Source organism: Dermacentor andersoni, chromosome 6 (genome assembly GCF_023375885.2).
Source record: "Dermacentor andersoni chromosome 6, qqDerAnde1_hic_scaffold, whole genome shotgun sequence".
Lineage (NCBI taxonomy): Eukaryota > Metazoa > Arthropoda > Arachnida > Ixodida > Ixodidae > Dermacentor > Dermacentor andersoni.
The window spans coordinates 84,736,266-84,880,444 of NC_092819.1; the positions used below are offsets into that span (position 1 = coordinate 84,736,266).

The following is a 144,179-nucleotide window of genomic DNA, read 5'->3' on the forward strand; positions in this document are numbered from 1 at the left end:
TAACTAAGGCGTCGTTCTTTAAGATGGGTTTTAGTTTAAGCAGTAGTTTGGAGTCAGAGACGCGGTCAAATGCTTTTTTTTCAAAATGGAGAAGTATTAAGTCAATTTGGCCTTGTCTATCTAAAGCTGTCGCTAAGTCGTGAACTGTTTCTACGAGCTGAACTACGGTAGGAAAACTTCGTCGAAAACCATTTTGTCTTGCATCAATTATTGCGTTGTCGTTATGAAAGGCGGAAATGTGTTGGAAAATTAAGTGTTCGAGGGTTTTTGCGCAGGTGCAGAGTAAAGATATTGACCTGTATGATGTGAGGACAGACGGATTTCCTGTTTTTGTTATGGGGATGACTTTCGCATACTTCCAGTCGGTTGGGATTTCCGCGCATGACAGTGAGTTCTCGAATATTAAGGTTAAATACTTTGAACACCATTCAGCATACCGGGAAAGAAACACATTCGCTATTCCTTCAGCTCTGGGCAATTTTTTTAGCGTCGAGGTTAAGCATAAGTGCTAACACACCTTCCTCAGTAATTCTGGCATCACCAATCGGCAGAATGTGTTCATTGCCAGGGAACTGTGGGCCGACACCGTCGTCACGCGCAAACACTGAGCAGAAGTATCGGTTGAGCGCATCTGCGGTTTCGGCACTGTCGGTTAAAAAGGTATCATCGAAACAGAGTTTGGGTGCAGCTTTCTTTTTTGGCGATAGCTACTGCCAGAACTTTCCTGGGGATGAGATAAGAAGTTTTCTTAGTGTTATTTTTATAGTATTCTCTTGCTTCCTTTTTATTTTATCAGCTAATAATGTATGCAAGCCAAGAAGCCGTTCGCCTGCGGGAACAGTTGGGTGTTGCTGGAGTTGTTTTCTTGCCTTTTTCAGCTTCCGTTCTATTCGTACTACTTTTGATACCCCAGGAATGGGCTTCTTCAGCACTTTTCGCTTTAAAGGTACAAAATCACGGTACACTTCAGAACCAGGAACTTGATGCCGCCCCATATATCATCAATAGAATGTTTGTTTGATTCACACATGGCATGAAATTCTGCAAAAGCACCATCTAGTGCGTCCAATACATCGATATCACTGGCACGGGAGAAGTCTGGGAGAATTCATTCTTGTTTTTCAATCTGCGGAGCAAAGTTCACTTTCAACGTAAGGTATACCATTTTGTGGTCTGATATACCTTCGAAAACTTAAATTTGTGGGTTGCGGTGGACTACTGCACTATTTGCAAGGAACAGGTCCAGAATGTATAGTATATTGTTTTGAATACGGGTAGGTTCTTTGACAAGCTGTGAAAGGTTGTGCAGCAGTACTATATCTACGAAAGGTTCAGAAGCGCTTGAGAGGCGCTCAGGGAAATCGTTATTCCAGTTTACTGAAGGAACATTAAAATCACCCGTAAGTAGCATACTGCAGCGCTTATTCTTACAGGCGCACAAGAACTCATTAAGATTTTCAAATAAGGTGGTGCCGCAATTTGGAGGCCGATAGAACCCTCCTATTATTAGATTGCACTCGTTAAGAAAAATTTTCACAACACATTCTCTAATTAAGCGATATTGTTTACTATGCTACGAGCATTTATGTTTGGACAGCAAACGTTTGCAGTCCTTTAGGGTTTTCTTGACAGAAGGTGGCGGGCATGCGTTACATCTGAGCGCTGTCCCATCGATATGTACGAGTGTCAACCTTTATCTTGTCCTACTGATACCTTACTTTAGCACCTGCTTTCCTATCGTCCGCTGTGCTGTCCCAGCGGTGCTTCCTTAATTATCTGCCGTGTCTCTGCTGAAAAATCTTCCGAAATTGAAACAGCTTGCCCTTTCAGCTTGTGGCATTGCTCAGCGTGGTTGTTTTTTCTTGGTGGTCTATGAACATTAGAATGATAGGTTGGTGCTTCCTTGCCTGCTTACGGCCCGTCCTGTGCGGCCTTTAACGGAAGATACTCGAACACCTAAGTGCTTTAAAAATAATTCTTCATTTAATGTGGTCAATAGCGGATCCGGTGTTTCGTTCGCGTCCTCTTTAAAGCCGAAGACTAATAGGTTGTTTCGTCTGCTCCTATCTTCTGAATCAATTAGCTTCTTTTCTAGATTCTGTATTGTTCGTTGCATGTTGTCTAAGTGTGCTCCGAGTTCCGCATATTTGGCTGCTATGGTTTCCACGTTCTCAAGTTTAGACTCAATGGTGTTTAATCGCTTCTGCATACTCTTTTGTCCATCAAGAATTTTCCTCAGCAACTGTTCAGTAGTGGGTCCAGGTTGGATTCAATATCCCCACAGAGCAGCAGCAACGAGAGCAAAAAAATTTTAACGAACATGCATACAGTACTAGCGCTGGAAGGGCACGCCAGCTGGACTAGACAGCGGTGAGAAGTTTTGACGGAGGAGTATGTGTTACTAACCTGCGTGAACAACATGAACGGGTTGGTCATGGTTCTGACGGATGACCAGCTGACGTGCCCACTGAGAGTATTCCAGGGCAAGAGGGTGTTAAGTAGTCGGGTGGAACGGAAGTTGAGCGCGCTGGTTTCTGGTGAAGGCTTGTCCAAGAATCCAGCTGAAGCAGGGGTCTGTTTGCGCAGTCTCCACAGAGTATGAAAGGGAGTGCAGGGGTGATGCTGCCGGTCGTATCTTGAAGGGCGCCGGCAATCGCTGTCGCAGCGGATAGAAGAATCTGCGTGAACAACATGAGCGGGTTGGTCATGGCTCAGACGGATGACCAGCTGGCATGCCGACTGCAAAATCTTAGCCTGAAGTAAATTTTACTCCCGAAACGCATTTGTATGTTCCTACGAATTGTTAGTTTACATCAACACATGGTGGCGGTGGTAACAACTTTATTGAAAATGCGGCAAATTCGTGGCCTGGGCCTAGGCCACCCCCGTGTAGGTCCGGAGATCCTGTCTCCTCGCCGCCTCACGGGCTTGCTGGATGGTCCATAGTTGATCTTGGAGGTTTGAGTTGCGCAGCGCGGCCGTCCACCGCGACGCAGTTTTGTCAGGAGAGACTGCATTTTTTCTGCCTATAACCTCGCATTCCCAGATAACGTGTCTAAAATGCGTGAACCCTGCCGCATAGTTTGCAGTTACCGTCTGAATAGATGTCTGGATATATGCTCCTGACATGAATTGGATTGCGGAAGGTCTTGGTTTGTAACTGCCTCTAGTCTACCGCTTGTGCCTTGTCGAGGGGTTAGCGGTTAGATAAACGCGCCTGAATTTTGAAATGCCACAGTACCTGGTCATTCTGTCTCTCTCTGTCCGTGCCTCCGTTAGATTTCCAACCCCCAAAGAGGATCCTTCTACGCATGGGGTAATTATATTTTGGGAGCAGAAAATAATTTTACCCGCCGTGGTTCCTTAGTGGCAATGGTGTTGGGCTGCTGAGCACGAGGTCACGGGATCAAATCCCGGCCACGGCCGCCGCATTTCGATGGGGCCGAAATGCGAAAACACCCATGTACTTAGATTTAGGTTAAAGAACCCCGGGCACGCCGGACAGCCAGGATTTGCTTTTCTAGAGCGGGGCTACGTAGAAGCGAGTCCCACACCTCCTTGATGAACTTGGGGTATGTCGACCCGCACTCCCAGAGCATGTGCGCTAGAGTGGAGGTCTGCCCGCAGGAGGGGCAGGCGTCGTCGCGATACACGTCCGGGTAAGCCTCGTGGAGAACGGACAGACACGGATATGTGCTGGTCTGCAGAAATCTAAGCGAAACGGCTTGCGCCCTATTCAACTTGGGGTGAGGGGCTGGAAAGACCCTTCCAGACATGTGGAAGAATTTGATAATCTCGTTGTGAGTAGCGGGGGCGTCCCTGTGGCCGTAGGGAGGAGGGGAGTCGGCGCTTCTTGCAGAGCAAGCGCGGTCGGTAAGGTCACGCGCCGCCTCGTGAGTAGACTCATTGAGGTTCGGGGGAGCACCCTCGACCGACCCTACGTGAGCGGGAAACCAGTGGATTGAAGGATGCGTGAGAGCATATGGACTCGAGCTGCTAAGAAGACGAGCAGCTTACTTGGCGATGCGACTCTTCTGAAAAGCCCTAAGTGCCGTTTTGTAATCGCTATATATCTCGGACCACGACCGTCCATAGCAGGGCGAGGGCAATGGCGGCTTGCTCGGCGGCTCCGGGGTCTGATATTGGAAATATTGCCGCTGGAGTCCACCACAACAACGGCAAAGGTCTTCCCATCGCTGTACTCCGCGGCGTCGACTAAGCTTGCTGTAATATCTCGTTGCTTGATCTGTTTGAGGGTGGCTGCTGCTCTGGCCTTGCCTCTGCCCTCGTTGTGGACGGGATGGACGATTCGGGGCACAGGGGCCACTTCGAACTTGTCTCGAATGCACCTAGAGATCGGGGTACTGACCATCGGGAATCCCGCAGGGTGGTAACTCAGCTCTACGATGATGCGTTTACCTGCCGCTGTGGGGCTCAGGCGAGCGAGTTGCGCTCGTTCTTGGGCTTCGGCAATCTCCTCGGCAGTGTTATGCACCCCCAGCTTGAGGCGATCCTCGGTATGGGTCCTGATGGGTAGCCCGAGAGCCCTCTTGACTTTGTGGATGAGAGCGTTGAGCTTGTCTCGCCCCGCTCTGAGCCAGTTGTGCACAGAAATTGTGTACGTGAAGTGACATAGTACGAAGGCATTGATCAGCCTGAGATTGTTTTCCTTCATTCCTCGGTGCCGGTTTGCTATTCTGCGAACGAGGCGGAAAGCGTTGTCCGTCTTTGCGATGATCTTGCGGACAGCCTTTCCGTTCCCGCCGTTGAATTCGACAAACATGCCCAGGACCCGAGTAACGTCGACCGTGGGTATCACCGCCCCCCCCCCCCCCCCCCCCGTCACAAGTGCGAAGACTGATGCTGCTTTCGGAGACTGGCTTCCAATCTTTGGGTCTGCCGCCCTTCTCTTTTCTGTAAAGCAGAAGCTCCGACTTGGCGGGGGAGCATCGAAGTCCGGTGGGGCGGAGCTACGCCTCGATCACGTCGATCACCTCCTGCATAGATTCTTCAACTCTGCCCTCGCAGCCGCCGGAGCACCATAAGGTGATGTCGTCAGCGTAAATGGTGTGCTTGGCGTCCTCGACGCGTGTCAACCTCTCGGAAAGACCAATCATACAGATGATAAACAGTGTGGGGTAGATGACGGCGTCCTGAGGAGTGCCCCGCCCTCCGAGAGGCACATCGTCGGAGCGGAAGTCCCCAATGCAAAGCTGGGCCTTCCCGTCCTTTAGAAAGGAACTGACGTAGCTGTGGAATCTGGAACCGAGACCTAGGTTTGAATATAGTCTTTACGACGAAGCTGAAAATGAGATTTCCGAAAGCGAATTTTATTTAGCTTCCACTTTTTTTTATTCTAAAAAAATGCGACTTTCAAGAAACAATACTCGAAGTATACGACTCTGTACCTCGGCAACTAAAAATGATATCGGAATTTTGTAACCTGCACCTAATATTTCATTTAATGCGGACAAAACTGATATATCATATGCCACCCTGAAATACACCACTAACTCCTGAATATGGCATTCGCAAAATCTTTACAGGCATTGTAAGAACTTTACGTAAGTTATAAATTCATGCATCTAATTTGTCCGATTGAGATGCTCCAAGGAATGCAGTTTAGAGGGATGCGATATCAGTTTTTATCCGAACTAATGGATTTGTAAACTTCGTAATTCTTTTTTTTTTTTTCAGATTAGCCGATTTCCGATCATTATTGTCAATAATGCAATTGCCTAAACCAAAATTATTATTTCAGCCATCACTGTGATCTAACGTTCTCTCTTGAATGCAACAATTCTCATTCAGATCGGTTGAGCGATTTTCTCATAAAATCATTTGTGCGTTTTACATGTATTTAAGCAGCCGGCATCGAAAAAAATGCCCGAGCTAAAGCTTCCTCTTATTGAATTACACAGGTTCTTAGAAAACACACGAAAGATAACGCTGACTACACGGCAGCCCACGGCCGCAGTTGTGCGCAAATAATGAGAAAAAACAATGAAGAAAGGAAACCCAACGGAAGCTTTGCGGGAGCCGTTATCTCGGCCAGACATCTCACCCGGGGGGAGAAGACGACGACGACGAACGTGCCAGTAAGCGTCGAAGACCGGCTCCCGCTTCTGAAAATGATTTCGGTGATTTAATTTGAGCCCAGTGCGACTATTTTAGTGCCAACGGACTCTTTAAGTTGTGGCGATCCCGTACACACCCGACTCTTGAAGGTGGGTGGCCTTGTTGCGATTTTATCGGCCTTTTCCGTCCAGACCACGCCGCTGCGACGCTAACCCTAGCCGCGCTTGTGTTAGCGCGGCGAAGTGCTGCTGCGGCGCCAGCTTTTCTCGTCAGTGTCTGCAGTGATGGAATGTGAAGTGGAAGGGGAGCTTCTGACTCCCGAGGAATTTTCCAAGGATCCCGGATGGCAAACAGTTGCTGCCAGGCGCTCCGGAGCCAAATCGGCGCCCGTCGAGCGAGTTGGTGCCATTTCTACCGGCGCTAAGCCAAATGACAACGCGACCGCAAAGGGTCGCCGAGACCGCAGCAGCGCTAAAGCCAAAATTATTCGGGGTGGAAGGATGCCTCCGCTGCCCAAAGAAGACGCGAAGATCATCGTCAGGCCGAAGGGAGGTCTGAACATCAGCAAGGTGGGGCCGACAGTTGTGGCCGAGGCCATATGGAACGCAGTCGGTTTCGACCAGGCGAAGCGGGACTCGGACACGATGTGCCCGAATTTCCAACAAAATATCATGGTCATCAGCACCCCCAGCAGAGAGAATGCGACCCTCTACGTCAGGGTCGAGTGCATCGCTGTTGGCGGCTAGCAGCACGAGGTGAACGCGTACGAGGCAGCGCCCAACTCTACCTGCACAGGCGTCATCCGCGGCATCGCACCGAGTGAAGGCCCGGAGGAGCTCGATCGCAAGATTGTCAACTCAAAGAACCCGCTGGCCTTGGGAGCCAAACGAATCAAGAGCACGGGCACCGTGGTTGTGGTCTTCGACGGCTACAAGGTGCCAAAACAATGAACAATGAACAAAACAATGCCAACAACGTGTCGTACGGCGGCACACTTGTCAGGTGTGCATTATATAGGAAGCAAGTGGAGGTGTGCTACGCCTGTGGCCGCCTCGGGCATCGAGCGGACGTCTGCCCCTCGCCGGACGAAACTATGTGCAGGGGATGCGGCATCGCCAACCCGGACGAACAACACAAGTGCGACCCCAAATGCAGGCTGTGCGGAGGCCGACACTTCACCGCTGCCAAGGAGTGCAAGCAGAGGTACCAGACGCCGTACCTCGTCAGACGCAGGCGCGGGGACCGATCCCGCGCCAATAGAAGCAAGTCTCCGGCCCTCGCCATGGGCGAGCGACAACTCCCGGCCGCCGCCGGTCGCTCCGCGGCCCGCGGGAGCTCTAGATCCAGGAGCCCCTCTCCACCTTCCGGACGCCGTTCCAGGTCCAGGGGCAGATCCCGGTCCAGGGGCAGATTTATGTCCAGGGGCAGATCCGGAAGCCGCTCCAGGAGCCGCTCTGTCTCAAGGGCCCGGTATGGGTCCAGTGCCGGCCAGCAGAGGAAGAGAAAGTCGACGCTATCGTGGGCAGATATGGTTTCTGGCGGCGCCCATGCGAGATCCACCCGGGGCCCACGCGACCCGCTCCCAGAGCAATCCAGGGAGGCAGAGGTACCGCGCCTTATGAAGGAAAACGCGGACTTAAAAGAAATAATCAGAAAGATTGCTAGCGAAATGATAGAGATTAAGAAATTAGTAATCAGTCAGAGTGTTACATCCAACGCGTCGGCGCCGACCGTCACAGAAGCACCAGTTCCGGCCTGCGACTCGGCCGGCGCCGCCAAGCGTAGGGCAGTTTCCAGTAAGGACGATTCAGCTTCGCAAACTTATGAGATCAAAGGCATGCTCGAAAAGGCTTAGCACAGGTGCAAGTCGCCCTAGGAGACCCGAGGAGAGGCCTAGGCGCGCTGGCCGATTGCATGGACGTCCTCGAGCGTCTGGTGATTCCGGATAATACGTCCGTAACTCCGATGCAGGTCGTTGTTCCGAACGCGTCGGGGACTCAAATCAGGGATACGAGCACATCGGCACGTCAGAGTGGGGGGAACTTCTTGCGTGCACCTGTGCTTACAGCGGGTACCCCGCACAATTTATCTAATCATGGATAGTGCCAAAGAGGAGTTCAAAATTTGGCAGTGGAACTGCAGGGGGTACTCCAATAAGAGGGCTCCTTTGCAGCAATATTTAAGGTCGCTACGTAAGAAACCACAAGTAATAGCATTACAGGAAACCCTCGTCTCTGCCGCATCCCTCTCTGGTTATCGTGCCGTCTCCGTGCAGGCCGAAGGTCGGGGAGTGTGCACGTTAGTTGACAGGAGGCTTACACACTTGTCTCACGACCTGAAGCTGGCGAGTTGCAAGGTCGAATACGTCATGGCGGAGGTTCTGCTCAATACGAGACAACGCAACCAGCGGAGAAACAGCGTGTTCATACTCAACATCTACAGCAATCCTAGGGACTCGCAACAGCAGGTCAAAACGATACTCAAGAAGTCCGTCGACCTGTGCGGCACCCATCCCTTGGTCGTCGTCGGAGATTTCAACGCACCGTACGGCGTGTAGGGGTACGTATACGACACGAGCAAGGGTAGGGGTTTGTGGCAGAACGCCAACGAAATGGACCTCACGCTCATCACGGACAAGGCGTTCCCCACCCGAATCGGCAACTCGGTTAGCCGGGACACCACCCCCGATCTGGCGTTCGTGAAGAACGTCGAGGGAGCCGAGTGGAGCAACACCGCAATAAATTTTGGTAGCGACCATTATGAGCTCGAGACCCACTTCGAAGTCACCCGAAGTAAATTCAGACAATTCACTGTCACGGACTGGGACCTTTTTCGCAAGCTCCGCGGCAACGACAGCGCACCCGTCCCAAAAGACCTGGAAGATTGGTGCGAGCGAATCAAGAGTGACGCCGAGTCATCCACTAAGAAGATCGTCAGCGACCTGGAGGTAGAAAAGATGGACAGTAGGCTGGCCCATCTGATCGAGGCCAAGCAGGCGCTGCTTCTGAGATGGAAGGGACAAAGGTTTAACCGAAGATTGAGGAAAAAGATCTCCGAACTTAACAAGGCCATCGAAAATCACTGTCGGACCCTCGGCAAGCAGCAATGGGACGAGGTCTGTGACTCGATCGACGGGCAAATGCGTAACGGCAAGTCCTGGGGCATGCTTAAACATGTCCTCGACGAGGGCAGCATCAGATCCAGTCAGAGACACACGCTCGCCAGAGCCCTTCACGAAGCTACCATATCCTGTTCCGGGGACGAGCTGGTTGCCAATCTCATGGAGAAATACCTTCCCATAAAGCATGGCGACGAGGAAGACCGGTTTCCCGACTACCTCGGACCAGCCCGTCCGGAATTGGACGAAGACTTCACCGTGGGGGAAATTAGGCAAGCCATTTTCGCGCTCAAGGGGAAGTGTGCGCCAGGTACCGACAGAATCACCAACAAGATGCTGCGGAACCTTGACGAAGGTTCGATCGCATACCTCACCGAGAAGATCAATGAGACGTGGAAAAACGGCAGCGTCCCAGAGCAATGGAAGAGCGCCAACGTCGTCCTGATCCCCAAACCCGGCAAGGCTCCAAACGTGGACAGCCTCCGACCGATCTCTCTCACCTCCTGCGTTGGGAAAGTGGCGGAGCACGTCGTCCTCAACAGACTAAACAGATATCTCGAAGAGAACAACATCTATACTCACAACATGATTGGCTTTCGTGCCGGCCTCTCGTCGCAGGACGCCATGAAGATGATCAAACATCATATCATCGATGGCAGTACCAGAGACACCAGGGCCCTGCTCGGATCCGACCTCGAGAAAGCGTTTGACAACGTTCTCCACGAATACATTCTGGCCTCCGTGGCAGACCTCAAGCTGGGCTCCAGACTATATAACTACGTCCGTTCGTTCCTGACGGGGAGGAAAGCGAGGTAGCGGATCAGCGACTTTGTCTCCGACGAGGTGCTCCTGGGCGCACGGGGCACGCCGCAAGGCTCGGTCATTTCGCCTGCTCTCTTCAACATCTGCATGATCGGCCTCTCGAGGAATCTGGCCCAAGTTGAAGGAATCAAACACACCATCTACGCAGACGACATCACCATCTGGTGCACCGGCGGTAGCGAAGGGCAAGTGGAAAGCGCCATGCAAGAGGCGGTAGACGTCACGGAGCAGTACCTGCTACCCACCGGACTCTTATGTTCCCCGACCAAATCTGAGCTTCTCCTTTATAGAAAATAAAAAGGCCGCAGACCCAAGGGCTGGAAACCGGTCTCGGAAAGTGACATTCACCTGTTCACTAGGAGCGGTGACCCGATACCCAGGGTCGACACCATCAGAGTCCTGGGTATGTTCATAGAATCACGCGGCGGCAACGGCACTGCGTTACGCAAGATAATTGCGAAAACCAACAATGCTTTTCGCCTCGTCCGAAGGGTCACGAACAGACATCGTGGCCTCAAGGAGGACAACCTGCTTCGGCTCATCAACGCCTTTGTGCTGTGTCACTTCACCTACACGGTGGCCATGCACAACTGGCTCAGAGCCGAGCGGGAAAAGCTTAATGCCCTCATTAGAAAATTCTTCAAGAGAGCCCTCGGGCTGCCCGTCAGAACGCATACAGAGGACCTCCTTCGGCTCGGCATACACAACACCATGGAGGAGATGGCCGAGGCTCAGGAACGGGCCCAGATAACTCGGCTGTCCACCACGCCAGCCGGCAGGCGTATCCTCGAGGAGATCGGACTCGCACCAACCAAGAACTTGGCTGAAGACACCCAAATCCCCAGAGAAATAGGGGAGAAGATCGTGGTCGCCCCTTTGCCCCGCAACGTTCATGCCGTTCACAACGCAGGTCGTCGCAAGGCAAGAGCATTTAATATACTAAAGCAAATAAACAAAGACAAAATCGCAGCAAGCTTCGTGGACGCAGCTGCATACCGAGACGGCAAGGCTTTTGCGGTTTCCGTCATTGACACGCTGGGCAAAGTCATCAACTGTGCTTCCGTCCGGACGACGAACCCAGAGGTGGCCGAGCAAGTGGCCATTGCACTCGCCATGCAAGACGGTCGGAGAGACAGGGTGTATAGCGATTCGAAAGCCGCCATCAGGGCATTCCAGAAAGGCCGGGTAGCCCGGCAGGTAGTTCAAATTCTGAAAGGCGCCAAACAGGGCAACACCTCCATGCACTCGATCCTTTGGTTGCCTGCACACGTTGGGGCGATTGAGGGGGTTCCTCTGAACCTCAACGAGTCTGCCCACGAGGCTGCGCGTGGCTTTACCGACCGCGCTGCCCTCGGATCGGGCGACTCTCTCCCCGGACACAGAGACGCTCCTCTCACACACAACAAAATCACGAAATTCTTTTACTTAGAGAGAAGGGTTTTCCCCCCGCCTCACTCCAAGCTAAGCAGGCCGCAGGCGGTCGCACTAAGACTTCTGCAAACGAACTCGTACCCAAATCCGGCGTCCCTGTGGTGAGGTAGCTACGTTGCCTCATACGCTCTGGGAGTGCGGGTCGCTGGGCCCGAAGTTCACCAAGGAAGAGTGGGACGCGCTCCTGCGAAGTCCTGTCTTTGAGGATCAAATCCTGGCCGTCCAGCGTGCCCGCGATCGGGCCGGCAGACTAGATCTGTCAGTCCCGTCGTGGGATTAGCCGGGTGCGCGTTTTATCGCGCTTTGCTGGACCAAATAAAAGTTTATTCACTCACTCACTTACTCATCTCACCCGGAATGCCGACGAGCTGTCTGGCAAGGTATCTAGCAAAATCGTCAATTCATTGCAAGTCGAGCAAGTAGCAGGTTGTCTTCAAGATAAGGCTGATACATAAGCGCGCTCGTTTCCAAGTGGCGAGGTGAAGCAACAGTCTCAGGATGTGCTTCTTTTTATGTTTTCTTTAGTTGTGCGTCATGGCACACGCCACGGCGCGAATTTCAAATCTTTAAGGTCGATACGCCACATGGTGGCGAAAAAAGAAACTGAACGTATGTCCAGAATTCCTGGGTATGCTTACGCGCAAATCTGTCTGCATCTACCCGTTCTCCAATAACGGTGTTGTGATACCTTGTCTTCCACCACAGATGCTTGGGCATTATCATTGACCGCGGTAAGTCATAGTCGAGGCACGTTAATATGCTGAAGCAAAAACTTACACTTTTTTGCCATGTTCTTCGTAACAGGCACGAAGTGGGGCCCCACAGAGGGCTCCTTACTACGGCTTTACTAGTCTCTATTCGTAGGCTACGTTCGCTACAGCCTTCCGATACTCTCAAACTTGAGCATTTCCTGCTTACGTACACCCGTAAGCAAAAGTATACGGACCAAGGATTGCGCGATAAAAACATTTTCTCCTCTGTCTTTATATGCAACTTGAAATGAAAGACTGCAGTTTCAACTCGGCATTACGAATTTTCTAATGCACTCGTCAGTTTCCATTTATGCGTGCTAATTACAAAGAATTCAGTTTTCTGGGCGGGGGGGGGGGGGGGCAACCCTGTGGTCCGTATAATTTTGCTCCCGGGTGTACATTAGAGAGCGTTCAAGCGCAGGCACTCAAAGTATGCCTTGGCTTGACACGGCGTGCATCCAAGAAAGGCACAATTGAGAAGCCCGCGCCTTCCCATTATCGGTATACGTGTCCCACGAACCACTTCGTGTGTATTTACGCTTACTCACACACCATCGCCATCCGATGACGTCGATTCCGCATGAGTGGCCGGACAGTAGCTTCACAAGTGCACTCCGCCGCCATTTACCCCACATAACATCAGGCTCACCATTCCATAGCACTCCGTCAAACCACCATGGCTGATGGCTCAACCTTCAGTGTGCCTGCATGTCCCCGGCATACTAAGTAAATCATTCGTTCCCGTTATGGGACTGCAGCAACTTGCTCTGGCATACATCTGGTCACAATACCAAACCTGTGTTCATGTGTACGCTGACGAATCTGTGTCACCAAAGGCATCGGCAGCAGCTGTGGCGATACCCGCCCAGCGGTCGACTTGAAGTTTCGTTTTAGAACATAATTCTACATCAACCGCGGCAGAGTTTGTGGCCATTCGGTAAGCGATTCGCTACATCTGTGGGGTACGACCTCAATAGTGGTGCATCTTCACGGACTCAAAACCCGCGCTGTAAATTTTGGGATGCTTCCTGCGCCACACTGGCTGTCAGGCTCTGGAGCTGCAGATCACCTTGCTTCCTTTCATGCGCTCAAGAGTACCCAATATTGTTCCAATGGATCCCGGGACATTGTGGGCTCACTGGTAATAACACGGCCGATGCTTAGCAAGGCGCGCCCTCAGCAGTGGCTTGCGAACCGTTGTGCCGTGCTCTAGACCGGACATCACGTGCCTCCTGTCGGAGGAGTGCGACAAGATGATACTGGGACCACCTAGACGCTCGCCACGTCCGCTTTAAAAGGCTTGATCCCGCTATGCAATTTCTGTTCCGCGTGGAAATCCACGCCCTAACGCATACCTGATACACAGACTACATTTAGGCGTCGCTTTCACGCTCAAGTACTTGCAGATCATTGGACTGGCGGACTCCCCGGACTGTTCAGCGTGTAGTGTTGTTGAGACTACAGACCATGTACTCGTGGTGTGACCTGTGTATGCGCGCGAAAGACTGACACTGGCAGCTACCTTGAGGCATTTAGACAGCAGACCACTATAGAAGGACCTCCTGCTAGGCGCATGGCCGCCGATTTGGCAGACGATAGAGGCAATGCGTTCTTTTTCACGCTTCTTAGGCGACACGGGCCTGGGCTCGAGCTTTTGATGGTAACACATTTGCGATGTGTTCTTTCATCTCGTTGCTCCCATCATAATCATGCCTCCATTGTGACCCCTTTCTTCTCTTCTTCCCCTTCCCTCTCAGAGTAGCAGGCCAGATACTCAACTTTCCGGCCGACCTCTCTGCCTTTTCCAGTCAATAAAATTCTTTGTCTGGGCTCGCTGTGCCATCCTATACTATATTTATCGTGGACGCAACAAGCATATGGTATGTATACATATTTATCGCACAGAAGTTGTTGTTTCAGCTATCTCCTTTTCTATTACATAGCAAAAATAATTTTCGTCACCGCGACGACAACGCTGCAGTTATCCCTCCGGCCACAACGGTTTCTTCAGAAAGAGGTTCTGGCCCAGCCTCAAATTCTCCAGCAGGCCTCGCAAGCGAACACGCAGCGGCGCCACGTCGTCCGCCGCGTTCAGGTTCAGCCTGAACTCATCTCGCAGAATCTCGAGGATGTCGTTCTCGTCCCGCATCACGCGTTTCTCGACGACGCCCTGTATCGGCGACCAGCGCACGAACCGGTCGTTGATGAGCCGCAGCCAAGAGCCGTCGTCCCGGGGCGATCGGCGTCCCACCAAGAGGAGGCGCCGCATCGCGCTGTCCGGGTGGGTCGACGAGTACCAGTTGAGCACGCCGAAGTCGAGCCAGTCGAGGTCGTAGGGCTCGACGACGTAGAAGGCCTTCCAGCCGCCGTCGCTCGTAGGCACCGCGACTTCGACGGCCTCCGTCGCGTCCAAGCTGCGAAGGCGGAACGGAGTCGCGTCGCCTTCCAGGGGCAGCGCCCGGTGCAGACCGCACTGCGCCATGCCGACGTCCACGATGTAGCGCCGGCCGTCGGTCAGCTCGACCAGCAGCACCATGTGGGAGAGGCGCGTGCGCTTGTCCGAGTCGTCGGGAGTCGTGAGACGCAAGCGGGCCGCTCGCAGGCGCACGCTGTAGCCGAGCGCCAGCAGCAGACGGGCGAAGAGCGAGTTGAGCTCGTAGCAGTAGCCTCCGCGGCCGCGTCCAGTCACCTTGCCGAGTACGGCCTCAGCGTCGAGGCTGACACGTCGCTCCAGCAGCACGTCCAGATTCTCGAAGGTGGCGCGCTCTAGGTGCGCCCTGATCAGTCGATCGAGGAAGTCCAAGGTGGGTTCGGAGGGCTTGGAAACTCCCAGGTGCCGGAGGTAGCTCTGGGCTCTTTCATCGGACAGCGGCTCCATCGTTGGCGCCGGTCTTTCGGGAATACGTCGTTGGCTCTGTGGTGACAGACTTGTTCCTGCTCTAGTGTCCAAGCACTGGGTCATACTTCCGAGCTTGTTGTTGTTTCCCAGTGTCCTGACAGAACGCACTATGGGGTATCGGCCGCGAATTCCGAGAGTAAAATAAGAACGCGCGCGGCCACTGTATATCTTCTTCCTCGTAGATTGCCTTCACGTTCTTTTCAGATGCAGCAAGAGTGCAAAGAAGGCAGCATTGCCTGAACAACGGGCTGATCTAAATATACGTTGTCTACGCAAACCGCCCCGTCCGTCGTTTCCTCGTAAGTTATCTGCTCCTCTTAAACTTTGCAAGAAGTTCCCTTCGAAAAGCCGTTTCGTCAACCTGCAATGAAAGACACGGAGAAGAGCGGTCATTCTCAATTTTCTCGTCACAATGACCAACACACTTGCTCGTAGCAACATCGACAACATATTTTAGGTTATGCAAAAAAAGAAAAAGTAAAAAAGAAACTCAGAGTTCGAACTGTGATAGCACAAGCTCTCGTGTTTCGAGTAACGCTTAGAATGTTTCACACGCGGAGCTTTAACTTGACGTAAGCTTAAAAGCTATTGCGCAATATCACTTTCGTTTTATTATCGTAGAAGGCAAGTCATACGAAGAAGAGAAAGCTGCTCCACGTGCAAATGAGATCTGAAAAACAAATGGGAATCTGCAGGGCGAGCAAAAAAAGAAAAGAAAGAAAGGAGGACGGGTCACGAAAGGACAGGCGTGGACACATACAAGAAAAAGAACAAGAAGAAAAAAAGACATGAAATACGCTTGTAAGGCATGTCATCTTGAGGCGGTTGTTAAACGTGCTATATTTCATCGTATTTCAGCGTATTTCAACGTATACTTCAGTACGTCATTTTCATCTGCTATGTCATTAACTTCGTTTACATTAACTGGACACTTACGGGTCAAGTCAGAAGGCTCAGTCCGATCCAAGCGCGTTTACATGCCCTGCCAAGTGAAGTCAAAGCACTATTTGTAGGCAGGTTGACCAAGCGCACGTCAGCGTTCCCATGGCCTGACCACCCGACGACCAGTTCCGGACAAGCCGAATCGACTCTATTTTATTGGCTTGATGTACGCGTAACTTTTCGCAAAACTCGTAGTCGTGCACCCCGCATTACTTTGTATAACGCCAACCCTGGCTGTAGGCGTCACCAACCTAAATAATGGCGATCATTTAGGCACCGGCTACGGTGAAATCCCCTAAGTTGAGTTATTGTATGTGCTACCAAATGTAAAGTGAGTCTATACAGCAACTATTTACAAAAGTGTTACTGTGCACACCTATACTTCTTGCGTCTTATGGCTATCGTTTTTTTCTTCTTGTCTGCCACAGCTTTTGTGAAATTTTAACACTGAGCATTGTGCCATTTTGGTTGTGAATTTCGGTTTCCGGGGGCAGGCGCTCTGTCAGGCTTTTTCGCCTTTTCGCCGGTCACCTAGGCAACAGTATATTTCTTTTCTTTGTTTATAGTTGCCCGACATAAACTTCAAGCTTACAATCTCTACCCGGTAATGATGATGGTGATGATTTATTGGCATCCCCTTTCAAACGGGGATGGGACGAATCGTCACCTAGCCTGCATGATTTACTCAATTAAGTATGTTATTATTGCTGTTTTTTAGCATTCTATTATACATATATTTAATCTTTTCTATTTACCTTGTACCACTGCCCATGCCTGTGATGGATCTGGTCGGATCAGTCTATTCCCTATTTCTTTTTTTTTTACCATTCAACATTTCTCTAAAGCTCTCTTGCTTATCTCGACTGCTGACCGGTTGATACTTCCGTCTACTCTTCTACTTTAAATCCAAGCGCTTCTCGAGGTTGTAGTTTACGTACTCTCGCTATGTGAATCCCTTAGCATTCTATTAGGATGTGCTGAATGGTCTCCGGATTTTTCCTGCATCACACACAGGTCTCGCTTAATTGCGAATATTTGCTGCGGTATGTTTTTGTCCTTATAAAGACAAAGCGTCGACCCTAAAGATAATATCGACACATACCGACTAAAGCAATCACTGCAGATTCCTGGCACCTGATTTTGCTGCCAGTTTTTAGTGTCTGCTCCAAGGCGATGGAGCGAAGCGAAGGGTTGTTTCTGCAGCAACTCCTCGTTACAAAAATATTTGACTAGGTTCGCTGTATGGCCTCCAAGACGCGTCCCTGGCGTGCCGAAGATGTCGGAGGTCATGTTTCCTGAAGTGCGGTGCCTACTTCAGTTGAGGGGCGGCACTGCCTTCTACTTAGGGGTTGCGCGATGCGCTGCCGTACATCTCAGACACTGTTAGGACTAACTTGGGCACAAAATAAAGCACAGTTCAGAACCAAGCAGATCCAGCTACACCAGAGAAGCCTCACAAAAAAAAAAAAAATGAAAGCTTTTGCTGCGAAAAAGCAGAAAATGTCCCTAATAACACCACCGCAGGATTCGATGAAATCCCAACACAGTTTATCAAAAACCTCGGTCCATAGAGCAAGGCGCTGCTGACTGTCATTGAACAAGTGATTAAAACGAAGAAAACTCCAGTTGGTTGGCGTGATAGCAAAATTAACCTCATCTACAAAGGCAAAGCCGATAAGTTTAGGACGAGCTCGTACAGGCCAGTTACGGTAACGTCGGTGCAATATAGAATGGCAATGCAAGCCATAAAATTGGAACTGTCGAAACGGGCGGAAACAAATGATATACTGGAAGAAACTACAGAATGGGTTCAGACCAGGCAGACGTTTAGAATATTTTACTTCTAACCGAATGCATAGAGATTTCAGTAGCTCGGAATAGGCCTTTATGGATAGCTTTTCTACATATTAAGGGAGGCTACGAGAACGTAAACAGGGAGTTGTTATGGCATATTCTCAAGCATGAAGGCATAGATGAAGATTTAGTGGAGTTGCTGAGTGAGATATATAGAAACAACCGAGTAAAAATTGTATGGGAAGGCCGAAGTTGAAATGAAGTGGTGGAAGTTCGCCAAGGAATAAAGCAAGGATGTCCTCTGTCTCCGTAGTTCACGCTTTATGTTAAGGGCATAGAAAGACAACTGGAAAACAGTCAATTCGGATTTCATTTATCATAAACGCGCATGGACAAATGGTGCAACAGAGGGTGCCTGGACTGGTATATTCGGACGACGTAGTGCTGCTGGCGGACAATGCAAGAGAGTTACAAACACGTGCAAATATGTGTGGCAACGCAAAGAAATGTCCAGGCCTTTCATTTACCTCCGACAAATCGGGAATTATGGCCTTTAATGAAGAGTGGAGTAGCTAGGTGGCGCCAATGCAACAGCCAGTCATACCCATAGACAAGCAAAATACATATGAGTATGCATAAAGGATGAAAAGACTTAGTCAAGCACCCACCAAGATAACCTGAAAATAAAAGGGATGCGGAATGCAGCAATAAAGAAACATATAGGGCATTTGGGGGCCGCAATAAATATGAGGTGGTTCGCGGAATCTGGAAAGGAGTCATGGTGCCAGCGCTGACGTTCGCAAATGCCATTCTGTGCCTAAAATGGGATATCTTGTCGGGGTTGGAAGTTAACCAAAGATCGTTGGGCCTGTTGGCTTTGGGAGCCCATGGCAAAACCACAAACGAGGCAGTGTAATGTGACATGTGTAGGGCCTCGTTTGAAGTCAGGGAAGCGCAGAGCAATATTAGTTGTGAATAAAGACTAAGGAACATGATCAAAATAAATGGGCGGCTAAAGTGCACAAGTATCTGTACCTAAAACACGTGGACAGAGAATGGCGGAAGCGGTCAAGAAAGCTGGCAATTGTTACGAACGGCCTGCAGAGGTGCCGACGTGCAAAGTTTTCCCAGCCAGCCGCAGCCGCGGGGGCGGCGTTCTTCGGGGAAGCGACCGTCGTCCCCAGCCGACCGGCGCCGGGATGTCTGCTGCGGCGACAACCTGCTTTGTGAAGACAAGAATGAGCCGCGTCAACAGGGGGACGGCGCCGAGATGTCTGGACGTGGTCGGCGGAGCAACTACTGTTAGTGGAGTCGCCGCCGCCTTCATGGTCTGTTTGGAGCAGGGGAGCTCCTGGGAGATATTTTGCAGTGGCGTCTCACGCAGCTTAGAAGCCGTCTATCAATGGACAGACGCGGCGGCCATTGTCTGCGGAGTCGACTCTGGGATAAAGAGGCGCCTGCTCGGAGCAGCGCCGTGTCTGCGAGAACCCACTCACCTCGGCGTGGTCGGTGCAACCTGTGCGGAAGTGAGTGCATAAACCCTCCCTCCCTCTCAAAGGCGGGTCGGCTACAATGATTTTGGACGCTCCGAATCGGTCGGCGGTGAACTGCCGTTTTTCCTCAACTAGGGATCTAGGGAGGACAGAGTGTATTTAAGGAGCCGTTGGCGGCTCCTCAGTGTGCATTTTCTCTCAGTCATGCTAGACTGATGAACTGTAACGTTCTCATGTAGATACTGTAATTAAATCCCATATTCCTCGTTCTCGATGAGAACAAGTCTCTCCCTTCAACAACGTCCTCAGCGTGGATAAGTTGGACGACGGCATGGGCAAGCTACCATCTATTTCATGCCTGACTCCAACCATTACACAACCAAGTGCAGGATAATTGAAAGTGCAGATAGACAACCACGAGGAATCGGAAAGAAAGTGAGAGAAACGGAGACGCGAATTGCATGCAAAGAATGGAAACGAAAAAGACCATGGAGATTTACAAGAATGAGAAAAAAGAAATTATAAAGGAAAATTTGTACGATAACACGAAGGGAAGTGCCTTGCTATTTGAGGTTCGAGCTGGTTGCCTAACAGGTTAAGGTTCCGCACCATTTTGCGCGAAATCTAAACTGAGAGCGCCAAGAGGGCGTCAGAGGGCACACACCTGTCTCCTCGTTGCACAGCAACAACCTGCAAACATACCTAAAGTTGGAGGAGCTGCTGTGATAGCTCAGTGCGATGGCGTTGGGCTGCTGAAAAAGAAGAGAGAGAAACATTCTGGGGTTTGTACGTGCCAAATCCACGCTATGATTATGCGGCTATGATTAACGCTATGATTATCGTAGTAAGGGACTCCAGGTTAATTCTAGCCACCTAGGGTTCTTAACGTGCACCCGATGCACGGTACACAACTTTTTTTTTCTTTCATTTCGACTCCATCGTAATGCGGCCGCCGGGGCCGGGATGTGATCCCGGAACTACGGGCTTAGCAGTCAGGGGCGTAGCCAGGGGGGGGGGACTTATGGGGCTTCAGCCCCCCCCCCCGAAATTTTTTCGTGCTGTCCATGCAGCACCCACCAAAGCAACCCCCGGCGCCGGCAATAATTCAGGATTTTGTCTAGAACGTCTTTTTCACGCTCGAAAAGACATTTCACCGCGAAAATTGAGAACTCGGGCTGGACCTCGCGGCAACACCCATGCACCGGGAGTCATGTAACGCAAGCAGCCCCATCCGAGTTCAAAGTTTCAAGGGCGTTTTGATGGCGAACGGGCTCGCCGCGGAATCTACACTCTATCATGGAATCTACGGAGTGCGTGGATGTCAATTCCGGAACTTTATGGGTATAAAGTTCCCATAAACTTTTCATGTGAAAGGTGCATTGACATTTCCAAACAGGTGCTTTAGATTTTCAATTGCGGAACGTTGTGGGTTTAATGTTCGTATAAATATTTGACGCCAAAGGTGCATTGACTTTTCCAAAGTCTTACATCGGAACATACAAGACAAGCCAAACCAACACACTATCAGACAAGTTGACAAAGCCTGCAGCGAGGTCCGAGGAGAGTAAGCGTTGTGGTGGTTCATTTGTGCCGTCATGTCACATAAAAAAATATCAACATTTTTTTCCACCTGCGCCAAAGCATCCATGTGCAGACACTAAAGCCAGCCAAGGTAACTACGTCCTTATTTATTTTTTCTACTTTGACTTCTATTTGTGACGACACATTCAGCTTCATTTTTTTTTTTGTTGTTGTTGTTCTCGCTACCCTACTCGCGGGCTGCCAGAGCCAGCCAGAGCGCATGCGTTTTTCTTGTGTTGCCCCGACCACCACGCGGCGAACTTTGGTGCGGGTTCGGTTTTCTCTGGCCGAGTGCGTTTTCTCCTGGCAGAGTTTTGGACGCTTTCTAGCTAGCAGACGAGAAAACGAAACAATGGTCGCTGCCGCCATGACTGTGGGGACTCGACGGATTGCACCGCGCTCGCTTGAATGCAACCTCTCCAGAAAGTCTTGTCTCGCCAGTGTAGGATACCGAGCAGTATGCGCGTGGTTCTTGGTGGATCTCGCGTTTTCTTCGGTATTCCCTTGGTAGCCACATTATGTACCCAAGGTAGGCATTCGATTGTGACGAACATACTTTCCTTTGCGGTTTTTTCATTTCGGTGTCCCCGCCCCACAAAAGGGGAAAAAAAAAACATTGTTGCGACGCAGCGAATTGTCGCATGGTGAAAGTTCGATTTTGTTACTTCTTTTGCGGTAAGTAATGGGCCATGGGACGCTTCAGTTGCCCGATACTCTTATTAGATTATTGCGATAGCAATTATATGGACACTCTAGCGCATTCCTGTCATCGCCATCGCCCTCATGTTTCGGATAAAGTCTAAAGGCGATAACATCGTGACCGCGTTCCGCATGCTCTATGTGCCAGTAAAAGCGTGAGGGGGGGGGGGGGGGTGTTGGCTGAGCCGACGATGGTGGCTCAATCTTGTGTGCGCAAGGGAGAAAAGTAAGGAGCAAGCGCGCCGCCTTCCGTCGCGTGCGATACATCAGGGGGAGTGGATAGAATCGGGGCGAGATCTAGGATTCTGTGAATCTGTGATTGCACAACATGTTTATTTGCCTTGTTTGACGCATTATATACCGTGACTTTTTCTCAGATACGTAGATTTATTGGAGACTAATACGTATGTTTAAATATCTTGTTGCGAGGTTTTGTGCATACGTGTAGTGAGCTTTGTTTCCAGTGGCACGTTCTTTCCCTTTATCAAGCTGTATCTTCGCATTTGTATATTCCATTGTATCTTCGCATTTCTAATGTATGAGGGCAAGTCAAATAAAAGTGAGCCTACCTACCCCGCGCAATAATGATTTGGTTCACTATCTGCGAGGCATGCGCCTAGCACACAGGCATCTCTGTACTCACTTGATTCAACATTAAGTCTTCGAGCGCCATCACAGCTTCGCCGTGGAGACGCCACGCTTTTGCATCGACTGTGGTTGGGCGTTGCCTTTACCAAAGCCTATGCGTTCCGCATAGGGATGACCGACACCCCAACCTGTGACCACTGCGGCCATGAAGAATCAACTGAGCATATTTTGTGCGCCTGCCCGCAGTACAGTCCACAGAAAAAATGCTTTCGCCACGAACTTGACCAGCTGGACGACCAACCGCTATCGCAAAAAAGTATTCTATACCATCGAAGGGACCTAACGTCACAGATGAAGGCCGTGCAAGCGCTATTAAGCTTTTTGCGATCCACCGGCCCTTGCGAACGCGTTTAACTGGAACGCCTTTTGTGTGTGTGTGTGTGTGCCTCCTTGTTTGCGTGTTTCTTTTTTGTTTTTTAAGCGTTTTCCTCTCTGTCATCTTTCTAACCCCTATCTCCCATCCCCAATGTAGGGTAGCAAACCGGAGACTGATATCTGGTTAACCTCCCTGCCTGTCCTCTTTATTCTCTCTCTAATTTACAAAAGTGACACGCAGGTATGAGGATAAATGTTCTTTAATGCTCTCATACACTGGGTTGAACATGGTTGCGTGACGTAATGGACGCTCCAGAAGTTGAGCAGCATGGTGCCGTGAGGTTTTTGACAGCTGAAGGCGTTTCCCAAAAAGAAATTAGTCGCCGTGTGGCTGCCGTGTACATTGAACATTGCATTTCATTGGCCACTGTGAAGCGTTGGAAGAAATGGTTCAATGAAGGACGTGAAAGTTGCAAAGACGATCTGAGACCGGGCCAAAGCCATCGTGCAATCACTCCTAACAAAATGGCAAATTAAGGTTGATGAGCTGATGAGACAAGAACGGAGGATAAGCATCGATGAACTGGCAGAGCGTCTGAACATCAGTCACGGTTCGGTTCACGCCATAATTCATTAACATCTGGGTTATCGGCTCTTGTGTACGCAATGGATGCCGAAGATTTTGAACCACCGCCAGAAGGCGAAGAATTTCGGCGCTGCCTTGACTTATCTGATCTGGTATGACAATGAGGGCGACGACTTCTTGTCTGCAATTGTGATCGGGGCCGAACCATGGTGCCACGATTACGAGCCTGAAACACGACGGCAAAGCTTACAGTGGGGTGGTGGTGGTGGTAAAAACTTTAATTCGTCAACAGAAAATGATTTATGAGTTTAGATGTGGGAAGTCATGATGGCTTCGTGAGGTGGCCGTCAGACCGTGTCTTACGGCGACTTCTAAAGCCCAGGTCACGGCCCGCAGTTGAACCGCGGGTTCCGAGCTGGTCACCGCAGCCTCCCACTGCTCTCGGTTGGATAGCTGCCATTCGGCTCTAGGTTTGAGCTCAGGGCATCCGTGTAAGATGTGTGCTAAATCGGCTTTGTCGGCCTCGCATAGCGTACATTCGGGGGAGTGTGTCCCTGGGTAGACTATGGATAGTTTGTACGGGTTGGGGAAGGTGTGTGTTTGGAGTTGCCTCCACGTCGCCTGCTGGTTTTTGGTTAAGGAATTGTCAGGGGGTGGGTATTCGAGTCTTTCGTTTTTATAGTATTGCGTAATTTCGTGGTAGGTTATCATGCGCTCTTTTGCTCCTCGCAGGATCGGTTGGCTCACTGCCCGGTTGACGAGTCCTCGGGCGAAATTGTGAGCCGCTTCGTTCCCGGGATGGGACGAGTGCGCAGGGATCCAGATGATTTTGATCTGGCGGGGCGTGAAATGTACTTTCTTTAGAATTTGTAGCGCCGGTTCGTGGGTTCTGCCTTTGGCAAAATTACGCACTGCCGTCTTGGAGTCGCAGAAAATTATTCTGGCTGCGGTATTTGTGATAGCTATTGCTATCGCGGCTTCTTCCGCTTCTTCCGCGTGCCTTCCAAAAATGGTGACCGCGGTGATTGGTTTGAGGTCGTTTCCTACTACCCCTGCGGAGAAAGCGTCGCGTTCTCCGAGTTCGGCTACATCTACGTATACCGCCTCCTCGTAGTTTGCATAGTGTTTCTGGAGTGCTTTGGCCCGGGCCTGTCTCCGTTTGCTGTGATACTCCGGATGCATGTTCTTTGGGATTGGGTCAACCCTGAGGCGATTGAAGATGTCTCTGGGTATGGGCCCGACGTTTGTTTGAGTGCTGTGGTACGGGATGCTTAGTTTCCTTAGGATGTGTCTTCCCGCAGGTGTCTTGGTTAATCTTCCGTATTGGGCTGTTCTGTGTGCTTCAACTAGTTCGTCCAGCGTGTTGTGGACGCCCATTTTCAGAAGTCTCTCGGTGGATGTGTATCTCGGCAGGTGGAGCGCCGCCTTGTAGGTTTGTCTTATCAGGCAGTTTACCTTTTCCTTCTCCGCTTTATACAGGTTGAGATATGGGAGGGAGTACACGAAACGGCTGAGCACGAAAGCCTGGATTAGACGCCTAAGATCCACTTCCTTCATCCCAAAGTGTTTGTTGGCGATGCGTCGGATCAAACGGTTGGTTTGGTTCACGCATGCCGTAAGTTTGCTGATAGTCACTGTGTTTTTGCCGTTGTTTTGTAGGTGCATACCTAGTATCCGGATCGTTTGGACCTCGGGAACTAGGGTGCCGTCCACGTATACTTCTATAGGGACTGAGGTTTTTGTATGGCCTCGTGGATTATATCTCATGACTAGAAGTTCAGATTTTTGCGGGGAGCACGATAATCCGATCTTTCTGGCGTGTTCCGAGACTACGTCTGCTCCAGTTTGCAGTAGGTGCTCGATCTCTCCGTCGTTCCCTTTGGTTACCCAGAGTGTAATGTCGTCTGCGTATAGGGAATGCGATAGGTTTGGTATTCCTTCGAGCAGCTGTGCCATGGATATGAGCGCGACATTGAAAAGGAGGGGTGAGAGTACCGATCCTTGCGGCGTTCCTCTGCTTCCCAGTGTGAAAGGGTCGGATGTGAGTGACCCGAAGTGTATTTCCGCCGTCCTAGCGGATAGGAAGGCTTTGACGTAGGTGTGGGCTCGCTCGCCTACTCCTAGATTTGAAAGGGCTTCCGTGATAGCCTCGTGCTTGATTTTGTCGAATGCTTTGGTTAAATCCAGAGCTAGGATTGCTTTGGTTCGTTTGCTGTGAATAGGGTTAATGACCTCCTCCGATAGTCTAAGCATGAGGTCTTGTGTGGAGAGGTGTTGTCTAAAGCCCAACATTGTGCTGGGGAAGAGTTCGTGCTTGTCCATGTGTTCTTGCAGGCGACCTAGAATCACGTGTTCTAGCAATTTGCCCAGGCATGAAGTGAGGGAGATAGGTCTCAAATTTTGTATTTGTAGGCTCTTCCCTGGTTTCGGTATGAAGGTTATCTTTGCGTGTTTCCACGCTGCCGGCAGCTTGCCCTTTTCCCAGCATTGGTTGAAGTGTTGTGTGATAGCTTTGATTGATTCCTCATCCAGGTTTCTCAAGGTTCGGTTTGTGATTCCGTCCGCTCCCGGGGCAGAGGATGTGCGGAGTTTGTGTAGCGCCGCCCTCACCTCCGCCGTCGTTATTTCCTCGTCCATTCCTGGATTCGGAGGTCCTTTGTATTCGGGAAGCGTCTCCTTGTCGGAGGTATCTACATATCTACTCCTGAGTTCGTCGAGGAGTTCGTCGTCTTGAAGGGGGTGTTCGTGTATAATGTGGCTGATGTTCTTGTTATGTGCCGTCTTACAATTTTCAGGGTCTAGGACGTACCTGAGTAGGTGCCACGTGTCTTTTAGACCCAGTTTTCCATTCATCTGGTCGCATGTTTGACCCCATTGTTGTTTGACCAGCTCCTGTGCGTGGTGTTCTATTTCTTTAACTAGGCGAGTAATTTTGAGCTTCAGTCTTCTGTTGTGTTTTTGTTTGAGCCATCTCTTTTGAAGGCTTTCGTGTGCTTGCCACATGTGTAGTAGTCTGTTGTCTATTGCGTGTGTTTCTGCTGTGACTGGTATGCTTTTGGTCGCGGTTTTGACGTCCTTGCCTAGCTGTTCAACCCATTTGTCGAGGTCGTCTATGGTGGTGGGTTCGTCTCGTGCTCTGATGAGTCTAAATTTGTCCCAGTCGGTGATCGTGATCTCTTTCCGCCCTTTCTTCTTTAGCGATGTGGCCGGGATGGTGGTTTCGATTATATAATGATCGCTGCCTAGGCTACAGGCGGTGTTCCTCCATTTCCCTTCTCCCACGTTCTTACTGATCGTGAGGTCGGGGCTGGTGTTCATCTGCACACTGTTTCCTATTCGCGTGGGTTGTAGCGGATCATTCAGTAATGTTAGGCCTTCGTCTTGTATGTAATTCCATATGGCGGTGCCCTTCTTGTTGTTTATTTTGTAGCCCCAGGCCGTGTTCCTGGCGTTAAAGTCGCCTACTATTAATAGCGGCTTGTGTCCACAGAGCCTGAGTGTTTTGTTAACTGCCTCTATTATCGGGGGGTGGTTCGATCTGGGGGCGCTATATATGTTGAGAAGAAATAGGCTCGCTTGTCCTTTTTTCTGTGGAATTATTTCCACGAGGAGGCAGTCCGCGTCCTTCGTGTCTATTTCGTGTTCGACAGCGGTCAGGTTTCTGTGGACCAAGACGGCCGCACGCGGGTTCTGCGCTCCCGTTTTTTCGTACGTTTTGTAGTTCCTGAGTTTGGCTTTAGTTAGCGTTTCTTGCAGTGCTATGATGTCCGGTATTTCCGGCTTGTCTAAGTTTTGGATGTGGAGTTGTAGGTTCTCCCGCTTTGGGCGGAAGCCCCTGCAGTTCCACTGCCATATTTTGATTTCCTTAAGGTTTCCCTCCATATTGGTTTGATCTTTGTACCTGAGTGTTGATGAGACCGGATTTGGATAGTGAGATCGCTGCAAGTTGCTCAGCATGATCTGCGAGTTGAGTTTGTATCGTGGCTACGGTAGCCTCTGTTTGGCTTAGTCTGGTCTCGAGGGCGTCCATGCGTCCGTTTAGCTGCGTAGCTAATGCACCAATTTGTTCCTTCATGTCTGCCCTGATTCTGTCTTCGGTTGCTGCCATCTTCTCCTCCATGCGATCAAGTCGGGTGTTCATGCCTTGGATTAGGTGAATTACATCGTTTAGGGTGGGGCTTTCCACGTCTTTGACCGTTTCGATCGTTCTCTTTTTAGCCGGGGGGCTTCGTTGTGGTGACGAGGCACGCGAGGATGCCGCGGAGGGGGGTACTGAGCTGTTGGGTATCGTAGAAGGGGTGCGTTGTTTTGAGCTTTGTGTTTCCTTCTGGGGGGAGTTTCTACCCTGTAAGTTTACAATGATTTCCTTAAGCTCTTTGATTGTTTCATTTTGTCTTTCAATCATAGCCCTGAGCTCTGCGTTGCCATCTCTTTCTCGGGAGGTCTGCGGTTTCCAGCTCACCTGTTTTGGGCGTCCTTGACTGTCGGCTTTCAGGAGGGGAGGGAAGGAGATGGAGCGGCTCCGGCTTCTCCAGCTTCTTTGGCTGGAGTTGGACCTTTCCCGGCTCCTGGAATGGTGTCTTCCGCTGTCTTGTTGTCCGCGTTGCCATTGGCTTTGGGTGGGTTTTCTTGCCCTGTAGTGGGGTCTTTCGAAGCGGGCCTTGCAGCTTCTGGTGCCCGTGAAATGATCTCCGTTGCACAGGATGCATTTTGGGGTGCAGTCCGGTTTCTCCTTTGCAGGGTGTTGCGTCCCGCAGCGGTTGCATAGGTTGGTCCTTTCCCTCGGGCAAACGTCGGCTCTGTGTCCGGCCCGTCGGCAGTTAAAGCAGGCTTCCGTTTTGGCACGGAAGGGGTAGCACGGGTATAGTCCTCCGAACAAACGGATTTGGCTGGGTACCTCTTGGGTTCCAGTAAAGGTTATTAGTACCGATGAGGTCTTGCCTAGCCTTCTTGCTTCTGCAATTTGGCACCCTTTGTTGAGGTCCTGGATGTCTTCGAGGATTTCCTCGTGGGTTTGGTCTTCGAGCACGTTGTAGGCGATTCCCTTGATAGCTTCGTCCGGGGCCGCAATGTAAGCATTGACAGGGTATATCTGGTCGATGATTCTGAGGTTTTGTAGACTGACATATTTCTTGACTCTCTCCGCCGATGGAGAGCTCACGGTGAAAGAATTATTGGTTGGGTTGACACGCACCTGGTCTTGCTTTCGAGCTGTAGCGATGTCCGTGTCGGACCCCTGGCATACCGTTTGCAGGAGGGTGGTGGCGGTGTGTAAACGGAGATCGAGGCCTCCTTTCGGTCTGAAAACCACTTTATAATCCGTGGCCGGGAGGCGAGGAAGCGGTCTCCTTCTTCTGATTGTTGGTCGGCCAGCGGCCGATTTCTCTTTCTCGGCGGCCTTGCCGTTGCCGTCGTCGGTCGTGATGGATGACGCAAGCGGCGTCGCATTCTTCTTCCTAGGGTGGACGCGGTCGTGGGCCTTGATGGCAGAGGTCCAGAGCTTTTCGTTGTTGTATTCTTCCGGGGAGATATCCTCCCCATCCACGGTACACTCCATTCGGGCTCGGCGCCGGCGGCGGCGGTCTTCGCCGGCGGCGGCAGGGAGAGGCCCTAGTCGCGTTAGGCCTAAAGTAGGCCCAGCACGACTACGTGCGGCTCGGGGGAGAAGTGCCCGAAATCTGGCTATGAGCAGGTCTTGTCTCCAAAAACGTAGCGGTTAGGTGCACAGCACCCTCACTGACCTCGGTGTGATGTTCCCGGGTCGTCGTAGTCCGTAAAGTTGCCAAATTGTTTCCGATATTGTGAAACGCCGGATCGGCTGCGTATCGCAATCAAGAACAAACTACGTGGAAAATTGTCGAATGGGGTCATCTTGTTCCACGACAATACCCGTCCCCACGTCGCTGATGTGGTTAATAGGGAGTATGCACTGAAACTCGGCCGCAATGTGGCGCTGCGGTTCCCCGAGCCCGGCGCCATGTTTGTGGTTGTGCCGCAGCAGCCGACGCATGCTTGCAGCTGTGTTCCGTAAGTGTTGTGTGGTGTTCCCTGGCATTTAGGTTTCTCGTGTGTTGCATGTGGCGTTGGTTGTTTGCAATACTGCTGCGTTGGAAGCTTCCTCTACGGATACACGCTGTAAAGACTTGGAAAAGTGCCCACACCGGAGCACGTTGTTGCGCGCCGAGCCGCAATGGTGAACTGCGCCGTCTACGGTTGTTCCAACCGGTCAAAAAACAAACCCAACGATGAGAACTTTCAACCGCTGGGCTTCTATGTCGTGCCCAAAGTCAAAGAAGGACAGTGTCTTAGGACAGCTGAGCTGTCTTCAAGGCGCAGAGCTCTGTGGCTGAGCAGAATTCGTCGCAAAGACCTGGACGAATTGGCGACGCATTACCGAGTTTGCGGGGCGCATTTCATCACAGGTAAGCACGGCAGCGGCATTAAAGCTTAGTTTTTTAGCGCAATTCTTTGCATGCAGCTCTGTAACGTACCAGTGGGCTATATTTTTCAGGACGACCAGCTTATTTGATGGATGAGGCTAATCCCGACTGGGCGCCGAGCCTCAATCTCGGCTACAAGTCCACGACGCACGCTGGAAGAAGCGCAAGCGACAGGTGCAAATTAATTTTGTACGCAGTCAAACAAGTGATTATGAACTAATCGAACTAATTTTTTACAGGTATATGCGACTCAAGCAACGAAGGCGCGCGAGTTCTGCAGCCAACGCCTTTGAATTAAGGCAGCGACCGGAGAGCGCGAGCACGAACGCGGCGCCCATCGCTGCAGGAACGGCGGCCGAGGAGATTTCTTTCAGTACGAAGGCGTCACTTCACACTTACATTCTTCTACTTTAATTTGCATATTGCACTGGACCAACCTTAAGCTGTCCATTATTGAACCTTGTGTACTGCGTCTGTGTAATTTAATATACGCGAGCCAGCACGCATTTACTGCAGTGCACAACATTAAAAAAAAAGGGGGGGGGGGGGCGAGGGTGCCGGGGGCAACGTCCAGTTTACGCTCTTGCTTTCACATAAATTACAGTGTTCATTTCTTGTGCAGGTGACGAAGAATCCCCCTCATCAGAACAAACTGCAATGCAACACCTTGTAGGCCATGCATGTAAGCTAAGTAAACATTTATGCATTCGTACTTAAGAGAGTATGGAGCTCTGGAGCATGGCAATTGCTCATTTAGGCTTCTGTGTTATGTGCGCAAGGACGTTTGTCTTTGAATTCTCACAGCTGATCGAATACTGCGTTTGAAGCTGTTAACAGTAACGGTGCATGCAGATGCAACACAAAATAATTTGTAAATGGAGAAACCATTTAGTCAGCCCGTTAAGACTTGCGCACGCAAGCAAAGTGTTTTGTTGCGAAGGTTCCACTGAAGACTGCTTTTTTTCAACTAGTTTGTTTCCTTTCTGCGTGCTTTCATTTTGCAGCTCCCGAGGAGCCTTCATGCTTGGAATGTCCAGTTCTACAAGAAAATCTAGCCACAGCTCAGTGCCACCTGCAAGCGGATCTGCAGAATAACCAAGCTTCTGCATGCAAGTATCGCACAGTTTTGTTTCTAGGGCTTGCAAATCCTGTGTTCCTGCATGTCCTGATTTTGGCCGAAGCGGTGTGAGCAGACGTAAAGTCTTTAATGTACTTGATTAAAACACAATCCTTTAAGCTGGAAATGTTTCAAATATTTAACAAAAATTATATTGTTGGTGTGGAAAAAACACAGGGAATGCGGGAGATGGAAATTCAACACGATGAACAAAACAGGATGAAATCAGGAGCCATTTCGACAAGTGGACTTGTCTTCTTCAAGGCAACATGTCACTTTTAGAAAGGCAAGTCCACATGTCGGCACATTGGCTCCGGCTTTCATCTTGTTCTCGTTTTGCTTATTGTTGGTGTAGGTGCGATATGTGCAGTACAATCTGACCATTATGGGTGTGAAAATTAGGGATGCGGTTTCTTTTGCACTGAAAGCTAATCGTATAACAAACAGTTCAGTCTGACAGGCAGATTCAAGGTCATTATTTATTACAATAATAAATATCCTCATGTAAAGGTGCTGAAACAAGTAACATCATTATACATTGTGTTGACACCAGTGCTTTCCCTTCATATGGTCATCACACATTCAATTTATCATGCAGGCATGATAGACAAAGAGGTGACAGCTGACCTGCTGTCAGCCCACATCTCTTCACTGGAGGAAGAAAACCACCGCCTTCAGCATGACCTGGATATTGCACGCAGTCGCCTGGCAAAGGCAGCCCCTGGAGACAGGGATGTGCTCCGCAGCAACCCAGACATGGTTGTTTTTTACACAGGGCTGCCAAATTATGCAGTTTTGGAGGCTGTTTACATCTTAGTTGAGCCTCATGTAAGGCATACATTACGAAACCGCCTGAGCAAATTTCAGGAAATGGTCGTTTTCCTAATGAGGTTGCGGCTTAACGTCCCGTTACAAGATCTTGCATACAGGTATTTTATTCTGGGCAACAGCCATACCTATATTCATTTGTAACATTAAGGTTCCTGCACTACGCAGAACTGCAGTTGAGCATGCAATAGCCATTTTGTGCTGGTGAACTTTATTGCATTAGCTTCAATAACACTTACTAAAGCACATAACAACTCAGCAGTTTTATCTTACAGGTTTGGCATTCACCAGTCAACCGTAACGAGGACAGTAGAAAGGTGGCTTGATGCTGCTTACATTAGGCTCAGCAGTCTGATCAAATGGCCAGAACGTGAAGATCTTCAAAGAACGATGCCAATGGCATTCCAAGAAACATTTGGCAAGAAAGTAGCTGTGATTCTGGATTGTTTTGAAGTCTTTGTGGACAGACCTTCAGCCATGGAACCTAGATCATTAACATGGTCTACGTACAAGCATGCAAACACCGTGAAGTACTTAATTGGCATCGCTCCACAAGGTGTAATTACGTACATATCAAGAGGGTGGGGTGGGCGTACCAGTGACAAAATGCTGACAGAATCGTGTGGCATTCTTAGCAACCTGCTACCTGGCGACTCTGTGCTGGCTGACAGGGGTTTCTTGATCTCTGATGCCGTGGGCATGTGTGGAGCGAAGCTGGAAATCCCAGCCTTCACTAAAGGGAAGCCGCAGCTTACTGCATACTCTGTTGAGGCAACACGTAGGCTAGCAAATGTTAGGATTCATGTTGAAAGAGTTATTGGGTTAGTCAGGAACAAGTACTCCATTCTCAAAAGCACTCTTCCCACTGAATTTTTGGAGCCGAAGGTGCTTAACGGCATAAAAGTCAGCGCACTTGACAAGGTTGTATTTGTGTGTGCCGCACTTACCAACCTGTGCGACTCTGTTGTACCATTTGACTGACATGTGTCCTTAGTGCAAAGCATCTAGTAAATGTACAGTACTTTTTTTACACCCGCCGTGGTTGCTCAGTGGCTATGGTGTTAGGCTGCTGAGCACAAGGTCGCGGGATCGAATCCCGGCCACGGCGGCCGCATTTCGATGGGGGCGAAATGCGAAAACACCCGTGTGCTTAGATTTAGGTGCACGTTAAAGAACCCCAGGTGGTCGAAATTTCCGGAGTCCTCCACTACAGCGTGCCTCATAATCAGAAAGTGGTTTTGGCACGTAAAACCCCATAATAAGATAATAAGAATACTTTTTTTACGACTTCTTGCAGTCATTACAAAACCATTTCCGCGATTTAGGTGCCCTCTTCAAATTAACACACTGAAAGTGAAACCATTGTCGACTGCAATGCTTCCCATCACACCTAATCATGTCTCCATATTCTGGCTGCTGACAGTGGCAATATTTATCATCCTGACTGCCTGCACTTTGCTCCACTACTACTTCTTCAGCAGCAGTGGTCCAATAACGGAAACAAAGTTCAGGCAGGAGAACTCGTTCAAAATACAATGCACACTTATCCACAATTTCGTTGCAGAACTCCTTATCAAACATTACTCTTTCAATAAAAATATCTTTCTGTGTCCATACTACAAAATCGCAGTAGTTTCTTTTGCAGACAAACATCTGCATCATTACTTGCTTGAAGTAATGATGGTTTCTCAATAACTTTGCATCATTGCCATCAACTACAAGATAAGATCGTTGCCGCTCTGGAATTTCGCAAATAAGTGCATCTTTTGCAGAGTATGGACATTTTATCTCCAGAAGGCCGTCTCCACAACAATTGCAATGTACAAGGCCATCAGGAGTTGCAGCCAGAAATGGTCGCTCTATGCTTATGTGGAGGCCAGACATTTCACACTTAAAGCCTAGATGGTGCTTCTGCATTGCCTCTATGTAAGCTGCCCTCCCAGTAGCTTCTTTCTTCTTTCCCCACTGAGTTGCTGCAGTCTGGAATTTGCAGTCCTCTGGGTAGCACAGTCTCTTCAGCAGGCTCTTTGAAGGCTTGGTCAATGAAGTTGCAAATACCGCTCCTGCATTTGAAGCTGTGATGCGTCCAGTCCGAAATAAATGCCACTTCTCGGATGCAGATTGGGCCTTTGTCTGCTTCTCGATCAGTACACACACCTGCAGGAAATTGCAATTCATGTGCAAACAAACACAAATATTTATCCTTTCGATTGTTTTTTAGTTTTGCTGTAATGCTTTAAGGATGTTGTAGATTCATGACAATATTGCATACATTTGAAAAGTGCCCAGACAGCATGTGCAGGTTTAGCATAAATTATAATTGTGAACAGATGCTGACACATGGATGCACGGCACATTACAACAACAACCTGCACAATTAGTTTTTTTGGCAAGGTATGGCTGTAAGCAAGCTACAAAGAGACGAAGAAACTTACATCAGGCTCAATTGAGAGGTCCTGCAAGACATTACGGCATTCTGCCTGTACATCCTCCAAGGAAATTGGGCACTGCTTCCTTTGCAGATTGCGGAGGAGGAGCTTAGGGTACTTCAAGCCCAAGGGAATGTAGGGGTCAGCAAATTTTTGGGCAAGCGAGAGAAGTGCTGGCCTACCCTCAGATTTACTCAATGACGAGAAAAACTTTAACATCTCGTCCTCTCTCGGCTTGGGCATTTCAACACTTGGTGGGTCGCGGGGGGCAGCCTCAGTGTCGTCCAGGCGGCGTTTTTTCATTGCGGAAGACGCGAAGTCCATCTCTGCCACCAGTCGGCATTCCAGACTGACGAGATGAGGCGGTAGCCATGCATTTTGCCCATCTGTGCATGATTGACCATCCCGGCGTGTCACAACAGCCTCCAAATAAAAGAGCACTGCACCAACGTGTGAGCACGCCTCCCCGAGGCCGGCCATGCACGTACAGTGCGCGCACAAAACTCCCCGTCAGCTTTAATCAACAGCCACGGCAGCAGCAGCTTATCTCTGAACGCCTGAGAGTGGCGGACCTGCGCAGGGAGAAAAGATACATCACAGTGTTTAGCTTACGCGATTAGACACTGTGAACACGAAATCAGGCGTATGAAGCACGAACAACATTACAGCAACTTCACCGACGATCTAGCGACAAGTGCGACGGACTGGGCGCCACATACATTGCTTGCTCCATCGCTATATTTCTGGACGACTGAAAAAATGCCCCAAGCCGCTGACATGCGGTACATTATATAAGTACAGCCTACCTTTCCAACGACGACGACGTTGCCATCACGAACTTTCACTCTTGGTGGCTCCACGAGACCACTGGTGACGTAATTATGAGCCTCCAGGGATTTATAGCTCTTTAGCTGATCCCGCGTCACGAAGCTCGTCCCGTGGACTAGATAGTCTCTGATGTCCGCACGGTCGACACTTGGATAAAAAGCAACATCGTTCGTAAAGTGGTCATCGGACAGCGCCAACGGGTCATCTCCGCCGCATTTCGCGATTTTGATGATGTATCTGCTGCGCTCGGGGTCAGGCAGCGACTTTGCGTAGTCGCTGAGTTGCATGTTACACTGCAGTCGCGCCGAATGAGACGTACACAGCAGCTTTTTGTCGCGCAACAACGTGCTCCGGTGTGGGCACTTTTCCAAGTCTTTACAGCGTGTATCCGTAGAGGAAGCTTCCAACGCAGCAGTATTGCAAACAACCAACGCCACATGCAACACACGAGAAACCTAAATGCTAGGGAACACCACACAACACTTACGGAACACAGCTGCAAGCATGCGTCGGCTGCTGCGGCACAACCACAAACATGGCGCCGGGCTCGGGGAACCGCAGCGCCACATTGCGGCCGAGTTTCAGTGCATACTCCCTATACAAAACTGGCAAAGTTCAAGCGGGAAACGCTCCAACACCCGCCATACAGCTCAGACCTGCCGGCTTGCGACATCCACATCTTGAGGCTAGCGAAAAAACAGCTCAAGGGTACCAGATTCGTGTCGGACGATGACGTGAAAGAGTCAGTTGCAGACTTTTTGAAGCAGCAACCCGAGGAGCTTTATGAGACGGGAATCGCGCGACTCGTTAGTCAAGGACAAATGTCTAAATGCTCATGGAGGCTACTTTTAAATAAAGTACCGTCTTTGTTATATATTCACATTGGCTCACTTACATTTGACTCGCCCTCGTATATTTTGTAGAACTGCTTTTTATACGTGCTCTCTGTTGCGACTATAATTTAGGTCAAATTACTCACGATACATGAACGGTGACAGCTTCTCCTGCGTAATACATTGGAACAAATGACTGCGTCATTGAGATTTTTCACTGGCCATTACATATGTACAACAATGTAAACAAGGATCTTGAACGACAAAGTTTCATTAACATATTTGTCCTCAACTTGTTCACTTCATGGCCTTTACATTTTCAATTTCAGCGGAATGCACTGCTTTGCTGGTTTCGAATTGATGTAGTTCTAAAGATCGTGTGAGATTTTCTTTACTTATTAAACAGACAAAAAACATGGGAGCGTTGATATCAGTTATGTTGTCACAATTTTTGGCACATACGAGTACATTCTTTTATGAAAAAATACATATTTTACTTCTACTGAAAGAGCGTAGCGTTCATGAATTCGTTTGCAGCATATTTGGCTATGTCAATGCAGTTATTATTCATGCATTTGATCCCTAGACAAATTATTTAAGAGGAAGCTTTAGCTCGGGCCCAACTCCGACGCGGCCTATTAAAATGCATGTAAAACGCAGAAACGCTTTTCTGAGATAACACCTGGTCGCATTAAATGAAATTTGTTGCATTTGAGAGAGGAAGTTGAATCGTAGTGTCTGTTGGAAGCGAAATTTTGATTTAGGGCTTGAACTTTGTTAAAAATTTTTGAAAAATTCGGAAGTTAAAAAAAAATATAATAGAAGCACGAAGTTTACAAATTATTAACTATGCACCAAGAACAGATATCGCGGTTCTGTAAACGGCATCCATTAGACCATTCAAAGCGGACAAATTCGATATGTCAATTTGTATCTTACGTGAATTGGTTATGTTATGTACAAGGGTTCTGCAAAAGCCGTATTTCCATAATACTTATTTTTTTGAGATTCAAGTGTAACATATCAATTTTGTCCGCTGTAGATGTACTACTAGATGCAATTCACAGAATTGTGATATAAGTTTTCATTGCTGATTTACAGAGTTGTAAACCTCATTGTTTAGCTTTCCGAAAATTTTTTAATCTTGCCACTTTTCAATAAAATATTGACGACCTAAATCGAAAATTCGAAACAAACAGTCACTAGAATTTAAGTTTTTCTTTTGAATGCGATAAACTTCGTCAAATTTGGTGCAGTGGTTGCGGAGAAAAACGAATTCTCCTTCTACATGTATTTATATAGGAGCATCCGACCTAAAGTTTCCTCTTTAAGCTGCAACGTTTACGAGGCGGATCCAATTGGGACGAATTCTCCGGATGACACCAGTCTTGAGATATTGATTCCCGAACTTTGCGGAGAAATGCATTGGCATTCCAGCTACTTTCTTACCAGAATGTCGTTTTATGTATTCAAGCACAAAAGTAACTGAAACGCCAACACATTTCTCCGCAAAATTCGGAAATCACGGTAAAACGGAAAAACACTTTAATGCAGTACATATTGACCAACAGAAAGCTGTATCAGGAGTTTTTCATGTTGCTCTCCAATTTTGCCATTGACACTTTTAATGTAATTATAATATTCGAGAAGTTGATTGATTAATTAAGACTAATTATGTAATTAGGATAAATGCAAACAATACTCTGATTATCTCCAAGCGACGGCAAACAACATTACCTCGGTTCTGTCCAGCTACGTGTCATTTGCATATTTTAAGTCTTGGTGCATTACAGTCAGGACACCCTGTATATGCGTATCCATGCTGAGAGCCTGTTTTTCTCGCAGTACATGCATGAATTAAATCAATTAAGTCCACTTACCTTTTCTCCCGCACATTCTGACACATTAGTGCACCCCAGCACTTGATTCTTAACATCATTTAACGCATACCACACGGACAGTTCAGATTATCATTGAAATCGGTCGGCACTAAACTTCTTTATGTCCTGCAGAACACAGTTCCTTTAATGGCATCATCCTCCGATATCAATTCAGAACTTCAGGACTGAACTTGTACCACCTGAATGCGGCGGGCAATGGACCCATATTTTTTTTAGATGCCACCGAGAAAGTCAGAAGAAAGCTGCTCATCAATGCGCTGGCATTCTTAGGTTACTTCACGCCCTTTCCGGAAGCTGTCTAGCTATGCAATATGTTTGTATCTAATCGTTTCCAGCCCACTTAAGTCACTAGGTAGTCAGAGTCCATAGTCGAACGGGTAGCGATTCGGGCTGCTCTGCCGAGGGAACAAGGTTCGAAACCAACCGTCAGACCAACTACAACGTCAGATTATATGTGCCGCTCTTCAACCTCTTTCACACCGACATGGGAAACATTAAATGAAGGACGGCCTAGGTGCCGCTGTTTGATGAAACTCTTTGACGAGCACTAGGTATGTGCTGCTTTTATATATTATTTATTATTAAATTATGGGGTTTTACGTGCCAAAACCACTTTCTGATTATGAGGCACGCCGTAGTGGAGGATTCCGGAAATTTCGACCGCCTGGGGTTCTTTAACGTGCGCCTAAATCTAAGTACACGGGTGTTTTCGCATTTCGCCCCCATCGAAATGCGGCCGCCGTGACCGGGATTCGATCCCGCGACCTCGTGCTCAGCAGCCTAACACCAGTGCTGCTTTTCAATGAATGTTTCCCACGCCAACCCTCGCCATGAATGGACTGGATATGTCCCTTACATACTTCGAGTTTCAATTTACTCCGTACCACGTTTCTTGTGAGAACATAAAAAATCTATTCCACGTCAATTTTTATTGAGTGCGCTCAATAGAGATTAAATTGACTGAAGATACGGAAGTGTCAATTGACTCCCACTCTATAAGCTTTACATTGACTAAAATTAAGAAAACGTCAATTGACTAACAAATGGCAAACATTTAATTGACCAGCTACTGAGCACCCTCAAAACGTGAAAATCGAAAGGCATTCAATTTACTAGCCGCTAATCGAGATGCATTCATTATAATGAGGTTTTATATTAACAGGGTAGTGTGCCGTTGAGTTGCCTATTAGATTATTATAAGCATAGAAGCATGCTGTCGAGATTGATTACTTTATTGCATAGGACAAAGATGCCCCGCCGCCCTCCCTGGCGCTGTTGGTTGAAAGGTATCGGGTGTAGGTAGCACGATCAGTGTTTGTGTGTTAATTAATGTGCATTTGTTTTGTGTACGGATTGCTTTGTTGTTTGTGTAGGATATATTTGCATATAGGGTGTCGCAGCTAACGTTAACTAAACTGCTCAATGAAAAAAAGAAAACAGAGAAACACGGTGCGAGATACCCTTTTAACACATACATTATTCAGTTGTCAGAATGCTGATGACCGAACACTGTAGGACAACACGTTTTCTTAAACTCCTTTTTTTTTCGTTGAGTACCTCGGCTAATGTTAGCCGGAACACGCTATAAAGGTCTGTTATGACCTTTATATAAAGGTTTGTTATGACCCGGGGTCGGCTCACAATGTCAATCAGAAATATGCTGCCCAATTTTCTTTTTCGAGTTTTATGAACGTTACGAAAGTTACTCCCATTAGTGTCGAACACATGAGACACCGCCATCTCCCCCTAAATGGATTAAGTCACACTCTCTTTTTTGATATATAATGAGGCTAGTCTAAAAGCTTCCCTTCGCTGATTTAATGCGCATTCTACTGACATACAAAAATAATTGTTTATTAAAATACGGTGGCCCATCTGTTTACGAAACTCAGTTAAAAATATTCCACGGAAACTTCATTTACATCAAATACAGTTTTTGGGGCAAAATTAATAGAAGCTGAATTAAAACTCGGTAGCAATTTTTGTAATGAACCAGATCTTACGAACTTGGGTCACTGAGTACACACAGTTAAGTGCTCGGCAAGCGAGGGAACGATTCTCTACATTCGCAGGCATCGGCACGCCACGCTTCTTGTCTCGGAGGCCAAGCGCTGACTTCTCGGCAGTGCTACTAGATGGCCTAGCGTGTCTAGAAAGAAGCGCAAGAGCGGAGCCCGTTCATCCCACGATGCGTTTCTCAGCGTTTGCAAGCATCAGCCCGCCATGCATTTCATACGCCACGAGTAGGCTTTGAGGCGGTGGCGCCAGATGGCGCCAAATGTTTTTAGGAAAGTGCAAAAGAGGTGTCCCGCTGCGGCACACGCCTCATACACAACTCGTATCGGCGGTGCCAATGCGTTGTGTCGCTATATTAATTCAACGCTAACAGATTACCGTCGACAGTCATTGTGAAATGGTTTCTACCACATTTTTTCTATCACAGTTTAAACAGCAAGCCGATTTTCCACAACCTGTACCAGCTCATTTGTCTGAACGATCCACGGTCTCCAGTGCGTCACTGCGAGCGATTTAGACTGCCAAAATAATTAGCAGTTACGGTTCATGCCAAATGAAGCAGCACTGAAGCTGTTTTCACGGCGCATATGGCACGTTAATAATTTATATGTTTTGCGTGCGTACGCGCATTTGTGTGTGGGAGGGTGGGGGCTGGCTAGAGGGTGCCTCGCTTGACAATATCGTCGTCTTCTTTTACCAGTTTTTCCAACATCTGTTCAACTATTTGTGATAACTGGCAAACACCACCAAAACGAACTTGAACAAATTGTGTGTAATGTAATAAAGGTACTCCGTATAAATGAGAATGATAACAGTCAACATGTATTCGACATACCTGTAGTTAGTACAGTTCGGGAATTATATGAATATATATAGGCATTGAAGAATTTTCTTACGTTAATTTTAGCAAAAAGGTAATGCGATGTTTCATATCATGCTACATTAAATACTTCATGTTATTAATTTCACAAGTTGTTGCAAATTACTGTCTTGAGACGATTTGCGACACTCACAAGATTGCTTCGTTCTTTCCGCAAATGCGCAATCAATACACATGGCCTCATATTTGAATATATACCTCGGTTTTACAACTTGAGAGTTCTCAGTAACTGTTAATATGCACATTTGCCATGGTTTAGGCAATTTCGTATTGCCAGTTATACTGTGTCACCTTTCTATTATCCGTTATCCAGTGATCTAGCTATTTCTCTCGAAATTTAATAAAAATACATATTTGGCTCCATTTTGTACATCTAACAGCGTTTTTTTACCTGTTCGTTACCATAAGATTGACGCATGTTCTGCCTTGCTAATTGCTTCACAATATGCAAAAAAAGGCTTTTTACATTTTTTGGGGGGAAACGAAAAATGAATGCATTGATTGAAGAAATATGTTGATAGACAGACTGATTAGATAGCTATGCAAACCACCTTATAAAGACCAAGGTAATTTAGGTGCACATAGTGGGACTCAGAAAAATAACTGTGCAGTAGAAAATGATGGTCTTTAAATTTGAAGTATTATGGTAGTGCAGTGATCACTACAGGAGATACTGCAAATGTCTACCACCGGCTTGAATACATGTCTACGCACGACACTGCATATTGTTAAACACTCCGCGGGAAATCGCTGGAGTTACCTGTACAATCAGTAGGGGTAATGGCTGTCTGTAACTTCTGCAGTATTTGAGGATTGTTCTCGAACACCCCACCTCCTTTAAGGCCATCCCACTGACATTATCAGACAAACTACAGGCATTGTGCTATCATATCCCATGCAAAACTGCGATATAATCTACAATAAGCATTATATATTTTTTTTTAGCTTTTCACTGTACAGATCCTTTTCAGCCATTTAATGTATGTCTTATATACAGGGTGTCCCAACTATAATGCACAAAGATTTAAAAATATGCAAATGCCACGTAGCTGGACAGAACTAGGCTAATTCTGTTTGCCGTTGCTTGGAGATACTCAGATTACTTTTTGCATTCTGCCTAATTACGTAATTAGTCTTAATTTATTATTCAACTTTACAAATATTAGATGAAAAGTGTCAATGAGAAAATTGTACAGCAACATGAAACAGCTTACAGCTACAGCCGTTACAGCTTTCTGTTTCTCAATATGTGCTGCAAGGAAGTGATCTTCTGGGCGTGAAAGAAGCCCACGAATACACGCAAAATTGCCACGCAACTGGCCGCTCGAGGCTCTTTGCGTGTATTCGCGGGATCCTTTCACACTTGGAAAAACACTTTTATGTAGGACGTATTGAGCTACAGGAAGCTGTATGGGGAGTTTTTCATGTCGCTCTACAATTTTCCCATTGATATTTTTCATCTAATCATAATATTTGAGAGGTTGATTAATTATGCCTATTTAATTAGGCGGAATACAAGAAATGGTTTGATTATCTCCAAGCGACGGCAAACAATGTTACCTTGGTTATGTCTTGCTACACGGCACTTGCATATATTTAAATCTTGGTGCATAATAGTTAGTACACCCTGTACAAGAAAGCACACGCAAGCCGAAGAGATGGCGTGCATGTAGAAATACGTGTCAATATACCATGACGCCGCAAAAATGAGCGCCAGAAGCCCAACACACATTCACCGGAAGCACCTCTTAGATCACTCTAAAGCGTCGCATCAAAACAGAAGCACGGAGAAGCCAGCAGGCTATAAAATACTAACGGGTTGCAGGTGCGCTGAGCCATTGTGCATGGTAGATGAATTTTCCAGTCTACACAAGGGTCGGCTACATGCTCAGACTAGCGAATTTTCATACAGGCACCGACACTGAACAACTTGCAGCTGCCAACAGCGCAAGGGAGAATGGAGTTATATTTCTGCCAGATTGCACGTGAAAGACCTGAAGTGATACGTCGAAAGCGACACCACGTAAAATGCTGAGTCAAGCCTGTAAATAGGTCGGAAATGTTTCCTTTCTTTATTCCTTTCTTTTTTCTTGTTTGCTCTTTATCAATTCCAGCTGTTCAACTAGAGTTGCAGCCCTCACAACTACATGGCACAGGAAAGTATGCTGCTGAAGAAATTGATAAGCTCAAAAAAGGAAAAAAGAAAAGAAAGAAGACCGCGCATATGCTTTCGATGACATGTGGAATTGTGCGCACTGGCTCATTTGCCAAAGCAGTTCAGGGTGCATAAAAAGTAATGCTAAACAAGAGTGCTAAAATCACCTGTGAAAACTGCATTTTAGCTTAATTGGCAGGAAAAAAAGTGAGTTATTAAAAGAGAAAGTGATGCCAGATTTCCATATTTCATGATACTTTGCACCGAGAACTAGTGCGGGATTGATATTTCCACACTTGCCTTAAGTTCCTGCGCTTTTAGCGACTTTCCAAGTCTCCTCTTACAGTAAGAGTGGCCACCATACTATTTAGACATCGTAGTTTACTAATACAGCTTCATTTAACATTCCTTCCTAGTGTACCGGACTTTATAAAAAACAAAAGACAGCAGCAGCTCATCCAACCAAGGAGCGTAGCTTCTGAAAGCTTCGTAAAAAAAGAATACGCAACTCGGTGGCGGCAGTAGCAACTAGTGCATGTCACCAGTCGTCGAACCAAACGCCACTGCTTTCCCATGATTGCGTGCCCCGCGGTACTATACTTTCTAAACGCGGCACTGGTGACCTAGTAAATTCGAGAACATGCTACAATCGCCCACGAATGTGCCTACTAACTGACGCCACAGAACACCTAGCTAAAGAATGGACACTTCCGTAGAGCTAGCTACATGGGATGCGGAATGCTACTACTAGCGCTCATCTGGCCACTGGTGTTCGGTGGGTGCAATACACACATGCACAGCAGTCGTGATGCGACAGTCACAAAAGCTGTGGTGGGTTCCCCCCTTTCGGTTTCACTTCCCGTTTCCGGGTGCAATTATGGGTGTTCCAAGGCAAAGTGCCGACACACACATTCCAATTTAATCTATTTTTGGATCGAGCAGTTCCTTGTAATGGCAACTTTTGGCAAGCTAAACTTTTCCTTGATAAGCAATCCCTTTCAGCTTCTGTATGTATTAGGTAACCATGTTGGACGCACTACCAAGTTTCAATTGTGCGACAAATAATCTGGAATATTCCAATCGTGCATTTTTTATAAGCAAGATATGGTGTAGAGAAATGCATTAAGTAGCCAGTCTCATAGAAACGCCAGAAGTCTTGCGCAACCTTTGTTTCGAAACATGTATTTACATTCTTTGTGTAGCTACAGGAACAATGTGACGCTATGCTGTCATTGGATATCAGCATTTAGGCATTTATTCACAAGACACTCAATATACAAAACACAGAAATAAGTGTTGTTTTGTTTCATGCATAATTGGGAGCCCATATAGTTCTATGAAAAGTTGAAATTAGCTTGTGTGTCGCTAATGACATGTAACAAGCACCGGAAATGCAGCCGGCGTCAGGAAGCAGCCACAAATGAGTTACTAGATTGCAATATCATCATCATCATCATCAGCCTGGTTATGCCCACTGCAAGGCAAAGGCCTCTCCCATACTTCTCCAACAGCCCCGGTCATGTACTAATTGTGGCCATGTCGTCCCTGCAAACTTCTTAATCTCATCCGCCCACCTAACTTTCTGCCGCCTCCTGCTACGCTTCCCTTCCCTTGGAATCCAGTCCGTAACCCTTAATGACCATCGATTATCTTCCCTCCTCATTACATGTTCTGCCCATTTCTTTTTCTTGATTTCAACTAAGATGTCATTAACTCGCGTTTGTTCCCTCACCCAATCTGCTCTTTTCTTATCCCTTAACGTTACACCCATCATTCTTCTTTCCATAGCTCGTTGCATCGTCCTCAATTTAAGTAGAACCCTTTTCGTAAGCCTCTAGGTTTCTGCCTCGTAGGCGAGTACTGGTAAGACACAGCTATTATACACTTTTCTCTTGAGGAATAATGGCAACCTGCTGTTCATGATCTGAGAATGCCTGCCAAACGCACCCCAGCCCATTCTTATTCTTCTAATTATTTCAGTCTCATGATCCGGATCTGCGGTCACTACCTGTCCTAAGTAGATGTATTCCCTTACCACTTCCAGTGCCTCACTACCTATCACAAACTGCTGTTCTCTTCCGAGACTGTTAAACATTACTTTAGTTTTCCGCAGATTAATTTTTAGACCCACCCTTCTGCTTTGCCTCTCCAGGTCAGTGAGCATGCATTGCAGTTGGTCCCGAGTTACTAAGCAAGGCAATATCATCACCGAATCACAAGTTACTAAGGTATTCTCCATTAACTTTTATCCACAATTCTTCCCAATCCAGGTCTCTGAATACCTCCTGTAAACACGCGGTGAATTGCATTGGAGAGATCGTATCTCCCTGCCTGACGCCTTTCTTTATTGGGATTTTGTTGCTTTCTTTATGGAGGACTACAGTGGCTGTGGAGCCGCTATAGATATCTTTCAGTATTTTTACATACGGCACGTCTACACCCTGATTCCATAATGCCTCCATGACTGCTGGGGTTGCAGTCATGCAATATATAGCACTCTATTCGAAATCCTATTTGTTTTCAAATGGGTCTCATCACAGGATTATGGAATGGGACCCCATTTGTACCATGTCCAGTTTGTACCCCTTTGGACTTGTTTAGTCCAGTACCATTTGATCCTATTCAGTGCTGTCCTCTTTAACCCTGTCCATTCCTGTTCGGTCATGCCCTGTTTAACCGAGTCCTGTTTGATCCTGTTTACCCCTGTTCGGACCTATTTATTCCCCCATTCGGACCAGGTTCGTTTAGTATGGTTTGACTTCACTCTATAAACTTATTTGGTGAGCTTGTGGATTTGTGATCAGCCTTGAAGACAAGTAGATCTGCATTATTTTTGCTCCAAGAATGACACTGTCACATATTGGCTTGCTGGTACGTTCCTTGATACAAAGATGAGCACAATTTTCAGCATAAATGGATTAGCACAACCAATGCTGACGTAATACATCATGAAGGAGTTTTGTATTATTTATGAGTGCGTTCACCACGTATAACCAGAGTATGCACCCTGAAAAAGATAGTTACCTCATTTGCATATTTGCTTCAAGTATGCAAATATAATTCTTGCAAGTGTACTATATGCTTGATCGCTTGTACTCATCTTAGTGCAGTTTTGTGTTGCTGTAATAGTTTGTTCACAAATCTACAGTAAAGCGTAATCTTGAGGTGGAAAAATGTCAGGTGAAGTAACTGCTTGCACTTGTAAAGGAAAGATAAGTATGCTTTATGCAGGTTCCAGTCTTCATTAATTCTTAAGTCCTCCGGTTTAAGCAAGAGCATGTCGTACATCTCACAAGCATTGTTTATTGGACCTTCTAATGGTACTTCGATACACCCAGTCTGCTGACAGAAGACCACTGGAATGTGTTGCTTGGGTGAGAGCTTGCAGGGCACCTGAAAAAGTAAAGTCAACATTTTCTTTTCTCTCATGCAATAGGTTAACACACAGGCAAAAGCAGCTTTGCCTATGTTCTAACAGATAAAAATGATTCACCATTCAGAACATAGGAGATACTGAACAAATATTATTAAGAAGTAAGTGGTTTCCTGCAAGGCCTGTGATTCTAAAGCAACATGCATTACTGTGGTAGAATAAGCTGTCACAATCAGCAGACTACCAAAACAAGCGTTATAAAAAAAGACACATTATTTGGTTAACAACGATTACTAGTATTGAAGCAACAGTAGTAATACCAGCACAAAAAGTACATTTCAGAAGCAGCAGGGACAGGTTGAGCTAATAAATTACTCAGAAACTACCCTTCTGCCAGCAAAGTAGATAGTGTGGTGGCGTAATGGCTTTGGCATTGTACTGTTCAGCCAGAGGGTGCGGGATCAAATCCTGGCCCCAATGGCTGCGTTTCGATGGCGCCGAAGTGCAATAACATCCATGTAAAGTGTATCGGGTGCCCGTTACACAGAACACTAGATGGTCGAAACACAGTAACACTCCGTTTACTCGAAGTTGTAAAAGCAGGGCACATCTTTAGCTAAGTGAAGTTTTGAGATAAGCCGCGTGAAGAGCACATAGAGCCTTTCAAACTAGGCGCCAGCAGCAGCTAAATTTCTCCCAAGAGCTAAATATACCAGGAGCGGTATTTTTGGCAGACCACTTTTGCAACATATTGCACAACTTGGCACCCGACACCTCGGGCATCTTTGGGCAATAGCCGATCCTCGCACAGAGCCAAGCAAACACTTGTACGTTGGCACCGATGTGTCCAAACCCTAGTCAGCGAAATATTTAGAAAGTGCTCACATCCCAAAAAACTATTTTAATCGACCAGCAATACTGCCCCAGGGCTGAGATTTTGTAGCCATGCCTTCTGCTCAATTATGTGCCACTCTTTCATCCACTGTTTTCGGTTGGCTTATCTCGTACTGATTATGCGAGTGAAGTATTACTACGACCACTGACGAAGTGTGATTAGAAATGGCATCGGGAAAGGCATTGCTACTAAATCGCGGCCCTCAACTTATTCATTGAGAGAATGCCAATAACATACCAAACATTCAGCGCAGTGCACAGCATGGCCTAGCATGCAGATCCACACAGAAACAAAGAGCACAGCCAACAAGCAAGCTGACAACTCTCTGCACACATGTGAGCATGCATGTTGTGGAGGTCACATGTACCTTCTTATGCTCATCGCGCTTTGTCAGGGGTCAGAGGAACACTCCGCTCAGATTATTTATTTATTTATTTATTTATTTATTTATTTAACATACCTTACAGGCCCTGTGGGGGCATTGTGCAAGGGAGGTTACAAAATCAAAGGCATAAAAATCAAGTAAGCAGCCTTTTGAAGTCTGGTACAAAAGATACGTCCAATGCAGGGCTCATCAACATTACTAGAGAGATCGAAACATGAAAAAGGAAAAACTTAAGCCCTAAAATGCCACAAAGGTACACTTCAAGGAAAAAGCATCAGTAAAATTAATGTAAGGCACTAATACTAGAAAGTAGAATACACGAAAAATGAACAGATCAAGGAATACAATGCTTCAAGGGATATTTCAGAAAAAGATGCAAAGAAGCAATAACATATACAGGGCATACAAGTGAACACGTGACGATGCATAAAATAACGATTCATACGAGTGAGATAGCAAAGCATCAGTAGAAATAAAAACATAGCAAGAAGTTCGAAACACATTGCCAAGTGCAAGAAACAAGATAAAGTGATTTGCAAGTATTATTATGAAAAATGCTTGTGTAGGAGATGACAAAATTTTTCATGATTGACTTGGAAGCAATGTTATCAGGAAGATTGTTCCACAAGCGAATGGCTGTAGGGAGTGCTGAAAAGTTAAAAGCATCTGTCGTATCGTACATGCGCGCAAAACTTAAGTGGTTGTTTAATCGGCGAGACGTGTTCGAGGCAATCTGGATATGCAGTGTGGATTGTGTGGCATTGTAAACATATCTGTGAAACAAGGATAACAGAGCAATATTACGGGCGAAGAAGTAAAGGCTGGAGGGAATGATCGAGTTCGATTTGTGTTACGCTGGAGTGGTGGCTACAATTACGTGAGATGAAACGGGCAGCTCGGTTATGGACTTATTCAAGCATGCCGATTAAGTAGGTAGGATGTGGGGACCAAATGGATGATGCATACTTGAGCTGTGGACGATAGTCTGATAGGCCAATTTGCAGATGTTGGAAGGTGAATTACCCAGATTACAATGCAGGTAACCTAATGCCGTTGAAGCTTTTGCGCAGATGGCTGCAATGTGGTCTGTCCAGGAGAGGTAACAATTCTTTATTATTGACGTTGTATGAAAAATGTGATTTGTCACGCTTACGACTAAAAGAAATTACCTGACATTTCGATACATTTAAAGCCATTAACCAGGTGTCATACCAATTATGAATTTGGCTAAGACCATTTTGAAGGGCCAGGTGGTCGTCAGTACTGCTAATTGATCTGTAAATAATGCAGTCGTCAGCAAAAATACGTCAGCGAGAAGAAACATTAAGTGGCAAATCATTTATGTAAATTAGGAAGAGTAAAGGGCCCAGAATGCTGACCTGAGGCACACCAGAAGTAACGTAAGAAGGAGACGAAGCAATATTGTTAACTACTGTGAACTGTTGACGATTCAAAAAAAAATACGAAGCCATGATAGAGTGGAGGAGTCAATTCGAAGTGCAGTTAATTTTTCAATAAGGCGACAATGGGCTACACGATCAAATGCTTTGAAAAAGTCAAGGAAAATGCAGTCGGTATGCTGGTTATTGTTCATGTTAAGGTGCAGGTCAGTCATGAATTCAAGTAACTGTGTCTCACATGATAATCCTTTCCTGAAACCATGTTGATGGCGAAAAAATAAATTATTAAACTCTAGGGAATTATAAGTATGAGAAGCAATTATACCTTCCAGCACCTTGCAGCAAATGCAGGTCAATGAAATTGTACGGTAATTTTCCAGGGAGTATTTAGTTCCAGTTTTAAATATGAGTATGATTTTGCCCATTTTCCAGTCATTGGGCAGCTGTCCTGACGACAAAGACTGCTTGAATATATGGTACAGAATGTTGCTGGATATTGAAATGGTATTTTTTAATATTTTGAAACTAATGTTATCAACCAACACCAGATGAAGTAAATAACTTGAGATTATTAATAAGACATGCAATTCCCTCCACCGAGATTTCAATACTTTCCATGAATTGCCAGTCATAATCAGCAACATCAGGTACATTGGTAATATCCTCGCGGCTGAAAATAGACGAAAAAAAAAACGTATTAAAAGCATAGGGGCAATCATTGTCAGGGAGGGGAGTATTTGTTTCACTATGTAAACCGGTTAGAGTCACGGTCAGGTGATATAACTTCCCAAAACTTTTTCAGCTTCGAATGTAAGATAGAAGGTAAATCTGTGGAGAAATATTTATATTTGGCTGCTGCTAAGGCAGCACAGCACATTTTTAAGCAAAGCCTGTACCTTTCCCAAGCAGGAGCATTATTGATGCGTTTAGCAATATTGTACAGACGTTTCTTTTTATTCCTGAGCTTACGTAGGGCATTATTAAACCAAAAATTAGATTTGTCATTTGTTATCGAGATCAACGGCATATATTTGTTAATGAGAGCAGTCATCTTATTCTTGAAACATACCCAGTTATCTTCCACCGAGCGATTATGAAAAGAAGGAAGTAGCATGCAGTTTAAAAATACTTCAAGTTCATCGTTTATTTTTGAGTAGTTTGCTTTGTTGTAATCGCATATTATTTTCTTTGAGATCCCTGAAAACGGTAGCAGAACACTGATTGTTACCTGAAGTAGATCGTGATCACTCAAGCCGTTTAGATGAATTATGGATTCAATCGTTTCGGGAGTGGTCGTGAGTATAAGTTCTAAAATGTTAGTACTACGGGTAGGTTTGTTAACGACCTGGAACAGGTTAAGATCTAAAGTTAAGAAAATCCACTGACATTCGACAAGATATAGATTATGCCAATTGATGAGCGGAAAGTTAAAATCACCGAATAAATAGAATGCGCTGGACAAAGCTGGAGGGCCGTGGTTATGCTATTGCGTAGTTCTGTAACGAAAGAAGTGCTGTAGTCAGGCGGACGTTAACAGGCGCCTACCAGTAGTTTGGTTGTATTTAGTATTACTTCAACCAACACAATTTCAAGAGATGAGTTCGAGTCGATAATAAGTGAAGTTAACGATTTTCTAACACCGACAAGAACGCCACCGCCTCTCTTGCTAGTTCGATCTTTGCGGTAAGTATTGTAAGAATGGTTATCAGGAAGAATTTCATCATCTGTAATGTCAGGATTAAGCCTAGTTTCAGTAAGAACAAGAATATTAGATTCGTTATCGTCAAGCAGAGAGCAGACTGATTTGCGCTTGGGCATGATGCTTCGTATGTTTGCTAAAGATAGTGTCAATAAAGACCCAGTGATAGGTAGCTTTGGCTGTGGAAGAGCCCGTGGGCAAGTGCTTAAGTCTAGCTATCTTTGTGACATGACAACGATATCTGGGATTTTGTCATACGTGTAAGTCTGCTTATTTATAAGCAGCCGATCTACTAACAGTTTAAAAGACACTTTTTGAAGTTTTGCGAAGCCAATCGGCTTCCTTGTAGCTTGTTGCATAGCTGGCGAGAAATCTTCACCGATTGAATATTCTAAGCCTTTTAATTTGTACGCAGATGACAAGATGTGTTGCTTGTCCTTAAAAAAAGTTAGTTTAGCTATTATAGGTCTGTTCTTTCCTGCTTGGTATTTCCCAAGACTATGTACATGCTCAAATTGTGAACTGATTGTTGCAATTTGCAGTTTTTCAGAGCACAATTTTATTACTTTTTTTTCAGGAGTAGCCCTGTCCTGTTTAGGATCATCTTCTATCCCGAAAAACAACAGATTACTTCGTCTGAGCCTATTTTCTGCAACCTCGGACCTTGAAGTTATTGTTTGCAGCTGATCTGAGACATCACGTAAAGTTTTAATCAATGAGATCACAGCTGGCCGTGGACAGCGGATGATAAAAATGGCATAGAATGAAGTGCAATTTGCTACGAACTTGCGATCTTGTCACTTGTTGGTGATATTGCAGCTATGCACAAAGAAAGTATGGAAACCTTTAAGTGATGACCTTTTCCTGACATTATCGCAGCCAAGATTTCAAGATATGTGGAGTACAGCACAGAAGTATTTCAGGATAAGGGGTGAAATCTACACAGAGTTGACACTAAGCCAGTGAACAATTTCGACTTAACCGATATTTGGAAATAGAGTTAGATTAAACAAGGGTTCACTGTATAATCTGGAGTCCCCCACTACAGCATGCCTCATAATCATATCATGGTTTTAGCATGTAAAACTCAAGAATTTTTTTCATGCAAATAATGTATGCATAAGACCAAACGCTAATATAGAATAAGCTGACAGCAGCTACATTTATGAAAATTTCATACTTTCCAAAACAAGAAATTGTCAGATGGGCTGAGCAAAGATCTACTAATGCGAAGTTATCGCCAATAGCTTTAAATGGCCTATTCTGCCTTACCTTCTCTACTTTTAATAAAAATTATAGGTGCAGGGCACCTCCGTGGTGCCAACTACAGCTAAAACAATTGGCCTCATTCCTTGAAGTAAGAAGTGCACGGTGTTGTTTCAAGCAATAGCACATGTTTGTCTTGTGAATGTTAGCCTATGCAAACGGATTTCAAGCGCATCATCCTTCTCCTGCGTCTTCCGATCCCGACCAGCCCTCTGTTCTGCATCGCGGTCATGCGCAGGACCGAATGGTCACGTTTAGAGAAATTCTTCTGCACTACCGCAGAGAGCGGTTACGCTACCCCCCAGCACACAAAACACTGAATAAGTCTCAATCCACCACTTGACGATTCCTTCAGACACGAACTTTTCCGAACCCCGTGCTTTACAACCGCATGTACCCTGATGCATACTCCCCACTCTGCAAAGCGTGCGAGGCCCGTGCTCAACTCGATCATATTATCTGGCAATGCCCCAAAGCCTCACCCACCAACACCTTCCGCACTAACACACGCATCATAACTACCGCCGAGCAGTGGGAGACATTGCTGCTCAGCTTGGACCCAGAGGAGCAGCTCTGGGCCGTCCGGATGGCCGAAGATGCCACCAGAAAGCAAGGACTGGCCCGCTCTCTGAGGAAGGGGGAGATTGGGGGTTAGTCTCCCGACCCCCGCCACCCCTGAACCCCATCAAGTACATAATAAAGTTTTATATCTCTCTCTCTCTCTCAAACTTCTTGACATCCCAGACCTGAGTACTGATTCACTAGTCACATTGGGTCCCTTTTCATCAGTTTTTTGTTTGCGAAATCATGATAAAGACATTAAATTGACTTTGCAACTATTAACACATTCCATAACGATGAAATTGTGGTCACTGACCAAGTTAAGGTCAAGCTTACTTGCCAGGGTTACACCATGGCAGGTGAGCTCATGGGCATTTTCTTTTGCTCTAAGAGAAGCTGACTGAAGGCATGCTCCATAATGCATGTCACTCTCACCAGGATCAACTAAAACATCCTACAGTGTTGAAGCTCAGTCCATTGTACAGTGAAAGTGGCTGTTTCAGGTTTAGTGGGCATGCAAGAAGCAGGGTGTCTACCAAGTTGACATTTCCAAATTCCCTGAGCTTTCCAGGTTTTCCTTGAGTGCCTTTGCAATATTCCAAGAGGGATGCAGAACTATGTTTTATGTCAAGATGGGCTGAAGCCATATCACCCGATGCTGTCACTCTCTAGTAAGCATATGAAAAAAAATTAAGAAAGAAACGACTTAATCCAATTTGTACACTAAGGAGTAGTGTTTACGCTATTCGAAAAGAGAATAGAAGGGGGGAGAATAAAATGTCTTCGAAAAAAATTGCAAATGGAGTTGGACATTCTCAAATACGAATAAAAGGAGATGCATACAGAAGCAAATATTTTCGGACATGAGCTATTTCTATCAACTGATAGCAAGCTCAGTGGTATGAGGCCCGAACTTTGTCACAATTGAGATTCTCTCTCAACAGCTCGTAAGTCAACCTCAACTGTCCTGACATACTCTCAGCCCGCGGGGCTTGATGCCTCAATGTAGTGTTTCACTGCTTTAAAGAGTTTATTTTGATTTGGATGAGGGACACCTGCATCTCGGCATCAGCCAACACTTTGTGTTTTGAGCTTAAGATCCTTCAAAACGGCGGCAGCACGCTTCCTTTCCCGTTCATTCCTCAATGGGTTTGTCTTTCTGGCCTTTCTGTTCTTGTACTCCTTTCGCCACTCGGTCGCCCCACGGACCATTTGAAGCATCTTCTTGCTCAGTTGCACAGTCCGATTTTTCGAATTCCCTAGGGGCCGCGATAACATCCGGAAAATCGGCCAGTTGGAAAAAAATAGATGCATGTCATTTACTGCCCTTAGGGGCTCAAACCACCACAGGCACATTCTAAAACGCTCTCAAGGCCTGTCGGTACACGTATTACGCATATCGGTGCTCGTACTGTGACAGGAAATACCAGATGCACGCGTGTATAATTAAGCAATACATACTGTGTCCCATGGCAACAACCCCTTCACACGCTTGTTATGCTTCACTGCAATACTTTTGCGTATGCTTCACCAAGTATCATTTCGGTACAGAGACGAAGCTGACTTTCGGGAACCGGCATTATGCAACGCACCGTGCTTTCCAAGCTTCTAAGCCAATCGCGAGGACAACAAAGGCGGAGTCCGTGCCATTGCTGACAGCAGCGAATTCTTTTAATAAAAAACACGGCACCAAACGGCAAGAAGCTTCATAGTGAACGTCGAAGCAGCTAGACCTAGCCGGCCTAGCATTGCCGCAGTGGTGGCTACGGCTGCCAGCGGTTCTGCGTGCGTGAGCGCCGGTTCGAGGCGGCGAGGTAATCAAAATGACAGCGGTGGTGGCTTTGATTAACGCCGTTTCGGACCTACGGTAACGGAAAAACATCCGGTAAATCACACGGCGAAGAGTTCTTGCGTCCGAAATTTCAGACGTTCTGATAGATTTGACTCTATGGGGTACGTGGTGCCGCGAAGCCGCCCAAATTATCGGGAATCCGGAAAGTCGGTCGTTGTCTGTACACTAGCAACCCCTCCATCTGACGACCAGAGATCAAAGACGATTCATCACGATTCCTGTCTGTTACTCGAGCCAGCATTACTGCGACTTTCGACCCCTTTAACAATATTATAGCTAATTTTCCCTGATAGAGGCACAAATTCCCTGAGTTTTCCCCAAGTTATTCCAGGCTATTCAAAGTTCTTGAGAATTCCCGGTGTTCCCGGTTGGTAGACACTCCGAGGAAGGCAAGCTGAACTTAAAATCTTGGTTTGAAGGGGCTCTTTTGGTTTTAATATATCAAGCTTTCTTGCAACTGTGTGCACAGGTGGCCCCTTAGCATCACCGCGAAGTTGATATGGAGCTGTACGACCTGAAAGACATGAAAAATGGCCTGGTCTAGTTGGCATCCTTGTGAAGAATGCATCTGTTTCCAAGACCATGGTTTTTTGTAAGCATTCTCGAACTTGCACTTTGAGTAATTTTTTCCCGACTGGCCGAATGATCTTGAGGCCCCATACTGACGCTACCGATATCTTCAAGTGCAGGCTTTTTGGGATAAGGTTCTTTGCTTTGCAAGTCTACTTGAAGGAAAGGTGGCACTTACAGGTGCCTACTGTGGACACGAGTAAGACAAACCAGTGAGCCTTGGTCACAATGTCTTATCCATAAGTTCTGTAGATTTTGACAAAAGAACGACGAATATTTGTCTAGTCCGGTAACTAGATAATGTTGTGGTCACTGACCAAGTGACTATCATCATGTTACCAGTGAGGTCAATTTTCTAAACCCTTGACTAACTCCTACAGAACTACAGACAAGGCGTAACCAAGATTTGCCAGTTCGATTCACTAATGTCTAGAATAGCTATCAGTAAGTGCCACCTTTCCTTCAACCACACTTGCAAAGCAAGGTACCTTATCCTGAAAAGTTTGCACTTGAACACATCGGTAGCGTCAGGAGTGACAAGTGCAAGTAAAGAAAGCAGAAGAGAAAGACATGGTACAAACGAAAACAGTCAAGGTATTGGAAAAAGCAAGAAGTGAAGGGAGCGCGTGGAGACGCCATCATAGAGAAAGGGCACGTGCATGGAAGGACGTGATGGGGTGCAGCGTTCTGAAAAGAAAAAGGTGGGCAAAGAACGCCATTCGGGGTCCTGCCCCAGTGTAGGCTCGATGAGCAGCTGACTGTCGGCTCTGGAACTATCGCTGGCGTGGACCGACCCGAGACACGTCAGCGTTCACACTGCTGGATGTGGACGCGTGAAGGCTGGCTGCAGCCAGTCACCATCCTATATACAGACCTAAGCTGGGCCAGTGCACACCAGGAGCGCTAGCCAGCACGAGTCCCGCTCCACTGGAGCACAGCAGTTTCTGAGCGATGGTGCTCTCATCACGTCAGCCGGAGCACCGGTGACGACTGATCACGACCAAGTTGCAACGATGGACCACAGACCAAGCGGCAAAGATATCCGTGATGGAATAACCAGTACTGTAAGTGCCCCGATGCTAGCATATAAATGATTGCTGCATAGACATTGGTTAACACAAGGGGGGGGGGGGGGGGGGTTGAGCACAAAACATAGTTAGGGAAGACGCATTGCATGTGCAGTAAGTGTTGTATTTTAACGTGTTGCAATTAAACTCCTCATGCAGTGAATATTGTCTTGGTGTCACATCTTGCATCCATGTAGTCATTCTACCTGCTCAAGCCAATGTACCAGGCGCTGACGTATGCGTGACAACATTGGCGAGCCTACCAAGATCCCACTAACTTAGTCATGTGCCTCAGAGTGTCTTGAGCAGTGGAATGGACCTTGATCATTTGATGGTCGCTGGGAGTTCCGCAGGCATGTTGGCCGAGGCCATAAGGGCACTGTGTCACGAGGAGCAGAAGCGGTTAACAGGCAGAGGCGTGAGATGCCGCGAAGGATGCTGAGGAGAGAGAGCCAAAGCAGCTCAGGAGAGCCAAAGCCCGGATGAGCGTGCCTATAGGACCGTAATGATAGAAAAAGAGTTGACGGAAAAGAAATTGCAGTTGCATGCAAGTACCAGTAGAGAAGAGGCGGGAGATAGCGGATCAGATGTGGCACTTCAGAGGGTATCGAAAATGAGTCCCTGGGCGAAATGACCTCAATGCATACGTACAGCGTTTCGAGAGAAACAATTGGACAAGGCTCGCAGAGGAGTGACTAGGCAACTTTATTGAACATGTGTCTTGCGGGAGAAGCATTGGCTGTATTCAGCTGGATGTCAGTGATTAACGCGCTAGATTGCGACAAGGTGAAGAAGGCTCTCATACAATGCTTGAGACTACCTGCTGAAGTTTTCACGGAGCTATTCCAAAGCTTGAAACCACAACAAGACGAGCCAGCAGCTCACTGCTCGAATCTCCAACTACTTTGATTTTTGGATGAAGATGGCTGACATAGGAAGAGCATTTGAAGACTTGGGGGTCAACATGATTGCAAAACAGTTCATGGCATCATGTCATTAGGGAGTCACAGTATTCCCGAGAGAGTGCAACTTGAAGACAGTGGCTGAGCTATCAGAACACGCCGACCTCTATGTGGAAAACCAAGGCCAAAATAACTTGGGAAAAGGGAAGGAAAATAAGAAGACGCCAGAGAAGGAACAGGCTTGGAGCGCAATCAAATGTTTTCTGCGTGGCAGGATAGGGCATCGAGCTGCGAACTGTCTCCTGGGTCGTCCTCACAGTTCGTTGTTGAAGTGCTCTGGGGGCAGATGGCATGGATAAACAATAGAAACCTGCCAAGCTAAGTCAGAAAATAAAACAGCTTGCATTGTTGCAAGCGAAAGTCCCGTTGATGTTAACAGTACGAAGCAAACTGAACAGGAGTCAAGGGACAAGGCAAGCGCTGTCACGACGTCTCCCAGGTTGGAAGACACAGAAATGTCGATGCCAGTGGTAGAGGGAATGCTGCAGAGATGAAAAATGTGTACTCAGAGACACTAGGTCCAACATTGTCCTTGTAAAGCAATCTATGGTGCCAGAAAGTGACATCACAGGTACAGAAACACCAGTCCGATATGCGGACGGGACAGTATGGCGAATGCCTGTGGCATGAGTATTGCTTTTGACACCTTATTACTCTGGATGGATTGAAGCCCGGTGTGTTAAAGAAACCATTTTACAACATCTTTCTTGGGAATGTGCCAGGGGTCAGAAGAGCGGATGATCCAGATCCCCACTGGAGTTTCTGCACTACAAAAATCGCAAGTAGGATGGAGCATGAATCCGCTGAAATCGTTGCCAAATACAATGAAAGTTGGGATAAGCATACTGGGGAATCTACCATATCCCCAGTGGAGAAAAGCATGAGGAATAAAGACAGGAAAGATGTCCCTGTAAAGAGCAATTCAGGCAGAGACATCGACATAACCGTGGTGGAAATGGGAAGAAGACAAGAAGAGGACAGTAGTCTGTGACACTGTTTTGAAATTTCAGACAAATGGATTCAAAGTAGGAAGGGTTGGGTCATGCACAAGTTTGAGAAGATTGGAGAATTACTGTACCGAACAGTCAGGGTCCATGATGGAAGAGAAATGCGAGAGTTGGTTGTGTCCTTGAGTTTACGAAGGGCAGTGCTCAATCTGGCGCAAGTCACTATTATGGCTGGTCATCAAGGAGTAAGGAAAACAACGAGCAGAGTATCAGAGTTCTTTTGGCCGTGCATGCAAAGTGACATGGTTTGTGCGATCTTGTGACACATGTCAGATAATCACACTGAAAGGGCTGGTATCAAAGGTACCTCTAGGGAATAGCCTATTATTGAGCAACCGTTTCAAAGGGTCACAGGAATGGTCATCACAGAGTTGGTTGCTGAAAGTCCATACCGAGCAGACATACCAACGACAGAAATGATCCCTCAGAAGGTAAAGGTGACGAGCATGGAGTCTAAACTAAGCGTATGTGAGAAAAGACAGCTCAAGAATTGAAGAGCAATGGAGATGTCATCGCTGCGTCCGGCAACTTCTACAAGGCCTCGGGGTGCAGGTCTGGGTCCCGTGCCAACTCATGGTGTCATCCAAGTCGTTCTGCCAGAGGTGAGTGACGTCTTGATGAGGTGCCTGCATCGAGAGCCAGGACCAGTGCACAGATTCCCGACCGGATGCATCCACGTCAGACAAGAACCGGCAGGCAGGAGTTCGTGGGCCATGTGAGTGAACGTGCCACGAAGGACACCGCTGACTTTGCTGAATATGTTCATTTTAGTTAACAACACTCAAGAGGTATACAATCATGCTTGGGGACAGCACGTTGCACATGCATATAGTGTTTAGAACTTCTTGTGAGGAGTCTTCCTCAAGCACTCGCGGAATACAACAATGCCTTGTGAATGGTGCTGTCGTCGACAGTGACCTGTTGCTCCGACTAACCACAACTTACGTGATGTGTGCGTTGGTGTGGTGAAGTGCAGTGATCCGTGAATGGAAAAATGGTGAACTGAAGTGAGGTGTGCCTTGGTGTCCTGAAGTGTAGCACCCGTGTAAACCAAAGAGGTGAAGAAGGACGATGGAAGTTTTCTGGGAGCGAATACTAGAAAAATAGGGGGCCATTGTCCAGAGTGACAATTGCAAGTAAAGAAAGAGGAAGAGAAAGAAAGAACAAAAATAGACAAGAAGAGATTGGAAAAAGGAAGAAGTTAAGGGAGCATGTGGAGACACCATCTTAAAGACAGTGTGCTTGCATGGAAAGACGTAGAAGCCGGGGCGCGGAGTTGCGGGAGAAGGCGGCCAACGAACGCCTCTTTCGGTCCTGCCTCAGTGCCGTGGCGATCCAGCCATCTGCCACTGAAATATCAGACTCAGCAGACAGCTGACTGCCAGCTCCGGAACTACTGCTGGTCCGGATTGACCCTCCGAGACACGTCAGCGTTCATGCCGATAAACGTGGACAACATTGGTCAATGTTGTCATGTGTTTGTTAGTGCCTGGTATGTTCGCTTGAGCAGGCTGAACGACCACATGAATTCAAGGTGCAATAACAAGACAACATTCACTGCATGAGGAGTTTAAATTGCATGCGTTAAAATACAACGCTTATCGCGCATTAACCAACATCTATGGGGTGATCGTTTAAATGCTAGCATAGGGGCGCTTACTGTGCCAGTTATGTCCTTCGCTATGTCCTTTGCCACCCGGTCTGTGGTCCATTGTTGCAACCCGGTCATGATCAGTCGTCAATGGAGTCCGGCATCACCAGTGCTCCGGCTGATGTGATGAGGGTGCATCACTCCACAACTGTCGCGCCCCGGCAGAGTGAGCCTAGTGCCGGCTGGTGCACTTGGTGTGCAACAGCTCAGCTTAGCTCCGTAGACGGGACAGTGACAAGGTGCAGCCAGCCTTCACACATCCATGTTCAGCGGCGAGGTGCTGACGTGTCTCGGTGGGTCGGTCCGGGCCAGCGGTAGTTCCAGAGCCAGCTGTCAGCTGCTCACCAAGTCTGGTATTTAGGTGCCATGTCGCTGGATCGCCACGGTACTGAGGCAGGAACCAGTGAGCGGCATTCTTTGGCTGCCTTCTCCCAGAACGCTGCGCACAGGCCACCACGTTATTCTATGCAGGCACCTTGTCTCTCTAAGATGGCGTCTCCACATGCTCCCTTCACTTCTTGCGTTTTCCAATGTCTTCGTGTCTGTTTTCTTTCGTATCATTTCTTTCTCTTTCTTTACTTGCACTTGTTACTCCTGCCAGGCCTCAAGATAATTTGGCAAGCCAAGAAATTACTGACAGCACAAATACAAGCATGCCAACAAAAAAATCAAGGGCTTGGTAGCCGATGCATTCGCCTCAAAGTGCCAACTACAGCCGGTCGAGAATGGGTTAAGCAGGTCGAGGGGTTTAACTGAGGGGCCCAATTTTTATTGATCATATCCTAAGAAGCCAACAAACAAAGACACCAAGGACAACAGGGGGGAAATTAGTTGTACTAACTGAATTAAAGAAATGATAAATTAATGGCAATGAAACTGGATGAAAAAACAACTTGCAGCAGATGAGGAATGGTCCCGTGTCTTCGCATTACACATGCGATGCTCTAACCAACTGAGCTACCGCGTGGATGGCGCGGTTTCGCCATCCACTTTCTTGGGTATTTATGTGTTACTACCAGAACTAACCCTGGGAGTGTTAGCCAGCACCACCACTCATGAACTCACAGCAGGTCGTTGTTCAGTTCCCTGATGCACAACTCTATGCCAATTTCACACCAATGCTAGGGAAGCACCCGTGCAGACAGTTGCAAGAAAAAAAGCTTGATGCCCCAAGACAAATGTGCCCATGCAGACCATGAAAATTATGTTTAACTTGTTTTCCTACGACCACACTGAACCTAAAACTGCTGTTTTCCACGAGGGAACAAACATCAACATTGGTCCCTCGCGCAACCTCAGTCATCTGCAGGTTGGAAGGTGCCGTCAGTCACCTTCCTTCCAAAGATGAGGTTCGCACTGCGCTGTCACCGTGCTGTACGAATTGCAGAAGCACAGCCTGCAAGCTTGTCTGCCTTGGTGTGAGCACTGAACCTGTATGAAATCCAAAACCCACTGAACCTATGAACGCAAAACAATGAACCAAGCTTGTTTCGTGCCAAGAAAAGTTGCCCCCCCATGTTGGCTTTTTCTACAATTCTTTCTCGGGACGGAACAAGCTTGTTTTGTTGTGTAGCCACGTAAACAGTGAAAAGGGATGCATGTAGAGTACACAGGTGCAGTCTCTATGACATACTGCTATCCTACAGTAGATGCTACATAGGGCAAATTGGCCAATGTATAGCTTGTTCGGCAACGTAACCACGCAAACATGATGCACAAGTCAGTTGGCAGTGGTAGTGCACTGGAGTCAATGCAACTGCAGCTATTTGTTTGAAAACTGCTTGAGGTGGCGAAATAAGAAAGAGATATGTGACGCTTTCCTGACAGAGAACCCATGTGCTAGCTCTCCACCCAGAGGATGACCAGATAGTGAGACTGCTTATTATCGTTGTAAAACAGGTGTCATGCTAGCCATGCCATGTGCCCTTTTCGTATTTGTGCGAGCAACATGCAATCAGATTAATCTCTTCTCCCCCTTTCGTCTTTCGCTTGATATCGCTGTGTGAGCAATAAAACAGTACACAGTAGTTAGCAGCGCTGTGTCCTGTCGCCTTCTTTCATCGTTATGAACTGTGTGCTGAATAAGGCTTTTTCTTGGTGAAAGAGGGCTAGTTTAATGCATAAACTAGCTCCATGGCAGTTCGCAATAAAGGAGTGCTAGCATCCTCCGAAAACATGTCCATGAAGAACAGTGAAAAAAGAGCACTTTAACCCTTGAGGGTCAATGACAAATATACGGCGCCGCGAACAAGTCCAAAAATGGCCAATGCCGTATATTTACGGCGCCGTCTGTACATTTAAAATGCGTGCCAATTTCCCAACTTTTTTCTTTTCTGGCGTGTGCTGCCACTATGTGGGAACACAGGGAATTTTTCTCTCGGGCCTCCCTTTCTGGGTTTTCGTTGCACGGTTTGCTTTAGAGCTCGTTTGCTCCAGCACGTCTATATACTACCGCTCGCGCATTGGTGCGCGTCGGTTTGGGTTTTGTACTGCAGGTGATTTTGGCTTCTTGCGCTTGCAAAACTGATGGCTATGTCGTTACTAATCGCTCAAAGGGTCACATGGGGTGACCGCCTGTTTCTCGCTCGTTTAGTGCTCACAGGGGTGCGCATACGAAGGATGCCGCCATGCATGCGTTTCCTTTTCTTTTTCTGAGACTCGCGAAAACTAATTGCCTCTGGTTGGCAATAAGATGAAGATTAGCAGAAGTTTGCCTCACGTTTTGCTTTTCTGACGGGCACACAACCACGGTTTTCTTGAGTGCGCTCACCTACGCAGTTCGATTATGCTATGGGCATAAATATTAGTGTACGAGCAGAAACATTTGACACTTGTGAAATATTCTTCTGTGCCCATTTTCTAAGCCTTATGTGTATAACAATGCATCAAATTTTTAATTCTTATAACTTTATTTCCTTTTTCTATTGTTGTTATTCGAGAATAAACAGTACATATATACGAACGCAAAATATTTTTTTCTCACTTTACGGTCGCCCCAGAAAAATTACGGTAAATTTTTTTCGAAATAGGTCCCTCAGGCGAATTGGAATCTGCAATAAAAAAATCGACCCTCAAAGGGTTAAACGCCCATGAACTCCTTTAGAATAAGGGAGTGTGAGATTTCCTAAGGGAGTTTGACCTCAAGGAAGTTGTGGCCGTATCACACGGCCAATAAGAAGTTTTATTTAAACGTAGCCGCCTGAGGCGCATTCAGCGATGATTTGTTCTTGTACATGAATGTAACTTCTAATTACACTCGTAGCTATTATAATTCAAGCTCCTTCCATGAAAATATTATTCAATATATTTGATGCAAGAAACATACACCTTGTTTAAAATCAAAGCGCGCTCGCTAAACACAGCAGTGCTGACAGCGATGCTAGCCACCCTGTGCTTATCTGTGTTTTCCTTTGCGCTGTGCTGAGTTGGCTCCACATTTCGCTACCCGAACCACTCCAAACTATATTAAAACAGAACATTTCGTGCATGGTGAATTCCCGAGCTTTGCTTTTATTTTGTTTAACTGTGCTGGTGTCAGACATGAGTGACCACACCAACTACTGCATGACTAGCATGACAGAGGCCACTTTTACATGAACCCGATGTGAGTAGGTTGAGTCAGAAATCAGGCTGACCGAGCCCGACATGACCACATTTACATGAACTAACTCTGACGAGTCCGGACGATGAAGGCACATAGCGCCAAGTTGAGACATCAACGTGTCTAAACTGGGCTTCTGGTTCCCACTGCCGTCTGCAACAGCTCTATTTCATGCATTATCGCTACAATGAGGTCGCACTGCACAGTGCATTGTCTTGACTTTGTCCTGATGCTATCCCTGCTGCCGTCGCATAAATTGTGACGTCCCAGTGTTCCTGTGCAAGTCTTGGTGCTGGCGGGCCAGGCCTGTCCACGTCTATATGCACGCTGAAAATAGCTCGGGCTAATTAATCCTGATTCAACGCTTGTTCAGCCCAACCGACTAGCGTTTACATGAACTCGACAGGAATATTCCAGCCCGACAAGCCAGCGTGACTTGATTTTGTTGGGCTTGTGTAAACGCCCTGAAAGACATGAAAAACATGGCGTGAAGCAGCCAAGGTCGGGAGTATTGTGCAGCAGCAAGCATAACTGTTCTGAATTGTGCTTGAACATTTATTTAAATCAATAGAAATGTTAGAAACGCAAGCAACATTAATTTTAATGCAAGCAATAATTAAATTATCAGATTTACAACAAGTATGGGCACGAGAGTACTTCCTTCAGCCGCCGAGGGAGATCGTTGATCTCCTTTGACCAAAAGCTTCAATAAACCCCCTTAGCAGAAGGACTACCGTGTGACACCGAGTGCATCTCCCTCGCGATAGAGACTACGGGGTTAACAGGAGTTTGTTGATGCCCATGTGACAGGGGTATTAAGCATATACACAAGCTTAATGCACCAGGTCCCAATAAAGAATACTACAGTATCTTCCTATCCAATGCAGCGTTTAAAATAAACATTGGCAAGTTCCATACTATATGTAGTACAAATGAAATTGTTCTGTAATTGAATAAGGCTTTTTCAAACATGCGAAAATCCCAAGTGCTATGAATAGAATACTGGGCAAGTTGGTAACAGTTCATTTTGATGGTGCTCACAACAAACACATGCCAAAGAAACAAGCGACAGACTGGGAGTGAAGGAGCACTGTGCTCTTTCATTCTTCTCTGTTTCACCGTTACTGCCTTGGTATGTATGCGCTGTGAATGCCCTGTCTGCCTGTCCTTTATCTTTTTAGTATGTGTGCACTGTGAATGCCCCATGTGCCTGTGCTTTATCTCCCTAGTATGTGTGCACTGTGAATACTACTGAAAGGAACATAACACACTTTCGCGATTCCAAGCACCTCCCCCCCCCCCTCTCCGCTATTTTTGCAAAAAAGAAAAAAAAATGGGAAAGAGTTTGCTTGCAAATCTAAGCACCCCCTTTTTTGCGAAAAGAGCGCGTAGCCAAGGCTGCCAAGCGCACTTGCTCACTCTGTCGTCGAGCCGTAGCCATCAGTACCGAGGTGGTGTGGTGTCAGCGCCACAATCTTCGGTTTCTTGCGCATGGCCATCTGGATTCTCGCGGGCGGCGAGGGTTCTCCGGCGCCGCACGCCGATCCCGGCAGCCGTGTCGTGCGCTGCCGCGTTCCGACACTACGCTACAGATGATGGCACAGCGTGTTGTCACATAGGCCTATCGGCGTCGCTGGGCAAGTTTTGCAGGCATCGCAGGCACGCGTTGCTTTGTGAAACCACACAAGTGGCGGGTTCACTGTCTGCACCTAGGTATCTTTCTTTTGAATGTTTGCCAAATAAAATGTTATTTCTTCCGCCTTTCTTGTCGAGATATCGCCGCGAAAAGAAGAGGGAGAGGGCCATTTTAGATTTTTCGCATCTAAGCACCCTCCTTCACATTGGGCATCGTGATCGTGGAAAAAAAATGGGTGCTTAGAATTGAGTAAATATGGTGGAGACCAGATAATGCCACAATGGATACAGTGAGCAAGAACCATGCCTTCCGATGCAGTACACTTCTATGTGGCACAATTTTCTACCAACATCCGAAACCAACTGTGCTGAAAAAGGCTTATTCGAGTTGCTGTGCAAGATAAGTTTGCTTTTACAGAAAAGCTAATAGCATTTGTTCAATTATTTCGCCAAACTGGTGGCTATGCAGTATTACGAAAAGGCAGCATCACTGAAAACCCCCTTATTTCTTTGTGAAAAATAATAGTAAACTCCAGAGATCAAGCTAGGTATAAATATGCAACAGTCAATATGGTGAACCGATTTTTGCATGATAGTTTAGGTAAAAACAATTGTCGAAACATTTCCAACACACTCAACGTGTTTTGGAGAAGACAGCATATGGGGATTAAAAATGTTCAAACGCAAATGTTTAGAGCAGTGCTTTTCTGCTGCAATCCTTTCTCAGCGTTCCAGCAAGCACAGTATGATTGAGTTTACAGCTGAACATAATAAGACAATCCTTTTTATGGCTTCTCATGGACTGATTACAATGAGGAGCAATTTATGTGCCATCTCTGAGCACCTCAAAATGGTGATTACAAATTGTTTACATGCAAGCCAACCTTCGTGCAGTAACAGCTCATGCAATATAATTTAGACAAAACTTTAAAGGGACACTAAAGAGAAGAACAATTATTTGAGCTGCATTAGCAAAACACTCTACCGCAATACAAAAAAAAAATAACTTGTAGCTGCCAAAAGAGGAGGCTTGATAAGCAAGAAAAGACACAAGAACGAAATATGGGCTGCGAAACCGTAATGAAGTTCCCGCACCAGCTCGGCGTGATGTCATCAATTTCTAAACAGCCTGCTAGGGGCCTACTTAATTTGATTTTGGCAAATGTTTACTATATCACATTCTAAGGGAGCCAAGAAACTGAACTTAGCAAGTGTAAAACTTAAAAGCAAGTGTAAAAGTGTAAAAGAAAAACTAGCTCTGGTTGACAGCAGCCTGCGAATATGCCACTGCAAACTAGAAACACGCGACCCAAAGTAAGGCACAGGCATACGCTCACCCCCAGTGGCTCCTATGCAAAAAGGGCGCGGCGTGAACTTGTGGGAGCAAATAGAAGCACAACCTTTCTCTTTGAAACGCAATTTTACTCTCTCAATGACGCAGGCTACTGTACACCTCCAGGGTTTTAAGACGCTAGGCTCAAGGCAAAGGAAGGCGCCTGCAGTCAGCGAAGGGGGTCAAACCGAGGGTGGCGGCAAGGCTGCAGGCACGCAGCCCGCCGCTTGCGGGACTGTCTCCTCAATGTCTTCGAGGCACCTCAGCTTCTGAGAAAAGCAGGGCCTAGTAATGACGGTGTCGTGTTCATTCATTACACTCGACCATCCCGCACGATCTCGTCCTGAGAGAGAGTCTCGTCAGTCTGACTCGCTCCCGCGCTTGCTGTACGGCACGAATTTAAATTGTTCCATCTGGCTTGCATCGCTGCTCGTGACATAGTGTGGCCACGTCGATCCCTTCAATATTCATAGGTTCAAGATGCGGTATGTGTCTGCAGACAGCACCTCTGTAACAATGTACAGGCCTGTGTGTTTAGGTTGAGTCTTCGTGGGCTGTCCTGTGTCCTTAACTGTTAGTGGTTACGGAGGCAGCAGTAGTCGATGACCCTCCTGTATGCGCCTTTGTTTCTTCCGCATGAGAACAGGGTTGCTGTACTCAGAAGTACTATAACAGATTAATCCATATGGTATCAACTCATCAGTAATCCCTTTCCATGCCCGCCTCTGGTAGTAAGAGCTATGGTATGGTGGTTGGGAAACCAGCTTACTTCGAGGGATCTCAACGATTTTCTTTTCAGCGATGCCAGTGTGCCCCAGTTCTTCTATTTGCAGTGCACAGCAATTATCATGCTTGTTAAGTAATACCCAGGGCTGTGTTTTCTCCTCTCCATAGACGATCGAGCCTACATGAATATCGCCTGGGCTTATCAATTGCAGTGCATAGGCCTCTTCATTGGCAGCCAGTAAAACTTGTTCTGGCATGTTGCAAGGAGTGGATGGACGCATGAGTACTTGTCTTTGCTTCATGTGCAACTTGACATTTCTGTATTTCGCAACTGGGACGCTGAAAACATTAGGTGCGTCAAGAGAAGCCGTTCTCAACACAGACAGAACCGTCCGCGGGGCAGCCTTAACGATTTTGCGACACTCGACGACTTCTCTCGTCTTTCGAATTCTGTGACAATACCTGTCAGCTCTTGTGCCTCTCAGCTCTGTTCAGCAGATGCACTACAGACCAGGAGCAGATCGGCCAAGTCAATCACGTCAGTGCCAATGATGACGTTTGGGCCAACAAAGGCGTCGTCGCTGACTATGCAGAAGTGGACGGCAGGAAGTTCAACATCATCGACACGTACCTTTAAATCTAATTCACCGAGAGATGACTGCGGAATGAATGTGCCACTGTGGATCAGAAACACGTGACCCAAGGTAAGGCACAGGTGTACACTCGCCCCAAGTGGCTCCTACGAAAAAATGCCGCCTCGTTAACTTGGGCGAGCAAACAGACAAACAACCTTTCTCTTTGAAATGCAATTTTACTCTCTCAATGACAGGCTACTATACACCACTAGGATCGTAAGACCGGGGGCTCGAGGTAGACGGAGATACCTGCGGTCAGAGAAGGGGGTCGAGCCAGGCAAGGCTGCAGGCATGCAGCCCACCACTTACAGGACTGTCTCCTCAATGTCTTCGAGGCACCTCGGTTTCTGAGAAAAATGGGGCCTAGTAGTGATGGTGCCGTTTTTGTTGCTTACACAAGTTTTAAGCAAGTGAACTGAACCGCAATAGCCAAAATACAATAAAATATCCTGGAATGCATGATGTCCCCATGACGTACCGGTGGTGACGCTTTGGCACAAAATCTGAAAAATTAAACTTTGACTTTCATTTTATCGCTTAATAATAAAACTCTCATAACAAAATTTAACCCAGAAAGAGTTCTGAAAGAATACATAATTCGTCGAAACTGATTTAGTGTTCCTTTAAAGCCAAGCCTGTAAGTTTATTCACGTGTCCCAAGTCATTTTATCCACATTCAAACCCACTTATCCTTGGCCTTGCTTAGAGTGTTCTTGTATTCCATGCAACATAAAAGTGATCAGGAGTCACCGTAATGAATGAAGCAAATGGAATGTTCCTAGTGTGAAGGAACAGCACAGGCTTAAAGGGACTGACACCAGATTTACAAGGAGTGTTTTTTTTTATGACACAGTGAAACGCCCATCCTTGGAGGTAGTTATACATGCAGTGGTTCCAAAAGCATGTAGAAATTTCACAAGCAGGATTTTTAAATCAGAGCAATCCCCCAAAAATAGTAGTCCTGACGCCAGCAACACTGAGAAGTTAGAGCAATGCCTACAGTCTACCTTGCTAATTGGGAAAACAGAATGATGGGTGGCTTTCGCAGGAATGAGTTCAACTGTTATGGACCATCCGCAAAAACCCCCTCTGAATATGAAATGCTGCTGCAATAAGTCGCTGCAACCATGGCTGCTGCAAATGCTAGAGCTAGCTAGTCACAATGTGGTGCCCTCTTTTGGCCGTGGACGCAAATTCTCGCAGTGCCACTATGGCCTCTGAGAATGGGCTACAGCGCGCACCGTCCGACCTTGGCGACCACGGTGCCACTTTTCTACTCATAATAGAAATTTAGGTCAGCATTGCAAGTTACAGAAAAAAAATTATAATGGAAGAAAATGTACTGCATTTAAATATTTATAAAAAAAAACAAAAAACAAATAGCTGCATAGACTAATAGAAGGTCACATAACAGGGCATCCTATTTGTCACGCTTTTGCCATGTGAGAGTGCCAAAGGTCATTTTTCACTATTTCTTGTGAGATATTAAATATACAAATCCTCTCCTAATGAGGAAAACAATGCTCGTTTCAGTCAATACAAGACGCAACCTTTCCATCAGCGAGACTATCTTTATTTATGTTCTGAACTGCTGTCTGTCCCTAAAAGTGCCTTCCCGACCTAAATGAAAAATGAAAAGGAAGCCTTGGATGGAGCTCGTTATGGTACTACTTCAAAATCGCAACAAGCACCTATTAAGTCTCTACGTATCCCAGAAGCTTGATAATGACATAGACCTCCCTTTGCGCCACAATGGCGTCTATGCTAAAAGGGCCTAAGGCCAGAAGTTAGGTCATCGCACACATTTTAACTACAAAATTAAAGTGAATTATGACCTTTGTTTGCCACATTTAATAGTGTGTAGCTTTGTCGACATAACATGCTGTAAAACAATTTTTTTTTTAAAGAAAGTCTGGCTTGAGCATGGCATGCGTAAACCACTTTTATTAGGTTAGAAAATGTTGTTTACGGTCCTCTTTTAGGGAGCTGCCTACGCATTATTCCCAGCACGAAACCTTGTTTCCCTAAGAATGTCACACACAATTGCATGTCTTAAATTCACCATATTAAAATGAACACAAAGTGCAGCATGGCTTCAAGGGTACCACTATCTACTCAGGCACACATCAGCTAAGTTCAGCAGTCAACACCACAACCAAGTCTCCCAAAGTTATGCATATCAGCAAATTGAGCAAGGAGGGGAAGGTGAGTGGGATACTCATGTTATAAGACAAGCAACAGCAGAGCGGAAGCTTTATCCTGTGACAGGATAAAGCTTCAGCTCTGCTATTGCTTGAGACATTCAGCTCTGCTATTGCAGGCTATCTCATATGCACAAGGGCCGAGCACGCCCTGCCAGTGACGTAGCTAGGTCGTCTGGCACCCGGGACCCATAGAACTTCTGTCAACCTCCCCCCCCCCCCCCCCCCTCGTGTAGTCAGCAAGGTGAGGATATCGAAAATTTCTGTGGGGGGTGGGGGTGATGTTTCAGCACAGCCACCCTTGCCCCCCCCCCCCCCCCATTTGCTTTCGTTCCCAGAGATCGCTAATGTAGCAGGTATACAGGCTGTTTTATTTTCTTCACCAAGTAACACAGGGTGCTGCACTGATAATGTGTGATCGGTGCATTTGCACATCTGCTCTTAGACTGTAAGGCTAGGCAGCCAATACAGATAAAGTTTTAATTAGTGATTTTAGAGGCAGTATTGCATTTGCAAAATTGAAGCCCAACAGTCATGTTTCCCAACAACAACTTCACAAAAATCGTCGTAGGTACTACGGCATCGCCAGCGCTGGACCCAAACAAAAATTAAATAGTGTCTCAGTGAGGCTGATCTCCCCACCCAATCAGAAAACGACACCTGCTTCCTTGCTGCACAGGCACCAATGCTATGACAATTGCGAGTTCTCTTCATTCTGATCCATAAGCCTTTCTTTATTTGCTGCTATTGGCAAACGTGATCATACGAGCTGCGGTACCGCCACAAGATTGGAAACGAAATAGAGCATTTTCTGCGTCGATTCCTGGCATCATCATGCAGAAAATGAGAAGGCCACCATGAAGCCCGTGCCAGATAAAGCTTGCGCTACTGTTGGTCTGCACTCGCAATGGAGAGGATAGAGAGTTCAACGTCACTGGTGCAATCATCATCATCATCATCCTCATCATCATCAGCCTGGTTACGCCCACTGCAGAGCAAAGGCCTCTCCCATACTTCTCCAACTACCCCGGTCATGTACTAATTGTGGCCATGTCGTCCTTGCAAACTTCTTAATCTCATCCACCCACCTAACTTTCTGCCACTCCCTGCTACGCTTCCCTTCCCTTGGAATCCAGTCCGCAATACTTAATGACCATCGGTTATCTTTCCTCCTCATTACATGTCCTGCCCATGCCCATTTCTTTTTCTTGATTTCAACTAAGATGTCATTAACTCGCGTTTGTTCCCTCAACCAATCTGCTATTTTCTTATCCCTTAACATTAGACCCATCGTTCTTCTTTCCATAGCTCGTTGCGTCGTCCTCAATTTAAGTAGAACCCTTTTCGTAAGCCTCCAGGTTTCTGCCCCGTACGTGAGTGCTGGTAAGACACAGCTGTTATACACTTTTCTCTTGAGGGATAGTGGCAACCTGCTGTTCATGATCTGAGAATGCCTGCCAAATGCACCCCAGCCCACTCTTATTCTTCTGATTATTTCAGTCTCATGATCCGGATCCGCGGTCACTACCTGTACCGGTCACACCCTGATTCCGTAATGCCTCCATGACTGCTGAGGTTTCAACTGAATCAAATGCTTTCTCCTAATCAATGAAAGCTATATATAAGGGTTGGTTATATTCCGCACATTTCTCTGTCACCTGATTGATAGTGTGAATATGGTCTATTGTTGAGTAGCCTTTACGGAATCCTGCCAGGTCCTTTGGTTGACAGAAGTCTAAGGTGTTCCTGATTCTATTTGCGATTGCCTTAGTAAATACTTTGTAGGCAACAGACAGTAAGCTGATCGGTCTATAATTTGTCAAGTCTTTGGCATCCCCTTTCTTATGGATTAGGATTATGTTAGCATTCTTCCAAGATTCCAGGACGCTCGAAGTCATGAGGCATTGCGTATACAGGGTGGCCAGTTTTTCTAGAGCAATCTGCCCACCATCCTTCAACAAATCTGCTGTTACCTGATCCTCCCCAGCTGTTTTCCCCCTTTGCATAGCTCCCAAGGTTTTCTTTACTTCTTCCGGCGTTACTTGTGGGATTTCAAATTCCTCTAAACTATCCTCTCTTCCATTATCGTTGTGGGTGCCACTGGTACTGTATAAATCTCTATAGAACTCCTCAGCCACTTGAACTATCTCATCCATATTAGTAATGATATTGCTGGCTTTGTCTCTTAAAACATACGTCTGATTCTTGCCTATTCCTAGTTTCTTCTTCACTGCTTTGAGGCTTCCTCCGATCTTGACAGCATGATCAATTCTATCCATATTATACTTCCTTGTCAGCTCTCTTACGCTTGTTGATTAACTCGGAAAGTTCTGCCAGTTCTATTCTAGCTGTAGGGTTAGAGGCTTTCATACATTGGTGTTTCTTGATCAGATCTTTCATCTCCTGCAATAGCTTACTGGCATCCTGTCTAACGGAGTTACCGCCGACTTCTATTGCACACTCCTTAATGATGCCCATAAGATTATTGTTCATATCTTCAACACTAAGGTCCTCTGTCTGAGTTAAAGCTGAATAGCTGTTCTGTAGCTTGATCCGAAATTCCTCTATTTTCCCTCTTACCGCTAACTCATTGATCAGCTTCTTATGTACCAGTTCCTTCCATTCCCTCCTCAAGTCTAGGCTAATTCGAGTTCTTACCATCCTATGGTCACTGCAGCACACCTTGCCGAGCATGTCCACATCTTGTATGATGCCACGGTTAGCGCAGAGTATAAAGTCTATTTCATTTCTAGTCTCGCCATTCGGGCTCCTCCACGTCCACTTTTGGCTATCCCGCTTGCGGAAGAAGGTATTCGTTATCCGCATATTATTCTGTTCTGCAAACTCTACTAATAACTCTCCCCTGTTATTCCTAGAGCCTATGCCATATTCCCCCACTGACTTGTCTCCAGCCTGCTTCTTGCCTACCGTGGCATTGAAGTCGCCCATCAGTACAGTATATTTTGTTTTGACTTCACCCATTGGCGATTCCACGCCTTCATAGAAGCTTTCGACTTCCTGGTCATCATGACTGGATGTACAAGCGTAGACCTGTACGGCCTTCAATTTGTATCTCTTATTAAGTTTCACAACAAGACCTGCCACCCTCTCATTAATGCTATAAAATTCCTGTATGTTACCAGCTATATCGTTATTAATCAGGAATACGACTCCTAGTTCTCGTTTCTCCGCTAAGCCCCGCTAGCACAGGACGTGCCCGCTTTTTAGCACTGTATATGCTTCTTTTGTCCTCCTAACTTCACTGAGCCCTATTATATCCCATTTACTGCCCTCTAATTCCTCCAATAGCACTGCTAGACTTGCCTCACTAGATAACATTCTAGCGTTAAACATTGCCAGGTTCAGATTCCAATGGCAGCCTGTCCGGAACCAGGGATTCTTAGCACCCTCTGCTGCATCGTAGGTCTGACCACCGCCATGGTCAGTTGCTTCGCAGCTGCTGGGGATTGAGGGCTGCAGTTTGATTGTTGTATTCATATAGGAGGTTGTGGCTAAGTACTGCACCAGGGTGGCCAATCCCGATCTGGTGAGGGAGTGCGTTACCGGTTCTGGTCACCGGGATCAGGCTGCACTCAAGGCCTTTTTGTGCAATTTCATCAACACACAGACTTTTTATTAATCCGGTGGAAAATTGCGTAGCGTCGGGATTCGAACCACGGTCCTCTTGCACGTGAGGCGGATGCTCTACCTCTACGCCACCGCTGCACCTACTGGTGCACTATTTCATATTTATTTCGGTACTGCCATACTGGGGCGTCCACAGCACCGAAGTACTGCAGGCTCTAGCACCCAAGACGATATTGTTTAGATAAATTTTTGTTGAGTCAGTGGTACGACATTGGGCCCTCAATTTTTTAACTGCTATGTGTCCTCTATAATTGCTAATTAAACAGTTATCTACGGATCCCTATTAATTATCTGCCATATTTACACAATACAGAGTTCCTGGTGGTCACAAAGACACATAACCTGATAGAATACCGAGATATATCCTCACAAAATTCACCTTTACGTAAAGCTCCGTGTAGCTGAAACTAAATAGGAGAACATTCAACAAAACAAGTCAAACAAAAGAATAAAAAAAGCAAACCCTCTCACAACGCGGCTACATATTCAACAGCTAGCTTATAAAAACAAAGCAATTAGAAACGTTTTCACACTTGTGGTGCTAGCAGACGGAATGTTGAATTCCGGGCGCTTCAAACACTTTGAAGCTACCCAACCTTCTGCGTTTTTCTTTTTTTGTTCTGAGGTCCCTTTCTCTGTAGTATCATGAGAATTAGTGCCTCCTTCCCCACCCCCAAAAAATGTAAAGACAAGAAAATTTAATAAACAGCTTTGAATACTTAGGCAAATATAATGGAGAACACAAAATCTGTGCAAGCATGCATGTTAGAAAAGAAGTCTACAAGAAAGCGTAATAAAAGTGAAAAACAAAATTTTAATTGTGGAGTTTTACGTGCTAAAGCAACAATCTGATCATAAGGCTTGCTGCAGTGGGGCACTCTAAAAATTTGGACCACCTGCGGTTCTTCAACATGCACCTAAATCTAAGTAGACGGGTGTTTTCTCATCGAAATGCAGCTTTCGTGGCTGGGATTCGATCCCACGACCTCGTGCTTAGCAGCCCAACACCAAAGCCACTAAGCAACCACGGTGGGTGGTATAATAAAAAGTAACCGAAGCCCTTCTGCGTTTGTCAGGCTACTCATAGCAAGAAATAAAAGGATATGCGTGCCTCACAACACAGTCCCTAAAAGATATGTCACCATACAGTCAGCATGAAGCATATCATGCATATCTACTCGAGCCCCTAGTTAAATATTTAACTCAGAGGAGGCAACACAGGTAAATTCATTAAATTGAAGGTAGGCCAGATTCTAAATATAAGATTGAAGTAGACCGAAACTTGAATTTATGAATCTACGGCAAGTGTTGTACAAGGTCATACCTGCCAGCCTGTGAACTTTTTATTTTGCAGAAATGCTGCAGAGACGAAATCCTTTGTTGGGGAGGCAGCACACACTTCTTTAAAGCTTCCTCTCAGCACCCACATTGTTGGATACATACACACATAATTAAACATTATTTAACTTGAGACGCAGCGCACAAAGCAGCAGTGAACTTGAAACACCAGAAGCTGACAATACTGGTTTTCACATCACAGAGCTTTCTTAGCGCTTTCGCTGCTACCCAGTGAGCCTGCTTCAGGAATTTACCTGAACAAACTTGCCTAAAGCAAGTGCGCCTCTAGTATACTAGTTAGAAATGTTTCACTGCTAATAAGAAAGCAGTGCAAGTACCTTCCCAATTGCCTTTATTTACATGCACTTTCGCAATCTCATGCCACCCATCTCTCACCAGCTTTAAAACATCTTAACCAACAGAACTTCATTCTTGTAAAACTTAATGCAACATTTGTAAAATTGTAGAATGAGGCCAACATTGTAAACCTCACAAAAAATTCAGGAGAGTTGCCAGGTATGAATTATACCAACAAAGCCTATAGCTTGTGTAAGTGGCAGTGACCATATTGTACACACCTTGTCGCAGCGTGAAGATCAGATGCTTTGCTGTGCTGTTCAGGCTGCAGAAGTGCCTCAGGCTGTCCTGTGTGGTGTAGGGGTGGGTGCCTAGGCTCACAAAATTGTGCCAACCCTGAACAATAAGAAATTTCAATTTATTGTTACGCCTGCTGAAACAGCAAACTTGTGATTTAACAAGATCATGTTAGATTGTGAAAAGTCTTGTACAACCAGCTACATGAATCTGCATCTGGTTGTACAAATATCTGATTGTTACATCATAGGCAGTTATTTAACAAGTAAATGGAACTGCATGAAACATGAATCTACTATCAAAAGCATCACGCAAACGCATATCTGTAGCAAGTGAAATGTGAATTGTACTATGGAGAAAATTTCTTAGCATGTGAAAAGCGTTCCAAAACCTCATTCATTTATGTGGGGCAACAAAGCATTGTCAAGGGCGATGCACTGAAAATTACAAGAACAGGCTCCCTGTTTATCAGGAGAGATAAAAAAAAATGATTTCTCGACTAAAAAGAAACATTGCTGTTTTAATCTCTGCTTCTCTGTAAAATCAGAAACTTTCACAAACACACGAAATCACACCGTACATCCAACCCAAGAAATACACGCTGTCTGACGATACTCTGTAAATAGAAAAAATTGCATACATGCTGGTTTGGCCATGCGTCAGACACAGCAGTCGGGTGCCCTCTCACACAGCCGTTAGCTGTGAAGACGACACATCGACGTACTTCTAGAAATGCCTACACGATTTCTTGCTGAAAAATTACGTACACCAACAGTAAACCTTTCCTGCTAGAATTCTTGTGTCCATGCAGACCCACCAATCACCGGCGCTAGCATACTTCATGGCAGAAAACAAATAAACTATAGATAAAGCTCTTCGCAACATCAATACATTTCAGACCAATTTTCACGAAACTCTTCGCTAAATGTATACTCAGACATGAACAAACATTCGAAAAGCACATTTATAATTTTGGCGCGTTACTAATCATCGTGTGATCCGTTTAACAATGCACACTTCACGAACCATAGACTACACGAATGCGCATAAGCGTCGGACTTACCTTTTCAGGCGTGCTCTGGTGAAACGATCCTTCCGTGTCGCAGGAGCCGCGGCATCGTACAGCAGGTACCGCGGCAAGGGCCGTCGGTGCACGGATTTTCCAGCGTAAACACTGTAGAATTTCGGATACAGTACAGCACGTGATAGCACAACTTTCAACAAATTCGTCCGTGCACTGTGATCCGATGCGGGCGCAGCGACAGTACCAGAGGCTTTTCATGAGCCAGGAACGAAGAAAGCGCGAACCGGCCATACCTACGATAATCGAAACCGGCGCACATCACGAAAGATGCTGCGTGCGCAAACGTGGACCCACTGGTTTTGTGATCATTGATCCATACAAAAGGCACCACATTTTCCCTCGGCACAGCGTACACTCGATTGAACCATATTAACCCATTGGATTAAACTACCACATCGGCCGGCCTCAATGCATCGCGCACGCACAGACACCCGGAGACGGGAAAATAAGGCCAACTGTTACTCCAGGGCAGCGCCTCCTGGAGCAACGAAAGCAACCATATGTTACGAGTACCAAAAGGTCTGTTCGATTCAGCCAAGTTTCTGTGCACCTTCTGCACCTATTCACGGTGCACTGCACCTAGTCCCTCGATTCCCCGAAGTGCAGCAGTGCACCCTGCACTCCCGTGCTCGATTGAAAGGGGTGCAAGGCAAGGTGCCGCCGCGGTGCACTGCACCCTTGAACCTTGCAGCGAGTGGGTGCAGCCCGGCACCCCCTGCACTTTTTCGTTTGAGGTGCCATACACCCTTTCCTGAATTGAACAAACCTATAGTGACATGAAAAAGAAAGTATTAAAGATCCGCAGCGCCACACAATTTTACGAGAAACGCCTGAACCATTCAACGGCCTTTCGAAAGTGCCGTGTAGCAGCGTGACAACTCCTTTGCCGTAGCTTAATTTAACTTTCTTCAAATCCAGTTTAGAACTGTATAACCCTGTTCGAATTTAAATAGGATTTTTCAATAGGGGCAACATTTTCTAGCACCGATGCTTTGTGCGTGTCGATCGCTACGCTGATGTGACCACTGGCGACATTGCCTTGCGATTGTCGTATAGGGAACACTTTTTACTCTTCCTTGCACAATAAAAACACAATTTTTGTCATAACATAACCATTCTCAGAGTTAACAAAGCATTAACTTTATTGCTTGTAGGGCTCAGCATACTTTATTTGAAATGAAGCAGTGGCATAGCTACTGCAGGAATAGAAATGGTACAATGCAGCCGGCACGAATTGGAACTGTAGCTTCAAACGAGCAACGTCGTATCTTACCTCGAGATTTTGTCGCAATTCAGTCACTTGTGCAGCACGGCCGCAACTTTTGGTTTTGCGTGCGTTCTGACAAAGCACGGAAAGCGCGAATAAATGACGACTGTCAGAATTCCAATTCAAACGCCGATGCGAAGAAGGGGCGTGAAGCCACAGACGGCGAGAAGACCATGGAGGGGAAAAAAAGACTCCCTCAAAACTTTTTCCTTCCTCCACGGAGAACACTATAGTGTACTAGACAGGGGGAGTGGTTCCAGCGGACGCCTTGGCAAGCGCCGAGGGTGATGTAAAAACGTAATTGCAGCGGCGCTGCCATCGCCTTATTCTGAAGCTCTAGCTGTCTCGGCAGTGCCCATGGGTTGAGGCGTTGGGCGAGCTCACGGGCTGATGAGCTGTGTGCTCGACACACCATCGTTGTTGCGTCGCTTGCATCGCTTCCGTCGCTCTTTCTCCATTTTATTGACTACAGGTCGGTGGGGAATAAAACCACTGTTTCCGCCACCGAGTATCAAAACTAAATGCAGTAGAGTGAAACGCCTGTCACAGGTGCATGGAACTACGGTAGGGTCTCCGACGCGAGAAGCGTTCAGCCAAGGCCATAGAATAAAGAAACCAGCTCCCAAGGCCGTCAAGGCGCGAGCATAGCATTTCTTTCTCCATGCTAACCCTCACGTACGTTTTTGAATCCGGAAATGCAGCAGCCGTGTTGGTGTTATTGGGTGTGCCATGTCTCTTTGCGCCTCCAATCAGCTTGCCGCAGCAGATAGGCGCGAGCTTTGAACTTGCATTGGTACGAGCCGCCACAAGCGTGTGCTGCCGAAGAGCGTCGGAACAACGCTACGAAACTTCACTGCAGTTTTAGTGAAGCAGACGTGTTCTTGTGCCTTTCCATGGCACCATAGAGTTTCTAAATAAATACCCTAGAGGGAAATGTGGCGCTAGTGTCTACGGGGGCTCTCATGAGCGTTGCCCTGGCGTTGCCTCAACCTACATGGGAATGATGGGAAGTACAGGCTTCGGATTGACTTCGATCTTTAGACTAGTGGCGTTTGCTTGCGGCGCAGTAAACGAAGCTATACTCAAATATTATCGCGTAAAATCTAATTTTATTTATGCAGTATGTTATATAATGTACAACACGCGACGTAAACTTTGTATGACTTGGAGATGGAACCACGGTTTCCTGTGGTTTGTCACCAGAACACACCAGGGTATGCATTCTTGTGCGCTTCTGTTCCCCATTTAAGGCCAGAGAATAATTATTTATTTATTTTTGCAATAGCAATAACAACCGGGCATGTACTTATATAAAGATGCTCATCAAGTATTTATGGAAATAAAAATGTTGTTCTGTGAGAAAGTGTAGCGCCCTTGAGCGATTTGCTACAAGTGTCATCTGCTACGACCCCTGCTCGCTGCAAACGCGAGACTTTTCTCGCAGACGACAGGCACTTGCGAACTCTCTCGCTCTCTCGAAAGGCTGCGTCGGCTGTCGCGATTGCTGAACGTATTCAAGTACTTTTGAGCACATCTGCTGCAGTGCTAGCTGGGACGCTAGTGGCCTCCTAGGAGTATGCTTCATCATATTTTATATTGACGTACCGCTTCCGAACCGTTGCGGCGTGGCTTTGCACGTATCCATCTTGCGATACTAGACTACAGCCAGGAAGCCGCAACCATTCCTACCTCAAGAAGTTTGTGTTCTCAATGTCTTAAAACACTCATTTAAATGAGCACATAAACGAGCAATGCATAATGAAGCCCTCAATAAAATTTCATTGTCCAGCCACTAGAAGTACAACTATATATGTCTTGCATCAGTAGTACCTTCTTTTCCCTATTCTGAAGTTTCATAAAGCACGTAACGCTACAGCGCCAATCTAACACACCAACGTCCAAACGGTCAAAACATGTTCTTTCAACGTTTACGATGCCGTCGCTTTCTCGTCAGGGCTTTGACACCACACTGCGACCAAAACATCATCCCAGCCATTGGCCCAGCGCGCTATCGTCACTTCGAGCAACATAACAAAGGCAGAGAGATTTGCGTTGCACTGTCCCACTGCAGGTTATAGCAATTGCGCTTGGAGCGAAACCAAAACTGCCAAAAATACTTGTAGGCTAGTTCGCCAGTCAACAGAACGCCAATCCGAAGCCTGTACTCCCCATCATTCCCATGATGGTTGAACGATCGCAGCGCCAGATTTCCCTCTAGTTATACTAATATGAAACTCTATGCGTGGCACGTTGAAGACGACGACGAAGACCCGCGCCGTGATTACTTGAGTGTGTCTGTTGCTGGCTGACACTCACACTAATGGCCCTAAACATAACTTTCAAGCTTACACACCACATTAGAGGTTGGACTGCGCAACATTTTGACGAGACACACAGACACACACAGACACACACTTTGGCCCCTTCGAGAGAACGTCCTTGATGGGTTCCGGTAGCGCCACCTCGCCTCCTATGTGGATAGGACCCATTGAAGATGCGGTCTTTCGCTTCATCGACACAGTGGCAAGCGTGACTGGCGTAGTTTTAAGAACCTGGCGGATGCGACAGCTGAATTCATGTGGATGCAGACGCTTTCGCAGCTAGGAGCGTCGATGAAGCGAAAGACCGTCTCTTCAATGGCTCCCATCCACATACGAGGCGAGGTGGCGCTACCGGAACCCACCAAGGACGTTCTCTCGAAGGGGCCAAAGTTTGCCATAGCGCTCTGTGGTGTGTGTTTTTCTTCTGTGTGTCTCGTCAAAATGCTGAGCAATCCAACCTCTAATATGCTATACCAACACGCCCAGCCTTTAACCTTGGCAAGTTATACACCCCACTCCATAGCCAGCTTGTCTCGCGAACAGAATGTGCTGCGGGAAAGACATACCGAAAAAGCTTGTCTCACTTTTCACAGCCCTAGAGCAGCAGTGAGAACTTCAGGAGCACGGTTGTTATGGCAACATTCGTGTTTGGCACACCAGTCACAGCGGGTCTCCTCGATTTTCGAAGCTCTGGCGGCCCGCTGGCAGCCAAACGGCAGCCAGCTAGTTCCGGTCCTGATAGGAAGTCACGTGGGCTGGGATCCCAAGACAACCAGAAACTGCCCGAAGTACACGAAGTTTGCAAAATCGAACTACGGGGCAGCGCCTGGCAAGGCCGGCGCGCGCTCGGCGTAGTCGGTTCATTTATGCGTTGCCAGCTTGAAAAAATATATATTTGCATTCAGGGCACGATCACTTTCGCGAGATTTCGTGTGACTTGGCACAAGGCGCGCATTGGGCCAACCTCATTTTGCACAGCGCAATGACGGTCTCCGACGCCAAGACGTGAAATCGCGCGTAAGTGATTGCATCCCCGAAAACCGCTCGACGATGCCTGCTCACAGCGATCACGTCGCCTTCCGGCGGCATTGATGATTTAAGTTGTGTGATCACTTGACAAGACATGAAAAAGCAGGATATCGGGTACGTCTTATACGCATAAAATTTCGAGCCGACATGCCTGGGCTTCGATTTCAGACTGCTTGTTTCGGGTAACTGATGGTGCTTCTCTTATGACCCTAAGGAGCTGGTGATGCGGTTGGCACATGAAGATGCACGCCGCCTGTGACCAGCAAGAAGTTTCACACGAGCGAAAGAATATTGGTCGCGATCTTGACAGCAATAAGCTAGTGTACGCGTGCCTATTAATCAATCAGTGCGTTCTTAACCCTTTCAGCCCTGGAATTTTTATTCTTACCGCAGATTTTTTCCCCTTGCATTTTCTTCACTTTGAAGGTCCAAATGACATGCATTACAAAATATATAGAGCTTGTTTGTGAAGTAATTACCGATTTGGCTTCATGTCCTCAAAAAAGGACCTGCAGTTAGAACACATATCGGTTTCGAGCTTCCACCCAAGCATACGACGGACAGACGGGGCAAACACGGGCTAGCTGCGACGCCTTCGCTAAATGCAGAAAGAGCAAATATTACCGCATGTATACGCGAGATATTTGAAAAGGAATGCCATCAGAGAAAGATGAACCGAAAATGCACAGCAACGTGTGTAAACGAGCGCATACAACTTGCGTTGAACACGATGCATATAACATGCACGCATGAGAGCGCGGCGTGCTGTTCATGGCCGGGAAGAAGCCTTCACGACACACACACACACACACACGCACGCACACACACACATGCACACACACGCACACAACACACACACAACACATACACACATAGCTTCATATGGTTCGCCGCGGCTGGTATCGCACTGTCTCGCAAGGCGGATAGGTAACCTTATTGCGAATTCGGCAAATCGCACCGGCGCGCACCGTGACACCGATGCGATTTGCCGAATTCACCATTAGAAAAATAATGCTGGAAGTAAGGAAATCCGAAGGTGACCGTAGCCATGCAGTTGGCTGAGCGATGTGGAAGTCCTCAAGCGCCCGCGCTGCAATCCGTCAAGTCTCAGCTAGTCGTCTCAGCTAGTCTCAGCTAATCTCAGCTAGTCGTCTGTTAGCCAGAGAACTTCCAGAGAGCAGCCAGACCAAAATCGCCTTGGCTGGTTCTGGCATCCTGCGATAGCCAGAAGTGGAGAATTGAAGATGCCCAGTGCTCCTTTGCGTGACTTCCGCCACACACTCTTCAATTATACTTCAACTGATGCGGGCTAGCCGGGACCTCTCCTACGCTTTCTTTCCTCTACGAGTACACATGAGTAGAGTGCAACGTTATTATAGAATAGATTTCATATTAAGTGCGTCAAACAAGTTGTTCATACGAAAGGTTAAGTTTCCAGTGCCTCGTGTGTCTTCAAGTCCAGGATACTGTGGTGCTCTACAAAATTTCAGCCCAACGCAACGCTCCTACTGAAAAGCTGGAATATAGAAAACATAAAGGTATAAACATCAATATTAACAGAAAAGAAGGCATGCAAATATTTTTTTTAATAGACAATACCAAGCAAAAATTAGCATATGATAGTAGTAGCCTACCTGCGTTGCTAACACGACGCTCATCTTCTTTAGTTCACCAGGATTAACCTGGGATGAAGTGAGTTTAGGAACAACTTCCTGTTGCATTGCCTTCTCGGTGTTTTGCAGCTGCCAGTAATGTCCAAAGTTGATGCAGTCTGAACCAGCCTGCAAAAAGTAAGTGAAGCAAACTGGGGCAGCATGTTCAGAAAGCTGGTCAAATTTAGGCAGTTATACCTTATAAACCACAAGAACCATAAAACACATTTGCAAAAGTGTCTCTCAAAATGTTATTTCGCACACACTTCATAATGTGGCGCACGTCACACGGGAAGTGAATATAATGTCCGTCTTCAAGTGATGGATGGGGCATTTGGTTGACAGGCTGGCAGATTTTTCCCGACACTCCTACGTGCGTCCACATTGATCTGTTATTACCAGCGCCGTCGCTCACAATTGCAATAACGGAGGCACCATGTCATTTCAGCTGTAGCACCGATTGTAGAACAAGTTTCGATAAAACAGAACCAGGGGAGGCCCCTTTAGTGACAATGTTTGCCACTGGCTGCACCCACTTCTGCAAACGCGGAATAAACATGATACCATGGGCATGGTCAGCTGCCACGGCAGTGCCTGTTCCTTGTGTTACAAAGTCAAGAAATCGATCAAATTTATATGTTGATTTGTTGAAATCAATGGACTCACGAAGCTTAATTTCAGGCACAAGTGTGCCAAACCACTGTATACCTCAGGCTTGTCCTTGAAAGACGCTTTAATAGACTTCAGCACAACCTCATTGTAGCCATAGCCGCATGGCACGCCTGAACCAATGTGGCTGAGTCGGCTGCAAGTGGGCAATGGAAGCAGTTTCATGTGCTTGAGCATGTATGCTTTCGGGCTGGTCACTCGCAAAAGCAGACAATTCATTAGCCACGTGCTTGTGTACCTCACCCCTTTGGGGCCTTTTGCATGCACCTGCTTCAGAGATGTCTCAAATACCAGCTGCTGTATCGGTGGAAGCGTGCTAATTGAATGAGATTTCTCATTTGTTATCTGGTCCTTCAACTTTTTTTATGTCCTGCATGACGGGCGCTCCCTCGCTCCCTCGCTGGGAACGAGGCGGCCCACGAATTAGCTCGAGGACTTACATTCCGAACTGGTGGGCTAGCTGAAGGCTTCACGGGGCGGGACCGCTTAGTGTGTTACAGAGAGATCACACAACACTACAGACTAGGGCGGGTTAAATATCCTCCGGCTGATATATCCTTAAACAAGAGCCAGGCCTCCACTTGGCGCCACCTGCAAACCAACTCGTTTCCAAGCCCGGTGTCGTGCAGCCTCTACTACCCGGGTCAGTACTCCAGCCAGTGTAAGCTATGTAAAGCCAGGGCTAATCTTAATCAGATAATCTGAGGGAAAAATAAAGTCTTTAGAACAATGGGAGACCTTATTACTCAGCTCCGATCCAGAGATTAAACTGAAGACCGTCCGACTGGCCGAAACCGCCGCTAGGGTCCAAGGACTCCTGGCCGTCGTCTAGGTGGGAAGGCTTAAAGCTTTCCCTACATCTGTTGGACAAATAAAGTTTTACAATCCAATCTCATTTTTTTAGTCTGCTGCCTTTCTGTATGAGTCGATTTCGCATTCGGGTGGCCTCTCCGCAAGTTTCTTGTCACAGATGCGGCATGCTTAACATGTTGATTGAGGCGACAGCACCTTCAACTTTGGTGAAATACAGTTGGTGCACTGCCTCTGGCATCGTTTACACGCATGAAGCTAATGTACAGCTTTTAAGAGAGCGGTAAAGTCTTCAATAGGACGCATGGGCATACTCGCGTAAGCTGTCGCTGCACGACGGTAGGCACTTCCTGTGGCCGAAATTTTGCTGTTCACCACTGCGCTTTTCTAAATTTGCAAAGTTTCCTCTCCGTGTTTCAACGTGAAAAATGCCACTAATTCAGCGTCGCCACTGTTATCATGAGCTAGCGTCATGAAGCGGGTGCCGGGAGACAACTCTGCGGATTTGATGTCAGCTATAGTTAAGTTGCTGAGCATCGAGAACTGGGAAGCCTTCAGGCTGATAAAGGTAATTGCACTGCGAACCTTGACACTGTTCAGGTGCATGAGTGGGTCGTTTCGTTCTTTCACACCTTGACCTGCGCTTTTTTTCTCCAGTGGTTTTGACAAATACGCAGGAAGGCTCGGAAACACTTTTGGAACTGCGTCTTTCGCGAAGCTTCACTTCTCTCGAGTGATTTCGACGGTGCTCCCGTTGATGACATGGTATGGTATGGTATGGAGAACTTTATTGGGTCCTGAAGGTCAACCATACGTTGACGCGGGCCGCTCCCACGTTGGGACTGTCAGGCCGAGCCCTTCAGCCACATCGCGGGCCTTCTGGACTGCCCGTAATTGGTCACAGAGTGATTCACTGTGTAGCATTTGCCGCCACCATTCTTGTTCCTTGTCACGGTCTGTGAAGACCGCGGGGCACTGCCAAAGCATGTGGTCAAGAGTAATGATGCCATTGCACTTATTACAGTTGGTTTGAATTTCCCTCTCCGGATAGATCCTGTTAATAAAATATGGACTTGGGTATGTTCTTGTCTGTAGCAAACGTAATGTGACCGCTTGGGCTCTGCAAAGCTTACCATGTGGCAATGGGTATTCCCTTCTGCTTAAATAATAATGCTTCGTGATTTCGTTATATGTTAATAATCGATCCCTGTGTTCCCCGGGTGAAGTGTAAGTTGCTCGGTCTTGAAGAGCACGGCTAGAAAGTCCTCGTGCTGCTTCATTTGCCACCTCATTGAGGTTTCTCCGAGCTCCGTCCACCACCCCCAGATGTGCAGGAAACCAGCGGATTTCGATCCTCTCACTCTTGACCTTCTCTAATAATTTTGTTGCTATCCGTGTCACATATCCGTTGGTAAAGTTGCGTATGGCTGTTCTAGAGTCGCTGTAAATATGTGTCCATCGATTAGCCCGGATGGCTAAGGCGATTTACTTGTTCTGCTACTGTTGGGTCCTTGGTATAGACGGTGATGGCATCCTGTATGTTACCTTGAGTGTCTACGACAACGGAGGTATACGCATCCTTATTTTTAACCCAGGCAGCGTCAACGAACACCGCCTGCTGCTTATGTTGATCTATGTCTTGAAGGAGTGCCTTCGCCCTTGCCTTCCGTCTCTCGAGGTTATGTGTCGGGTGCATGTTCCTAGGGAACGGGGTCGTCTTTATTGTTTCTCGTAGTCCCGCTTGCAATTGTGTTAATAATTCTCCTTCGTTGGTGTGGTTGTTAATTTCTACGCCAATTTCTTCAAGTAGCGCCCTCCCAGGGCGTGTCCCCATTAGTCTCTCCTGGTGGGCCACCTGTTGAGCCTCAGCTATCTCCTCTAGTGTGTTATGCAGCCCTAGGCGCAATAAGCTATCATTGGCCGTGCTGATGGGAAGTCCTAGTGCAGTCTTTATAAGTCGTCTGATTAAAGCGTTTAGCTTGTTCTTATCAGCCTGTGTCCATTGTAGCATGCCAGCCACGTACGAGAAGTGGCAAAAGGCGAATGCATGTACCAATCTTATGGCACTGTCTTCTCCTAGCCCCTTATTCTTGTTGGTAACTCTACGCAGAAGCCTAATGACTTCTTCTGACTTGTTAGAGATGTATTCTATCATCCTGCAATTAGATCCGTTCGCTTGCAGGAGAAGTCCTAACACTCTAATAGTCTCCACCTGCCTGATTGGTTCTCCATTCTTGGCGTATATGTCAATGCGGGGTTCTTCCTCTGGGATATATCCGTTCGGCCTGCGCCCACGCTTACTGCTCCGTAGTAACCAATAGTTCTGATTTTTTAGCAGAGCAGTTCAGTCCCATACCCTCAAGTGTTGTTTCTACCACATAAATGCTTTCCTGTAGTTTGATCTCTGTTTGTCCCATATTACCTTCGGCACTCCAGATTGTTACATCATCTGCATATATAGCAAAGTGGATACCCTCAATCTGCGCGAGACCTCGAGCCACTTTTGACATTGCCAAATTAAATAACATGGGAGATAGGACAGACCCTTGTGGTGTCCCCCGATTCCCAAGTTCCAGGGTTGTCGATTGGAGTTCGCCTAACCTGAGACAAGCAGAACGGCCACCGAGAAAGGCTTTGACTATATTGTGCAATCGCTTACCCAATCCCATCTCCGAGAGGATATCCAATATGGCCCTGTGCTTGATGCGATCAAAGGCCTTTTCTACATCTAGGCCTAGAAGAGCTCTCGTATGTAGCGGGCTAGCAAGAATAAGGTGATGCTTGATTAAAAGCATTGCATCTTGAGTCGAAAGTCCAGGACGGAAACCGATCAGGTTATGCGGAAGAACATTTCTGTTTTCTACATACTTAGTCAGTCTATTGAGTATGACATGCTCCATGGTTTTGCCCAGACATGATGTTAATGATATGGGTCTTAGGTTATCTAGATTGAGTTGCTTGCCTGGTTTGGGAATAAGAATTGTGTTAGCAATTCTCCATTCCTTCGGATAATCACCGTTTTTCCAGAGTTCGTTGAAATACTCTGTTAAATATTTTATGGAATGATCGTCCAAATTTTTCAACAGCCTATTGGAAATGCCATCTGGACCGGCAGCAGATCTACTGTTGAGGTCGTACAGGGCTGCACGAACTTCGCTTTCTGTGAAGTCTTGATCCATAGGCTCACAGTCTTCCCCTGTATATTCAGGCAGGTCTGTACTCTCATCGCTATCCTTAAGTGGTAAATACCTAGCTGCGAGCCGATCCAGAATGGCCTCCTCCGTTGTGTCCTGACTCTCACGATGGACGAGTCGTGCTACTGCTGTTCTCCTATTAGATTTCGTGTCGTTCTCATGAAGCAAATGTCTAAGTAAGTTCCAATTCCCACCACGTCTGATTCGACCATCTATGGAATTACAAAGCTCATCCCATTGTTGTTTTTGTAAATTTCTGGAGTGTTCTTCAATCTCCCTATTCAACAATGCTATGCGCTTCCTGAGTCTCCTGTTCAGCCGTTGCGTTTTCCATCTATTTAACATAGATTGTTTCGCTTCAATCAAGTGCGCCAGCCTACTGTCCATGATTTCGATATCCTCTTCTGTGGTAATATCCTTCGTTGCCGCCTTTACATCTTCCCTGAGCTGAGTGGTCCAAGTTTGGAGTGTTTTCTTTTGTCCTGCCTCTGTCTCAGCTCTGCTTTTCCTTGCTTTCCGAAAAAGATCCCAGTCAATGTAGTTAAAGTGCTTTATCTCATTACTTGGTGTTTCCAATAGTATTTGTAATATGTAATGATCACTACCCAGGTCAATATTGGAGTTATTCCAGCCAGCGCTCGCTAAGTTTGATACAAAAGTAAGGTCTGGGGTGGAGTCCCTGCATGTAGATGTACCACACCTAGTGGGATAAGCTGGGTCTGTGATGAGGGAGAGATTAAGATCTGTAGCTAGGTGCCAGAGTCCATCCCCCTTCTTAGTATTCCAGCGATATCCCCAGGTTTGATGTGGGGCGTTGAAATCCCCTCCAATAATGAGTGGAGCGTGCTTAGTAACGGCCATAGTCTTATTAAGAAGTGCCCTGAAACTCTGTTTCATGTCGCTAGGGCTGCTATAAACATTAAGACAAAAGAGGCTTTGCGGTTTGCTTCTATTCCTTTTCAAAATTATTTCCACTAGTAAGTATTCTAATTTGTTTAGTCCAAGGCGCAAATCATGTTCTATGTAAGGTATTTTCTTATCTACGAGCGTGGCTTCAAAATGTCCTGCTCGTGGAAGTGGAGGTCGCACACTCTTAGCTGTTAGTTCCTTGTGCGCACATGGAACTGTTTTGTTCCACACTGAGCGAAGTCCCACGCCACACGGAGCGTAAAAGAAATGACGGTGCGGGCTGCTTGCATCCTTGCGGTAGCCCGTCGTGCAGCCCGCCACGCAACAGGTTGGCATGGCACACAGAGCTCACATCAGTTACACATCAATAGTTAGACGATACATGATAACACAGGACTGAAAGGTGCCACAAAAGCTGCAAGGGGCGGTAGGGCTACCACGGGCTACTACTGCCAGAGAACGCCAACGCTTCTGCCACGGCGGTCGCGGCGCATTTTTGAGCCCGTTACGACTGCAGCGCCACCACCTAGCAAGTGCGGTGGCGGCTCCGAGGAATACAAACGAGTTTGAAAGCTGAATCTATTCTAGTGACGTTGAGTACAGTGTAACATGAGTACACTCGAACACAGTCACAACTGGCTCGGCCATGGATTCGGCATGTTTCTGCTCGCGATCGTCGGTTTGTGTGGCTCCATATTCAAAAACTTATGAAGCGCTAATTCCTGGGTCTTTTTATTTTATATATGATTAAATGTTGTGCCAGTTTATAAAACTCACCATATGCGGCTGCGCGCATTCTTTAACGAATGCAGCGCTCATGATGGTCGGCGTCAAATGCAATTTATGACGGTGGCGCCATCACTGGCGAGGACACGAAACTGGCCCCAGTGTCCGGGGGCCTGCTGATACTATAGAGTTTCCTACAATATATTATTCTAGGATACCACTTAAGTCTGCAGTGCAGCCCCCCCCCCCCCCCCCCCTACGCTCTCATAACCGCCAGCCACCGTTCCTCCGCGAGGCTGCAAATAATTCGTACTTCAAACTTTTCCTATTACCCAAATGAGGCGGTAACCACAAAAATAAAATTATTAGTACGTGATTTTACACGTTTTCACTCGTATATTATAGTGGAACGGTGAAAGCTAAATTCTTTATTGAAGTGGAATAAAATGCTTGCTTCGCTGCAACGATTTGTTGTCACGTTTAACTTTAGTTGGTAGTGAAGTTTCATGAGTAAAACTGGCTCAGCAATAAAATGAACTGTACCGCGCACTTTTGAAGAGTGAAATGCTCAGACTTCATATACTTTATCCATGTCTGTTGCACGCCTCACCACTTCTGCCGATGAAAAGATTATTCAAGAACAGCAGACGCTCAGGACGTATGAAGTAAGGCGCCATTTCAAAAATGTTGCATGACGATGATTTTGTTTGCTTCTGTGATTGGCTGGCGGACTAACACAACCCCGCACGGTTTGTGTGCCTTGGTTGCCAACTGCGGCTTTTTTAAGTTGTCTCCTACTATAGAGGGAACTCTGGCGCTGCAATTGTTGAGCCACCATGGTAATGATGGTAATGATGGGAAGTACGTGGATTTGTTTGATTTTCGTGCTTGTGGATTCAGACGTTCTTGTGGATTCGTTTATTACGATAAGTGCAGAAGACGCTGCGAACACGCACAGATCGCAACGGTTCAGCTTGTCGAGGTGGCCAAATCGAAACGCGCCTAGCGTGTCAAGGCACTGGCTTGACCGTGATAAATTCGTTAGAGCGTGTTATGTCAGATTTTATGACACGCGTCCGTGGCGTGATGGTTTCAATATCGAGCGTCTTGAGAAAATGTGTGCCAGAGGTCGTGTGTTCGAATCGTACCTTCGAGCAACTTTAATAATGGTTATTTGATCATTTATTACGCAGCACTTTGTTGAAACTGACGAGTTTACAAACTCACGAAGCCATTTGAAGCCACAAGGACGAACTTTAGGTAAATCTATGTACTTCCCATAATTTCCATGCCGGCTCAACTGATGCTCCCGTAGACACTAGTGCCAGAGTTTCTTCTGTAGTTATTATTGTATGAAACTCTATGCCTGATACGACGGACCCGTCTCTCTGAAAAAAAAAAGAAAGAAGAACGTCGACATAGACAACATCGCGAACGTGTTCTCTCGGGACAACAGAAACGTGATAAGGAAGACGTGCAGCGATGTCGAATTGCCGGGAGTGTGAAGGAAACTGGCATGACAATATGCCGCCTGTGTATAATTTACGCCTTTCTAGATATCTTTTTTTCTTTCTTTTTTGATTTGCTTTGTTTACATTATTTTTGTTTTTTGTAAGCGTAATGACGTCTGTATCTGAGGTTGAGGTTTATTTTCCTTCAAAGATGAAAGCGGGAACTGCGACAAAAGGCGGTAAAGCCTGACGAGGTCACAGTTCCCCAATACAGTCGATACAGCAGTGAGCAACACAGAAATAAATATTAACATAGTATGATGTTGAACAAAATACATTGCATCAAACGACAGTATTACCATGAGAAATATTGCTTTTGATACAAAGACAGTGCACCATGAATCAAAGGCAGTGTATAAACATGGCATGAGGTCGCTAAAGAAAACACACACACACAAACAACTTGACGCGAAAACAAGAGATGCTTCGCTAAGTAAAAAACAGATTATATTGAGTCAGTGCTGATTAGTAACTTTTTGATGTCTTTTTTAAATTTGTTCTTAGGGAGATCAAACATGACACTTAAAGATGGGTTATTGAGAACGACTGGAATCTGGTAATCGAGTTTTCGTTTGCCGTAATTGGTCCTCGTTTTAGGGACCAAGTTTCTGTTTTGCCGAAGGGGGTATTTAGTAGAAGGGCGGTTTGGAGCAATGGAATACAAACGATTACGATGGATCTACTGTAACAGGCGAAATATGTAAACATGGTTTGCTTTAAGTAAATTACGCTTATGATAGAGTGGTAATGTTGGTAGTTTTTTCGTCCTACCATGGTAACCCTCAATAGCCCGCAATGCCTTCTTTTGCAAAAGCAATAACTTCTGAAAATTACTTATTGTTGTAGTGCCCCAGACCAGTGCACAATACGACAATTTGAAAAAAAAATAGTGCGTAGTATACGGACACTTTTAGGGAAACGGGCAAGAGATCGCTGATCCGGTAAAGACAACCAACATTTTTACTAAGGTCCGTAAGAAGTTTTGAAATATGCGTGTTCCATGACAAATGTTCATTAAACCAGACACCAAGAAACTTCTGAGTTGTTACCTGTTGCAGTTTTGTGTTGGCGTATATTAGCTTAAGTGTGTAATGAACAGAGGCATTAATAGGTCTGAAAATTATGTACCTGGTTTTTGACAAGTTTAAACTAAACTTATTCGACTGCATCCAAGCGTATAGTTTTACCAAATAAGCGTTCACGATAGTTTTTAATTCCGGCAGAGTAGCTGATGTCAAAAAAATATTTGTATCGTCAGCATACATAACCAAATCTGAAGAATCAGGTATGTTACAGATGTCGTTTATATACAATAAAAACGAAAGTGGACCTAATATAGATCCCTGCGGAACTCCTTGGGTAATGCGCAAACGGTTCGCAACAAAATTATGCCATTTAACGCATTGTATTCTGTTATTTAGGTAACTTTTCAGCAGGTTTTGAGCTATTCCGCGTATCCCGTAACTGTTCAGTTTACTCAAAAGAATTTCATGCTGTACGCAGTCAAAAGCTTTCCGGAGGTCTAAGAACAGACCGAGAGTGTATGCTCTGGATTCAATGTTGCCAATTATCTTTTCTTTAACTGCGAGTAAAGCTTGCTCATACGATTTATATTTCAAAAAGCCATACTGAGAGGGGTTAATAATGCTACGAGCGCTAAAGAACTTTTCTAATCTATTATTAATAGCTCCTTCGAATACCTTCGATAACACTGATAATACGGAGATGGGACGATAGTTCGTGATTTCATTTGTATTTCCTCTGTAACGAAGAAGAGTAGCCGCCTGCGCCACAGCACCATCGCCACCGGCATGAGCTCGTGGTTGCTGTCTTTCGCCGAACGCTTGTGACAGCTACCCGTTCGCGCCCGTTGCTAATAAATCTCTTAGCAAGTGGTGGACGTGCGGGGTTTCGACCACCCTGGAACTTCGGAGTCGCACTCTACCCCCCATCATGCCCGACGACGCACGCACTCCTCCAGCTCCTCCAACGGCGCCGGCCACCTTGGTTTGTGCCGGTGCCTTGCGTCAGCGAGATCCCCCTATCTTCTCCGGCACAGATGACAAAGACGTTGAAGATTGGATCTCGTCCTATGAGCGAGTGAGTGCCCATAACCAGTGGGACGACGTTACCAAGTTGAGAAACGTCGCATTTTATCTTACGGACGTTGCGAAACTATGGTTTCTAAACCATGAAGCCGACCTCACTTCGTGGTTGGTCTTCAAGACCAACTTTACCCAAGTTTTCGGTCGGCCTGCAGTAAGAAAGCTTCGTGCAGAACAACGTTTGCGCACACGAGCCCAAGAGGCCGGAGAAAACTTCACGAGCTACATTGAGGACATTGTCGACCTTTGCAAACGGGTGAATGCGTCGATGTCAGAGGAGGAGAAGATAAAACATATAATGAAGGGTATTCAGGACGACGCATTTCAAATGTTATTATCGAAGAGTCCTCACACTGTCGCTGAAGTAATAGAATTGTGCCAGAGTTACGACGAGTTGCGCAGGCAACGGCTTCACACCCGACGTCCCACCCCACCCGCCGACTCTCTATCAAGCCTTGGAGTCGACGACAACCATGCTGCTCTCTTCGTAAAAATCCAGGAATTCGTTCGCGCAGAGGTCGCCCGCCAGCTATCTTTGATATCTTCTGTCCAGGAACCACCCCCTGCTTTGCATCCTTCGATCCGCGACTTCATTCAAGAACAAGTCTCTCAAGCCGTTCCTCCAGCCGTTGAGCAGACACCAGTCACGGCTCCTCTCACTTACGCTGAAGCAGTTTCCCGATCTCGTCCACAAACGCCCCTGCCGCCCTCTATGCATCGACCACCGACATTTTTGCCGCCATCTATGCCGCTTCACGAACGCCGGCATTTTCCTCCTATGCCGCTTCCTGACCGACAGCATTTTGCGAATCCTCAACCGTGACTCGGACCTTACCCCCACCAGTGGCGCACCTTCGATGACCGCCCAATATGTTTTGCTTGCGGTAATGCTGGTCACGTGGCGCGCCATTGTCGTCGTGGCATGCTTCCTCTTCAGAACATCCGGCGAGCGCCACCTTTCCCCGCTCCGTTTTCCTCTACGCCTTCCAGCCTTCCTACCTCTTCCTTTTCCCCTGACCGCCCAACCGCCTCTGCTCGCCGCTCACCATCTCCCCGTCGTCGCTCGCTTTCTCCGATGCGGCGTCGTCCCATGTCCACCGAGCAGGAAAACTGATGGCCGCAGTTCCCGAGGCACGAACTGCGTCCACGTCGCAATGCCCAAGTCCTCGTCCCTCTCCAGCCAACGTCATTGAAGTCTCTGTCGAAGGAATCGCCGTCCTGGCACTTGTAGATACAGGAGCCGCCGTATCCGTAATTTCCGCCGAACTCTGCCGCACACTACGAAAGGTTTTGACGCCTCTCTCCGACTTCTCCCTTCGAACCGCGAACGCTCAAAATGTAACGCCTCTCGCTGCCTGTACTGCTCGCGTCTTCATTCAAGGTCTACTGTATACCGTCGAATTCGTCGTGCTGCCCACTTGTTCCCATGACATCATATTAGGCTGGGACTTCCTTGCAAATAATAACGCCGTTATTGACTGTTGTCACGCCGAACTCGAACTTTCTGCACTTCCCGACGTCGAGCCTATCGAAAACGACCCTTCCAGTGTTAAACTGTTTGTGTCGGAAGACAATTCCGTCCCTCCACGCTCTTCCCTGCTTGTGCCTGTGTCGTGCGCCGCTATTTCTGATGCCACTGTTCTCTTTACGCCCTCTGAGCTGTTCATTCGCCGCCGATGTTCTCCGCTGCCCTTTGCTCTCCTTACTCTTCGCAATGGCGTCACGAAAATGGTCGTCGACAATCCCACAGCCTGCCCTTTAGCTTTATCTCATGGTGAATGCCTAGGCCTTGTTCAACCGGTCGACACCTTTTGCATCTTTGACACTCCTGCCGTTTCTACTTCTGCGGGCCTTGGCGCACTTACTTGTGACTCTGCGATTGATCAGTCACTCCTCGACGCTTTCCACTGCTCCATCGACGATGGCACGTCATCTTCAGAACGAAGCCAGCTTATTGCTCTCCTGCAGAGGTTCAGCGCTTCTTTCGACAGCCATGCTTCCGGTTTGGGCCGCACATCGACCGTTTTTCACCAGATAGATACCGGCAGTCATGCACCTTTGCGGCAGCGCCCTTACCGAGTTTCCGCCTCTGAGCGCCGTGTCATTGACCACCAGGTTGCTGACATGCTCAAGCGTGGCGTTGTGCAGCCTTCCAACAGTCCCTGGGCATTACCGGTCGTCCTCGTTAAGAAAAAGGATGGCTCTATTCGATTCTGCGTCGACTACCGACGTCTGAACAAGATAACGCGCAAGGACGTTTACCCGTTACCGCGCATCGACGACGCCCTCGACTGTTTGCAGGGAGCTGAGTTCTTTTCTTCGCTGGATTTACGTTCCGGATACTGGCAAGTCCCCTTGGCACCATCTGATCGACCTAAAACAGCATTTGTAACACCTGATGGATTGTACGAATTCATCGTAATGCCTTTCGGCCTGTGCAACGCCCCAGCCACTTTTGAGAGAATGATGGATAATATTTTACGCGGCCTCAAATGGAACACATGTTTATGCTACCTGGATGACGTAGTTGTCTTTTCTGCTGATTTCCGAACCCATCTCAGCCGTCTCGAGCAAGTTCTCAAATGCCTCACTGACGCGGGACTTCAACTTAACTTAAAAAAATGTCGTTTCGGCGCCCGCAAGCTCACTATTCTTGGCCATGTTGTATCACGAGACGGCGTTCTTCCGGATCCAGCCAAGCTCCGCGCTGTCACCGACTTTCCGCAACCAAAGAAGTTAAAGGAGCTTCAAAGTTTCCTTGGTTTATGCTCATACTTCCGACGTTTCATTCGAAATTTCGCTTCCATAAGTGCACCCCTGACAGCCCTTCTAAGTCGCGACAAAGAACTTTCCGCTTGGTCACCCGCCTGTGATGACGCCTTCACGAAATTACGCCACCTGCTAACCTCGCCACCTGTCCTCCGCCACTTCGATCCTGCAGCGCCCACAGAGGTCCACACCGATGCCAGCGGCGTCGGACTTGGCGCCGTACTCGCACAACGAAAAGCGGGCTTTGATGAATATGTCGTTGCCTACGCGAGCCGAACTCTGACAAAGGCCGAGGCTAATTACTCTGTTACAGAGAAAGAGTGTTTAGCCATTATTTGGGCACTTGGCAAATTCCGTCCTTATTTGTATGGCCACGCTTTCGATGTCGTCACTGACCATCACGCCCTTTGTTGGCTGTCTACCCTTAAAGACCCATCTGGCCGACTTGCTCGCTGGGCCCTTAAGCTACAGGAGTACGACATCCGCGTCCTCTACCGTTCCGGCCGCAAACACACGGACGCTGACGCCCTTTCTCGCTCACCGGTCTCCGCTGACTGCGCTTGCCTATCCGCCCTTGAGCCCACAGTTCCATCTCATGCACTGCGCAACATGCCGTCGGAGCAGCGCAAGGATCCCTGGATCAGTGCTCTCATCAGCGTCCTTTGTGATCCATCCACCTCTTCACCATCTCGCGCTCTTGCCGCCAGGCTACTCACTTCTGCATTCGCGACGGCCTTCTTTATCGTCGTAATTACTTCTCTGACGGTCGCAAGTGGCTTCTCGTGATACCCCGCCATCTCCGTGACCTTATCTGCGACGCTTTCCACGCAGACCCTCAGTGCGCACATGCCGGCCTCTTCAAGACCTATGCTCGGCTACGCATCCGATTTTATTGGCGCGGCATGTATAACTACGTCAGAAAGTTCATTCGCTCCTGTGCTCAGTGCCAACGCCGAAAATTACCTCCCGGACAAGTCTACCCGTCACAACCCCTTCCCTGCCCTCGTCGGCCCTTTGATCGTGTTGGTATAGACATCTACGGACCGCTACCCTCCACTCCAGCAGGCAACCGCTGGATTATTGTTGCAGTGGATCACTTGACCCGCTATGCTGAAACAGCTGCTCTGCCGACTGCCACCGCCCGCGACGTTGCATCGTTTCTGTTACGACATTTCGTTCTTCGCCACGGTGCCCCTCGCGAACTTCTGAGCGATAGAGGCCGCGCCTTTCTTTCCGAGGCTTTGAAGGCACTACTCGACGAATGCCGAATCGTTCACCGCACCAGTACAGCGTACCATCCGCAAACTAACGGCATGACCGAGCGCTTCAACCGTACTCTTGGCGATATGCTCTCCATGTACGTCGCCTCTGATCATTCAAACTGGGACCAAGTTCTCCCTTTCGTGACGTATGCGTACAATACTGCGACCCAAGCAACTACTGGTTTTTCCCCTTACTTTCTCCTATACGGACGAGAACCTTCTACTACTCTCGATACCATTCTGTCATATACACCTGACGCCTCCGAAAGTACTCCGCTATCTGAAGCTGCTCGTCATGCCGAGGAATGCCGCCAGCTTGCCCGCTCTTTTTCCACCGAGGACCAGTGGCAGCAGCAATCCCGTCAACCTGCCGGCCGTTCTGCACCAACTTTTTTGCCTGGCTCTCTCGTATGGCTTCGGGTACCCGCTACTACACCCGGCCTCTCCTCAAAACTTGTCGCAAAGTACCTAGGACCCTACCGCGTTCTCGAGCAAACGTCCTCCGTCAATTACATCGTAGAGCCCCTCACGCCATCGACGGACCTACGCCATCGCGGCCGCGAACTTGTCCACGTCTCTCGCATTAAGCCGTACTACGACCCAATCGTAGTCTCTTCGCCTTAAGCCGCCAGGATGGCGCCTTTTTCTGCGGAGGGCGATTGTAACGAAGAAGAGTAGCCGCCTGCGCCACAGCACCATGGCCACCGGCATGAGCTCGTGGTTGCTGTCTTTCGCCGAACGCTTGTGACAGCTACCCGTTCGCGCCCGTTGCTAATAAATCTCTTAGCACCTCCTTTATATATAGGACAAACACGAGCAATCTTCAGTTCATCTGGGAACGTACCACTTGTGAACATCAGATTTATAATATACGCTAGAACCTCGCATATTAATGCAGACACATACTTCAATGGTATCGCTTTGATGTCGTCATGGCCTGCTGAGACATTGTTTTTTATTTTCCCAATGTAGGTAGCTTTCTTGTGGGATCACAGGCTGCAACGAAATAGAGTTAGGTAAAGTAATAAAGAGGTTGCATACGGGAGCATTAGAGAGAGCTTGATCTAATGAAAATTTACCGCACTTGTACTCCAATATTACGGTTACTTGGGCGATGTTGATGTTCTGAAATGTTCGAAGAGTATTCAAACAACATTCGCATTTGCGAATAGTAGTTATTCTGTTCGAAGACCGAATCGAATTAGACACTATTCGATCGATTCGTTATTAGAAAGTTTTGTATATTCGCCCACTCCTGTTGACCTCAAGTTGTCATTCTTAGCTCATTGATCGAATTACTCCTTGTGAAGAGGTCGGCCACAGAATAGTTGGCCGCATCTTCAATTTCATCCAAATAAATCATTCGCGCTAATACTTTAGCGTTCTACTCGGCTATGCAACTCCTGGCCGTGGCGGCCGCATTCTGAAAAGCCTTCAGTGGAGAAAAAAAAAACAAAAGAAAGAAACACAACGCCGCTTTTTTTAATTAGATACACGTGCGTCTTATAAATAACTATACCAGTTGTCAAGATTAAATACACGCACCTTCTGCGGCGCCTCAAATGGATCAAGTGTTAGTTTTGGCCGCTGAACCCCATCAACGAATCAATGACTTACAGTTTGGTAGCATCAGTTCTTTTCTCGAAGCATCCTCCCACGGGCCATGGAAGCCCAGTTTCGGCCAACGCTCTCAGCACGTCAAGTTTTGTCAGTGTATGTTTAACTTATCGGTAGGTGTAGTGTTCGGAGTGCTGCATATTATGCTAATAAGCTATTCTTATTTATTGCGCGTGCACGACCAGGATAACTTTACAGAATACGCACAACAGTTCAGATGTTGTTCACAAGGCACACAGACTTAAGGAAGGAGGGCGCTGTGGACAACATCACGAATGAGGCGCTACGAACTCGCAAGCTTCCGCACTTGCGTCTTGTTGCACAGCAAGAGAAGACTAGCAATACCAGAAATCTATACGAATACGGTGCGTCGATACGATATGGTAACGCGGAAGCATTACGCCTCCCTGGTCCTATAACATGTACCTCATTTGCACAACGCGGTGACCTACTTCACGAAAAACAATATTGATCAACGTTCTTATACACGCTGCCGTCATTAGCTTGAGATATTCTACACGTAGCATGTTAGAGGTTAACGTTGGCCTTCCAAGCCGCGTCAATATAAACTTTTTCCACTGTTTTGTTCATGAAAACGGTTCTTGAACGGTTAGAAGCACATACCCGGCAATGCAACTTGGCGTTGCAATATGCTCACGCTTCGCAGTAATCGCGATTATTTCAGCAAACTACAACATCTATTGAAACCAACAGCGACCGTAGAGACGATAGCCAGAATCCTAAAGATGAATAAAAGGCACTTCAAGGACTGTCAATAACCGCAGCAGACGTCGGCATCTGAAAAAAAAAAAAGAAAGAGAGAGAAAGAAATGAATTTTCAGCTCGTTCTGCACGTTATTAAAAAAGCGAAGAATGAAGCATTCGATTTTAGCGTTTGCCACAGCATCTCGCCCTAATTCTTTAACGGAAGCTACAATCAAATTTACTCAATCTCAAAACAAGATTTACGAAATCGATCAAGGAGAACGGAAGAAGAACTCAGGCTTCTCCTTTGTTGCGGAAATATACACAGATAAAAGTGGCCCTGCAAACAAGAACGAAAAAAACGTAAAATAATCTAAATGATCGAATCCAGCGAACCCAGACATGCACGTGACTGTCGGCGAAGCCAACGTTTTCGTTTTACGACGTCAGAGGAGAGGCAGCAGGTGGCACACATCCGTCGATCCTATGCGACATGCAAGTGTGCGTCGTTGGAGTGACGATTGGAACTGACATCGCACAGCGCACAAGCGACCACTCTTACAAAAACGCCCACAAGTTACACTGTAGCGCGGACAGGGCTACAATGAGCTTCCTCTTTTAGGTCACTGTTAACAAAAAAGTATTTTTTTTAATGCAGTCTGTGGAAAATAAGCCTGCAGGAGTGCTCTTGTACACCCTGTGAGTAGTGAGCACCACACACTACGTTTTCCCGACGACATGTAAGGGATGCACATAGAAAGGTGAGGGACTCGTCACCGCAGCTGTGCAAAGCATGCGGCCTTTAAGCGAAACCGGAGGAAAACAGCACGTGCCCTAGTTCGCAGGTCGCAAACAGTAAAAAGCAGAACGGGGGTTTCCATGCAACTAGGCAACGATAACGCGTTAAATGTACCAACGATGCCAGAGCGCAACTGATACGTGCATACAGAAAAGACGGTCACTGCAGACGGCACAATACGTGGCTACAAGGCAAGTTCTCGTAGTGCAAGAACAAGCGCCAAAATGGCTGCTGCGTCGTCATTCGCCGCGTTGGACTACGTGGTTCTCACCGGGCTCCTCGCTTTGTCGGCCGGCATCGGCGCCTTCTTCGCCTGGCGGGACCGCCGAGACCAATCGAACCGGCAGTTCCTGACGGCCAACAAGCAACTCGGATGGCTGCCGGTGTCCGTGTCGATGGTGGCCAGCTTCGTTTCTGCCACTTCCATCCTCGGTCTGCCCTCCCAAGTCTTCGTGCGAGGAACGACTATGTGGATGAACGTCGTGTCTTCGTCCTTGGCGTTGCTCGTTGCTGCCTTCGTGTTCCTTCCCATGTACTACAACATGGACATCACCAGCATCAACGAGGTAAGAATGCATAGCCACCTTTCTTGAATTTCACGTCTCTTTCCGTAAAAATTAAGTTATGGGGTCTAACGTGCCAAAACCACGACCTTGTTATGAGGCACGCTTTGCAATTGGGGGCTCCGGATTTCGTTTCGGCCACCTGGAGTTCTCTAACGTGCGCATAAATATAATTACATGAGAATTTTTGCATATCACCCCGATTGAATGCGCCCGCCACGTTCGGCATTAACCCCGTGATTTTGAGCCTAGCAGAACAACGCCGTATATGTTCTTCGGTTGCTTGGCGTGGAACGATCGCAAAAACACTTACCAGCATCGAATAGGGCGGAGCGGCATGAGACACCTTTCGTAACGCCCTCGTCAAAATTCGCTGCAAAAAATAAAATAAATTAATTAAAAAAGATAAATAAATAGAGAGGTAAACACGCGCAGAACTCTTTGTTGGTGGTTTACTGCCGATTTTGTGTTCTTTGCTCCTGTCCTTGTATTTCTGACTGCGCCTACTATCGCTAACAAGCTTAGTTTACTGCCGATTCCTGATGAACGGCTTCAACATTTTCGTCTGCAGTCGCTTTAGTTGCCATGCAGGTTGATTGAAAACACGTTTTATTGTCACTTTTACGCAATTATGTTGCGGTGATGACTCACAGTAAGGTTGGGAAAGGATAGGTGGTTTAACTGCTCTCTTCCTCCACTATCGAAGACCCTTCAGATACTGAGAGGCGCTGGATTACTCTGTGCTTGGCCTTGTATTCATAGCCACGAAGCTGGGGCCTTACCGCGTCCTCTAATGGATGTTTGACCGAATACTATATATCGAAATCATTCAGCTGAGTGTCTTGCTATTGAATGAGGGAGGCTCGCATCAGCGCTTGATGGGGCACTAGAAAAAGAACACAAACACACGGCGCCGTGTGTCTGTGTATGTCACACGACTCAGCGTCGATGCGTTAGCTCCTCCTGAGTAGTGGCATAAGGGGGTGGAGTCTGGTGCCTGGCTTTCGCCAATTACCGTCGTGAACGAGACAAATGCCTGATGAAATCAAGCAAGAGGCAGTGGTTTAATGTGATTGCTCAGCAACAAAAGAAACTGGCGTTATTAGGTATAGTGGATATGAATATGTTAGACGGAAACAGTAAAGTTACAATTCCAAAGAACAGGTGTAACCAAGTTAAACAATTACTGTGTGCAATCGCAACATGATCAATGAACATCAGTTCCAACTAGATTCCTAAACAGTAATCGAGAAGGCAAATATTTAGAGTCCACAGTCCACAGAATCAAAAGCGACATAAAGTCAACCGGGCGTGCCGGCAGTTCGTCCCAACCGATGCAGCCCGTAAGTCACCCTCGAAGTAGGCGCCTCGACGTCGGCGGCTGGCTTCCACGGCGGCTGGAGGTGTTCGGTGTCGGGGCGGGATGTCGGCAGCTTATTTGCCCGGGAGTTGCTCGGCGTTCGTTTATCGTCCTCGGAGCAGACTGGTGAAGTGTAGGATCGGCGCGTTTTTATAAATCTCTCGAGGCGCCGGCGTTCACCTCTTGGCGTCCAGACATGGATCACACACGCGCACTCTGGTTCTCGCCGTAGTTCAGGCTCCACTGGCGGTCACCTTCACCGGCAGTCAATTTGATCACACACAAAACAATAGCTGCGGACGAAGACGGCTTCACGTAGGCCGGGCTTGCTTCCACCGTGGTTTAGACTCTGCTAGCGGTCACCTTCACTGTCAAGCAATTTAATAACACACAAAACAACAGCCACGGATTCACCCGGCCTCACGTAGCCCTGGTGTGTAGCCACCAAGGTTTCAACCCTACCAACGGTCACCTTCTCCGGCGAACAAGTTAATCACACACATTACAGCAGTCACGAACGCACATAGCTCAACGTGCTCTGGATGTACCCAAGATCACGTTCTCCACCGTTTGCGAAACTGTGTGGCACGTAGGCTTGCGGCCCACTCTTAAAGAAGCGATGCTTAATAGGCGTGTATACATAGGATGCGGGGGCGGAGAATTGAAGAAATAACGCGACTTTTGTGACAGTGTACTTTTCGTATGTCTCATCTAGCGGCCAGAAACAATGTTTAGTAAACCCCGCGAACATGCGAAAGAAGAAAATTTATATAGTCTTTAGTTCGAAGTGTGCTTCCTACCGAGCACTATACGTAAAATCTAAGCCTTATATGTACAGGCCCCCGCTGAACAAACTTTAAGTGGATTCTCCCCCACGTTATTACTGTTGGCAAAGAAAAGACAGATGCTCTTGCATACGAAGCGCTCTATCATCTTCCCAAAGTCAAGGTTCCAAAGAGTAATCAAATTAATAATTCTCACATTCGAAATTATGCTGGGTCGCTTTGGGTTCCACCACATATGCTCTGCGTAACCAACAGATTTCGTCGATAGAAAACCTCACTTCTATATCGAATAAGGACAGGATCTGCTAGTACACCAGCATGGTTATTTAAGACGGCGCGTATGAATTCTCGAAACTCTACGGCGTGCGACGAGACTGCAGACACTGAACAATTTCTATGGTCGTGCCCAAAATTCCAAGACGAAAGGGCCGCTTTCTTGAAGAAACTGCAAAAAAAAAAAAAAAGAAAATGAAAGACGATAAACAAAACGACCTTCCACATGCGTGTCTGCAACACCCTGCGTTCCCTGAAGGATCAGTTATAGCCTGTAAGGAAACTTCACCTGTCCTTATCGCATTCTTAATAGAAATTGGTTTGATGGATATGTGGTGAAACATCGCAGTGATGTTGTACGAGGCGCTCGGGCGGAGCAATTGCCGGCCTTTATCGTCAGGCTAAACCAGCCTGCGCCTACAACCAACCACTACCAGCAAGCAATCGCTAAAAGAACAGGTTTAGAGCTTCATAATTGGACAGCGTAATGTGTCAACGAAAAGCGACAAGCATGCATCTAACATAATGATCTCAGCGATTGCTGACCACCGGCCGTATATTTTTGTTCCGCTTTAATTACCGACATTTTTAAATTAATGAATCAAGTTTGACATACAGTATCGCGCAATTTAAGCTATTACGAGATGATATTTGCTTAGCAACCACTTCACACGAGATTTCTGCCAAGTAACTATTTCTTACTGTTTCCAGTACTTAGAGAAGAGGTTCATGTCAACCGCTGTCCGGAACATTGCGTCCTCAGTGTTTATTGTGCAAACGGTAAGCGGTCTTTTCGGATACAACCATTTATATAATACAGCTGCAAATTGACTTAGTTGGTTACAGGTACTGTGGATTACAATTTGACTCATACCATTGCCAAAAATATAGTGTGTAAGCGACTCGTAGTCTTGGTAGTGCTCGCGCGCATCAGTCATGGCTAGCCAATCATTAAGTATTAGTAAAGTAAAGCAATATAACCGCTTGCAATGATTTGACTTTTGCGAGGATGACTGTTGTGAGAATTGGGCATGTTAAAGGGATAATAAAGAGCGACACTAAATCAGTTTAGAATCGTGGAGAAATGTTTTTTTCAATATTACGCTATAATTTGCTCATAAAAAAGAAGCGTTCATTACTAGTGGAAAAAAATTCACCGGCGATGACGATGCGAAATCGAGCGCAGATCTGTGCGTATTTTCGTTTGGCGTGGCAATATTTTGTAATTTGATTATATAGGTACACGGTTTGTCCAAGGAAGAGAACACCATGAGTAGCGTGGCTGGCGCGGACAATCTGTTTCATGCGGCACATAGCAAACGGAGCGAAGTGTGGCACGACTGCCTCGCTGATCAGGAAATCGCGAGAGGCAGCGCGTGGGCGACGCGTCTGCACGATTCACAGCAACCGTCGCAGACAGACCTCAGCTTATGCAGCGCTTTGTTTCCATATATGGTATCGGTGGACGCGCTCCCCGCATGCCTCATCGATGGCGTCATCGGTGAAGAGGCGATGGCGTGCTACTCTGGCGTCATCCCGTTTAGGTCGTCGCCGAACAGCCCGTCTTGCGCGGCACTGCGCTTTTCTTCTCAGGCTTTGGCAATACCCTCCTCCTCATGGTTCCACTGCACCTTCCTCCTCTGCTTTCCTGCTCGCGCTGTCTTCGCTACCGTCGCATTTCAACACCGTTGCGTTCCGCGTTCACTTTCATCCTTCGTTGGGCTCCGACGTTGGACACCGACGCTCAACGCAGGAATGGGCGCCTAAGAGCTGCGCTCTAAAACGAAGGCCACAACAACGCAAGCAAGCCACGTCCTCGCTGGCCAACGATCCCGCCGCTACCAGAAAACCATTACAAGATTGTTTACAGACCTAAAGCCGGTGTGAAAGTATCAAACGGAAAAGACCGAGTAATAGCAAGAGGATTAGCCCAAGCATGCGGAGTCACACTCCAGGAGCTCTGCGCCAAAGTGATCATACAGACACAGTGGCGAAAAAAACTTAATTCTGGCAAGTACCGAAGAAGAGGATTGCGCACTTAAACTAGCAGAAATAACAAGCATCGAAATAGGCCACGTAACATACGAAGTCACACCGTACCTCAAGCCTATTCCGGGCACTGTACGTGGCGTTGTTCACGGAGCAGAGGAAGGCACTACCGAGGAGCAGCTAGTAGATCTACTAGCAACGACCAACAAGTGCAAAATCCTGTGCGCTAGAATGCTGGGAAGATCGACGTCGGCAGTGATCACCTTCGAGGGCCCGCACGTGCCGTTCTACGTTAAAGTTGGATGTACGCTCACCCGCTGCAGACCCTACAGAAAGTCACTCCAGTACTGCAGATCACCGTGCTGCAGATCTTGCGGGGAGATAGGACACAGACAAGACGTCTGCCCTAATCCAAACGATGAACTATGTGACAACTGCGGAGAACACAGCGCTGATCCAAATTACCACCAATGCGAGGCGAAATGTAAGCTCTGCGGAATGCCCCATGAAACGGCGAGTAAAGACTCTCGAAGGAAGCTGAAACCGGCCGCGCCACCGTTGAGTCAGGGAGCGGCCAAGATCGAGACAGAGAAGCTTCTTGTACCAGGCCAGCGTAGTAACTACCAACGACAACGAGCACATGATGACCGTATCATCATCGCCACAGTCACTGAATGAGACCGAGCAGACAAAAGATCCAGATCCAAGTCGGGATCGAGATCGAGGGAAAGAAAACAGAGCATCCCCCGGATAACGGCAACGAGCGTAGAACACGACAACACCCAGCGCAAGGTAAGCTGGGCCAACGTCATCACAAGGCACAATCATACGTCGAGGGAAAATAATGGCGTTTAAACCACAAGACACTCGAGGTACTAAGACACGATAATGATTCTCTGAAGATAGCACGATGAATTAAAGCGAGAGCTAGAACATCAAAAGAAGAAGGCACAAGAGAAGGAAGCCACCACAGAAAAACAGCTCGAATACCTCATGCGAGAAATAGAACTACGGAGGGAACAGACCCAGCAATCGCTAACACCACTACCGCGGCCTTCATCCCCGCCACCAACATCATCACCAACACGACCAGAGCCATCAACACTGTCGAACCAAGCGGTGATAACCCAGAACGCCTTCAAGACACTTGAAGACCGCATCAACGCCAACGTGACCGTCATGATAGAAACCGCACTGTCCACAGTAACGCAGGTTATGCAAACCACGGTAACACAGATGATACAGACTGCGTTCCCATCTCTCAAGAGCGAAATAGAGAACCAGATTCAGGCTCTATAGACCGAAATGACACAATCGGGAGAAAGTTTCAGTCAACGCATCCACGTGCTAAAAGAAAGAGATAATGATCGCAAGAAACCTAAGTACCCTGCGAGAGAAGCCAAGATAATGGCATATGCATTATATTGGCTTCTCTCGCAGGGTACTTATATAACTAAAGAGAAACATGACTACAAGCAACACCCACGGCTCATAATTTTTCAATGGAACTGTCATTCTACCCGAAGTAAGAGAAGCAACCTTCTACAATTCTGCACGCAGTTTGACCCAGATATTATAGCCTTACAAGAAATCGAAGCTGAAGACTTCAAGGTCAGTGGTTACCTCACTCACGTCACCGACGGTAAAGCGAGGACAGCATTCCTGGCCAAGAAGGCCATCAACGCTCAACGGCACGGCATCCAACACCGCATCGAACACACCCTCGTCGAAATCGTAACCGAGAAAAAACAGCAGCAAAGCCTCTGTGTGTTGAACGTGTACAGCCCACCATAGGACCACCTAAAGTATCTAAACAAGTTAATGGAAGAAGCTGAGCAAGGGTAACGGGCTGATAGTAGTTGGAGATTTTAATGCTCCCCATGTGGCCTGGGGTTATGCGGCCTCAAAAAAAAAAAAAAAAGAAACGAAATCTGCACAACGTAGCCCACCAACACCTCTTCACGCAACTCAACGACCCACATACACCGACGCGCATCGGCAACAGTGTATCTAGAAACACCAGCCCCGACCTCACATTCGTACAAGAACTCAAACAGTATGAGTTGAGCTGCATGAAAGCATATTTAGCGCCAGCAAACAAGGACGGAAGGGAGACGACACCACAACGCGCTGACTTCAACAACTTGATTTTCAGGAAATACACCTATATAACCCATGCACAGTAGCGCCATCTTATCCAAATCTTACTCATCCAAAAAAGCCGTCTCTTTATCTAACAAGTCGACTGAAGGGGCACTAACACGCGTGTCATTATTCCGCCAGCCTGGGCCTCAATAATCTCTCGCACGTCTTTATCTTTGTGCTTCGCAAAAACCCGGCAGGATCCATCCACCGGCGCACTGCCGCATTCCTGACACTGGGTCGACAGATGACCGTATTGCTTATTTTTCACATTTTGGCAATGTTCCCGTAATCGGTCATTAAGACATCTCCCTGTCTGTCCGATGTATTTTTCCCACAGGACAGCGGAAGCTCATATACAACAGCTTCTACGCGTCCCACTGGCGCTTTTCGATGATTCGTAGAGCATCCGGCAGCTGGCTTACGGTACGGGTCCGTTAATCGACATATTTTTGCCAGCTTTTCTGGTGCGGAAAAGATCACTTTTGTGTCCACCCGGCTAGCCATTTTCTTAAGTTTATGTGCCGTTCTATGCAGGTAGGGCACTACCGTTACCTTCCTTCTACGTTCCGTCCCTTGATTTGCCGTGTCCCGAGTTGTGCTATCTGACCTGCACCTTTTTAGCAGCCCCTCGACGACCGAAACTTGCACTGATTCCGGAAACCCTGCTGCTGATAACCTTCCCGATTGATCCATAAGACTCGTATAGATCTTATGGTGGCAAGACTTCTTTAGAGCATTTCCAAAGCATAAGTTGGCAATGCTCCTCTTGACGAGCTTCGAGTGGGCTGACCGATACGATAACAGGGGCTTATTAGCTCTAGGTTTATACTCCCAACACGTGTGCCGTTCCATGAACTCGAGCTGAATATCTAGGAAACGCAGCACGTTATTGGTGGGCTCTTCAATCGTGAGAGTAAGTGGGCTAAGGCCTGCAGAAAAAACTTCGTAAAGCTTGCCTACTGTAAAACGTGCGTCTGGTTCAAAAAGAGCGAGATAGTCGTCAACGTATCTGACAACTTTAACCACCCTGTGCTCCGACAAGGTACGGGACAGGTTCCTGTTATGGTGAGCTAGAAAAATGTCACTTAGTATGGGCGCCAAACATGAACCGATGCAAACCCCTTGCTTTTGAATGAATATGTCATCATTCCATGCTGCATATGTAGAGTGAAGGTAGCAACTAAGCATATCTAAGCATATCTGCATGGACGAGAATCTTGGTAGCAGCCATTATATAGTGCAAACTATCATCCCGCACCACAAAGAAGTCGGAAAAGCCAAGATCACGGAATGGCAGGCCTTTCGCAAAAACGAGAGCGCCATTAATGCGACGATAGACGACATAGAAATATGGATCAGAGGAGTTGTGGAAAGAGCCGAGAGGCACACGAGGACAATCCAACTGTCGCAAGTCACCCCGTGGTCGACCCCCCACTTACTCCACCTGTGGGAGGCGCGAAGGGATCTCGCGAAACGCTGGCAGCGTAACAAGTGCAACCGGAAACTCAAAACTCGAATCTCCAAGTTGATCAAAGAAACGCAAAAGTACTCTGAACAATTTGAAAGAAAGAACTGGCGCGAGAAATGTAACAAGCTTCAAGGGACCTTAAGCAGCAAGCACACTTGGGCGGTACTCAAGACTCTCCTATCAAAGAAGGAGAACAAGAACGCCGCAAAACGGAAAGTGCAGAGATTCGTACACAACCACCAGAGGACAGAGGAAGACATTATCAAAGAAGTGAACGAGAAGTTCCTCGGTACGGAGCGGAACATAACTGTAGATTCGCACTTTGATGAGTATCGAGGCAACCCAACTATAGAACTGTATCGGCCCTTCACAGAAGCAGAAATCGAGGGGGCTTTGATCAAGCTCACCCGCAACACGGCGCTGGGGTACGACAGAATAAACAACAAGACCCTCCTGGAACCTTGACGGACCTTCTCTAGACGCGCTCTTAGAATACATCAACGAGTGCTGGGAACACGGTAAAGTACCACCGGAATGGAAACATGCCGGGGTAGCCGTGATACCTAAACTCAACAAGCCCATCAGCGTGCAGAACCTTCGACCTATATCCCTCACTTCCTGTGCTGGAAAACTCTAGGAGTACATGGTGCACAACCGCATGATCGAACATCTCGAATACAACGGACACGTCCCAAACACCATGTTCGGATTTAGAGCTCACCTGTCCACGCAAGACGTGTTACTGCAGGTCAAGGAAAAAGTCATCGAGAAACTGGACACGCACAGCAAAAGAGCCATCCTCGCACTTCACGTGAAAGCGGCTTTCGACAACGTGTCACACGAAACCATTCTGCAACACCCCAACGTATATAACTGCGTCGAAAAAATATACAATTACATCAAAGCTTTTCTGAAAGAACGGACAGCCACAGTGGGGATAGGCAACTTACGCTCTCAGAAATGTGACATACCGCGAAAGGGAACCCCACAAGGCTCCGTCATTTCGCCGATGCTATTCAATTTGGCGATGAGCTCGCTACCCAAACAACTGAAGCAAATAGAAGGGATTGGTCACGCAATATACGCTGACGACCTCACCATCTGAACTACGGGAGAGTCGACAGGTAAACAGCAAGACGCTCTGCAAGAGGCAGTTGACACAACGGAAAAGTACCTGGAAGCATGTGGACTGACGTGCGCACCTTAAAAATCGGAGGTCTTGGTGCTGAGAAAGCGCACAAGAGGCCGACAACCGCAGCAGATACCAGACCCGGTAGTAAAGGTGGGAGGCATCATGATTCCGCAGGTTACGACGCTCCGCATTCTCGGACTCCTGATTCAAAAGTACGGAGCCGGGGGAGCAGAATTGGCAAAAATTCAGAAAACAGTGCAACGAATAACCCACCTTATCAAAAGAGTGACGAGCAAAAGTCACGGACTCAAGGAAGACGACTGCACGAGAATGATACAAGCGCTGCTCACGAGCATCGTCACGTTCGGGACCCCATACGTTGACATGAAGAACAGTCAACGAGACAAAGTAAACGCCTTCATCAGAAAATCCTTCAAAATTGCCTTGGGCCTGTCCCCCTCCACGTCCACAGCGAAACTACTCAACGTGGGAGTCCACAACAAGTGGGAAGAGCTCGTGGAAGCGCACAGCGTGAACCAACTGGAGAGACTAAAACTGACAAAGACGGGAAGAGCCCTGCTCCAAGATCTGGGCTACCATGTCGAGGATGAGAGGCACCTACCTCAGCGTATCCAACACGAGATCAGAGACAAACTACACATAAGTACCATTCCCAGAAACATGCATCCCGAGTAGGACAAGGAAAGGAGACAGGCGAGAATAGAGGCGCTCAAGCACGTACTCGAACGCACCAACAGCAAAGAAGAAAATGTGAGATACACGGACGCAGCTACGTACAGATCGAACAACCAATTTGCAATCAGCGTGGTCGACGAGAAGGGCGAACAACTTACAGCCACATCCATACGTGCCAAGGACGCGAGCACAGCGGAAGAGCTGGGCAGAGCCCTAGACATCGCAACGTGCAAGAAGACCCTGATTACCGTGGTGACGGACTCGCAAGAAGCATGCAGAAGGTATATGAATGGAAGGATCGGAAAGGCAACGCTTCAGGTCTTGAAGAACACCGAGATAAAAGCAGCACAAATCCTTTGGACGCCGGGACACGATCCTCTCGCGGGGAACCAGGCGGCGCACGCCGCGACTCGAGATCACGCACGCCGAGCCATCTCCGACACGCCGAGAACACGGACCAACGACTGTGACGAGGATGATGACCGGATATCCAAGAAGCACTCGGATATCTTGGCGCACTACAGGAAGCAGAGGCGTGGCTACCCGCCCGCGCATAAGGCGATGAGTAGGGAGCAAGCCGTAACCTGGAGAAGACTCCAGGCTGGAACCTACCCGCATGGAACACTGCTGCACGCAATGTGTCCGAGCACCTACGGGCGAGACTGCAAGTTCTGCCCGCCGGACACACCCAACACCTTGCGCCATATGGTGCTGGGGTGCAGGAATAATCGAGAAGTACCACAGTCATCATCACCACCAGGCGATAACATGAAGAAAGAAGCGGATTCAGAGGAAGAATTGGAAGACCAGTGGGAGGCTCTGCTGGTGACGCAAGACCCTGACAACCAGCTACGGTTGGTGAACAGGGCTCGGGCAGCGGCAGCTACCCATGGCTACCTGGATTGAGGAGGCCACCCACCTTTGGGCTCAAGAAGCCTGGTCTAACAATAAGGTATTTCTCTCTCTCTCTCTCTCTCTCGCACAAACCGTAGCGCCGGTATACACCAGTATTGCGCCACTGATTCCAATTTATTTCCGCCCGTTTGGTAATTTTCGTTGCTGAAGAAATTGTTCAAGCTCCCTAGATACAGTCACTGACTCTTTCAGAATGCAATATATTGTTGGTTTGTTAATGAGATTATATTACATTAGATTGGTTAAATAGAGACGTTAATTAGATCTACGCAGAAACTGTCAAAATTCATGGCATGATGGGTAGCTAGTGCGGGAAGTTCACGCTGACGTCGCCACCCGTCTTTCCTTTTCGCGTCTTTTTTGGCTTACAATATCCGCGTGCGCTAGAGGTAACTTTCACCGTGTTCCAAAAACGCACCTTATCAGTCTAGATTAACTTACTGTTCATCTTTAGTGTCCCTTTAAAACATCGTAAAGAATTTATGTTTTCGCATTTCAGCTACTGTACATGGGTGTCGTGCTGTACGGCCCATCACTGGCTCTCGGATCTGGTAAATATAATTTTCTCTGTGTGGTGTGCACTTATGGTGCAGCTGACTTTGCTTCTAAAACAAATGAGTACGCAGCCTTTAACGCGCAATGCCAAAGAAGTAAATTAGTGAGTGCGCATAAAGCTAGCTCAAGCTGGGCTTGACGGTGGAAATTTCGGTAGAAGTAGCATGACGTCATAAGGGAGAGTGCACAGACCTGCTATCAAGAAGGCGTAACCCAAGTTGTTTGATAGCTTGGGGTACTAGGAATGCGCTCGTGATGCCATCATGGTCGTTGCATCGTCGTCATTCCAGCTTTGTCAACCGATTCTCGCCATGCCGATGTCGTCACACCATTGTCGTCATGCATTCGTAGTCATGCGGTCGTCGTGATAAAATCGTTGTTCTATCGGTACACAAGGAATATTAACATCATTACAATTTATATTCGATGACGACGATACGTGATGTTACTTCCTAACGTGCGCAAATTTTAAACAATTATAGTACTAGCATGTAGGTTTGACTGCTGAAGAAAAAGCCTGCAACAGTCGCATGTGTTTAAAATGGTTAGCTGTTAAACCGATGAGTTCTGGTGGCGCACATAGAAGGATGCATCGATTTGTTTTCACAGCTCTCTAAATGCAATAAAGCGCATTTCCATGTATCGGAAAGCTTTACTTTGCGCCATGCAGCCTTCTACGGCCCGAAAGCGGATTGCGTGACGCAACGTAAGGTTTTCTTTATCTTGCAGTGACCAGCTTACCGGTGTGGTCTTCTATCCTTCTGAATGGCTTTGTATGCACATTCTACACTGCCATAGTAAGTCATCGCTCCTTCTCCTCCCGGTATTTTCGTATTTCTCTTTCTTGAGAGGGTGTGGTAGGTCACCATTATAAGCACAACAGATAATATGACACGATTCCTCGCACTATCTCACGCAAGGTAAGGTCCCATTTTAAAGGGGTACACAGTGCCCGTATTTGCCTACCGATTACAGCTGACGTATGATATAAAAGCATGCTTACGGTTATATAATGGTTTCAATGCGAGTGTCAGCTATAATGACTCATATCAGCCGTTATATCTTCATCGCCCGAGAACGTAGAACCGTTTGAGTTATGTGAGTTCTAATGCCACCTATGGGTGTACTCTTTATCAGTGCACGTTAGCATACTACTGCCCATATGAGCAACCACATCCGCAAGCTTTACAACAGATTTCATCAGCTGAGGCAGCCACCTTTGAAACACATCGCACGTCGTATTGGAGACTGTCGTACGTGGTGAACGCATATGTTCGTCAGAAGCATCCAAGTATTCACAAATAACCTCCTACGCTAGAAGTTGTTTGTAAGATAAAGATTTCAGCCATCCTCGATGGTTTACATATTATTCGCGAAAGCGGCGCTTTGGAAAGATGGCTGCGTGGATTGTTGGAACCTGTCGGAAACACCTTGAAAACCCGTTGGAGTTTGTTGTGTGTCTTGTGCTATGTGCGATGAAGTGGTTGTTTAATTTTAAATCCGAGCGTTCTTACGCCTTATGCCTCCTCTGCAGCCGAACTATAATTTATTCTTTTTGCTAAAGCAGCAATGCAAAGCTACACTAACTCCCTCTATAGTGGCAACGGCTTGGAAAAAGAGCCGTTTGTAAAATAAAGTTGATCTATGTCTCCCTATAGACTGTCGGATTACTCTATCTAAACTCTCTGTACAATAATTAAGAGCGCAGTAATTAAGAGGACGAAGACCGAGGTTGAAACGAATGAACAGGACAAAGCTCTTTGCACAATACCGAGTAAGTAAGAATAAACCAACTATTACTTATATTTCTCGCATACAGTCCATGCTGTTCCTGTACGCATCCATGGGCCCTATAACGTAAAGCAATCCCAAACTTTTCTATTTCAATTCGGCAATCAGCCCTCCGCGATTGGTCAAAAACTTTTGTACCACCCCCACTTCGCCTCTATGTCACTCGACGTCACGAAAACCGCGATAGCTCCTCATCTGATATGACGTGTACACACTGATTATGCATGATTTGATCGAACAAAAGAAAAATAGTTATTTCTAATTCGACGCCTTTTTTCCATTAGCCATCTGCTATTGGTCAAAAGTTTTCGGGATGCACCCACTTCACCTGCCTTTCACGCGACGTCGCAAAATCGCGAAAACTCACCGCGTCAAAGTGACGTGTACGCGTTAAAGATGCGTTAAAATGCCGAACGAAACTGAATTATCTTCCGAATAGCCGCAGGCTGCCCCGTCTGAAAGGAATAAAAGATGGCTGCCGCCGATCACTTAGGCTCTGGCTACTCGCACCTGCCGGAGAGCATGGGTTTATTTGCGTATAATAAAGCTTTCTGCGTGGCCGTGTAACGATTTCCAGCATTTTCGGCACGTTTACGACCTCTTTCTGCCAACTCTTCTTTGCTGAGGATCCGTTTTAGCGTCATTCTTAAGCTTCCGTTGCATGCCGCCGCGATTTTCGACCAGCCACCGCAAGCTAAGTAAGGGAAAACGGGCCAATCGCAGACGCCGGCCACCACCCTCTTCATCCGGTTATCGATTTTCATTCACTGACTCGGCCCCATCCAATCACTCTCCACTTGAGCGTGCTCCTCGCCTCTTGTCAGCCAATTAGATAAGACAATCCGCTCAGTGAAGGCAATGTTATTCGTTTTTCAAGCAAACAAAAGTGACCTCCTATGAACGAGGACAGTGTTTGATAGGTCTGTTTAGACAACCCTGCGGATCACCACCCGATGATTGCGCCGACGGTTACGCAAATTTGACGTCAGGAGATTGGAATAAAAACATATTGGAATAGTTTTAATTTACGTTATAGGGCCCCATGTCGAGCCCGCATTTAAGGTTCAATAAATCTTACTGTACAGCTTAAGTCAACAAGGCTGTCAACCAACAACAATCATTGTATTTTCCGGTCTATAGTCCGCAATCAGACTCACAGGCAGATCCGGGCGTGAAATTAAAAGCTATTCCTCAGATATTTCACACTCGGTGTGTATACTGCAATGACAAATTTAAGCTGGAAACTACTTTTTTCTTATACCAGTATACAGGTTTGTCTACCTTGGTCTCGCCATTGTAGAGTCGATGCCGCTATATGGTTTAGCAGGGTAAAAGGTTGCTGGCGCACTCAGGATTCATGTTTTTTTTTATGTGCTCGTGATATTAAAAATTAAATCTTGTAAGTCCTCGCCACGGCGAAATTCCAACTTTTGGGTATGTTTAGATCGCGTACTATAAACGGGAGCATACGGTAGTCTTCTTTTCCTTTTTCTCTGTGTGTGTGTGCGTATTCTTTCTTTTTTTCACAGGGTGGTATCAAAGCAGTGGTGTGGACAGACGTGGTCCAAATGGTCCTCATTTACGCGGGCTACACAATGGTCATCGCGTCTGTGAGTTTCATACGTTCTGTGGAGTACGTTAGGCAAATTAGGCTTGACGTAAAAGTGCTTCCTTTATCCCGCTAACGCAACACCGGATTGTATTAGGAGAAGCGAAGTGGGATGGCGACACTTTCCGGTATTGCGTTCTGTCAGAATTTGTTCGAAATGTTTCTGTCGCGTTTTTCTTTTTTCCTTTCCTTTTTGTTGCATTTCTTCTGATGATGAAAAAGAAACAACTGAAGAAGCTTAATTAAGATAAAAGCGTTGAGGCCTGTGTAAATCGAGAAGTGACACTTTCTATATTTTATTTATCTTTAGAGTCTGAGTAGGGGCTCACGAAATGTCACCCGAATTGCTGTTTCAGACCACGTCTCGACGCAGTACGCAGAGAAAGTAGCTACGTCCTTTCCATGATCACATCCATTATTTTGCCTTCTGTAGTGCACACTAAATACCCTGTGGTTTTCACATGAAATCTCTTGCCCTACTGCATGCAATGAACTAAGCATGATCTTTTGGCTAGTCCTCAAAGATTGGTCTATAGCCTAGACTAGTTCCGGCTAGTGTATAATCGTATAATTTCGCTTGGCTTGCGTTACACACCATTCAGGTGCAAATCAGATTCGCGCTTTCCGCCTCATAGAGCTCCAATAACTACAGAGAAAATATAACAAGACAGTGAGGTCTGAAAACCAGCGCGTCGCAAAAACACTCTCATATTCCTTCACGGCTACGAAATCAGGCCAACGTAATTTGTCTGTCCGATGAAATAAAACAGAAAAGCGCTTGGAGCCCTCAACGTGCCCTGCAGTTATAGATAAACATATTGCAACATTTCTTATATGCAATCCGATAATGCCGCTCGATATTAATATCTAAATAATGTGCAGTTTATTCCGTATATACTCATCAATTGCGCAGAAAAATTGGTACGCCACAGAACAACGGCGGAATATTTGTGCTTCGTAGGGAATTCATTCAGCAGAGAAAGCAAAAACAAATATTCGATACTCTAATGAGTCTGATGAATTTAAACTCGATTTCTGCACACACAGCTGTTATGAGCAGACGGCTATTTCAGTCCCATGTCGTACTTAGTAGGCAAGCACTATGGAAACTATACGCAAGTATATATAGTGCTGTCGTAGAATAGTGTCTCGGTCGGCGCGTTTTGTATAACGCACTTGTTTTGGGTCTGATCGAGACGCTCTCCACAGAGCAACGGTTTCATACACATTGCAACCACAACTAGCTAACGGAAGGTTGCGTCAAATGATGTCTTTGCACCTTCGGGCTTCCACTACGTGACGCACTGTTTTTGGTCGCGGGCACATGTGGTGCGCCGTGGCAGCTGGTCGCAGAAGCGTGTTACTCCGATCGTTTGGTAGTAAATAGGTACATATCTTCAACAGGAAATCTTCAAGTGTTGCAACAGAAAAAGTATATATTTCTTTCATCTGTGACGCACTAATTTATTTCAGTCACGAATACGAGCAGTGAGAGCAGTATTTGAAGCCTACATAGTGTGGCCTGCTGTGTATGAAACGGAGTGCATGTACGTTTAGAGCTTCCCACGTGGTCTCGAGAAGCACTCCCGGGTATTCTTATAAAAGTTAGCTTTGGTCAAGTAGGTTTTTAAAAATTTGGAGGACGCTTAAGCTTCGCCTTCAAGAGTGGAACGCGATAGCGCTATCGCACCCCGTTCACACCGCCAACTCATTCGCTCGACGTGCTCTTGAGTCACACAAAGACACGCGGTGAGCGCCGAGCAACACAGCGTTCGGCGCGGCAACGAAACGTGCGCCTGAGCAAGCGGAACGAACCAAAGAACTCGGTGTCTAGGAGGGAGAAACTATCTAAGCGAGCCAAACGTCGTGATCGGCACAGACTGTCGGGCCGCGACGCGCCATGAAGGCGGACGCGATCATGGGGCTGACGCTTCGATGGGATCGTCCTCTATCTCACTTGGGAGCACCACGCAGACGCGTGACTCCTCGCCAGCAGCACGGCACACATTTCAGGGGACGCTTTCCCACAAGACGCGCTACGGCGCAGCGATCACGCCAGAGGCGTCCCGCATCGGACACTGCACCTTGGAATCGCGCTGTGAGCGGAAAGAGGAGCCGCGTCGCCTAAACACGAGGGTTAGAGTGACGCACGGTGGAAGTTGGAAGGGGAGAGAGTGAGAAAACTTATTAAACGCAAAGGTATTGGGGCATCCTCGCACCGGTCCCCGCACGTCCCCAATGCGCTCAAACGAGACGCAGGGGAGAAGCGGGCGAGCGGCGCGCCACCTGTCAGGGCAGCGCCGTACATTGCGAGGAGGGCGTCTTCTGTGTTTGCCGCAAGATGGCTCTGCGTGTGCACCAAGCGCAGAAGAAATGTAGCGGTAACGTACTTCGCTACTCGTGTAACTGCGACTTCTGTAATTTACATGCTCATAATTACCGATATACACTGCAGTATAACTTTCTATGGCACGTTTCTAAGACAACACCGCATTCACTAGAGGCGCTTCTGTCGCGCTTTGAACCATCGAACTCATGGTTGAGTGGTAGCGTCTCCCTCTCACACTCCCGAGACCTTGGTTCGATTCCCAACCAGCCCATCTTCCAAATTGTTTTATTTATGTTTGTTTTATTGTTATTATTATGTTATTTAATTGTTTGTTTTATTTATTTGTTTTATTTATAAATGGCCTTCCGCCATTTTTCGCTCACGGCCAACGCCACCGACGACATCGGCTTTTCGGCGATACGAGCTCCTAAAAAGTTGAAAAGTGGAAATGGTGCCCTTAAAATGAAGCTTGAACGCTGCCAGCTTAAAGGGCACGATAGAACATTTACTTATGAGGGAGGAAAAGAAGCGCTTTCGTTACCCTCCCTGATAGCTTAATATCACTCATTTTAATGTAGGGATACCGGCGGATGTGTGTATTTGTGTTCCTGGTTTTAGGATAAAGTCTGAATGTGTAGGCAATCTTTGTTAATGTTTACGTCCTGAATACTCAGTAGAAATTACTTTTGTTGGCTACAGCCACGTTTTGTTTTCTAATTGGCCTAGAATTCACATTAACAGATCAAGATTAATCGATCTTTAAGCAGATGCCACCCGACAGGGCTGTATTTCGGAGGTGACGTAGGGATAAGCGCTGGCTTCGGCTCCACTGGTAAGCAACTGCGGGAGCTTCCACGCTTCCACTCTAGCAAACTTTTTTAAAATTAGATGCGTAAGCATTTCCATGCCTACCCAACAAAGAAACCCGTCCATCCCTCTGTCACGTAAGACGAATTGTTATAGACAAATAAATGTATAAAACAAAATAAATTACAAAGGAAAAATGTGAGCAATATTGAGGTTCGAACCTACGACCACACGCTCAGAAGCCGCGTGTCTTACCAAGAGAGCTAACCGCTTCTTTTTATTATTGGTACCTTCTCCGCAACAATACGCACAGACGTACAAAGCAGGTCACTTGGTGCTAAACAATATTATCGCATCATTCGGGTAGACAGTACCGATTTAAAATGCCTTTAAAGCGGTCATCACAGACACCAAACCGTCAAGCTCCTGAAACCAACCACTCGGGTGGTTCAGTCACGTGTTTCATTGTATCACGCGTGCACATAAGACTTCCAAAGATATTGGCTTGTAGACCTTCCATCTACGCGGGCATTTCTGACATCAATGCGCGTTTTACACACGCTGCTCGTGCACAAAATCATTATCATGTCAGCCGGCACTCCCCCTGGGTCTGCACATGGCAAGAAACGAATACCGAAAGGTCTTATCGGCAATTCTTTTTTTTTATAGTTCGTTTGAGAGCGCCCTACAAGAACACGGAGTCATGACAACCCGAGAAGACGTGCTCACGAGTTTGAATTTTGTTACATACGATACAATTAACAGATAACGGAACAAAGAGGCCCTTGCTATGGTGCCATGGCTTCACAGGCAGAGTGTTAGATTGCAATTGAAAAAAGAAAATTTTCGCTGAAGATCTAGCCGGTATTTTTATCGCGAAAGCAATACTGCTCGCACTTTCGGCCCATCGGTGGTCGTGGCGCCTCCTTACGCAGCTGCGCGTCACGTGACCGTGTGACGTCACGCCAGACCGAGAGACGGGGCCCCAGCTCGCGGCATCGATAGTGGAGGCGAAGCCTTGCGCGCCGCTGCTGCGGCGCTACCCAGAGAGGGCGCTCGCTGGTGTGACGTCACGCTAGGAGGATAAATGGGGCTACAGCTCGGCTCCTCGCAGTGGTAGGCGCGCTGCCTTGCGCTATGTCGGATGATGTATAGTCATAAGTTTAACAAAGGGCGACCATGTCCACACCATCAGCCGAACCAAGGCGCAGCCAAGGGTATTGCTTTCGCAATCTTCCAGGCTTAACCAAGCTACGCCTTCAGCCAATTTTTTTCACGCGTTTCTGCATATTGCGTTCAAGTCCTAAATTATACATCCTACGATATACAGGAAGCTGCAAGAAAATATCAACACGATCACTATAGAACCACCCACGCTTTCAGAAGGTGAATGTGTCTGAACCATACGAATGTGTTGTACAGGCGACGCAAAACAAGCGTCAAAGGAGAATAGTCTCTATGAAGGCTTTCTTGAAAGACTTGGCGATGGTTGAATAAAAACCATCTCAGGGCCACATGTAGAGGCGACTTGGCGCTCTGTAGACATCAGGAAAATTCCGACTGTGAGAAAATTTAGTGTCAAACACCCCATCCCCGATCCGTTTCGAACGGGGGTCGCGAGATGCGCTCTCCATTGGGGCGTTCCTTCATCGACCGAAATGCCACCGGTCACTGAGGGCTCACGCGCTTCGCGTCGCGCAATGCTGACAGATAAGCAGTCAGTAAGTTGATAAAGATGATAACGAGTGATGAGGGGTTATATGGGTTTCAATATGGTTGATAATGGTTCGACGTGGATGAATAAGGTACTAAAGAGCCAGAAGGGCTTATAATGATCGGATCAATTTGGATAATGCTTATAAGGATCGATAAGTATTGATAAGGGCCGGATCGAGTCAGATAAGGTGGACAAGGACAGATAATAGTTGATAAGGGTCAAGTCCTATAAGGTTCATAAGGACAAGTAAGGGCTGATAAAGATCGGATCGATTGGGATAACAACCGATAAGGGTTGATAACGGTCGGATATAGTCCGCTAAGGTTGATAACGACCAATAGGGTTGATAAGTGTTTTTACTGGTCGGATCAAGTTTGATAAAATCGATCATGAGATCGGGCTGCGTAGAGATGATGCCACAATGCCTACGCATACTTAGACAACTCCAGTGGAGTTTCTGCGTGAAGATTTATTACCTCCTTGGCTTTAGTGCCTCCTGAGGCACTGCAATGTTTTCGGGTGTGGTGGCGCCACCACCCGCTGCAATGGCAAAACAAGCAGCACTCCCTGTTCTACCACATGACAGGTGGCGCCGCCGTTTCATTGCTAGAAATTCAAATTCTTTTTCTTCTATTTGAGTGCGTTTAGCATTAAGTATAAACCCCATGCAAGCGATCTTGCACGCGACAGCGACAAGCGACGCGATGGAGATGGCTGTCGCGTTCGCTCGTCGCCTACAAGTAGTACCCCATGCGAGCGATACGCGAGCGATGGCTTCGAGCGACGTCTCCCCAGTGTTGCCGGTATGAGGACAGCAATATAGGCGCCGAAACCTGCACGACGCGTGCTTTATTAACTTAAGTTGATGTGTTTTACGGTAAAAAGCAGCATATTGGATTGGATTGGAGACAACTTTATTTATGCCTGCAGTTGGGCGCGCACGCGCCCCGACGAGGGCCTACGTCGTCCTCGAAGTCGCCGTTACTCGGCGCGGGTCTCCGCTCGCCTTTGGCGGCTCGCTGGGTCCGTGCCTTTCGAACGCCTCGAGGACCTGCTGGACGGCCCAGAGCTGATCGTAAATATTTCTGAAAGCCTTGCAGTAGGTTCTTATCCTTGCACGTAGAAAAAATCAATCGTTTGCTCGTTCCGTGAGACAATCGGAAGTACTTGAGTTATGTACATGATTCCGGCTTCGCGCTATTGGCTAGTCGCTCATAGCACTTCCGGGCGACGAGCGGCGAATTCTAGATTCGCAGAACCGAGCGATCGTGCGACAAGACCGAGCGATCTGTTCACGCGACGGCCCGATCCGTCGCTCGAAGCTGTCGCTCGTCGCTGTCGCGCACAAAATCGCGCTCATGGGGTTTAGCCTTTATGCAGACGACGCGCACTTGTAAAATATTCTGGGTGAAACAGGTTATTAACTAATGCGCACCAAAAGTGGTAATTAACTGCGATCGCCGTGAAATGTCCCCTCCACGGGAAATTTGAGTGTGAGAGGACGGTTTTGCCGGAAGGGTCTAGTATAGTGCTAAAAAAATTGAAATGGGAACCATACCAAACGTACTCCAATGCGTTACTCGGTTTAACCATTCACTTATAATTGTAACAGTGGCATAATTCAGACTCCAAAACATACACTTGGGACTACTACACGCTAAGAAACCGGGTGCAGTGCGATTGCGCGTCGCACTGTCATGTACGTAGACGTAAATGCGTTCTGCTGTCCACATTAGAATATTTCAGCACTGTAGAAGTTGCATGCCTGGTGATCCTTTACATACGCGACATTATATGTAGTAGATGACCCTGCTATACAGTTTTCTAGCTATGATGCTGCGGCGGCCCATATGTACCCTCGCGCGAACAAACTAATCAATAAAGAAATTTCCCACGCACTTTTTACAAAGACCCGCGATGGGCAACACTCTCCCTGAACGCCTGCCTTCGAGGCTATTCACATTTAATGAAACCGTTTAATTACCGAATGGCGAATGAAAAGTGCATCGATTTCTTATCGTTTTCATTTCCAACGTATCTTGTTTTTACGCAGGGCATTTCCCACTTGGGAGGTTTCGGCGCCATGTGGCAGATAGCCAGCGAAGGAGGCAGGATCATAATTACCAAGTAAGACGTCCGCAATGACACACAGAATTCTGGTTACATACTTTTAGAAAAGTGCTAATGTGCTACTCGGTATAATGTTTTATCACAGCTGGCATGTATTGCGATATTAAGATCACCGTAGAAAGCAACAGTACAACATTTCATCGTACTTAACAACTGCGCTATAAATAAAAAGGTGCTAAACGAGCAACAAATTTGCATGCTCTATAATATCTATTTTGTTTTGTTTTATCGCCAAGTATGCGTGTGGATGAGTTGCTGTAAGCAGCATCCATTTCAATGTAAATCTATAATATCAATATTCAAGAAAGCTACATGCAGAAATTGTTTTTTTTACGAACTTCCCTTAACCTTATATAATATAATGGTTATAGTTCCAGCAGTTTGAATCTGCGTCAAGCTCCTCGTCGTAACACAGTGTACCTGAGCTTCGATGAAGGAATACCTTTCACCGAAGCAAGTAGCTTTAGAAATATTGGACCAAGAAAGTTAGCGAAGGCTATCAGCGCTGTGCAACTCAATCATATATTTGAGGCCCTGCGCGTACATGACATGGATGACCCAAAAAATATGCTAAGCAGTTACGTCCGCGTATTCTATGGAATAGCTGATGCCTTTCTTTGCGGTAGGCGAGGAGCCACAAACCTGCCCTCCTCTGTATGAAAGCGCTTACTCTAAGCCAGCCCTTCATTCAATCATGAGGGATCAAAAAGATGCGAATTGACAGAGAACTGCATGGTCCGCTTTATTTATTCCGAACATTCTCCTAACGCTCGCACATCGTTACTACATAAACTCTATCATCAGGTTGCACAGCTTTCTTTACACGCACACTAAATTCTTCCTTGATAAAACGTTTGACTTAATGTCACTCAATACTCTCTTCAATTCCTTTATTACCCGAACAATAGCTGAATAATATCATCTGCGATCATACATAGCTACTCAAATCGGCTTTGCAACTTTCCTAGAATTCTTACGCTCATAATATATTTAGATGCTCATTACGTGCACTTCTTGCGCTTGCTCTCATCTTTCTCAGTGTAAATATTATTTCCTTTGATGTTTCGCTCTAACATGTGGCTTAAATTGTGAGTGAGACCATGTTTTTACTACAGTCCAGAGGGCTCGCGAGAGGGCCGTCAGGTTTCACCACCTGATGGTCCCCGAGTGGGCATAGCCAGGTGACGTTGAGTTTGCTTACGTCTATAGTGGACCATATAAAGTTGTTTCACTCACTCACTCACTTTTCCTGGTATATTACTTAACACACACACACACACACACACACACACACACACACACACACACACACAGACATATATATATATATATATATATATATATATATATATATATATATATATAATATATATAGCGGTGGACTTTGGCTCGGATCACCAAGTTTTTTTTAATCAATATTGTATCTCGTTTTCTTATGTGCCGCAGTTTTGCCCATTTGTACACCTCATGACTTATTTTCAGTTGTCACTCTGTTTCATTTGTATACTTGCTTGCTGCGTAATTTTTGTGTACCAAAGAGTTCAACTCACTTTTTCAAGCTATGTTTGTATTGCCTCACTCATGTCGGCGTCGGTGTTATTGTTGCAGTACGAAAAAAATTCAAGCCACGCAAAAATAACACTTGCTTGTAGGACGCTGCGGATTCGAATCACCGACCTCCGCTTTGCGAGACTGCCACTGTCGTTCAGCCACTGTCGTTTTTTTCCCCTTATTAAACAGCCACTGTCGGTTCATCATACGCGCCCTTTTAAGCGGGCTTTTATATCCACCAAGAAGTAGACACAGCGCAAGGCGCGAGCCAATCACAGGCGTCCCCTCCCTCCAGAGAAGGGAAAGGTAGTGATTGCGTATCCACTCGCACCCGCCGTTTTCCGCCAGTTCAGCTCGGCAGTCAAGTGGCGAGGCCGCGTTTGGTTCGTTCTGCCGAAGAGTATATGCTGCGTGGAAGGAACAGCAGCAGGAGCGGGCCACGCGTCGTGCGTTCGGCCGAAGAACAGGCGGCGTTTGATGAACGCCGTCGGGAACTCGCTCGAGAAAGGGCTCGTCGTCGACGTGCCAACCTCGCCGTGAGGGAGCGCTAAGTCGAGGTGTTACGACAACGAAGAGCCGCGGTACCCGGGCTTCGCTTGCACCCCTCTTCACAGTAGTGGAAGGGAGGTCAATTTTTTTTTTCTGTATTCCCACCTCAACCATATGTAATGCCCATTCGCGAACCTTTAGGAGTGTTGTGAAATGAATAAAAATGTGCCTTCGAAGAGCAGCTAGCGAGGCAAAGAAAGTCACTGTAGAATACATATAGTCGCTGGAGCCGCGAACTGCTTCGTTATTTTACGCAAGCTCTTTTTAAATCGATGCTTTCTTAATGTTGATTAGGCGGCTCTGTTTTTCCGTCTTGCGCGTGCTGCCTGTCTTATTATCAAGCCACACAGGAACTCGAGTAAAGTCATATTGCCATGACGGAGACCGTTCAAGCCGCGTCTGTATACACCCTCACGTTATTACCATACACAACGATATCCTTGGAGACGGTGGCTTCCTTAAGCGACACCAGTTATACTCCTATTTGCACGGCAAACAGAATGAAGCCACAGAAAGCGCCGACGAACACTGATTATACGGTCAAACGGCACAAACACACATGGCAAGCTCTGCTCACTAGTTCATGAATTCACGGAAGGGGCCTGATATCTAATTCTTCATCCTCTTAACCTACAGTTGATCCGTGCCGCCAAAGCAGGAGCGCTCGCCAAGCCATGTGTGCCTACAAACGGCGCGTTTACGTCCTTTCGCAGCTTCAGCACGAGCCCGTACGAGACGTACACGTCGTGGAACTTGCTCTTTGGCACCACCGTGAGCTGGACGAGCATATACTGCGCCAGCCAGACGCAGCTTCAACGTTACTCGAGCATCGGCTCGCTGCAAGATGCTCGCAGGTCAGCGTCACTTCCCTGTTCAGCACCATGGTGGTAGCGCGCGGTGGTCCCGCATTTCTCCAAAGAACTTGGTCCAAAGAACTTGGTCCAAAGAACTTATTCACCGCACTTAGGAAGCACGTTAAGCAACTCCAGGAGGTCAACGTTATCTTGCCCCCTCCTTCACTGCGTCGCTTAATACCAGGATAGACCGCACTTGCCGAGGCTGACCTATCCGTGTTTCCTGTACAAATGAAATTCCACCCTTTCACTCCCTCACGCCATGTGCAATGATGACGTTAGTTAAAAAGTGTCTTGGCGAACGTAAGTCAATTATTTCATTCAATAGGGATTACAGCGTGCTCCAGATTCGTCCGCCGCCGCGAAAGATGCATTTGCCACCGAAAAAATTGCATCCTAATGTACACTGTGATGTTTTTAATAATCACGTAAATAAATCGTTAGAATAGTTTGATCTACTTTTTTCTGCGTTCTGTTGATGTTCCGTTGCGATGTGAGCAACAGTGCACGTGCGCGTGCGTGTGAGTGCGCTGCTCCCGCCAAGCTAGCAGCAGCAGCTACCATTCGATCGGACGCAAACAGCGGCAGCCATCATATGAGTGAGTATTTCTACGTGCTGGTTTTTCGCAACGGAACTTGTTTTCTTTTCTTTCTTTTCATTCTTCTTCCTTTTGTTTTCTTTTGCAGCGATAGTTATGGACTCACTCCTCTAGTCGTTTTTCATGTCCGCGGTGACGGTCGGTGCCGTGGCTGGAATTCCAAGACTATTGGCGAGAAAATTACAACTAAAGAAAAATCCTCATTGCGCCATGAGGATTCCAGTTTAGGACCAACAGATTGGCAGTACAAGATGTCAACTCTCAGCCAATCTGCCGGACCTACATGAGTGGAAAATAGTGATGCTAGAGAGCGCGATATCGCCAGCAGCTGTTTTGATTGGCTAACGCCCGCTCAACATAAGCGCGTTGCATAGAGCTGGCGTCCGATCATTTCTCGTGTTCTAGCTCGTGGTCATCCACCTTGCGGCGCTGGTCCCAAATTAAGCTTCCGTATTCTGCATGTAATGACAATGACTAGGCCTTCTGCTTAGCCTTCATTAGCATCCTTTTGACGTTCGGCTGTGTTGTCGCGCGCTCGGTTTGCATTGAAGTGAGAGGCAGCACGAAGGAGAATTCGCTCGCCACTGCTGCCACTTTTCATCACACCAGCGCTCTCGCAGCGAATGTCCGCTGTCATCGAGCGAGATGTGTTCGGGATTGCCTGTGCGCGCGCGAGCACGTACTTATTAATTCAGTTAGTAAGCCAATGTTTACAGCTGTCAATGCAGCTGATAAAAGTGCTAACCTTACTTTGTGCAATGAATGATTCTTGATCTAAATGAACGCTTTACTTCCCGGGGGGAAACTACAACTTCTTTTACACCTTTTCTCACTTTAGATTCCTTTTACAGCAAATGTGCTAGTGTCTAGAAAATGTCACATGCGTTTTTTCACGGTGTCACGGGGGAACTGGAGCATTCAACGAGTTCGTAGTTAGAGGGAATGTGGAAACCATTGGGGGCGAGTTTTGAAGCATATTCTCTAATTGCGGGCTAAATGAAAACTGCTAAACCCTCGTTGCCTCTCTGTTCAGGGGCGTTATATGAAACGCTTATAATGTTTCCCCGTTACCATGAAAGAAACAAGTGTGACTGCAATTTGAAATTTGCAGACAAATGCGGCAATGCGTGGTTTCGGTGGTGTGCGCCGAAAGCTTAAAGTGTTTAGGCTAATTTGGAGGTCTGAAAATAATTACTAAGTGATTGTGTTGTTCCTCTTTAGGGACATTATAGCGAGCGCACATTCTACTTCGTATCCTGCGGGAAGGGGTAGCAAACTAAGCCCCTTTCTCTTTTCTCTCCTCTCTTACACGACAACCTACCGGCCGGTGACTCGCTGTCGTTTGCGCCAACGTTCTCGCGCCAATACGCGAATTTCCCTACATGCTCCGAGGCTCTCTTCAGTAGTTTTCATTGTCTTCTAGACTTTCCATTTTATTGCATTTCTTTACTCTGTGACGAAGAGTCGACTAATCCATCCATAAAACGTGAATACATCTTTTAAATCTGTATCTTTAAAAGCACAAGCTCACGGAAGCGGTCTGTCATCGTGTTGCTCTGTCCGAATCGGACCCTAGTGCTCACTTGTAGCGTTTTCACGAGTGAATTTGCTCCTGTACACGCGTAGTGACTCTACGGGTTGCATATCGTCCGTGCGTGTGTGTGCGATATACGGAGTGATGATATTTAAGATTTATGAAATTTCAAAAAAATTTGCCTGTGTCATATAGCAAAATTATTGCCATTGACCTGGATTATTCGAAGAGGGGGGCACCACAAGCACGAGAAATTGAAACACATATTCAACTAATTAACAAGAATTCACTCATTAACTTTCAAGGATGACAATGAATTTACAGGATGGCACTATAGTTTTCAGAAATTATCTCCCAAAAGTATAGGAAGTATTCATGGGCGTTCCAGCTATCTTGTGCTTCAGCACATATAAAAGCGCTTTGTTAAAAAAATGGAACAGCAGCGGATTTTTACGGGAAGTTTGATGGCGCCTATCTGCAAGCTGGCATCATTCAGGAAATTCATTCCAAGTGGATACGCCTTGCAAACTCATCGGCTACAATTCATAAATTGCAAGATGTGCAGTAAAGTAGTTAATTCAAAACATAATTATTGTTTTTTTGTCCTTTATTTGACTATGCTAGTTTTCCTCATGGAAATGCTGTCCACCTCTATGAATAATGCGGCTCAAGAACTAGAATTATGTTAGCTGCAAGAGGCTATCTAAAAAAAAAATTGATTCGTAAAGCGTAAAAAAGTCATCAACCTGTAGGTACAGTATATTGCAGTGTGTGTCCTGTCACTTCAGGGCACTTCTGCTGAATATCCCCAGCGTGGCTGTGACTCTGCTCTTGTCTGTGCTTTCGGGGCTGACCCTCTACGCTGTGTACTGGGACTGTGATCCTAGGCTCACCGGGGACATCGACAAGTCGGACCAGGTTAGGCATCACCCTAGATTCAAAAAATAAGAAAAAGAACAAAAAAAAAAGAGAAGAAAAAGATATCACCATGGCGACACTACAATGAATAACATAAAAAAAAAATGTTTGCAGCCTTTGGAGCGTATCGTTCTCACTCTAATTGCCACCTATCTCGCGTTTTTTTTTCTTGAAAACTCCACGCACGCTACTTTCCTGTCAAGAATGCTTTGTCACGCTGATAACGCGCGCACTGTAAAATAATTTACATCCTTAAAAGTGAAAAAGGGTGTAAATGTGTCTATAACTCACACCCTTGGGTGTCAGTTATATAAATCACACCCTAAGGGCGCGAGTTATAGACACATTTACACCATTTTTAACTTTTAAGGGTGTAAATTATATTAGAGTGCGTGCCGTTCGCGACAGCTGGAATTGCCGCGCACGCAGCGTTAAAGAAAGGAAACAAGCGTGAGATGGATGTCGGTTATTGATTGTTTGGGACAAGATAAACCCCAAAGGGTAGAAACTTTTATTGGAATGTATTTTATGCACGTCCGCTGCGTACAGGACGAACGCCTCCACCAGCAATCTTCAACTGTGCGTTTGAATTGCGTGAGCTGACCTCGCCTTATGCCCGCAGACTTCCTAATCTCATTACGCTTCTAAATTATCTACGGCGTTCAACTGCTGTTTTACTCCATAGGGAGCATTTCATACTAATATTAGAGCGGGTTGCCGCTCTGGTATGCTATTATATTTCTGTAGTTCTATATTATTAGTATTGTAATTAGCAATATATTACTCCGCTCCTTCTATTGCTAAATAATATGAGCTGTTGGTGCACTTTCTGCCCATATAGTTTCCGCAGCTGTGTGCGTTTCGAGGGCGAAAGGGAGGGGGGGGGGGGGGGCGAGATTGCCCGCAAAACAGCACGAGTCATGGGAACACTATGGAAAAAACTATGCGTGGCTCCGCTATCGCAAACACCAGGGACCAGCGGAGCTGGGGGAAGTTAAGGCTTCAGAAAAATCCATGCCGTCTTCCTATGTGGGTGTTTCGGTTGGGACGGCGCGCCATTTGAGGTGCTCGACGCAACAGAAGCGGTTTGCTGAGACGCCATAGGCGTCGGTGTCGTGTGCCAGACGCTGCACCGACGCAACGCCGTGGCAACTGCCGCACCTTAGCTCTGATGCATGCTCTCTCCGACATCGCGTACCTGGCAGCTTCTTGTAATTTGCCAAAGCGAGCGCGCAGGTTCTTATCGGCGAGCAATGACGTCGCACCACCTTTGTTCCCGCCTCGCCGCTCCTAATTCGCCCCCACTAGGCTCCACGCGCCCTCGCCACGTCGCTATGCTGCGCGATACTATTTTTATACTCTGCTTTCTCTCTCTCTCAACTCTCTCTACCCCTGCTCTGCGAGCGTGCAGACGTCAAGACAAACCCAGCGAGGTTCTAACAGCTCCACTGTAAAAATGAATATGTAATGGCCTTACAGGGTACCTTAGGTGTTGAAACCCGTGGCGCACACCAACATGGCACCGGTTAAACTGGTCATATAGAGGCACAGCGTGAAAATAAAGCGTCCTGTGACCAACGGTAGATAGGGTACATGCAGTTATTAAGCTTACCATGCTAATGAGGAGAGTTAACTGATGGCACCTTCACCCCGTTATACATTCTATGTACGAAGATCTCTGCGAACAACTGCAGTTGCCCCTTTAATTTCAGCTGATGCCGTACATAGTGCAAGACTTGCTACGCTGTTATCCGGGGCTTAGCGGGCTGCTTGTGGCCGCCGTCTTCAGCGGTTCGCTCAGGTGAGCTTAGGTTAATTTGAACTCAGTGTCCCAGTATACATGAATACACGCCGGAATATCCCTTGAACGTATATACCAGTACAATGGGCCAAATTATGCAGGCGACATTTCTTGGAACAAGTGTTCACTTGTTTTCGAGGCGGTGCACAGACTGAATTATTACTTCAGCAGTTGAGCACAGTAAAGCGACGACGTGGGCTTAAAAATTAAAAATTAATTTCAGGAGTTTTATGTGCCAAAATCACGGTATGATTATGAGGTCCACTGTAGTGGGGGACTCCTAAACAGTTTAAACCACTTGGACTTCTTTAACCGGCGCCCGATGCTCGGCAAACGGGTGTTTTCCCATTTGACCAGCAGCGCAAAGCTAAAGTCCCTATACGCCGCTACGGTGGGTTAAGGATGACGTGACGTGGCGAGGTTTCGGGACCTTCAAAGTCGGTTATTTAGGTTTCAACATTGTTTTTCTTTTGTGCAAACTGCCACATATTTTATACAACATAGTTTATGAGCACATGTGATAGTCTGATACAATCACGTTGATTTCATGTGAGTGTCGAGCCAGCGTTTTCAGGATAAATGTAAGCAGGAGTTGGTTTCAATAAGTATATAAGCTACTTCTCGGTATGTTTGTCCGTCCATGATGATAGATGTGGTCTCTGTGGAAACATTCGTGTCATGCGTACATATGCGGTGATGTATGCCCTTGAACCAGCACACTGTCCTCCGGCTACAATGCCCTGGCCGCTGTGACGTGGCACGACTTCGTTCGTCCCAAGGTAAACGTCACTGAAGCCGCTGCTCTAAGAGTTACCAAATGCATGGGTGAGTAAAAAGGCTTAGACATCGAGTATAAAAGAGTATACAGTTACTGCCACTGTAGTAAATTGTTTTCTTTACATTGCAGCCGCGGCGTATGGCTTGCTGTCGATTGCGATCGCTTTTCTCGCTGGAGCTACGGAGTCTATTGTGCACGTAAGTACGCCCGATAGCTCATTTATCTATATATTAATTCCACAGAGCAGCTTCACTCATGATCAGCCTGTGAGTTTAAACATAAAAATGTTAAAATGTACCCTGGTTTCTTTAATGTTAGGCAGGGCACGCCCTACCACCCTGGATTGAGGCGATATACTGCAAGCGTTTAGAGCTCCAAACATTACAAGCACAAACGCGGTTATCTTCGTTCCTAATGTCTGCGTTCCCTCAACGTGCGCGCTTTTTTATTTCATGCAGTGGCTTCGTAAGCCCTTGAGTAATGACAAAGTATCTTTCCTAACGTCCTCACATTTGTCCACGCAGGCAACGGCATCGCTGGTGGGGACCCTGTCCGGTCCTCTTCTGGCCATCTTCGTACTGGGCATCTTTTTTCCCTGTTGCAGGAAGAAGGTGACGGCAACAGTCAAACGTTCTGCACAATAACTCGACACCAGTATCGACAGCACTTTTCTAGTTTCAAACGCCACAACAACGACAACAATAACAACAACGAAGACAACAATAACAACTACTAACAACAACTTTGTGATAGCCGGTCCTAATGCAGCCTACACCCACTTTTCTGCACAAAAAAAAAAAAAACAAAAAAAAAAATGACATCAAGAAGAATAACGCGAAAAGACGGAAGTCAGAATATCGGTGGCTGTCACGGATTTCATCGATTGAGAAGCATTTGGTTTCGGCTTACATATATCGTTTTGTACACAGTACATTCTCAAGGCACAATTCTTCCTTCTAGATCTGGGACAAGGGGTCTCTGTAGTAATAAATAAGTATATTGCCACCCACGTACGAGAGTACAAAAAATAATATTTGATCACTATATACTCGACACAGCCCTCGACTCAACTCACAGGACACGTAAAAGTCCAAATCTGCGCTGTGCCCGGTATTCTGGAACGCTGCTGGTGTTTTGCATATACTGATAGGGCAGAGTAGACCACTGGACCGAAATGGTCCTCTGGTCGGAGAAACGATTCGTAGGTACTGTCGGCGAGTACTTGGCTGCACTGGAGCGAAAGTGCGTTTCCTACCCCCCCTCCACGCGCAAGCACGCAAGCACGCACGCACGCACGCACGCACGCACGCACGCGCACACACACACACACACACACACACACACTCACACACACACACACACACACACACACACACACACACACACACACACACACACACACACACACACACACACACACACACACACACACACACACACGCACACAGACACACAAAGAGTCTGCCGGCGCACATTTTAACACTAAATATCAATTTAGAAGGGCTGCCTCTAAGCGCCTCTCACCGACAGCCACCGCAATTTTGGCATAGGTTACGTGACGACCAAAAATGAGGCGTCCTCACACACCCCTCCCGCCCCTGTGCCACCTGCTTTCAAACAGTGCGAGCTCACATCGTACGTTTTGGACCGCGCTCTCTGGCATCCAAGGGCGCAGCAAGGGCATCGCAGCTGTACCGGGTTATATTGCGCCTGCAATCCCTTCATGACATGACATGACATGACATGACATGACAAGAACTTTATTTGAGTCCTGAGGGACTGAGATCTTGGGGAGCCAAAGCCGAAGGCTCTCGAAGATCAAGTCGGTGGCTCCGCCCACCGTGGGACCGGGAGATGAAGTCCCGCCGCAATGTCGTCGGCCCTATGGACAGCCTGGAGTTGAATGTGGAGATTGCTGCTCTAGAGGGATTCCTGCTATTGTTCTTTGTGACGGGTGGAAAGGCGTTAAGGGCTGGGCATAGCCAGAGCATGTGTTCAAAAGTGCATGAGTCATGACCATATTTGGGGCACGACTGTGAGCGGTCAGGATCTATCCTGTTAAGGGACCGAGGAGTAGAATACGAACGGGTTTGCAGAAGTCTGAGTGTGCTAGCCTGAGGTTTGCTCAATCTGGGGTGAGGGGGTGGAAATGTTCTCCTGCCTAGTCGATAATGGTAAACAATTTCGGGAAAAGTACATAATGGATCTTTCTGGATGTTGACCTTGTTCCAAGCCTGGCTACCCACGACAGCATGGTACGTGAAATCGCGCGCTCTCCGGTGGGCCTGCTCATCAGGATTACATCAAAGCGGGTTAATTGAGCTATCTAGATGGGATGAAAACAACGAGATGTGGTATCCTCCTTCACTGCTCTCCCTAGTCCTTTGAAGTGGTTTTATCACAATACAGTTCGCCTGTTCAGACAAGAGGGCGGACGAGAAGGATCTAAACGTCGTGCGCGAGTCCGAGAAGACGATAGCGGAAACTTTTGTGCGGTGAAAAGCTATAGCGATCGCCGCTTCCTCCTCCACATGGGCAAACTTCGTATAAACAGAGGCTTCATTGACCGGGTTGCCCCCCGCGTCTACCACTGAGACAGCGAACTTATCCCCACTGTCATATCTAGCAGCATCGACAAAGAGTGCATCTAGTTTCTGCTGATTGATCTTTTTAAGGATGGAATTGGCTCTCGCGAATGTTCTGCCCTCGTTATGCACTGGTTGGATATTTCGCCAGACGGGGTGAACCATGATGCGAGTTCTGGTTTCCCGAGTCAAGCTAACTTTGGTCGCCGGTTCATGTCTGGGTTGGATTCCCGCTTCTTCTAAAATCTTTCTCCCTGGCTTAGTGGATGAAAGTCTCATTATTTGAGCCACTGTGAGAGCTTCTATTAGCTCATCGATGGTGTTATAGAGTACTAGCTCCAGTAGCTTCTCAGTGCTTGTGGACTGCGGAAGGCCGAGCACGCGCTTGAGGCCGGTTCTGACTAGAGAGTGTAGCTTGACCTTCTCCGCTTTATCCCAATTCAGGTGCGGCGCGATGCAGATAACATGAAGCAGGAAGAATGCCTGATAAACTCTGAGCAAGTTGTCCTCTTTCAGACTGCCTCTTCCATTTGAGACGCGGGCTGCAAGTCTTAGGACATTACTAGCCTGTCCAGTGAGCCTGTTGAGCGCCGTCGAGTTACAGCACTTGGCATCAATGTGGAGACCTAGAATCTTGGCAGAGTCCATCCTCGGTATGAGATGCCCATTTTTAGCTCAAATTTTTATCGGCAGAGTTTCCGGAGGCGCAAGGTTTCTGACCTCTTATCTGTACTGGCGGTATAACAGTAGCTCTGATTTAGCGGGGGAGAGTTCAAGGCCCGTGTTTGAAAGAAAGTCTGGTAGCCTCCAACGCGCTTTGTAACGAGTGTTTGAGCATGGCTAGCGATTTGCCCGGCTCCCAGATCGTAACATCGTCCGCATAAATGGCGTGACCCACGTTCGGGATTGCAGCGAGGCGAGTGGAGAGTTTGTGCATGGCTATATTGAATAAGAGTGGGGAGAGGACCGAGCCATGCGGGGTGCCATAGGTGCCTAGTTCGTAGGGTCCTCCCGTGACCGTGCCTAGTCGGAGGTGCGCCCTGCGATCCGCGAGGAAAGATCTGGTGTAATCATCAAACCGCTGACCCAGGTTAAGAGAGGAAATCTCAGTCAGAACGTGTTTATGCGCCACCCTGTCGAACTCCTTGGAGAGGTCCAGTGCGAGGATTCCGCTCACGTCGCGAGTAGGGTTATCAAAGATTGCTCTCTTAAGCAAAAGCATAGCGTCCTGTACGGACAGCGCTTTCTAAAGCCGATTAGGTTGTGTCTAAAGAGCTCCTTGTTTTCAATATGTTCAGTGACCCTGTTATGTATCGCGTGCTCCGCAACCTTGGCGATGCGTGATGTAAGGGAAATAGGCCGTAGATTATTTACATGTGGGGGTTTGAGTACCACTTTTGCGGTACGCCAGTCTATCGGGACCTGTCCAGTTTTCCATACCTCATTGATTTCGGCCGTGACTATGCCGATTGCCCTATCGTCTAGGTTCCTGAGAAGTTTGTTCGTGATTCCATCAAGTCCCAGGGCTGATCTGCCATTCAGATTGAAGAGAACATGTCTCGTCTCTGACACGGTGAAAGGTTTGTCTAGATCAGGTGTCGAGAATCCCATGTAGTTTACACGCTCTACCGGGCGATCCACGTCTTTGGCGAGGGGGAGATATGTGCTAAGTTGGCGAATTCCCTGTCGGTGAGACCGATTGCGGTTTGCTTCTTTATGACCCTATCCGTTGCAAGGCTAAGACCGTCCTTAGACTGTTTATTGTCGAGGAGACTTTTCAATAAGCTCCATTTGCTACCTCTTAGCATACGCCCGTCCGTTGCGGTACACGTCTCATCCCATTTCTGCCGGGCGAGCTGCGCCGAGTAGGTTTCAATGTTCTTGTTAAGAAGCGCGATTTTCTATCTGAGTCTACGAATAAGCTTTCGGGTCTTCCACCTAGCGGAGAGGGCGTCTTTGGCCTCCAGAAGGTGAGCGAGTTTCAAGTCCCATTTAGGAACTTCAAGATCCGTAATGATTTCTTTGGTTGCTCCTTTAATTGCCATGTTTAGATTCTCTAGCAGATCTGCATACGTCTTGTCTGGCGGGACTGTTTCATTTCTGATTTTTCGAAAAAGTTCCCAGTCTATATACTCATATCTCGCGGGTGGTCTGAGTTTGACACGCAACAGTATTTCAAGTATGTAATGGTCACTGCCTAGCCCGTCCTGGAGGTTGTCCCACGTGCCTTCGATACCTCGAAGTAAGGTGAGATCGGGGGTCGTATCTCGACTGACCGAATTACTGGATCTGGTGGGGAGCCTCGGGTCTGTGACGAAATCTCTCCACTCGTGCGGAAATCTGACTCGTTCCTTCGCAGTGTTCAACATAGCGACATAGACACTGAGCTAACGCGGTGAACAAGTATCGAAAGTATACCATAATGACATCACTGTGATTAAGCAAATTTTCTCGAACATTTTGGTTCTGAAACCTATTGCAATGTAACATTTGCATCATAGGATTGACTGTGCGACAACTGGTTTTACTTTTATGCAACGTTTTCTATCGTGAGTTCCCCCCCCCCTAAAAAAAAGACGAACTAGAAGAGTAAGAGTACTATATCAATATACGTTTTATACGCGGCTGCAAAATCTTTAAATGCCAAAAAGGAAATGAAATCTGCTTAGTTTCTACCAGAATAAATGACAGAACTGGGCTGTCGTTATAGTATCTCTCTTCAGAGATCACCTCAAGGTAAATGAACGCCCAGTGTGTTGTGAATGAGGGCACTGCGCTGGCGTTATCATAGGTCCCTTCAGCGATCACTTCACCGCAAATGAGCTCAAACCATTTGATGAAAAATGCCGTTGAGTGCTCTTCTCAATGCCGCACCTTGTACAGAAAATTATTGGGCATATAGAGAGGGACCTCGGAATTATTATTCTATTATAGATATCTGAAGCGAAAGTGAACCTCCGTCATTCTTGGCTCATCACGCTGCTTCCTGTTATAAGAATGGCTTGCCCGCGCAATAGTCCACTGTCATTCTATATTCTCTTCGCCAGGCCCGAAGCACCAGGTGTGACAAAGGCCGTCATATATAGAACAGCTTTATGAATGCTCCTTTCACACTTGAGAAAGAGAGAAATTGCTAAATGAAAGGCTGGGAGGTTAACCATCACTGAGACCGGTTTTCTATCCTGCACTAAGCGAAGTGGAAAGGGCAGGGAACGATTAAAGCGAAAGAAACTCATGCTTTTATATGCATTTGATGTTGCCGACGTGTTAAATATATCACAGGGCTGTGTCACAAATGGTCGCTCAGTCCAGTTGCCTTCGAGTATCGCAGCAGCGCTTTTGTGGCCTTCTTCAGCTGAGATTCAGGTCTTCGAGTGGTTCGATCGGAGGGGCGCGGAGAGCGAGCATTTCATATTCTAAGGATGGACAAAAGCACAGAAGTTGACGTACAGATTTCTAGCAACCACAGACATTGCAGTCGGCGCTATCGGTCCTTCCTACTCCGGAGTTATAGATTTTGCGTATACACAAACGGCTTAGCGGATCCGAAGGTACATTCGCGCTCACAAGGCGCCACACCCTGCTTGCGTTGTTTTGTACAGCTTAGGGGTTCTTTTGTGTGCCCTTTCGCGCTCATCTGTAAGTCCGGCGATTTGCGTCCCCTAACTTTGGCTACGCAAAATCCAAAGCTCCCTAATGACCACGTGTTGGCGAATGAAGCGTCCAGGTGTAAGCCACAAAGTAGCACCACGTCACTTCGGGCAAGACAAGGTAATTAACGTAGTTTTATTGAAAGAGTCGTGTGCTTGCCACCGATTGTGTAGTGAAATCAAGAGAGCGCCATTTATGTAATGTAACTGACATGTGCTAGCTCGCTTAGGTTGCCCTGGAAATGCCCCTTGCAACGTAAGCGTCGCCGTTTATCAACGCACGAGGCCACGAAATCACTATTGCGTTTATTATTTTTTAAAAGTTTTGCTTAAAGGTTAGTGTGATCACTTTGTCACGTGAAACTTTCCTTGTGGGCGCATGTGCCCACCGGAACCTTTCTTTTCTCATCTTTCCGTTTCCTCCTCCCCCTGTCTCGGTATAACCAACCGGACAGCGTTCGAGTTGAACTCGCTACCACTCATTTCGCCGTGTCTTCTCTGTCTTGACACATACTGCACATGCACAACGCAGGGTGCCATGGCAGGCATCCTCATCGGCATCGCTATCTCTAGTTGGCTGGTGCTAGGCTCCATCGTGTACCCTCGGCAAGCGGACGCGCTGCCTACGTCAACCGCTGGATGCCCAAACTTCAACCGAACCATCCACGCTGGATCTTACGAGTCACCTCCCGCGCCCAGGTATGTTTGTAAACCTGCGCCCTCCTGCGCACGCACCGTAAAACTGATACTTGACATTTTCAAACTGCCCCAATATTTAACGGACGTGAAGACACCAAGTAGGTGCTGAAAGAGCGAGGGTTGCTTTACGCACTATTACACCTCTGCGCAGTTTACGCATTTTACTAAAGCTTTATATTGTGCTATCTTGAGGTGGCTGTAAACTTCGCGCCAACGTCTACACGAGCGTGCTAAGGGTCGCTCTGCAGCCATGGGGATACAGGGATTGCATATGGATGATGGCGGGGTCTAAAATACGTTCATGCTTAAAAGATGAAGCTTTCGTAGAAAGCAATCTTCGCAAAGCATATTAGTTCTCGCATATACATCCTTCATTAACGTCTACTCAGATACAGTGGAGCAAGTGAGCTGAATGAGACGGAAACACGTGATTAAAGCCAGCGCAGGATGAACGCAGAGCTCTGTCAGTTTTCCTCCAACTTTTTCAATCCAGCGGTGCGGTTCACATCTGATATGACAGTCGCACGACAGCGCCAGTGCTTATGATTTAATAACAAGGCTTTGTTTAAGAGAAGACCGATCGCTATGCGGGAAACGATAACGGGCTGAGAATTCTCTAGAGCACGAGCTATACCGGCATCTTCTTGAGCGTCTCGTCGCTTTAGTGCACGATACATTCTGTAAATAGTCGCAGGTCGTTGATTGTTCTTCACTTCCGTAACAATATGTTGTTTTTCCTATCGCGTGTTACCACTCTAGTCATGAGCTCAACATGTGGAAACGCAATAGGTTCTCGCTCGCTGCGAACAATGTCAGAGCAGCAGGATAGCGAACATGGCTCCGAGTGTAAGTGGCGCACTATCCCAACGAACTTCGGCGCAACTCGAGAAGTTATAGCTCGTGTTCGAAAGGGGTTTGGTGATTCGGAGCCCCTTTAACACCAGGTGTTCATTGTTTTGCCGGATAAAGACCGAAAATCCGGATGCTTGCATGCGCAGCTTTTGAAGATCACTAGAACAGAACTCCCTGGTACGTCCCGCGCTCTGTGCTAAACCGCTCGCCTTGTTCACGTATGCAGTGGGATCCTCCGGTTCTACCACATCTCCTTCAAATGGGTCGTCCTAGTCGGCTTTCTCACCCACATGATCGTCTCGCTGGTCGTCAGTCTCGTCTTTGGTGAGCTGCAGACAAGGCCGCATTGTTGCGAAATATATGTGTGGACGTGCCTTGCGCTGAGACAGAGAGAATGTCATTTAGTTAAAGGTGCAGTATTTGTGTATCTCAGCCTTAATTTTTTTCATTAGCAATCATTCAAACTGAAAAAAAAACGAGGCCCTATTTAGTCGTACCCATAGCTACTACGTCTAGCGTTTGGTCCAGTGAAAAACCGCGTGCAGCTACATGTTGCAGTTATGTGTTATTCGCCAATGCATTAAAGATAAGAAAACTCGTAAAAAATACTGAACTTGTTCACAATCCTTAGCTAACTGACACAAGTATTTAAACTACTGTTCAAATTAAATTTAGTTCTGCAAGAACTGTGCACGACCAGCCCTTTTACTACCGCGTTAAATCACTTGGATTGCTAATAATTTCAGTGACAAAAGACTTAGTGCCACGCCCACATGCGCTGCAAGCTCAGAAAGTGACACGTGCATTGCTCCCGTTAATGAAGTTTACAAACATCAGTGACCGACTGTTGTCTCTATGTGCACATCTGGATGAAGCACGCTGTGTGTTCTTTCTTTCTTTCTTTCTTTCTTTCTTTCTTTCTTTATTTCTTTCTTTTCATATCTTAACCCCTTCCTCCAGCTGAGGGTAGCAAGCCGGACATGCATTTGCGTGAGCTCCTTGCCTTTTCTTCCTTTTTTTCTCTCTCTCCCTAAAGGCTGTCATTGTCTTTAACGAGAAGGACTTTCCATTGGTGCAGAACGCAACGAGAAGGACTGCGTGGATCCCCAGTACGTCTGCCCCTTCATACGGCCATGCATGGGAAACTACACCCGGTGCAGTAAGGACGCTGACAACGAACTCGGGCAGCAACTGCCGACGGTCAGTACATCTTTAAAGCGCAGTCATTGCTGTCGGAGTGGTCTGTACTACTTAAAGCCTGCCACCATGAAGTATGCGAACACTCTCGTGCACCTTAGTTCGTACACTTAATAAATGACAATAGGGGGGGGGGGGGGAAGGGGATTAGGTTTCAACAGGAAAAAAGAAGCTTCATTTTGTAATTATGCATGGTAAAGAGTGAAAGAAACGATGATAACGGTTAACAGCGACAGCAGTTCTACCAAGATGAAACAAGTTTTAAGCATATCCGATTGACATTTCAAAGTCGCGAAATACGGAAATCGCAATGGATCAAGTTCGCCACTGGCCTTCAAATATTATATGTAACCACCAAGAGAGCTCCACAGCTAGCCATTTTAGATCCCTGTTTTGTGAACCTTATTTATGAACTTGCTTTAGCACGTATTGCTCCTTTGCAGAGCACATTTAGTGGTTGCCTCTCTGTGCATTTAATCCTCGTAGTACACACACACACACAGCCTGAATATATTTGCACCTCCAGAGCCGTATGATGCTAAATCCGCCACCCTTTATCCAAATGCCCTACATGTCAAAGTGTATCACGGATAACGACGTCATTCTCGATTTCTTGTACATAGAAACCAGCTTCTTTGGCTCATCGTGCGCCTTAGCAGTCGAAGGCGTGAAGTCCAACCAGCAACGCTTGCTCGTACTGGTTGTAACATACTGACTGCGCACCTCGTCGACTCAGTGGTCCCGAGAGCTGCTACTTGTCCTTCTTAACCGAAACTTTCTTTGCCTAGCATTCCATGGTTCGCCTGGGTTGGTCGGTTGGTCGCTTGTCGGAATCTTGCCGAGTAACTTCACACACATTTCTCTGAAAAAAAAAAATTTTGAAAAATAGGAGCGCGTCTGGTAACGAGATTCCAACCCACGCCCACCAGTACACAAGCCAACTGCTCCTAACTAATCGGCCATTAATGCACTTTTTTTTCTTTATTGCCGCATTGAACACGTCAGCAGAATTATAGCTGTGTACCACTTTCAAACCCCAGAGCCTGAATGGCTCCCAAGGGTTGAAGCATTGTTAAACATGCACGAATATTAACGGGTTAGCACAATAAGGCCAGTTGTTGGAGATTGGCTCCTCGAATGTTTTTATTCAGTGCTTGTTTTTCAATATTTCAAATAAAAGGATACAAAAACAAATTGGAGGACGCTTAAGCTTTGCCTTTAAGACTGAAACGCGATAGCATTCAAAGATCCCTGACTGCTTCTCATGCTTCCCGGCAACTGCACATTATGAAACCGTAATGTTTACCGGGAAACGCTGGCGGCCAACGCTATGCACGAAGGCGAGCTTTGGGGTAGAGATGCCGCATCTTGCGTGGGTCGATCCTAGACGTAGACAGGCGCGCCCAAAAATGACATCATCTTCAGGTTTCGGCTAGTATTTCGCACTTTTAATATTGAAGTCTTAGGTGATTTAACATAAAAGGCAGGCGCTGTTGTTTTATTTGATGACATTTGTTTGTGAGCAGTCATTCTCAACATTCAGAACACCTTTGTCAAGAACGTAAGACAACGTATAAGCAACTTTAGTGATAGAATGGTGTGGCAACATAACCCGCATATACCGCCGGTCATATAGCAAGGCATGGCATATATTATACCTAAATACATATACATATACCTAAAGACATGGGGACGCCAACGCCGCACGCCGGCGCCGACGCCGGATTTTCATCGACACAGGGCCCTTAACGCTATCGCTTTAATAAACTAGGAGTATTGTTGGAGAGATGAGAGCTGCGGAAGCTCTCGGTGTATTCAGCACCATAAGATAACGACAACTCTCACAAAATAATCAGTGTGGAAAGTTACATCTGCTATGTTTGCCAATTAATTTTTACTTTCCCCTGCATTGATTCTCATATCTACCAGAACGGAACGGCACCAACGGAACTCTACGAGCTCACGTTGGAATGGCAACAGCCTACCGGAACCACAGGGCCTAGAACCACAGAACCACAGTGCACAGTGGCAACTTGAAACGTCATCGAACTCCACTGTTTCATTTCCATCATGTACTACTGATTTTCACGCGGACATAAAATGTCCACGCATGTTTAAAAATATGTCTGACGTTCTGCTTCCCGCTAATTGAAAATAAAGAAAAGCTAGTCATTGCCACATATTTCCTTCACTGTGATTACGAAGTTTTGAAAGGGCCCCTACGTCTCTCCTGACATTACTTAACGCAGTTAAAGTAAACACGCGCGTCGCGCACAAAATGGTAGAGTTTGCAGCTTGGAAGCCACAACCTAAGCAAACAATCGTGTGCCCCTCCATAGGCTTAACCGGCACCTTACTGACACGTCACGACGTAGTAAGGGTCGTGCACGTGTAGTCACCAGGGAAACGGCTCTCGATTGGCGCGTCTAAGAGGGACGCCAGAGTCCGTTGGCTAGCACACCTTTTTCATGCAGTCGCACGGCCCGCGGTTTTCTCGTCACCCAGTTTGCCTGTGGCTGCGCCCACTTCGCCTGTCTCTCACATGACTTCACAAAACTGCGAAAAGTCCTCGCGTCAACTAGACGTATACGGAATAAAGATGCAATAATATGCCGGACAAAACTGAATCTTCCTCTAAATGAGAGTAATGAATGACTGTAGTTACTGTCGCAATGTCCGCTTGTGTGTGTGTGTGTGTGTGTGTGCGTGCGTGCGTGCGTGCGTGCGTGCGCGTGCGTGCGTGCGTGCGTGTGTGTGTGTGTGTGTGTCTGTGTGTGTGTGTGTGTGTGTGTGTGTGCGTGCGTGTGTGTGTGTGTGTGTGTGTGTGTGTGTGTGTGTGTGTGTGTGTGTGTGTGTGTGTGTGTGTGTGTGTGGTCTTTTGGACTGCAGACACTCGCAAGCTGCCTTGCGTGAGTGCATAAACAGTCGAAACACGTGCACACACGCACACATACCAACACACACACACACACACACACACACACACACACACACACACACACAAAAGTGCGGGCGCACACTAATACACCGAGCCTTTTCTTAAGCGAAGTTGCTGACTACTAGCGAGTACGACCGCCAACTTGGACGCATCATGGTTTCAGAGGCAGCATTTTCACACGTACGCATAGCGCAATTCGAATCCATTCTACCCGCAAGAAGCGGTTAATTTCTCATTGCCCTGCAGCTGCGGCATCACGAACACGAGCTTTCTGGTTCTTTGATTTTCTTTCCCCCGCACGGCCGGCGCCATTGCTCAGAGGCGAGCCCCATATGGTGGTGCTGCCAGGAACCCAGCGGCGCGCGTGCTGCATTACGATCGGTCGGCCTATTCGACAAGGCAGCAGCCAAGGCGCAGCGCCCACGGTCACGAAACCCGGCGAGGTTCGCAAAGAAAAGCTTAGCTTTTAAAACCTTCCATGGTAAACAAGCGGCTATGCGTTGCGCAGCTTACCCCGAGGTCGCGGGTTCGATCCCTGCTGCGGCGGCCATATCCGGGTGGAGGCGGATGCAAAAACGCTTCGGTAACGTGCGTTGGATGTTCATTAAAGAGGTGCGGACGGTAAAACTTAATTCGGAGCCCCCCCCCCCCCCCTACTACAGGCATGCCTCATAATCAGATAGTGGTCTTGGCACGTAAAACGCCGTACTTTATTAAGAAGCATTCCTTGACCTGCAAAATAACGTGATCGACTTTGCTCGTAGGAATATTAATCCAAAGGCGTTACACCGAATTGCTTCAGCTATGGTGTGCTGACGCGGCAAACTTTGTTTTTAACGCGAAAGCTTTACTGGCCGCGAACTTGCAATTTCGCCGTGGCGGTGCTCCGAGGCGGCACATGACGTCACAGCGCGCGCCTCGCCGGGGCTATTTCTCTCTCTCTCTCGTTCCCTAGTCACTATTGCGCATGCGCCACTAGTAGCACCGAACCACAGGTGTTCCGCCGCTGCGCATCGCCGCGTCTTTGCGCTCCCGCCGTTTGGTATGACGTCACACCGCGTTCCTCGTCGTTGCGCTCGCCTCCGCTAGCTTCGCCAGCTGCGTCGCATGCCTGATAACATGTCGGAGGATTGAAAAGGAGAGCTCGCGTGCGCCGCAAGCACAGATGAGGCGGCAGTATGGACGGCGACATTTCTGATAAGCAGGAGGAGGCCTGGAATCAACATCGGAACGAGATGAAGAGGAAACGAATCGCCCAGGAAACAGACGAACAGCGCGCCGAACGACTGGCTAAAGGACTCAACATAGCTAGACAACCAGACTAACCTGGACTTGCAATCAAGATTAACCAAGGCTAACCATGCTATGCCTTAGCTTTCGCTACGTATATCCTGGCATAGCCGAGCTAAGCCACTGCCAATTTTTAGAGAAGTTAAGCGATGCAGTTTGCGTCGCTTTGTGGTTTAACTTCTTAGAAGCAAGTGCTGGAAGCTGCGCCCTTGAGAATGACCACTGTAAACTTCTTGAAGGAGCACCTTCATGGAGTTTATATTAAGAATCTCGTCAATGTTGCATCTCTATGAGTTATCGAATAATTTATGTATTAATTTATTCATAAAACCTCCCAGGCTCCAACAGGAGTATTGTGTGAGGGGGGATTATACAATATATATATCTTCGTAAGTGGAAGGGAGAGAGAGAGAGAAACTTTTATTTGAAAAATGTAACGGGATAACGATTATATGAGACGTATACCAAGGCACATAAAACGAAGTGGCGATACATAATAGCGGAACACGATATAGACTACCGGAATGAATGGTGACATACATAATGTAAGGGAACATCATTTAACACCGTCAAATTTTACAAAAGTAATGTAAAGGTACATCTCTTGACACTGTCGAGTGCGGAAGGTAGTGAAAAGTCTGCATAATTAAGAGAAGATAATGAAAGCCACTGGTCACGAAAAAAATAGAGCTTACTTCATGACGAAA

At 47.1% G+C, this 144,179-nt stretch overlaps 4 protein-coding genes and 1 pseudogene across 6 annotated transcripts; 3 read left to right on the forward strand and 2 right to left on the reverse strand.

Moving 5' to 3' along the window:
• Positions 1 to 14,039: 14,039 nt before the first annotated feature.
• Positions 14,040 to 76,474, reverse strand: LOC126522475 (arylamine N-acetyltransferase / N-hydroxyarylamine O-acetyltransferase-like). Of its 3 annotated transcripts, none has more exons than XM_055066435.2 (3): positions 76,048 to 76,474; positions 74,969 to 75,083; positions 14,040 to 15,461 (listed from the first exon to the last, which is right to left on the reverse strand). In XM_055066435.2, the coding sequence occupies exon 3, from the start codon at positions 15,161 to 15,163 to the stop codon at positions 14,183 to 14,185; it is 981 nt and encodes a 326-aa protein (XP_054922410.2). In that variant the 5' UTR covers positions 15,164 to 15,461; positions 74,969 to 75,083; positions 76,048 to 76,474; the 3' UTR covers positions 14,040 to 14,182. The 3 variants fall into 3 exon arrangements, 2 of the variants coding, with proteins under 2 accessions (XP_054922410.2, XP_072144885.1); XR_011895210.1 differs by lacking the exon at positions 14,040 to 15,461 and adding an exon at positions 45,789 to 45,978; XM_072288784.1 differs by lacking the exons at positions 74,969 to 75,083; positions 76,048 to 76,474 and adding an exon at positions 20,032 to 20,074.
• Positions 29,196 to 31,743, forward strand: LOC140218977 (uncharacterized). The gene is made up of 6 exons (XM_072288782.1): positions 29,196 to 29,580; positions 29,670 to 29,772; positions 29,838 to 29,971; positions 30,221 to 30,280; positions 30,603 to 30,707; positions 31,314 to 31,743. The coding sequence occupies exons 1-6, from the start codon at positions 29,349 to 29,351 to the stop codon at positions 31,685 to 31,687; spliced, it is 1,008 nt and encodes a 335-aa protein (XP_072144883.1). The 5' UTR covers positions 29,196 to 29,348; the 3' UTR covers positions 31,688 to 31,743.
• On the forward strand, positions 31,736 to 32,573 carry LOC140218978 (uncharacterized; the record flags this gene model as incomplete). The annotated part of the gene is made up of 1 exon (XM_072288783.1): positions 31,736 to 32,573. A coding segment is annotated over one exon (789 nt), but the record flags the coding sequence as incomplete, so codon positions are not given.
• Positions 33,841 to 35,389, reverse strand: LOC129387289 (uncharacterized; annotated as a pseudogene).
• Positions 76,475 to 99,625: 23,151 nt separating the features above from the next.
• LOC126522987 (sodium-coupled monocarboxylate transporter 1-like) lies at positions 99,626 to 141,407 on the forward strand. Its single transcript, XM_050171828.3, has 16 exons — positions 99,626 to 99,979; positions 103,106 to 103,174; positions 111,239 to 111,290; positions 112,024 to 112,091; positions 114,615 to 114,695; positions 121,601 to 121,674; positions 124,491 to 124,631; positions 127,553 to 127,682; positions 129,395 to 129,483; positions 130,199 to 130,308; positions 130,391 to 130,458; positions 130,786 to 130,872; positions 137,029 to 137,195; positions 138,274 to 138,371; positions 139,126 to 139,247; positions 141,174 to 141,407. Exons 1-16 carry the CDS (start codon positions 99,638 to 99,640, stop codon positions 141,279 to 141,281), a joined length of 1,806 nt encoding a protein of 601 aa, XP_050027785.2. The 5' UTR covers positions 99,626 to 99,637; the 3' UTR covers positions 141,282 to 141,407.
• The last annotated feature ends 2,772 nt before the right edge of the window (positions 141,408 to 144,179 follow it).

Coding starts and splice junctions, on each gene's coding strand:
- LOC126522475 (XM_055066435.2), bottom strand. CDS start 15,163: ATGACCCAGTGCTTGGACACTAGAGCAGGAACAAGTCTGTCACCACAG.
- LOC140218977 (XM_072288782.1), top strand. CDS start 29,349: ATGGTGAACTGCGCCGTCTACGGTTGTTCCAACCGGTCAAAAAACAAA. Junction 29,581..29,669: donor CGGGGCGCATTTCATCACAG/GTAAGCACGGCA, acceptor TATATTTTTCAG/GACGACCAGCTTATTTGATG. Junction 29,972..30,220: donor GGCCGAGGAGATTTCTTTCA/GTACGAAGGCGT, acceptor TTTCTTGTGCAG/GTGACGAAGAATCCCCCTCA.
- LOC126522987 (XM_050171828.3), top strand. CDS start 99,638: ATGGCTGCTGCGTCGTCATTCGCCGCGTTGGACTACGTGGTTCTCACC. Junction 129,484..130,198: donor GTCTTCAGCGGTTCGCTCAG/GTGAGCTTAGGT, acceptor CCCTTGAACCAG/CACACTGTCCTCCGGCTACA. Junction 137,196..138,273: donor GAGTCACCTCCCGCGCCCAG/GTATGTTTGTAA, acceptor TCACGTATGCAG/TGGGATCCTCCGGTTCTACC.